The 144179-nt window shown below is 44.6% G+C and overlaps 1 protein-coding gene across 1 annotated transcript; it reads left to right on the forward strand.

Moving 5' to 3' along the window:
* The first annotated feature begins 31673 nt into the window (after positions 1-31673).
* ESM1 (endothelial cell specific molecule 1) lies at positions 31674-60507 on the forward strand. The gene is made up of 3 exons (XM_077280745.1): positions 31674-32118; positions 52686-52841; positions 60102-60507. The coding sequence occupies exons 1-3, from the start codon at positions 31818-31820 to the stop codon at positions 60188-60190; spliced, it is 546 nt and encodes a 181-aa protein (XP_077136860.1). The 5' UTR covers positions 31674-31817; the 3' UTR covers positions 60191-60507.
* Positions 60508-144179: the final 83672 nt, after the last annotated feature.

Raw genomic sequence — 144179 nt, forward strand, 5'->3', positions numbered from 1 at the left:
TTTCCTAAGGGGGAAAGATGACAATGACCTATGGATGGCGCACTAATGGCAATGATTAGAGATTTAAGTACCTATATTCACTCAAATTGGTTTGTTACGTAATGTGGTTAGTCATGTGCAAGATCTGTGCCTAGTAATTACTTTTATGCAATGCTATTTGTAATGTTGTAATGTTTGAAATGCTGTTTGTAATGCTGCTGTAATACCATAATTTCCCTCGGGATCAATAAAGTGTATCGTATCGTATATAATCCTAGTTTCATGGTGGACAAAGTGTAAGAGGTAAGATCTTCCAGCAGGACAACGACAACATACTGCCAGAGCTACAATGGATGGTTTATATAAAAGCATAATATTATTCATGTGTGTGAGTGGCCCAGTCACAGTCTATAGCTAAATCTATACCTAAATGCCAGTGAGAATGTGTGGCAAAACTTGAAAATTGCTGTTCACAGATGCCTCAATCCAGCCTCATTGAGATAGAGCGAGTGTGCGGGTGTGAATGGGGTATGAATACTTTTTCAAGGCACTGTTTTTATGCCCTTTATATTGTTATTTAGTAACCTACGTGTATTTATTTTCTGTAGTGTGACACTTTTATTCAGTGTGAACCCCTTGCCATCTAGTGGCTTTGTTTGGTATTGCCTTACACTTATTGTACTGTATTGGGTATTGCATCAGCCTCCCCTCTTTTGTTATGTGATTGTATTATTATTTTTTCTGTGTTATTTTCTAAATTAATGGAGTAAATCTTATATGATTATACTATTTGGGCCCGATTGCTGCATTCTCAATTTGATTTTACTTTTGATATATACGGTTGCATATCTATTTGACTTCCTGTTGCCATTGGATCTGTCCTTATGTAGTTTTACTGTTCCTGGCTGATCATGTCCAGTGCAATCTGTCTCGGCTGACTTTTTTTCTAGAAAAGCTCTGTTCTGCATACAGAATTGACATAGACTATATTCTACCTTTAGAATACACAGTATGCTTATGTGAACTGTATGCTTCTGTATATTAGTCTACTTGGCAGATTTTATCTTCTGCATCATTATAGGTGCCTGTATGTTTTTACATCATTGCTCTGTTTGTTGGTTTCCAACAGAGCTCAACTTTAATTTGCTCCATTTGTTTTGCCTGCACAACAGAGCTTGTATTAACTACCAGTGCAGAGATGAGTCAAGAGCAGTGTTTGGCCCCACAACTAACTGACCAGTGACATGAAACTATAAATGCTTTTCATTTATGCATATGGCAGAAGATAATACTCTACCATATGCATTATCAGTGTGACATTTGCAGTTTCACTTCACTGGTCTGCATGCTGCAAGCATCCAATGCAGCTCTGCCCTGCTTTTCTCAGTATTCCATTGTGTTGACAGAGCAGAAAGAAGAACTTTTGAGACTTGCACGAAACCAGCTAGTAGAGCAATTATGTAAAAACACACACTCAGCTATAGTGATGTAGATGGCAGAAGATAAAATCACTAAAAGTAGAGAAATGGGTGCTCAACTGTTATGATGTAGGATGCTACATTTAGCGTTTCCCACTCCCACACTACCTCCTCACCCCGCCCCCTCTCTGTTGGAGTCCCTCAAGGCTCTGTCCTAGAGCCTCTACTTTTTTCCATCTCTACCCTTGGCCTAGGACAACTCATAAAGTCCCATGGCTTCCAGTACCACCTATATGCGGACGACACTCAGATCTACCACTCTGGCTCAGATGTCGCCTCTCTTCTGTCCAGAATCCCGGCGAGTCTGTCAGCTATATCCTAATTCTTCAACTCTCGCTTCCTAAAACTCAATGTAGACAAAACAGAACTCATCATCTTTCCCCCATCTCGCGCATCCACCCTACCTGATCTATCTATTATGGTAAACGGCATTACGCTCTCTCCCGCACCTGAAATCCGCTGCCTCGGGGTAACTCTCGATTCTGCCCTGTCCTTCAAACCGTACGTTCAAACTCTTGCCACCTCCTGTCGCCTCCAACTGAAAAATATTGCCAGAATCCGTCCCTTCCTCAGCCCACAATCTACTAAAACTCTTGTGCATGCCCTCATCATATCCAGCCTCGATTACTGCAACACCCTCCTCTGTTGCCTCCCCGCTAACTCCCTTGCACCACTCCAGTCTGTCCTCAACATTGCTGCTTGGCTAATCCACCTCTCTCCTCGTTACTCCCCCGCTACACCCCTCTGCAAATCCCTCCACTGGCTCCCAATTCCCCAATGAATCCAGTTCAAACTACGAACACTGATCTACAAAGCCATCCACAACCTGTCCCCTCCCTATATCTCTGAACTAATTTCCCACTATCTTCCCTCACGTAATCTTCGATCCTCCCAAGACCTCCTACTTTCCTCCACACTTATTCATTCCTCACACAACCGCCTCCAAGACTTCTCCCGAATATCCCCCATCCTCTGGAATTCCACGCCTCAACACGTCCGATTATCCACCACCCTCGGATCCTTCAGACGGAACCTGAAAACCCATCTCTTCAGGAAAGCCTACAGCCTACAATAACCATTCTACTGCCTCACCAACCACTCGAGCTGCCGCCTCACCAAACACCCGAGCTGCCGCCTCACCAACCACCTGAGCTGCCACCCCACCAACCACCTGAGCCGATGCCGCCCCACCAACCACCCAAGCTGCCGTGTCGCCATCGCCAGAGCTGCGGCTTCACCAACCACCCGAGTTTAGGTCAGGGCTCTTTCTGGGCCAGTGAAAACCACAAAAAGAGGAAAAAATCCTCCAATAATCAAGAAAGAAAACAAAAACAGGCAGAGATGCTTACCTGTCTAAATGGGCCTCAATACAATTGCACTACCAGGGTGCAGCGGACCCAAGTAAAATGGCAACTGCACAGGTGCAATACCAAATGAAACAGCCAGCCTTCAATCAGGGATTGGCCGTGTGGTACACCAATGCAAAAAAAATATACTCTGTATGTGGCAATGTTCACACAAGGAATGCAGAGCATCTGGTTCTCAGCCTATTAATGACGCGCTATGGCGGGCTGACCAGTGCTAACTATGATGCATCCTATGTGAACAGAGGCCACAGTTTGCAGAACCATTTGGGCCCAACTGCACCCCGAAAAAAATTTAACGTGCAAAAAAGCATATCAATATATGTAAGGTATTGGTTGATATTCTGGCCATAAAATGTAAGCTGGCAACCCACGTCAAGGGTCCTTACGTTTGCCAGTCCTACTCTAACATGAAAACCACAAAAAGAGGAAAAAATCCTCCAATGTTCAAGAAATGAACAATCCCTGATTGAAGGCTGGCTGTTTCATTTGGTATTGCACCTGTGCAGTTGCCATTTTACTTGGGTCCGCTGCACCCTGGTAGTGCAATTGTATTGAGGCCCATTTAGACAGGTAAGCATCTCGGCCTGTTTTTGTTTTTTCTTTTTCTGGGCCAGTCAAGAATGGTCACAGAGTAGCTCTGAAGCCACTGCTTTGTTATTTTAGCTGTGTGCTTAGGGTCATTGTTTTGTTGGAAGGTGAATCTTCAGCCAAGTCTGAGGTACAGAGCACTCTGGAAGAGGTTTTCATCCATGATATCTCTGTACTTGGCCGCATTCATCTTTCCTTCAATGGCAACCAGTTGTCCTGTCCCTGCAGCTAAAAAAAACCCATAGCATGATGCTGCTACCACCATGTTTCACTGTTGGGATTGTATTGGGCAGGTGATGAGCAGTGCCTGGTTTTCTCCACACATACCAATTAGAATTATCACCAAAAGGGTCTATCTTCATCTCATCAGGCCAGAGAATCTTCTTTCTCATAGTCTGGGAGTCCTTCGTGTGCTTTTTAGCAAACTCTATGCAGGCTTTCATATGTCTTGCACTGAGGAGAGGCTTCCGTCGGGCCACTCTGCCATAAAGGCCCGACTGGTGGAGGGCTGCAGTAATAGTTGACTTTGTGGAACTTTCTCCCATCTCCCTACTGCATCTCTGGAGCTCAGCCACAGTGATCTTGGGGTTCTTCTTTACCTCTCTCACCAAGGCTGTTCTCCCACGAGTGCTCAGTTTGGCAGGACGGCCAGGTCTAGGAAGACTTCTGGTGGTCCCAAACTTCTTCCGTTAAAGGATTATGGAGGCCACTGTGCTCTTAGGAACCTTGAGTACTGCAGAAATTCTGTTGTAACCTTGGCCAGATCTGTGCCTTGCCACAATTCTGAGCTTCTTGGCCAGTTCCTTTGACCTCATGATTTTCATTTGGTCTGACAAGCACTGTGAGCTGTGAGGTCTTATATAGACAGGTGTGTGCCTTTCCAAATGAAGTCCTATCAGTTTAATTAAACACAGCTGGACTCCAATGAAGGAGTAGAACCATCTCAAGGAGGATCTCAAGGAAATGGACAGCATGTGACTCAAATATGAGTGTCTGAGCAAAGGGTCTGAATACTTATGACCATGTGATATTTCAGTTTTTCTTTATTAAATTTGTAAAAATGTCTACATTTCCGTTTTTTTTCAGTCAAGATGGAGTGCAGAGTGAATATTAATGTGAAAAAATGAATTTTTTTGAATGTACCAAATGGCTGCAATGAAACATGAGTAATTTAAAGGGGTCTGAATACTTTCCGTACCCACTGTATCTGTGCGAACAGGAAATACCGTAATAAAGAAAAAATAATAACAAATAGCAAATAAAAAAATAGGGTCATTTATCAAATCAGTTGAATTAAATACAAAAGTCATGTATCATATAGATTTACAAAAGGGAAAAACACATTATGTAAATTCACAAGATCAATGAATCAAAAGGTAATCAAGAGGACAGCAATCCAAAAGGCATGAATATATGTAGATTAATTGAATGGTAATCCATTGGAGTGTTCCAAGAGAGAGGCATAATATAGGAAGTGGCTCACATACTCATATAGATAAATAACGCATTGTTTAAAGAATAAGAAAATAGGTCCAAAGCAGAATGAGGCTCCCAAAAAGTCACAAAAAGAAAAAGGAGATATTATGCCAGAGTCAATTACCAAGGTAAGAAGTGAATGCAAAAAGTGGTAAAAGAAATAGTGAAAATGAAAGCAACAGGAGAAAGAGGTAAAGGAAGAAACTCAACGTGAGGAGGAGAATAAATAAATGGGTAACTCCCATAAAGAACATACAGTCATATGAAAAAGTTTGGGCACCCCTATTAATCTTAAGCTTAATGTTTTATAAAAATTGTTTTTTTTTGCAACAGCTATTTCAGTTTCATATATCTAATAACTGTTGTACACAGTAATGTTTCTGCCTTGAAATGAGGTTTATTGTACTAACAGAAAATGTGTAATCTGCATTCAAACAAAATTTGACAGGTGCATAAGTATGGGCACCCTTATCATTTTCTTGTTTTAAATACTCCTACCTACTTTTCACTGACTTACTAAAGCACATTTTTTAGTTTTGTAACCTCATTGAGCTTTGAACTTCATAGCCAGGTGTATGCAATTATGAGAAAAGCTACTTAAAGTGGCCACTTGCAAGTTGCTCTCCTGTTTGAATCTCCTCTGAAGAGTGGCATCATTAGCTCCTCAAAACAACTGTCAAATGATCTGAAAACAAAGATTATTCAACATAGTTGTTCAGGAGAAGGATACAAAAAGCTGTCTCAGAGGTTTAACCTGTCAATTTCCACTGTGAGGAACATAGTAAGGAAATGGAAGAACACAGGTACAGTTCTTGTTAAGGCCAGAAGTGGCAGGCCAAGAAAAACATCATAGAGGCAGAGAAGAAGAATGGTGAGATCAGTCAAGGACAATCCTCAGACCATCTCCAGAGAGCTGCAGCATCAACTTGCTGCAGATGGTGTCACTGTGCATCGGTCAACTATACAACGCACTGTGTTTTTTGCCGCCATGCATAACGCCTTTTTGTATTACCAAACAACTCAATCTTGGTTTCATGAGTCCACAGGACCTTCTTCCAAAAGAAATTGGCTTCTCCAAATGTGCTTTTGCATACCTCAGCTGACTCTGTTTGTGGCGTGCTTGCAGAAACGGCTTCTTTCGCATCACTCTCCCATACAGCTTCTCATTGTGCAAAGTGTGCTGTATAGTTGACCGATGCACAGTGACACCATCTGCAGCAAGTTGATGCTGCAGCTCTCTGGAGGTGGTCTGAGGATTGTCCTTGACTGATCTCACCATTCTTCTTCTCTGCCTTTCTGATGTTTTTCTTAGCCTGCCACTTCTGGCCTTAACAAGAACTGTACCTGTGTTCTTCCATTTCCTTACTATGTTCCTCACAGTGGAAATTGACAGGTTAAACCTCTGAGACAGCTTTTTGTATCCTTACCCTGAACAACTATGTTGAATAATCTTTGTTTTCAGATCATTTGACAGTTGTTTTGAGGAGCCCATGATGCCACTCTTCAGAGGAGATTCAAACAGGAGAACAACTTGCAAGTGGCCACTTTAAGTAGCTTTTCTCATGATTGCATACACCTAGCTATGAAGTTCAAAGCTCAATGAGGTTACAAAACCAAAAAAAGTGCTTTAGTAAGTCAGTAAAAAGTAGGTAGCAGTATTTAAAACAAGAAAATGATAAGGGTGCCCATACTTATGCACCTGTCAAATTTTGTTTGAATGCAGATTACACATTTTCTGTTAGTACAATAAACCTCATTTCAAGGCAGAAACATTACTGTGTCCAACAGTTATTAGATATATGAAACTGAAATAGCTGTTGCAAAAAAAAAACAATTTTTATAAAACATTAAGCTTAAGATTAATAGGGGTGCCCAAACTTTTTCATATGACTGTATATATGTCCAAGAGGCAAAGAGAAAAGTTTAATACTACCTGCATTGGTGTGCGTTCCCAGCATGTGATTATGTGGTGCTAGGGTGCCGTGGTGGTGTTCGGTTGGCGAGTTGCGCTTTATTTGGTGTGGGTTAGCGACCACAAATGACTTCCTGTGATGTGGGTGACAACCCTTGGGAGTGGTAGAGCGCAGGCACAAGCCAATTGGTATTTAAAAGAGCCAAAGATGGTGATGTTATGGGCAGCATGAGTGCTCTAGAGGAAGGAAAAAGTGTGGATATCATATTTGTGCTGGCGGAAAGAACATTATAAAAACAGATAAATGAGTGTTGTGAATGGGAAGGAGGGTAACCAAGTAAGGAAAATAAGTTTGGAGGCAAGCTAAAAAGAAAGGAAAGGGAAATAGGTAAGAGGGGAATAAGACGGAAAAAGGCAGAAAAGAGGGAGGAGGAACAGCAGAAAAAGAGAAGAGAGGCTCAAAATAAAAGGGGGATATATGTAATATGCAGGTGCTGGGATGCAGTAACACAAATACTGCAGAGCAGGGATTAACTATATTTAATTAATCAACAGTAGGGAACTCTGCGCAGGGAGACAGCAGGGTAAAAGGGTACAAAACTAAATGGAATAAACGGTTGGTTAGCCAACAGTCTCTGGTTAACAGTTCACTTCTCGTGGCTCCACAGCATGTCACTCGCTTAAGGTCCTGTGGTAGCAGAATGCTGGTGGCATTCGGTGTGGTGTCTGCTGGCGTCCTCACCCAGCACACGGTCCTACTTCTGGTGGCAGAGGACGGTCTTGGCTTTTGCCCGCTAAGTTCCTAGTCCATATATCTGTGGAGCAAAAGAATAGAGCTCTCCGCAGGATTCCTCTCGGCGCGTGTCTCTTTGAGCAGCCACCATCACCTGAAGGGCTTCTCTGCAATGCTCTGCCTGATGTGCGCCTCTCTGGATGTCAGAGCCGTGATGCTCCATCGGTCGCACGCTCCACTGTGCACCTGCTGATTTCTGTGAGTCCCTCACTATGCCATCCTTTCTCTTCACGCCACGGCCTGTTGCTCCCCTCTCAGCATTTGCGGTCTGTACCTCATCAGCGTTCTGGCAGGAAGACCACTTCCGTTGCCACACAACCCATTTTACATCACATTGACTGGCCACGTCCCCTTCACCCTGGTTATTGACTCGCTCCGGCTGCAATCTCATTCCCACCAGGAACAGGAGGTTCGGCCACTGCAGTTCCGGACCCAGCGCTTCAGCGGCTCTAGCAACATGTTCTTCCCTTCTACATACACAGAAAAGAGAAACAAAACTGAATAAAGATAAACATATGAGTCTTCACACTGTAGAAAAGAAGACCACATAGTGTATATAGATCTACAGTATATCTGTAGGAATTTATTAGGAAATCTGGGGAAAAGAAGGAAAAAATATTGTTAATGGGCAATCATGACAATCTAACAAGTAAAAATAGGTCCCATAAATAAGAGCTGAACCTAATATTATATCTATTAAAACAGAATCCATAGACCAGTAAAGGACCTCATAGTCCCTGTAAAGGCCATGTGGGTGTTTTTTTATTTTTTTCATATTTTTTTAAACTTTTTTTTTTACTTTTGCCATGCTTCAATAGCTACGAGCGCTGACCACAGGGTGGCGCTCACAGCAATCCAGCATCAGCAACCATAGAAGTCTCAAGGACCTCTATGGTTACTATGTAGACGCATCGCTGACCCCCCGATCATGTGACGGAGGTCGGCGATGCGAGCATTTCCAGCTGCGCAGCCGGAAGCGCCGGTTAAACTAGTTAATAGCGGCAGGTGAATCGCGATTTCACCCGCTGCTATTGCGGGCACATGTCAGCTGTTCAAAACAGCTGACATGTCCCGGCTTTGAGGTGGGCTCAGCACCGGAGCCCACATCAAAGCAGTAATAGTACGGCAGAGGTCGTGAAGGGGTTAACCTGAGGGGTTGGTCTAGAAATCTGACCTCCAGACCAAAGCTATACATTAAACTGGTATACCTAGAATCGTGTTCACATGTGAGGGCAGTCTGAGAAGCTTATGTGTTCCACCAACTCCATATTCACCCCACCCCCCTCTCAGGGAGCAGAAAGCAGACTACAAAGTTAGATGATTTCTGTAAATTTTCTCCTGTTTATGCCATACGGTTTTGCATAAGTTGCATGTCTTTTTATTATCATATTTTTATACCTTTTTCTTACTGTAAGCACTGGACCTTTTTGTATTAAAGTATAAACTTTAACAAGTTGAACCTTGAATGTTCTAACGAATCCATAGCTTAAGGTGTGTGAGCCTTATGAGTGGTAGACAATATTATTATTAATATTTCTGGGAGTCATCGCCCGTGTGTTCGATGAGTGGTGGCAGCGTGTGTGAGCGGGTGTGTGGCCTGGGTCGGTGTGTGATTTATGCTCCCATTATAGCATAGGACAGTGGTTCAATGCTGGACTGAGAGTGGGGAGATAGATTAACCCTTGCAGGCACAACCCCAAGTCACATGCTGAGAGCAGATACGTGATGAATTAGTGGCAGCACGGAGAGGGATCAGTGACAATCACTACTGTATTTTTGGTACTGCTACACTAATAACATGTATTGCCATTAATGTTCTTATGTATAATATGTTTTGCACATTTGCTACATGATAGGGAAAGTGAGTACCCCTGGGCCATTCATTAGGTATAGTGATAGGGGAGTAGTACCCCAAGGTGGCCACTAGATGGGGGCACTATAAGTAGGATAGCAGATAGTTAACAATAGGAGGGGCTACTGCTTGGTAAGTCAGGGAATAGTTCCTGGAAGAGTGGAGTAGGGCGGGAGCACCCAAAGGGTCCACATGGGCTATAGGCCAAGGACAAAGCAGCAGCTATGCACCGTTAAGAGTGAGCCCATTAATTAGCATCCAGGGGGCCAGAGCACAGAAGAGAGTACAGCAGCAGCAGTGCTAGCGGTGCAGAATTAGTGGGACTGTGTGCGCCTCATACCGCATAATGGGGAGGCTGTGTGGAGCTCATGCCTCATATGAGGAAGGCTGTGTGGGGCTCATGCCGCATATAGGGGAGGCTGTGTGGGGCTCATGCCTCATGTAAGGGGCTGTGGGGGTGCTCAAACGATAGGGGCTGTACTCAGGTTCAAACGATATATAGGGGGATGTCCGTATACTTAATTCTGCTCAATATTAAGTGATACAATTAATATAAATTACCAATAATATAATTGTAATATATTGATATTAATATTGAGCAGAATTAATTTCAGTCTATTGGTTCGGCCCTCCACAACAGTCATGGTCTCTCATGTGGTCCCTCAGGAAAATTATTTGCCCACCCCTGATATAGAGTCATTGCAAACAGAATGATCTATTTCAAGTGTTTATTTCTGTTAATGTTGATGATTATGGCTTGCAGCCAACGAAAATCCAAAAGTCATTATCTCAGTAAATTAGAATACTTTATAAAACCAGCTTGAAAAATAATTTTAAAATCTGAAATGTTGGCCTACTGAAATGTATGTTCAGTAAATGCACTCAATACTTTGTCGGGGCTCCTTTTGAATCAATTACTGCATCAATGCGGTATGGCGTGGAAGCTATCAGCGTGTTGCACTGCTGAGCTGTTATGGAAGCCCAGGTTGCTTTGATTGCAGCCTTCAGCTCATCTGCATTGTTGAGTCTGGTGTCTCTCATCTTCCTCTTGACAATATCCCATAGATTCTCTATGGGATTAAGGTCGGGGAGTTTGCTGGCCAATCAAGCACAGTGATACTCTTGTTTTTAAACCAGGTACTGGTACTTTTGGCAATGTGGACAGGTGCCAAGTTCTGCTGGAGAAAGAAATTTCCATCTCCAAAAAGCTTGCGTGCAGAGTTGAGCTCAGTGATCACCACAGTTCACCGTGAGAAATTCCAGCTTGGCTGGTTGTCAAGAATGGGGCATACCGTACCTCGTTTGAAATAATTATAAAAAACGGCTTAGGACTCCTCTATTCTGGACAACCAGCCTTGCAAAAGCTGACAGCTGAGGGTTTGCAGCCCCCCACTGTCAGTTTTGCCTGACTGGTTATCAAAAATACAGGGGAACCCATGCCATTTTTTATTTATTTATTTATTTATTTATAAAGCAGGCACTGGCTGATAAATACTCCCATCAGCTGCTGCCTACTCTGGCTGTTATTATCAACAGCAGGCGTAGGCTGATGGGAGTAGTAGTCCCATCAGCGAATGCCTGTGATTGGAAGTAAACTTTTTACCTCCGGTCACAGCTGCGGGCTCACTCTGTCATCTGACAGCATGGGAACCACAGCACTTTGACCAGTGGTAATGATCGCACTGCCGATCAGAGCCGCTGAGTTTCTCACACTGTCATACAGATGACAGCACAAGAAACACCCTGTGTTGGGGTGCCGAACCCAAACAGTAACATGGACTTCATGGTGAAATCCGTGTTCGGTACAGACTCCGAACTTTACTGTTCAAGTTCGCCCATTTCTATTCACAGCTACTGCTCTGTCTAGCAACTCCACCCACGTAGCTATCTTCTGTCTGTCAGCTAAGTGGTGAGATTAATTTTATAGTGTGTGCTGCATATGCAGCGCCCCAGAGTCCTGGTCGTTGAAGAACTGATGCTCCGCCGCTAAGGGGGCTATGGTACGTCTGATGGCATTGAAGGAGTTCACCTGACCAGGTATCACAGACACCAATACATTTCACAGTCTGGCCTCCAGGGGGAGCTAAGGGCACTATGTATTAGGCCACTCCTCACAGTCTGGTAAAACTGCGGGTTGGATAGGAAGTGAGTGAGAAAGCTGACTGGGAATCGAACAGGCAACACCTGGTGGCAGAGGGTGTTGCAGGGAGAGACTCAGGGGGGTCCCTGTCAGGGGTGGGATCCTGACAGAGGCCTAGCAAACAGAGAGAACGTTACGGGACCGCGCCTGCACTTCATCGCGGCGGTACCCCAAGAAGGGACAAGAAGCGAGATTTATTGTGCTGAGTGAGAAACGAGATCAACGCAACAAGGAGAATATCAGTAGGAGTCGTGCTGTAAGACGAGGCAACATCCTACTGAGGCGCACAGCTTGTGGCCGGAATGCCGAGGAAGTATTAGGCTCCAAGCAATACTTCAAACCTACAGCAGGACAGTCAGTTATAGGCGGGCTGTCTCACCCAATTGACCTAGGAAGACACAAGGGGGGTAACAACAGGAGTGGGGCGACGCTAGAGTCCCGGAAGAGCTCCGAGCCTCCCCGTCATACGGGTGTGTCCTTACCATAGCATCTGGGGGACGAAGAAGAACATCAGAATCGAGTTGTGAGGGAACATGAGAAACAGACACAACAGTTGTGGGGTACTATCCCGTAAGCACAGCAGGGGAGGACCACAACACACAAGCGCTAGAAGGTAGGCACAGATTTCCACCTGCAAAGGGAACTCTGGACGTGCCATTGGACCGGCCGGGCTTGCGCAGCCCGGTTAACCGTATTCCGGATTGAGGACCCTGAAGCCTTCAGTAAAGAGGTAAAGAGACTGCAACCTGGTGTCCTCATTATTTACCGCGACCGGCACTTCACCGCACCATAATATCATCCCAGACCATCACCACCCACATCTTTTATTGGGCACCCCTCAGCAGGGTCACGGACCGGGTCTAGCCTCCGTGACAACCCCAGAGCAGAGACTCAGAGGCCCGGTACCGGGTACCCCTCGGCCCTGCGGCAGTGGGGGCGCTGCAAACTTGGCGTCACGAACAGGATCTACTTAAGCCTGAGGAATCGGGTCATGTGTGCCTTGGAGCTGTGATTTACTGTGCTTGGATTGAGATTTATTACAAGGACTGTGTATTGTTATTTACCGCCAAGACCCGCCATCACAGTGCCCTGAGGAGAGCGCAGGAGAAGAAGAAGGGCGTGGAAGTGGGCGTTAATGAGCTGAAGAGCGCGAAGGACAATGGCCGCCCAGTCTAAATATTTCTGCACCGTGAGGACGTGCCCGTCAGCAGCCGAGATCCGCCTCCTGATCCTCAATGGTGGGCGGAGAAAGAAGAAACGGAACCGCCCACGAAGGAGAGAGCGGGAAAAGGATCAGGAAGTGACCAACGTGGAGGACGCCATGGCCAGCAGCTCGGGACCCGAATGTGGGGTTGAAGCAGAAGTCTCCCCCAACTACCCGGATGAGCACCGTAGCCAATTCTCCACGGACAGCACTGATCTCTTGCAGGCTGAGATGGAGGGCTTGATCCACCAGCTCCTCCAGTTGAACGTGAAGGCCCAGGCTCCGCACCAGGTGGCGCCAGAAGAAAGTCCTCTGGCATCGGATCCCGCCGCGGAGGAGGAACCTGCACCGGCTGGTAAGTCCACCGACCCCATCCCGCTGGCAGAGGACTTGCTAGTAGGCCCCGTTGCGGCACCCCCTCTCCCTGGGACCCATAGACTCCAGCGCCTGTTACCATGGGAGGAGACAACGGGTCTGGAACACCGCCTGAAACCCCCAATTCCACCAACTACCCTGCTGTGTGTTCATGCGGTGCGCACAGTGTGCCGCTGGGTGAACCCAGGATCCAACCTCATGGGGTTCCCCGGGGTGAAGACACAGGAAGGAGAGATGGTGCAGGCCCTAAGCTGGGAGGAATACCAGACCCAGCTGGAACAGCAGTGGGAGGAGAAGGAAAAGGCGTATCAGGCCGGCCTAGAGACCAACCATCAAAAAGACTTGGCGGTCAAGGACCGGGCCCGCAAGGACCCCACCGCTCACCAGGCCCCGCGCAGGCAGGGCACCGTTGTCACCTTCAAGCTCCGCAGACGCTGGGGCTTTATAAAAGAGCCGGGCCTGTACGCCGAAGTCTTTGTTAACCCGGCTAGCTCAGTCGGTAGAGCATGAGACTCTTAATCTCAGGGTCGTGGGTTCGTGCCCCACGTTGGGCGCCATTCTGTTATGGAAATATTAGGGTTGGATAAATATATCCCTGTGTGTGCTGTGGCCGCTCCCAATTAGACTGAGTATTTTGAGCGCTCATCAAGAATGGACTGTACACAACTGTGACAGAACAACATTCCATCAATACTGATACTTTATTGTACATACATAGTTTTATATTTTTACATAGAAAGGAGTGGTTAGGGGTTGTCAGGGGTGGTTAGTTAATTATCATATTGTCTAGCTCCTCTGTCATTGGTTATCTAAACATATATGGAATATTGTGATTAATGCTCATATGACTGCTGATCAAGCAACTAAACTCGAGTTCTCTGTCTAGGACAAAGTGGAGACACCTGACCAGCAGTCACCAAACATCTGACTCTCTTCTGCTTTTAGGGGTGGAAAACCCCATATGATCTGTCTGGGTTATATCAGGCTTATATCAGTTCAGTTCGTGTCAGCCATTTTAAACCATTGATTATAATATATATATTAGCTGTGAGCATATAAGTATATATTTGATTATAGAGGAGTATACATGCAAGTGAGATCTACATGATATATATATTTCTATCACACCCGCAAGGACCCCACCGCTCACCAGGCCCCGCGCAGGCAGGGCACCGTTGTCACCTTCAAGCTCCGCAGACGCTGGGGCTTTATAAAAGAGCCGGGCCTGTACGCCGAAGTCTTTGTTAACCGGTGGGATGTGGAGTCTCATCTCAGAGAGGGCCACCCAGATCGGGATCTCTACCCGGGGGACGGAGTCACTTACACCCGGCATTTTGGGGAAAAGGGGTGGTTCACCCTAAATATTCGTAAGAAGCGCAACCCCGTGACACCCCCGACTAAAGTGTCGGAGAAGCTGTCCCCCATAGCCAAGGTGCCCCCTTGTGGTCAGCCCACGGTCATCACCAGGACCACCATGGTCACTCCAACGCGCACTATTGTCAAGACCACGACCTGCAGCATCGTCACCTCAACCACCATCGTGGCCAAGGAGGCATCTTCTCAGGTGGTCGGTGCTCTAGCTGCCCCAGAACGGAAGACAGTGGGTACGCAGATCCCCAGATGGGACAACACTCCCCCTTACGCAGTACCAGGCGGCAGGCAATATCCAAAGGAGTTGCCTCCGCCGGTGCTGCCTCCTGAGTGGTTCAAGTAAATGTCCTAATCTTCTGAACATGTAAATAGTTAACTGTTTGTTTTCCTGCTGTTCTGCTGCTAAAACCCGTTTAGGGTTATTCTTAAAGGGATCCCTTTGTTGACCCGGGATCCCTATTGCTTTTTGTTTGTTTTCTACTTTTGCACAGTTATCAAGAGACTGCCGAATCATGGACGGTGAATGATTTGCAAACTGATGCTGTAAATAGTTTGCACCTTCTTAAAGGTGTCCTCTACTGGTTTTACATAAAGAAAGGACTCTTTGCGAAGAAATGTTCTTGGAAACAGCACCGGAGTCCTTACTGCAAACAGACTTGCAGCTTGAGAAGTTGCACTACCTCATAGAGACTTGGTCCCCTCTTAACGGGGATGTTCACATGTTGCACTTATGAACAGTGTTGCCTTAAGATGGTTAAATGGCAATAATGTCTTGAAAGAAGAAGTAATAATGCTAATATGTAGAAGTTATATGTAGAAAACTAGTTAATTGTAAGGAATGTTTAATAATGTGTAAGAGAATGAGGACAGAAAGTGAACCCAGATGGGGTTAGTCAGTGAGTCCTCCTAGGAGCCATACAGAGATGGCTCGGTGATCTTGAACTGAGAGATGGATGATATGTTCTATACTGTGTATAGTCGCAGAAAGGCAGTAGGCCCGGGCAGAAAGGGGCGGTCCTGTAACAGAAAGGAGAGGCAGTAGGTCTGGAGCGGATAAGACAGGCGGTCCTGCAGATGTAAAGAAGGAGAATGCAGAAAAGTTGATTTGCCTTATAATGTTTTATAAGAAGGTCTTTAGTGGATTTAGCGTGTACGTCCTTAAAGGCAATGTTAAATTATAGTTCAGAAATTTGCACTTAGTAGAATACCCGGTTGGGTAAGAAAAGTTATTTATAGTATGTTACTTATAATATTTAATTATGTTTGTAACGCTCAAGTGTCCTCACCTCCCATAAAGGGAAGCCCTGTTCAAAAATTGCTTATTGTTACTGCATTTCTAAAAATTGTATGTCTTTTTGCTGACATGTATTGTTGTTTTCTTCCCAGTCCAGGAGTACTGGATTTAATCGGGGGGAGTGCAGCGCCCCACAGTCCTGGTCGTTGCAGTACTGATGCTCCGCCGCTAAGGGGGGCTATGGTACGTCTGATGGCATTGAAGGAGTTCACCTGACCAGGTATCACAGACACCAATACATTTCACAGTCTGGCCTCCAGGGGGAGCTAAGGGCACTATGTATTAGGCCACTCCTCACCGTCTGGTAAAACTGGGGGTTGGATAGGAAGTGAGTGAGAAAGCTGACTGGGAATCGAACAGGCAACACCTGGTGGCAGAGGGTGTTGCAGGGAGAGACTCAGGGGGGTCCCTGTCAGGGGTGGGATCCTGACAGAGGCCTAGCAAACAGAGAGAACGTTACGGGACCGCGCCTGCACTTCATCGCGGCGGTACCCCAAGAAAGGACAAGAAGCGAGATTTATTGTGCTGAGTGAGAAACGAGATCAACGCAACAAGGAGAATACCAGTAGGAGTCGTGCTGTAAGATGAGGCAACATCCTACTGAGGCGCACAGCCGGTGGCCGGAACGCCGAGGAAGTATTAGGCTCCAAGCAATACTTCAAACCTACGGCAGGACAGTCAGTTATAGGCGGGCTGTCTCACCCAATTGACCTAGGAAGACACAAGGTGGGTAACAACAGGAGTGGGGCGACGCTAGAGTCCCGGAAGAGCTCCGAGCCTCCCCGTCATACGGGTGCATCCTTACCATAGCATCTGGGGGACGTAGAAGAACATCAGAATCGAGTTGTGAGGGAACACGAGAAACAGACACAACAGTTGTGGGGTACTATCCCGTAAGCACAGCAGGGGAGGACCACAACACACAAGCGCTAGAAGGTAGGCACAGATTTCCACCCGCAAAGGGAACTCTGGACGTGCCATTGGACCGGCCGGGCTTGCGCAGCCCAGTTAACCGTATTCCGGATTGAGGACCCTGAAGCCTTCAGTAAAGAGGTAAAGAGACTGCAACCTGGTGTCCTCATTATTTACCGCGACCGGCACTTCACCGCACCATAATATCATCCCAGACCATCACCACCCACATCTTTTATTGGGCGCCCCTCAGCAGGGTCACGGACCGGGTCTAGCCTCCGTGACAACCCCAGAGCAGAGACTCAGAGGCCCGGTACCGGGTACCCCTCGGCCCTGCGGCAGTGGGGGCGCTGCACATACTACACATCAATAGAGTGCATCAATTCAAGTATTTAAAGGCATATTTCAAGTACAATTTACATTGTAAAAAACATTATTGTAATCTCCAACTTTGGGACAGTCATGCTGACTAGTGCATCATCTGCACTCGCCATCCGCGTGGAATAATCGAAGGGACGCAAAACCTGGCAGACGTCATTCATAGTGGCCCACTCTGTGGTTGTGAAGTCTGAACGGCGCTGAGTGCGACTTCTTTGCGCCTGAAGCAGCTGGTACTCCATTACAGCTTGCTGCTGCTCACACAACCGCTCCAACATATGTAACATGGAATTCCACCTGGTAGGTAGGTCACATATAATGCGATGTTCCGGCAGGCGGTGTCGGCGCTGCAGAGCCGCAATGCGCGCTTTTGCCGTGCTGGAACGCCGCAAGTGAGCACACTCTAGGCGGACCTTGTGCAGCAGTGCATCAAGATCCGGATAGTCCCTCAAAAAACTCTGCACAACCAAATTGAGCACATGTGCCAGACATGGGATGTGAGTGAGGTTGCCGAGGCCCAGAGCTGCCACCAGATTTCGGCCATTATCACACACTACCATGCCTGGCTGGAGATTCGCTGGCACAAACCACACATCGCTCTCCTGCTTGATGGCATTCCAGAGCTCCTGCGCTGTGTGGCTTCGATTCCCCAAAGAAATTAATTTCAAGACGGCCTGTTGACGTTTGGCCACGGCTGTGCTCATGTCGGTCGTAACAGGTAAACGTTCATCACGGGTCCATGTGGAGGTGGACTGTGACGGCTCCTGCAGCGATGATTCTGAGGAACTGGTGTAAGAGGAGTCAATGCGTACAGAATGGATTCCTGCAATCCTTGGAGTGGGCAGGACACGTCCTGCGCCCCTCGCACGATCTGTACCCGGCTCAACGACATTAACCCAATGGGCAGTGAGGGAAAGGTATCGCCCCTGTCCATGTTGACTGGTCCACGCATCGGTGGTGAGGTGGACCTTGCTACTGACGGCATTCAGTAGCGCGTGTTTTATGTGTCCCTCCACATGCTTGTGCACTGTTCCCCAGCTGTGTGTGTGGCAATCCCTCCTATCTCCTCCACCTCTTCCTCCTCCTGTCCCTGGGCTCCAACACCGCTAGTTGCCGTCCAGAAGTGCTGTCCGCACAGTCCCAACAGTCCCTCCTCTGTTATTGGGGTTCAGTAACGTCAGCTGTTCCCCAGCTGTGTGTGTGGCAATCCCTCCTATCTCCTCCACCTCCTCCTCCTCCTGTCCCTGGGCTCCGACACCGCTAGTTGCCGTCCAGAAGTGCTGCCCGCACAGTCCCAACAGTCCCTCCTCTGTTATTGGGGTTCAGTAACGTCAGCTGTTCCCCAGCTGTATGTGTGGCAATCCCTCCTATCTCCTCCACCTCCTCCTCCTCCTGTCCCTGGGCTCCGACACCGCTAGTTGCCATCCAGAAGTGCTGTCCGCACAGTCCCAACAGTCCCTCCTCTGTTATTGGGGTTCAGTAACGTCAGCTGTTCCCCAGCTGTGTGTGTGGCAATCCCTCCTATCTCCTCCACCTCCTCCTCCTGTCCCTGGGCTCCGACATCGCTAGTTGCCGTCCAGAAGTGCTGCCCGCACAGTCCCAACAGTCCCTCCTCTGTTATTGGGGTTCAGTAACGTCAGCTGTTCCCCAGCTGTGTGTGTGGCAATCCCTCCTATCTCCTCCACCTCCTCCTCCTCCTGTCCCTGGGCTCCGACACCGCTAGTTGCCGTCCAGAAGTGCTGCCCGCACAGTCTCAACAGTCCCTCCTCTGTTATTGGGGTTCAGTAACGTCAGCTGTTCCCCAGCTGTGTGTGTGGCAATCCCTCCTATCTCCTCCACCTCCTCCTCCTCCTGTCCCTGGGCTCTGACACCGCTAGTTGCCGTCCAGAAGTGCTGTCCGCACAGTCCCAACAGTCCCTCCTCTGTTATTGGGGTTCAGTAAAGTCAGCTGTTCCCCAGCTGTGTGTGTGGCAATCCCTCCTATCTCCTCCACCTCCTCCTCCTCCTGTCCCTGGGCTCCGACACCGCTAGTTGCCGTCCAGAAGTGCTGCCCGCACAGTCCCAACAGTCCCTCCTCTGTTATTGGGGTTCAGTAACGTCAGCTGTTCCCCAGCTGTGTGTGTGGCAATCCCTCCTATCTCCTCCACCTCCTCCTCCTCCTGTCCCTGGGCTCCAACACCGCTAGTTGCCGTCCAGAAGTGCTGTCCTCACAGTCCCAACAGTCCCTCCTCTGTTATTGGGGTTCAGTAACGTCAGCTGTTCCCCATCTGTGTGTGTGGCAATCCCTACTATCTCCTCCACCTCCTCCTCCTCCTGTCCCTGGGCTCCGACACCGCTAGTTGCCATCCAGAAGTGCTGTCCGCACAGTCCCAACAGTCCCTCCTCTGTTATTGGGGTTCAGTAACGTCAGCTGTTCCCCAGCTGTGTGTGTGGCAATCCCTCCTATCTCCTCCACCTCTTCCTCCTCCTGTCCCTGGGCTCCGACACCGCTAGTTGCCGTCCAGAAGTGCTGTCCGCACAGTCCCAACAGTCCCTCCTCTGTTATTGGGGTTCAGTAACGTCAGCTGTTCCCCAGCTGTGTGTTTGGCAATCCCTCCTATCTCCTCCACCTCCTCCTCCTCCTGTCCCTGGGCTCCGACACCGCTAGTTGCCGTCCAGATGTGCTGTCCGCACAGAGCCAAACACCTCGCCAATGTGTTAGTGGGGTTCAGTAATGCCTGCTGCTCCCCTGCTGTGTATACGGCAACGTGTCCTGCGACCGCCACGCAGGCAAAACAAGTTAAATTTAAGGGAACCTGTCCCCCCCCCAGGCGTTTGTTACTGAGGAGACACCTTGTGCAGCAGTAATGATGCAAAGGGAAAAAGTGCCTCTTTTCGTGGTGCTCCTTGCACATGCTGAACCTAACACTTATGAAATGTGTCCCCTCACACGGTTAAACCGTCCGGTCGGTGGAACTTTCCTTTGTCATGTGACGCAGCACAGCCGTCATTCTTACCCCCTTGGCGCCGTGCGCCTCCTCCTCAGCGTTGTTTGAATCTGTCCCGGAGTCTGCGCTGTTATGTTATCCCTTGGCCAGGCACACTTAGCGCTGCCCGTCTTCTGACATCATTTGCTTTTCCAGCATTAGTGCTGTACAAGATGGCTCTTTCAGCTACAAACGCCTGGGGGGGGGGTTAAAGGTTCCCTTTCAACTTGCTCCAGTGCAGGCTGCGGCCTACACTCTGCTCCACCTGCAGAGCCCGGGCTCCAACACCACTAGTTGCTGTCCGGAAGTGCTGGCTGCACAGAGAAAAACACCTCGCCAACGTGTCAGTGGGGTTCAGCACCGCCAGCTGTTCCCCTGCTGTGTAGCCGGCAACGTGTCCTGCAACAGCCATGCAGACACAACAGACCCAAAGCTGCCACCAGTGCAGGCTTCGGCCTACACTCTGCTCCCCCTGCTCCTCCTGCTGACCCTGGGCTCTAACAACGCCAGTTGGTGCCCGGTACTGCTAGCTGCACAGAGAAAAACACCAGCCAATGTGTCAGTGGGGTTCAGCACCGCCAGCTGTTCCCCTGCTGTGTAGCCGGCATCGTGTCCTGCAAAAGCCACGCAGACACCAGAACTGAAATTGAAGGGATCCTGTCGCCCCACCCCCAGGTGTTTGTATGTTTTACAGCCACCTTGTACAGCAGTAATGCTGCATGTGTGCAAGGTGGCTCATAAACTTATTCTCCTTGCACCCGTGGAACAGAACACGTCTACAATGTGTCCCCTGAGACCATTAAAACATCCCTGAGGTGTGACTTTCCTTTGTAATGACACGCAACGACCCCCTTGGTAGCACAGCCCTTCTTCTGACATCATTGTTTGGCTGGCTGCGCCTCTGTGGCCGCCCTGCCCGACACAATGCCCCTCGGTGTCTTATTTATTTTGACTGCGAGGGTGTGATTGACGGGCATGAGCAGTGCATATCTTCGCCAGGCTGTCACTCAGCTCCTTCCGCCTTCTTCAGACGGTGCGGCTTCATGGCCGCTGCATGCGATAAGGGATCAGCTGACGCCGCACAGTCTGTAGCAGGTGTAAGGACACGAGCGAGAGGCGAACCTATGTACTGCGCCAGGCCATGAATCCCAGCCCCGCAGTGTGAAACACTGTAAAGACACTGCGGGGCTGGGATTCATGGGCATCGCGAACCGCACCAGCCGACATGAAATGATGTCAGAAGATGGGCAGCGCATGGCCAAGGGATAACGCAACAACGCAGACTCCTGTACATCAAAATGCGATGCTCAGGAGGCCGCGCCAAGCACCAAGGTGGTATTTTTGCCAGCTGTGCTGCGTCTTATTACGAAGGGAACTCCCGCCTCCAAGACAGATTGACGCTATAAGGGCCAAAATGTTGTACGTGTTTCATTCAGCTTGTGCAAGGAACAAAATTAAAAGAGCAACCTTTGACTTGTGCAGCACTACTGCTGCATAAGGCGTGGCTCTTCTAGTTTGTAACACCTGAGGGGGGGTTAAAGGTTACCTTTAAAATTGGTTCAATTAGGCTTCGGCCTACACTCTGCTCCCCCTGCAGATCCTGGGCTCTAACACCGCCAGTTGGTGCCCCGAAGTGCTGGCTGCACAGAGAAAAATACCCGCCAATGTGTCAGTGGGGTTCAGCACCGCCAGCTGTTCCCCTGCTGTGTAGCCCGCAACGTGTCCTGCAACAGCCACGCAGACACAAAGCTGCCGCCAGTGCAGGCTTCGGCCTGCACTCTGCTCCCTCTCCTCCTGCTGACCCTGGGCTCTTACACCGCCAGTTGGTGCCCGGTAATGCTAGCTGCACAGAGAAAAACACCAGCCAATGTGTCAGTGGGGTTCAGCAACGCCAGCTGTTCCCCTGCTGTGTAGCCGGCATCGTGTCCTGCAAAAGCCACGCAGACACAAAGCTGCCGCCAGTGCAGGCTTCGGCCTACACTCTGCTCCCTCTCCTCCTGCTGACCCTGGGCTCTAACACCGCCAGTTGGTGCCCCGAAGTGCTGGCTGCACAGAGAAAAACACCCGCCAATGTGTCAGTGGGGTTCAGCACCGCCAGCTGTTCCCCTGCTGTGTAGCCGGCAACGTGTCCTGCAAAAGCCACGCAGACACAAAGCTGCCGCCAGTGCAGGCTTCGGCCTACACTCTGCTCCCTCTCCTCCTGCTGACCCTGGGCTCTAACACCGCCAGTTGGTGCCCGGTAATGCTAGCTGCACAGAGAAAAACACCAGCCAATGTGTCAGTGGGGTTCAGCAACGCCAGCTGTTCCCCTGCTGTGTAGCCGGCATCGTGTCCTGCAAAAGCCACGCAGACACAAGAACTGAAATTGAAGGGAACCTGTCCCCCCCCCCCAGGCGTTTGTATGTATAACAGCCACCTTGTACAGCAGTAATGCTGCATTTGTACAAGGTAGCTCACTAAGTTATTCTCCTTGCACACGCTGAACGTAACACGTCTACAATGTGTCCCCTGAGACCATTAAACCGTCCCTGAGGTGTGACTTTCCTTTGTAATGACACGCTGCAACCCCCTTGGTAGCGCTGCCCGTCTTCTGACATCATTGTTTGGCTGGCTGCGCCTCTGCGGCCGCCCTGCCCGACGCAACGCCCCTCGGTGTCTTATTTATTTTGACTGCGAGGGTGTGATTGACGGGCATGAGCAGTGCATATCTTCGCCTGTTGTCACTCATCTCCTTCCGCCTTCTTCAGACTGTGCGGCTTCATGGCCGTGGCATGCGATAAGGGATCAGCTGACGCCGCACAGTCTGTAGCAGGTGTAAGGACCCGAGCGAGAGACGAACATATGTACTGCGCCAGGCCATGAATCCCAGCCCCGCAGTGTGAAACACTGTAAAGGCACTGCGGGGCTGGGATTCATGGTCATCGCGAACCGCACCGGCCGACATTAAGTGATGTCAGGAGACGGGCAGCGCTAACAGCGCAAGGCCAAGGGATAACACGACAGCGCAGACTCCTGTACAGCAAATAACGACGCTCAGGAGGCCGCGCCCAGCACCAAGGTGGGATTCTTGACATCTGTGCTGCGTCCCATTAAGAAGGAAACTCCCGCCTCCAAGACAGTTTTGATTGTTTAAGGGGCTAAATGTCATACGTGTTTCATTCAGCGTGTGCAAGGAACAGAATTTAAAAGAGCAACCTTTGACTTGTGCAGCATTACTGCTGCCCAAGGTGTGGCTCTTCTAGTTTGTAACCCCTGAGGGGGGGTTAAAGGTTACCTTTAAAATTGGTTCAATTAGGCTTCGGCCTACTCTCTGCTCCTCCCGCAGATCCTGGGCTCTAACGCCGCCAGTTGGTGCCCCGAAGTGCTGGCTGCACAGAGAAAAACACCTCGCCAATGTGTCAGTGGGGTTCAGCAACGCCAGCTGTTCCCCTGCTGTGTAGCCAGCAACGTGTCCTGCAACAGCCACGCAGACACAAAGCTGCCGCCAGTGCAGGCTTCGGCCTACACTCTGCTCCCTCTCCTCCTCCTGCTGACCCTGGGCTCTAACACCGCCAGTTGGTGCCCGGTACTGCTAGCTGCACAGAGAAAAACACCAGCCAATGTGTCAGTGGGGTTCAGCACCGCCAGCTGTTCCCCTGCTGTGTAGCCGGCAACGTGTCCTGCAACAGCCACGCAGACACAAGAACTGAAATTGAAGGGAACCTGTCCCCCCTCCCCCAGGCGTTTGTATGTTTTACAGCCACCTTGTACAGCGGTAATGCTGCATGTGTGCAAGGTGGCTCATAAACTTATTCTCCTTGCACATGTGGAACTGAACACGACAAAAATGTGTCCTCTGTGACCATTTAACCGTCCCGGAGGTGTGACTTTCCTTTGTAATGACACGCTGCAACCCCCTTGGTAGCGCTGCCCGTCTTCTGGCATCATTATTTGGCTGGCTGCGCCTCTGCGGCCGCCCTGACCCACACAACGCCCCTCGGTGTCTTATTTATTTTGACTGCGAGGGTGTGATTGATGGGCATGAGAAGTGCATATGTTCGCCTGTCCCTCATCTCCTTCCGCCTTCTTCAGACTGTGCGGCTTCATGGCCGTGGCATGCGATAAGGGATCAGCTGACGCCGCACAGTCTGTAGCAGGTGTAAGGACACGAGCGAGAGGCGAACCTATGTACTGCGCCAGGCCATGAATCCCAGCCCCGCAGTGTTTTAACTATGTAAAGACACTGCGGGGCTGGGATTCATGGTCATCGCGAACCGCACCGGCCGACATTAAATGATGTCAGGAGACGGGCAGCGCTAACAGCGCAAGGCCAAGGGATAACACGACAGCGCAGACTCCTGTACAGCAAATAACGACGCTCAGGAGGCCGCGCCCAGCACCAAGGTGGGATTCTTGACATCTGTGCTGCGTCTCATTAAGAAGGAAACTCCCGCCTCCAAGACAGTTTTGATTGTTTAAGGGGCTAAATGTCATACGTGTTTCATTCAGCGTGTGCAAGGAACAGAATTTAAAAGAGCAACCTTTGACTTGTGCAGCATTACTGCTGCCCAAGGTGTGGCTCTTCTAGTTTGTAACCCCTGAGGGGGGGTTAAAGGTTACCTTTAAAATTGGTTCAATTAGGCTTCGGCCTACACTCTGCTCCTCCCGCAGATCCTGGGCTCTAACGCCACCAGTTGGTGCCCCGAAGTGCTGGCTGCACAGAGAAAAACTCCTCGCCAATGTGTCAGTGGGGTTCAGCAACGCCAGCTGTTCCCCTGCTGTGTAGCCGGCAACGTGTCCTGCAACAGCCACGCAGACACAAAGCTGCCGCCAGTGCAGGCTTCGGCCTACACTCTGCTCCCTCTCCTCCTCCTGCTGACCCTGGGCTCTAACACCGCCAGTTGGTGCCCGGTACTGCTAGCTGCACAGAGAAAAACACCAGCCAATGTGTCAGTGGGGTTCAGCACCGCCAGCTGTTCCCCTGCTGTGTAGCCGGCAACGTGTCCTGCAACAGCCACGCAGACACAAGAACTGAAATTGAAGGGAACCTGTCCCCCCTCCCCCAGGCGTTTGTATGTTTTACAGCCACCTTGTACAGCGGTAATGCTGCATGTGTGCAAGGTGGCTCATAAACTTATTCTCCTTGCACATGTGGAACTGAACACGACAAAAATGTGTCCTCTGTGACCATTTAACCGTCCCGGAGGTGTGACTTTCCTTTGTAATGACACGCTGCAACCCCCTTGGTAGCGCTGCCCGTCTTCTGGCATCATTGTTTGGCTGGCTGCGCCTCTGCGGCCACCCTGACCCACACAACGCCCCTCGGTGTCTTATTTATTTTGACTGCGAGGGTGTGATTGATGGGCATGAGCAGTGCATATGTTCGCCTGTCCCTCATCTCCTTCCGCCTTCTTCAGACTGTGCGGCTTCATGGCCGTGGCATGCGATAAGGGATCAGCTGACGCCGCACAGTCTGTAGCAGGTGTAAGGACACGAGCGAGAGGCGAACCTATGTACTGCGCCAGGCCATGAATCCCAGCCCCGCAGTGTTTTAACTATGTAAAGACACTGCGGGGCTGGGATTCATGGTTATTGCGAACCGCAACGGCCGACATTAAATAATGTCAGAAGATGGGCAGCGCTAACAGCGCAAGGCCAAGGGATAACACGACAGCGCAGACTCCTGTACAGTAAATAACAACGCTCAGGAGGCTGCGCCCAGCACCAAGGTGGGATTTTTGACATCTGTGCTGCGTCTCATTACGAAGGGAACTCTCGCCTCCAACACAGTTTGACTGTATAAAGGGCTAAATGTTATACGTGTTTCATTCAGCGTGTGCAAGGAGAAAAATTTAAAGAGCAACCTTTGACTTGTGCAGCACTACTGCTGCATAAGGCGTGGCTCTTCTAGTTTGTAACCCCTGAGGGGGGGTTAAAGGTTACCTTTAAAATTGGTTCAATTAGGCTTCGGCCTACACTCTGCTCCCCCTGCAGATCCTGGGCTCTAACACCGCCAGTTGGTGCCCCGAAGTGCTGGCTGCACAGAGAAAAACTCCTCGCCAATGTGTCAGTGGGGTTCAGCACTGCCAGCTGTTCCCCTGCTGTGTAGCCGTCAACGTGTCCTGCAACAGCCACGCAGACACAAAGCTGCCGCCAGTGCAGGCTTCGGCCTACACTCTGCTCCCTCTCCTCCTCCTGCTGACCCTGGGCTCTAACACTGCCAGTTGGTGCCCGGTACTGCTAGCTGCACAGAGAAAAACACCAGCCAATGTGTCAGTGGGGTTCAGCACAGCCAGCTGTTCCCCTGCTGTGTAGCCGGCATCGTGTCCTGCAAAAGCCACGCAGACACAAGAACTGAAATTGAAGGGATCCTGTCGCCCCACCCCCAGGTGTTTGTATGTTTTACAGCCACCTTGTACAGCAGTAATGCTGCATGTGTGCAAGGTGGCTCATAAACTTATTCTCCTTGCACCCGTGGAACAGAACACGTCTACAATGTCCCCTGAGACCATTAAAACGTCCCTGAGGTGTGATTTTCCTTTGTAATGACACGCAACGATCCCCTTGGTAGCACAGCCCTTCTTCTGACATCATTGTTTGGCTGGCTGCGCCTCTGCGGCCGCCCTGCCCGACACAACGCCCCTCGGTGTCTTATTTATTTTGACTGCGAGGGTGTGATTGACGGGCATGAGCAGTGCATATCTTCGCCAGGCTGTCATTCAGCTCCTTCCGCCTTCTTCAGACGGTGCGGCTTCATGGCCGCGGCATGCGATAAGGGATCAGCTGACGCCGCACAGTCTGTAGCAGGTGTAAGGACACGAGCGAGAGGCGAATCTATGTACTGCGCCAGGCCATGAATCCCAGCCCCGCAGTGTGAAATACTGTAAAGACACTGCGGGGCTGGGATTCATGGGCATCGCGAACCGCACCAGCCGACATGAAATGATGTCAGAAGATGGGCAGCGCATGGCCAAGGGATAACGCAACAACGCAGACTCCTGTACATCAAAATGCGATGCTCAGGAGGCCGCGCCAAGCACCAAGGTGGTATTTTTGCCAGCTGTGCTGCGTCTCATTACGAAGGGAACTCCCGCCTCCAAGACAGATTGACTCTATAAGGGCCAAAATGTTGTACGTGTTTCATTCAGCTTGTGCAAGGAACAAAATTAAAAGAGCAACCTTTGACTTGTGCAGCACTACTGCTGCATAAGGCGTGGCTCTTCTAGTTTGTAACCCCTGAGGGGGGGTTAAAGGTTACCTTTAAAATTGGTTCAATTAGGCTTCGGCCTACACTCTGCTCCCTTTCCTCCTGCTGACCCTGGGCTCTAACACCGCCAGTTGGGGCCCGGTACTGCTAGCTGCACAGAGAAAAACACCAGCCAATGTGTCAGTGGGGTTTAGCACCGCCAGCTGTTCCCCTGCTGTGTAGCCGGCAACGTGTTCTGCAAATGCCATGCAGACACAACAGACCTACAAATGCCTCCAGTGCAGGCTTCGGCCTACACTCTGCTCCCCCTGCTGACCCTTTGCTCCAACACCGCTAGTTGGGGCTCTAGGAAGACAAGCTTGAATAGGTCCCCATCCTGGTTCCAGCACCGTCAGCTGTTTCCGGGCAGAGCCTTTGGCTTAGGTGCCTCCCTCTGGGTATCTGAGTTCCACCAATGTCAGGTGGTCCTTGGTAGTGCTTTCAGGCACGGGTACCTCCTGCTTAGTAACCGGGTTCCAGTAACGTCAGCTGGTCCTCGGTAGTTCCATTGGCTCTTGGACCTTCGGCTACCCATCCGGGTTCCAGTACCGTCAGCTGGTTCTCGGCAGTGTCTTTTGCTCTTGTACCTTCTGCTCCCCATCCTGGTTCCAGTACCGTCAGCTGGTTCCGGGCAGAGCCTTTGGCTTAGGTGCCTCCCTCTGGGTATCTGAGTTCCACCAACGTCAGGTGGTCCTTGGTAGTGCTTTAAGCACGGGTACCTCCTGCTTAGTAACCGGGTTCCAGTAACGTCAGCTGGTCCTCGGTAGTTCCATTGGCTCTTGGACCTTCGGGTAGCCATCCGAGTTCCAGTTCCATCAGCTGTTTCTCGGCATTTTCTCAGCCTACTTGTACCTTCTGCTACATTTCCAAGTTCAAGACCCTAAAGACGATGACCCGGAAGACCACCCCTAAGATGACGACGACACCAGAGACAACAACCACTGAGATGTCGACGACCCTGGAGACGATGACCCTGAAGACCACCCCGATGATGACGACCCTGGAGACGACGACCCTGGAGACGACGACGACCTGGAAGACCGAGAAGCAGAAGAACAAGAGGCTGCAGAACAAAGAGCAGAAGAACATTAAGCATAACACTAAATATCAGAGCAAAAGATATTATCTAAATTATAAGCAGAAGAAGACTAAGCAGTGTATGGGGGTGAGTCCGTTCCTCCTCCTGGTGCCCCTGGATAAAGCCTGATGCTGCAGGCCAAACTGAACGCGGACAAATGTAACTGTTTTGTGACAGGCAGAACGGAAGGTGTAATCTTCAAACTTTTATAGATAACTACGGGAATGCCTGTCACAAATAAGAATATGACGAAGAAGTTGAATATGAAGAAGATAATAGTAAAATAAAAAGAAGATGAACAATGTAACAAAATAAATAATAGGTAGAAGATGAAGAAGAAGATGAATAAGGTGAAGAAGTTGATGTCAAAGAAGCTGATGATGAGGATAATGAAGAAGAAAGTGTGGGAGAAGTAAAAAAGAAGGTGAAGGGCGTGGAAGTAGTGAAACATCAATATCTGACAAAATAATAATAAAAAAAAAATAACATAGTCAAAATCTTTCTAACGCTGAACGTCATAAAAAAAAATAAAAATCATGCTATTCTATTTGATTGGGCTAAACCTCTGTGCCTTTAATGTCTCTGCCACCTCCCCCAGTACATCCTACATTATTCTTAGTTGTTGTCCTTCATGTAGAATTAACCTACAAGGAAAGAAAGGGTTTATTTTAATTCCGATATTTTGGTCCCATTGACTTGCATTGGGATCGGGTATCGGTATCGGATTAGATCCGATACTTTGACGGTATCGGCCGATACTTTCCGATACCGATACTTTCCGATATCGGAAGGTATCGCTCAACACTAGACACTACACTTTTATCTAGGTTGGTCAGCACTTCAGGTGAAATCATATACAACTGATGACAGCAGACACAGATATGCAGTAGCTTCAAGATAGTGTGTGGTGCTCACACAGGTCAGCAGATTGATATCGGTGTGAATTCCAAAAGTCCCCTATAGCAGTAGTCACGTGTGTTCTCAAACATGTCCTAGAAATATTTACTTTCTCTTGACTGCATAAAATCTAGTGTTATATTATGATCTGGCTTGGGGCTGCAAAGTTCATATGCAGGAACACAAAGCGAAAAGTAGGATCCTCCTCTGTGGTACTGTAAGTAATTCTTGAGAATCTGCTAGATCTGTAAAAGTGTTCCTGCTCCAGAATTATGTCCTGTCCTCTCAAAGTGAGCTTCTGGGCTTTTAGTACAGCTTTTGCGTCTCTTGCCTGTGTCCCTGATGTAGGACTCTACTGCTATGGACATGCAGTCGCTTCACCTCCTGATCAAGTGATTCTTCTTTTAGTTGTTGCCTATAGAGTAGAGTTAAGTGAATATGTTTGGAATCGGTTGCTGAATCTGAAATGCCATATTTGTGCCATATTTGTACCCTATTCATGCCGAATTTATGTTTGATGATATTCGGTCATTTCTACTCCAATTGACTCCAATGACGTTCGGCATTGTTCGGCGAATATTGCAAAAACAATATTTGCTGCCGATTGTAATCGGAGCTGAATTTTGAAAAATTTGCTCAACTCTAAACTCTACTTGTTAACACAGATCTCCTTGTTTATGAAGCCATTAAGGCTCTTTTTCAATACAGCCAAATGAGCCAGAAACACAGTTTGGGGCTTCTCCCAATATGATCAATTTGTCTATTTTTTTCTACAAAGCTACTATTTAGGTTGTTTTTAACCCTCTCTAAATGGAACAGCAGGCTCTACGGGTTTATTAGGAAACAAGTCCAGAGTGCAAGTGTACCCTCCATAGGTTTAACTATCATGGAAGATAGCAAGTACCTCAACAGCCAGAAGGTCCTGATGAAGGAGCCCAAGAGAATAGTGGTGAAGGATAAAATAGAAGTGAGGTAATATTTTGCAGAAAACCAACTCAAGGACAAAGCTGTAGGCGGTCAGAGGTAGCAGATAGCCCTTGCTTCTTAGGTCTACATAAGAAAGCAGTAGTATCCTAAACTTCACATGGAAGGTGGTGGGGCCTTCATAACAATTCCGCTTTGGGGCCTAGAAGCTTCAAGTTGTGTCACTATTCAAACCAGTTACAGTTCAAGACAGAAAGCAAAAGACCAAATGGACAAAGAAAACTGCAAGAGATTGTCTTGAGCACATGTGGTGTAAGAAGATAGACCAGACCGGGGGTACCTCTCTTGTGCCGGTTCCGGAACTGTCGGTGCTGTCACCATTGTTGCCTGGGGGAAAGCTTTCCAACCCAGACCGACCTTTACACTTGACAGCAGGGGGCGTGACTATGATAAAAGGCCCTGTGCGCGGGACAGAGAGGGCAGACTTGGCGGCAAGGCAGAGCATGCAGCAGGGGAAGGTTGATGCTCCGTCCTCTGAGCATCGTGATAGCGCAGGCTGTAGATCCCCTGTGTCCAGGTACACTGACTGTGGACAGACATCTGCCGTGTGCCCGTTGTCTCCCGTGACCAAAAGTTACAAGTGCTCTGGGCCGGTGGTTACTGTGCGTGTGCCGCCTAAGACAGACCAGATGACTCATCTAGAACTGTGTCATTCCTCACCCGCATACCACTGCTGAGCTGAGTCAAGCTCTGGTGGTGTTACAGACTGTGCTGCATCCTGTACGATGAACCTTGGAATCAGGACCCCACTTGGTATGACGAGGACTCACCACCATCGCCAGGAACCGAACCTTCAGCTTCTTTAGGACGACACTGGAGTCACCACGCGCCAGCTGCGTGGGCGCCACCATTAGAACTTAAGGCTCTGCAGCCAGGAAGCCGGCGGACTGATAAGTTAACCCTTTCATGAACAGTTGCTTTATCTGTTATTCATGCCATGCTAATATCACCTTTCATACCCCCTGATTAACCCATGACCTCCCTGCATGTAGTATACCTCTGTTAATAAATCTGTTAACTCTTGCTCTGCCTCCTGTCCGTTACTGCATCCTGCAACCTGCTCACAGTGGTATCATGTTTCCTTAGAGGGGAGCTTATAAAAGTTTCATAATGTACAGTACTAACATAAAATTAAGCAAGAGATTACATAAACTAGAAGGAGAAAGGAAAAAAGTTATTTTTTTTATATTCAGCTCCTCTCATCTTTTTCTCATTTTCATTAACATTTTGTTGAGGGCTTAGAAAAAAAATTAAAAAAAAATCAAGAAAACAAACAAAAAAAACACTAAGCAAAACAAATGACATCAACTCAGGCTTTTCAATTCCTGGATGGCAGCAGCTTGTTGATCCAGCCTCCATCCTGGATCTCATGGAGTAAAACAAGGGAGGCTGGCAGTAGGATAGCACTGCCGGATTGAGGAAGCTGACGACTGACAAGCCTGTGGGAAGACAATGTATAAAGCTGCTAAATTTGTAGGTTGATGCTCAGCTACTACTTTGGATTCATTCCTGTCCTCAGCTGAAGCCTAGTCCGCCCTGTCTGCAGATATGAAGGGCTGCATCTTTGTTGCCTCTCTCCTGATTAACGTGCACCTTGGCGTAGCCCGGAGCGCCCAGTATGCGGTGGACTGCCCCGAGCGCTGCGACAGCAATGAGTGCAAGAGCACCATAAGGTGTAAGAGGACGGTGCTGGACGACTGCGGCTGCTGCAGGGTCTGTGCGGCGGCTGCGGGGGAAACTTGTTACCGGACTGTGTCTGGCATGGATGGTGTTAAATGTGGGCCCGGACTGAAATGCCATTTTTTTACAGAGGAGGATGATTTTGGAGATGAATTTGGAATATGCAGAGGTAATAATCACATTTTATGCTTTTACTGATTAATCAATTGTGGCATTTTTCCCATTTTAACATTATGCAGAATCCTTATTTATTATATATTTTTGCAAATATTTCACACTTTTGGAATCAGTTGGGCAAGACTGTCCTGCAGTCCTAGGCAACAGGAATTATGAGAAAGCTCTTGTGACTTGCTCTATCTATCTATTATCTATCTATTATCTATCTATCTGTCTATCTATCTAATCTATCTATTATCTATCTATCATCTATGTATCTATCTATTATCTATCTATCTATCTATCTATCTATCTATCTATCTATCTATCTATCTATCTATCTATCATCTATTATTTATCTATTATCTATCTATCTATCATCTATTATCTATCTATTATCTATCTATCATCTATTATCTATCTATCTATCTGTCTATCTATCTAATCTATTATCTATCTATCATCTATGTATCTATCTATTATCTATCTATCTATCTATCTATCTATCTATCTATCTATCTATCTATCATCTATTATCTATCTATTATCTATCTATCTATTATCTGTCTATCTATCTATTATATCTATCTATCTATCTATCTATTATCTGTCTATCTATCTATTATCTATCTATATATCCATGTATTATCTATCTATTATCTATATATCTATTATCTATTTTTTTATTATCTGTCTATATTACATCTTTCCACATAATATCTATATTCAATAAAATTCTTTTATCTTTTATCTATCACATATCTCTTCCTCTCTCATATCTACCTATGATTATCTATCTCTGTCCATGTCTGATTCTATCTCCTTTTCTCTCTATATCTTAATCCAAAAACTTGGGGGCAGCTCTCTAAAGTCAGATGGCAAAAACTGATTTTAATCAGCTCATTTGACATGTCGGCTCAAAATAGCAAAGGCTGTACTATTTTGAGCCAAAACAGTGCATGCGCTGATTAAAATCAGTTTTTCCACTATCAGACTATGGAGAGCTGCCCCCAAGTTTTTGGATTAGTAGACATTTTAATGATAGCCTTAGGGATTGTGCACCCATGTTTGCATGAAAAGTCATGTATTTTCTTTCTTTCTTTCTTTCTTTCTTTCTTTCTTTCTTTCTTTCTTTCTTTCTTTCTTTCTTTCTTTCTTTCTTTCTCTTTCTTTCTTTCTTTCTTTCTCTCATACTCCAATATATCACATCTAAATGTATTATTTAACTCTATTTACATAATACTACTTTTTTCATTTAAAGTTATATCAATTTACCCGAAACCAGAAGACTTTGACATCAACTCTTATGACTGACAAAACACTGACAGGTGGTGTGAATAACACAGATTATCTAGTGTTCATGACATCTAACGAGGAGTTAGATATATCAGCAAGTGAACAGTCAGTTCTTGAAATTAACGTGTTGTAAAAAATAGGCAAAAGTGATGATTTGAGCAACAAAGTCCATATTGTGACAGGTGACTGTATCATGGGTGTTCCCAGTATGCCGTGGTTAGTATCTATCAAAGTGGTCCATGGATGGTCAACAGGTGAACCAGCAACAAGTTCTGGGTATCCAAGGCTCATTTATGGACATGAAGAGGCAATACCAGCAGGTGTGATCTCATAAAGGAGATATTGTAAAACAAATTGATAGAGAAGGTTAATACTGACCATGGTAGAAGGGTTTCCGAACACAAAGAGCATCACAGCTTAATGTGCATGAGGCTGCACAATCACATTGCACATTATATTAGATAGATAGATAATAGATAGATAGATAGATAGATAGATAGATAGATAGATAGATAGATAGATAGATAGAAATAAAAAACTAAAAGCAGCACAAAAATTGCTATAGGGTGCAAACACCTTCCAGGCATATACCAAACCTTTACAATAGTTCCAAAAAAATGAAGGCAGCACACCAATAGATGAATTACATATGCAGGTTATTGGCCCATGTGCAATGTTTCGGTCCCAAGTGTGGACCTTTCTCAAATAGATAGATAGATAGATAGATAGATAGATAGATAGATAGATAGATAGATGGATATTAGATAATAGATAGATAATAAATAGATAGATAATAGATAGATAGATGATAGATAGATAGATAGATAGATAGATAGATAGATAGATAGATAGATAGATAGATAGATAATAGATATACAAATAAATTATAGATGATAGATAAATAATAGATAGATATATAATAGATAGGTAAAAGATAGATAATAGATGATAGATAGATAATAGATAGATGATAGATAGATAGATATATAATAGATAGATGATAGTGAGATAAATAGATAGATGGATAGATAGATATAGGACAGATAGATAGATAGATAGATAGATAGATAGATAGATAGATAGATAGATAGATAATAGATAGACAATAGATAGATGATAGAGAGATAGATCGATAATAGATAGACATATAATATATAGATAAATAGGTGATAGATGATAGATAGATAATAGATAGTTAGAGAGAGAGATGATAGATAGACAGATAGATAGATAGATAGATAGATAGATAGATAATAGATAGATGATAGAGAGATAGTTGCAAAAAAAGTAAGAGCAGCACAAAGAAAAACAACAAAATTAGGGTGCAAAGCCCCTCAGGCATGTACCAAACCTGGTCATAGAAATCCAAAAATCAGAGGCAGCACACTATTGTAGATTAGATTTTGAAGGTGTTCAAATTTATTAGCCCATCATTGCAACATTTTTTTTTCCCGTGGAGAGCCTTTCTCAAGTATAGATCGAGAGATAGATAGATAATAGATAGATAGATAATAGATAGATAATAGATAGATAGATAATAGATAGATAGATAGATAGATAGATAGATAGATAGATAGATAATATATAGATAAGTATGCTTGAGGAAGACTTATCAGTTTATCTAAAACACCTCATTTATGAGGGGTCAATAAAGTGCCCACATTTTGTGTATACTTTATAAGGGGTGCGCTTCCCTTCGGTTCCCAGGGATTTGCACCTAATATTCCAGGGTGCGTCTGTTACTATTTTTTTCTAGATAGCTAGATAGGAAACACTTACTTGTGCTTTATAGTTACCAGTTACACTAGAATCATATCAAAGAAAATCTACTTCTTGTCATGTAAAACCACAAAACCACAACTAATGAAATGAGAGTGCAGAGGTTGTGTATCAGGATGTAATGATTGTACATAGTTACAGAAAACTGCAGTGAATGGCTCCAATTCTTTAACCCTAGCATGCCAAAAGTCTCAATTTTTATTGCACAAATTTGCATTGCGTTAACAATTTTGCTACTTTTGATCCTGTTTTACTTCAAACATAAACAGGGGTTTTCCCATGAACAAAGTACATTTTAATTAATAGATTTTGGAATAATTGTATGTGTTAAAAAAATGTTTGTTTTCAGAAATATTCTTATAAATGTGCCCTTGCTGTGTACTGTGTAATAGCTGTGTCCGACCATGTAGAGCTCCTCCAGTTTATGGTCAGCACATAGCACAGTTCCAGGCCACGGGAAAAGCATAAAACACTTCTTATAAGTGAGTATACCAATGAAACAACATTGGCTCGCAGCTGCTGCTTTCTGAGGTCACACATTTCCCTGCCTGAGGTAGCACAGGAGTCAGTGTTTCTGCTGCTTCTCCAGCCCTCTGAAACCATCCTTAATCAAGTCAGTGACATATCAACTCAGCATTAGAGCTCCGACAGGGAAGCTATCACCGATATTCTAGATACAATACAGAATCAGAAGCTATGTGGTTGATAACAAAAATACAGTGCAGATCCACCAAAACTTAGGACATAAAAGTGATTTCTTGATTATACTTAGAACAATAACAATAAAAACCACATTGATTATAATTAAAACATAGCAAACATAACTGACCATCTCCTGGCAAATGCCAATCTCTAAGCCTGACTCACCCACAGAATGGCTTCTTCTAGAGCATGAACAGCGATTTAAAGATAGATAATAGATAGATAGATAGATAGATAGATAGATAGATAATAGATAGATAGATAGATAGATAATAGATAGATAAATAATAGATAGATAGATAATAGATATACAGATATAAGATAGATAATAGATAGATAAATAATAGATAGCTAGATAATAGGTAGATGATAGACATATAGATAGATAATAGATATATAGATATGAGATAGATAGATAATAGATAGATAGATAGATAGATAGATAGATAGATAGATAGATTGATAGGTAGATAGATAATGGATGATAGATAATAGATAGATAATAGATGGATAGATAGATAGATAATAGATAGATGATAGATAATAGATAGATAATAGATAGATGAAAGATATATGATACATAATAGATAATAGATAGATATACAGATAGATGATCGATAATAGATAGATAGATATGCGATAGATAATAGATAGATCGATATATAATAGATATATATAGATAGATAGATAGATAGATAGATAATATATAGATAGATAATAGATAGATAATAGATAGATGATAGATAATATAGAGATAATAGATAGATAGATAGATAGATAGATAGATGATAGATCGATAGCTAGGTAATGAATGATAAATAGATAGATAGATAGATAGATAGATAGATAGATGATAGATAGATAATAGAGAGATAGATAGATATGAGATAGATAGATAATATATAGTTGATAGATAATAGAGAGATAATAGATAATAGATAAATAGATAGATGGAAAGATATTGAGATAGACAGATATTACATATATATTAAGCAAATTGATTTTATAAAATGCAACCAAAATAAGAAAGTGAGAGCAGACAACTACATTATTACACTACTGAGCATTATATTATCCGGAGGAAATGCTTCTAAAGTAATATTCAAATGAGTCATTGTTTCTAAGACATAATCCCTGCTTTGTGAGGTCCCATTGTGTGTGGTACATGCTGTTCCCAGTGCACGCACATACACTGGATATATTAGTCCAGCAGAATTCCTTATTTCTACAAACCACTATATCTAGAAAAGTAAATGAAGTATTTTATGGGTTTAGCTGTCCCGACACAAGTCCTGACGACAACATCTGGGGACATAGGAGGAATGAAGAATTGGGCCAGCTGACTAACATGGTGTTCAGTTCCAAGAAAATGGACCTGTGTAATTGTTTCCATATTTTTCCTCTTCACCACTCATTCATCCAGGATCTCCTCTTAACGCAGCACATCGCTGATTCAGTTCAGGTCACAGATAAATCTTTTCTAGGTTAAGAGGCGGCTCCGCTGACAGCTACAATATATGGCTGCATGTTTTCTTTATTGTGGATGATAGAATATCTTTTTAAAGAGAAATGTGGCAGAAGTTGGGGATACTTTTAAAATAAAGAAAGAAGTTTTACTTGCCTGTCCGAATCCCGCTGCTCAGCACCGCCGCCCTGGTGTTCTCAAAAATGATTTTAGACAAAGTGTGACCAGGGTCAAAAAATAAAACATGGAGCCCCAAATGCTAACATATTGTACCATCACACAGACACAATTAGGGTGCATTTATAAGAGCTGATTTCAGACCTTTAAACGAGCACGATCGACTATAGTCAAGTTGCTCGGATCTTATTTACCCGCTGACAAAAAATGATGGGGACAGAACGATCGCTAGATTATTCTGTCCCTATATACAGTATCACATTCTTGGCCGAAACTCTCTTGTTCACACTGGGCTTTGTGCTGTCATAAAGATGATTTTTGTCCTGGCGTAAATGATCCAAACCCCGCTGAATGAGTATTTTGCTCTTCTGATGGGTAATAGCTCCCATGTTTACTTGTACGAATGTTCATATACTGTATGTAGCCCCCCTTTTTTCAGTAACAGTCATAAGCTTTCCATCCATGGAATCTGCCAGTTTCTTAATCTGTTGAGAAGTAACATTTTGGGCAGCAAAAGAATCCCGAACCTGCGCCCTGCTTGAATCCCGCGCCTGCGCCCTGCACTTCCTCGACAATCTGTACCTTCTTCCTTTCCATGGTCCAGTTCTTGCGCGCAGGTGCCGGCACACAAGAACGCTGAATACACTGACTGTAGAGAAAAGGAAAAGGCACAGATTGTCAAGCGAGTGCAGGGCCCAGGTGGGGGATTCAAGCACCACAACTGCACATCACAGGTCAGTGTGACGTGCATGGGAGAGATGATAGTATAATGAAGAGTGGAGGCAGGGATTTCTTCCAGGCACCTCATGCCCCAGAGCCTGGAAGAAATCATTAACATAATGAAATAAAAGTCTATTTCTCCACACCTAGACAGCAACTATGAGGCATACAGGTAAGACTAGAATAACATTTCTATTAGCTGTATGCCCATAGAAATAGCTGAAAAGTGTCCTGGGGTGACAGATTCCCTTTAATAGTGCATCAGTTTCTGTCTCCAACAATAGTGTTATATTGCCAGTAAATCGTTGTTAAAACAAGTCATGAAGTTCCAAAGTCTCACTGGTGGAAATGGAGCTAGCTCTGATCACAACTCTTCAACATCTTAGATTTAAACTGGTTGTCTGGACTGAAATGAAAAGTCTGCAGTTCCTATTTATGACTTCATACTACCAACGCGTGACAGTGCGAGATGAACACACTGTTACAACTTCACATTATTTCATGTGTGGGTAGGTGATCAGGTGACTACATGTATGCGATTTACCTAATTTCAGTCATATGTGGTCTCTTTTGACATTCATTCAGCTTCTCTCAATAAAAGAGAATTGATTGAAGCATAGGAGTCTAGTCGGCACATGACTGCAAGTATGAAAATTGCATTGCACACTGTCACAAATTCAGTAGTCTGCAGTCACAGAGGGTAACTGCAGACTTTTTATTTCTACACCTCTCGTTGCGAGAGCTACATGCCAAACGCGCGTCGGGGCTGGGCTGGCGGGCTTGTGCTAATCCTCCCTTATCATGGGTAAGCAATACTATACATGACCTATTGGTTTTTGTAGAAATAGAAAAATATCCAGCGTGTTGAATAAAATTCAGAAGTCTTTATTGAAGAATTAAAAAGTCGCACCAGTGTACATGGGCAGAAAAAATGTGCAAATCTAGCATACGCATTTTGGAATTTAATCCTTATTCATTGCATACTATTTTAACACTGAATATCTTTTTATGTCATATCCTGTGCAGTCATGTGGTATAGAACCACCAATCATGTAGATGTATTTCTGTTCATACGTATCATTTCTCCTACAGGTATATTTTGATCACCTTTTGGAGAGACAAGAAGTTGCTAAAAATGTAGTTTGTAGACATATTTTTTTTCTATAAGGAGAAACCGTAATAATTGTGCCTTATTTGTTATTTAAAGAAATGTCATTGTTATTCAAATAACTGACCAATTCTGCTGCTAAGATGGAATCCCCCTCACATATCAGGAGGAGATCACCAATGAAACAACCCAACCCATCCACCTGATATGGGAGTGTCACGATCCCTTAGCCGCTGCCACCAATTGTCACGATCCCTTAGCCGCGGCCAGCAGTTTGTCACAAAATCCCCAGGGATTCCTGACCACTGCCACCAATATGTCACGGATTGGGATGACTTTAGACCAACAGACGGCTATCACATGTGCAGGGGGGGCATACCTTAGTTATCCCTCCACTGCCACAATGAGATAAAAAAAAACACACACAAGGCTATTGACCTCTTAGTTTACAGCAGGGGCTTATTTTAGGTATCCCACTGCTCTTCAATATACCATGAACTGCAGGGATTTAGATGTATCCAGCTTACAGTTCCACTTAAACCTTGCAGCTCTCTGGCGCCCCCCTTACTGTCAGGTCAGATTAGGTACTGCACCTAGGGTAATTAGTCGCCAGAAAGGCTGCCTGCTATGTACTGGCTATTGGGCACGCTGCAGCGACGCGATAAACTACTCCCACTCAGGCAGGAACAATAATTATCAATGCCGCAGTCGCTACAACAGCACCCAAAAGCCTGCACACGGTAGTGCCGCCACCAGCTTCGATTAAACGGGTCCGAAGCTAATCCAAAACAGTAGCGTAAATTCCCTTCAAGAGACAGGGTACGTTTTTAGAGCATGGAGAATGAACTGGTATTAATATTATACCCCGTAAAAATTAGGCAGTGCTTTATCAAAAATATTTTATAAAGATGTTACAAATGAGACAATTGCAAATATGTACAAGGTAATTATAACATAAAGAGGATTAAAGGAGAAAAGATAACACTCACATGTTCTCAGTTCATATCAGTTCAGGCAAACACCATGCTGGTGGGCGGAGCTCCCAAAAATCCCAATGCATGAGGTACAGCTCTTCAGATCAGACTCACATGTTCTTCCAGCAGCAGACTGACCGCTGGAGTCTGGCCAAAACAGTTATAGCTCAGCTTGGTGACATCACCAAAAAGGGCTGGCTATCCCAGACCCTCCTACCTTTTCCATCTGACTAAGTGTAAGCTAAATTTTCTAAGACTTGTAATTCCACTACCGAACATGTCATAGTCCTAACAAAACCAGCATTCATCTCGGATTAACGTGGGCTTTCTAATGAGATCAAATATGTCCTATTATTTACAGAGCAATCCCTACTTCTTCACCAGATGGATTTAGAAGCCTGTGCTTAGAGTGATGGATAGATCCTCCGATGGACTTTGCGAATATATATTTTCGTGTACCTTGGCTCTCATAAAACCCCCACACTCTCTGAGAAGGAAAGCTAAATCCTGAAGTTATGGGAAGGGGGGGTTTTGAGCCCAGTGTCTGCCATGTGTTCTTGGGGACCATGGTCAAAAGTGCAAAAATCCCTCAGCTGGTGCTAACAGGCAGAGAAACTACTACTTATATTATACATTTTCCTCACAGGGAGTAATAGGGATTGGCATCTGAAAACACATACAATTCTTCCGAATATGACATGTAGATATTAGCCAAAGAGGGCGAGAAGCCTGCTCCCATAGGGGTGCCTTGTTTCTGAAGGAAGAAGATGTTGTTAAATGAAAAATAGTTATTTTGAAGCAAATATCCCACTGCCATCACTATAACTTCTTGTGTGGCAGCTGAGTATTTGCTATATAACTTCAAATGTCTCTGTAGAACCAAACATGCTTTATCATGCGGGATATAAATTAATAACATCACAGCTAAGCCATATACATCCTCTAGGCCACTCTACTATCCAAAGAAGTAATGACATGTTTAGTATCTCTTAAATAAGTAGGGAGACTTCTCACCAAGGGTTGAAGATGCAAATCACCTAGGAACTTAAGGGTTCATTCAGACTACCTATCCCAGCTACAATTGGTCTTAGTGGGGGAGGGAAGATTTCTTTATGAACTTTTGGTAGTAAGCGAATAATAGGTACTATTGGACATTCTATCTTAAGTTTTTCTACAATTTTTTCATTAAATACCGTATATACTCGTGTATAAGCTGAGTTTTCCAGCACATTTTTTTCTGCTGAAAATGCCCCCCTCGACTTATACACGAGTCATTTGTCCCAGAAAGATGGCGGGGGGGAAGGTGGTGGAGCAGCGGGTCACAGAGGCAGGAGCCGGCGGCTGCGGCTGTAACTATGTCCGCTGCTAAAGAGAAATGAATATTCACTGTGCTGGCAGTGAATATTAATTTCTTTTATGGTGCGCACAGTAGTTATGTCCACAGCTGCCGGTGTTATGATTTTCCCAGTGGCAGGGAAATCAAAAATAACAAACGGACTAGCTCTCGGGTGATGGAAACTAAAGTGACCGTGACCTGAACCTGACACAACACTGGAAGTAGCCGGGGAGTGTTTCCTACGATGCCCTAGACACCACGCGCCAGCCGGAGATCTAACTACCCCTATCAGAGGAATATACAGGCCTGCCTTACCTCCAGAGATGAACCCCAAAAGGAGATAGCAGGCCCCCACAAATATTGACGGTGAGTCAAGAGGAAAAGACATACGTAGGATGAACAGCAGATTTAGCACAGTGAGGTCCGCTTACTAGATAGCAGAAGTACAGGAAAGAGTTACTTCACGGTCAACTTCAAAACACTACTCAAAAACACCATCCTGAAATTACTTTAAAACTCCAGTGACAACTCATGCCACTGGAGTGGCAATTTCAGTCCATGAGAGCTTCCAGCTGCAGAGAGTCACATTGCAGATAGCTGGACAAAAAATAACATTAACTAGGAACAAAATTCAACTTAGCTGAACTGGAACTTGAGGCAGGAGAATGCAACAGAATGCTACTGATACATTGTTGGCCGGCATCGGACCAGCAGCCAAGCAGCCTTAAATAGGAAACTCCCCTAATGGGTGTCAACAGGTGATCAAGGATAGAAGAAGGCAAATAAGTGGCAATACCATAAAACACCACCGGGGGAGCCCACAAACAGAATTCACAACAGTACCCCCCCCTTAAGGAGGGGGCACCGAACCCTCACCAGAACCACCAGGGCGATCTGGATGAGCACTATGGAATGCACGAACCAAATCAGGAGCATGAACATCAGATGCTGTCACCCAAGAATTATCCTCCTGACCATAGCCTTTCCACTTAACCAGATACTGAAGTTTCCGTCTGGAAACACGGGAGTCCAAGATCTTTTCTACCACATACTCCAACTCACCCTCAACCAGCACAGGAGCAGGAGGATCAGCAGACGGAACAACCGGCACCTCATACCTCCGCAATAATGACCGATGAAAAACATATGAATAGTAAAAGATGCTGGGAGGTCCAAACGAAAGGACACAGGATTGAGAACCTCCAGAATCCTATAAGGGCCGATAAACCGAGGCTTAAACTTAGGAGACGAGACCTTCATAGGAACAAATCGAGAAGACAACCAAACCAGGTCCCCAACACAAAGACGAGGACCGACACGCCGATGACGATTAGTGAACTGTTGAGTCTTCTCCTGGGACAACTTCAGATTGTCCACAACCTGTCCCCAAATCTGATGCATTCTATCAACCACAGCATCTACTCCAGGACAATCCGAAGATTCCAATTGACCGGACGAAAAGCGAGGGTGAAACCCTGAATTACAAAAAAATGGAGAAACCAAAGTGGCAGAACTGGCCCGATTGTTAAGGGCAAACTCTGCCAATGGCAAAAAATCAAGCCAATCGTCCTGATCAGCGGACACAAAACACCTCAAGTAAGTCTCCAAGGTCTGATTAGTACGCTCAGTCTGGCCATTAGTCTGAGGATGGAATGCAGACGAAAACGACAAGTCGATGCCCATCCTGGCACAGAACGCCCGCCAAAATCTAGACACAAACTGAGTACCCCTGTCAGAAACTATATTCTCAGGAATACCATGCAAACGCACAACATTCTGAAAAAATAGAGGGACCAGCTCAGAGGAGGAGGGCAATTTGGGCAAAGGTACCAAGTGAACCATCTTGGAAAAACGGTCACACACCACCCAGATGACGGACATCCTACGAGAAACAGGAAGGTCAGAAATAAAGTCCATAGAGATGTGCGTCCAAGGCCTCTTAGGAATAGGCAAGGGCAACAACAACCCGCTGGCCCGGGAACAGCAGGGCTTAGCCCGAGCACAAACATCACAAGACTGCACAAAAATACGTACATCTCGAGACAAGGAAGGCCACCAGAAGGACCTAGACACCAGATCCCTGGTGCCAAAAATTCCAGGATGACCTGCCAACGCGGAAGAGTGAACCTCCGAAATAACTCTACTGGTCCAGTCATCAGGGACAAACAGTCTACCAGGCGGACAGCGATCAGGCCTATCCACCTGAAACTCCTGCAAAGAGCGCCGCAGGTCTGGGGAGACAGCTGACAATATCACCCCATCCTTCAGGATGCCAGTAGGTTCGGAATCACCAGGCGAGTCAGGCTCAAAACTCCTAGAGAGGGCATCCGCCCTCACATTCTTAGACCCAGGCAGATATGAGACCACAAAGTTAAATCGAGAGAAAAACAACGACCAGCGCGCCTGTCTAGGATTCAGACGCCTGGCTGACTCAAGATAAATTAGATTTTTGTGGTCAGTCAAGACCACCACCTGGTGTCTAGCACCCTCAAGCCAATGACGCCACTCCTCAAATGCCCACTTCATGGCCAAGAGCTCCCGATTTCCAACATCATAATTTCGCTCAGCGGGCGAAAACTTTCGAGAGAAAAACGCACATGGTCTCATCACTGAGCAGTCAGGACCTTTCTGCGACAAAACTGCACCTGCTCCGATCTCGGAAGCATCTACTTCAACCTGGAACGGGAGCGAAACATCAGGCTGGCGCAACACAGGAGCAGAAGAAAAGCGGTGCTTAAGCTCCCGAAAGGCCTCCACAGCCGCAGAGGACCAATTAGCAACATCAGCACCCTTCTTGGTCAAATCAGTCAAAGGTTTAGCAATGGCAGAAAAACCCGCTATGAATCGGCGATAGAAATTAGCAAATCCCAAGAATTTCTGAAGACTCTTTAGAGAAGTAGGTTGTATCCAATCACAAATAGCCTGAACCTTAACAGGGTCCATCTCCATAGATGAAGGGGAAAAAATATATCCCAGAAAGGAAATTCTCTGAACCCCAAAAATACACTTTGAGCCCTTCACAAATAGAGAATTAGCTCGTAAAACCTGAAAAACTCTCCTGACCTGTTGAACATGAGATTCCCAGTCCTCCGAAAAAATCAAAATATCATCCAAATACACAATCATAAATTTATCCAGATATTCACGGAAAATATCGTGCATAAAGGACTGAAAAACGGAAGGGGCATTCGCGAGACCGAAAGGCATTACCAAATACTCAAAATGGCCTTCAGGCGTATTAAATGCGGTCTTCCACTCATCCCCCTGCTTAATCCGCACCAAATTATACGCACCACGTAGATCGATCTTAGTGAACCACTTCGCCCCCTTTATGCGAGCAAAAAGATCAGTCAGTAAAGGTAACGGGTACTGGTATTTAACAGTAATCTTATTCAGAAGTCGATAGTCGATACAAGGTCTCAATGAACCATCCTTTTTACCCACAAAGAAAAACCCTGCCCCCAATGGAGACAAAGAGGGGCGAATATGACCCTTTTCTAAAGATTCTCTGATATACTCCCGCATAGCAGTATGTTCAGGTACAGACAAATTAAACAAGCGACCCTTAGGAAATTTACTACCGGGAATCAACTCAATAGCGCAGTCACACTCTCTGTGAGGGGGGAGAGAATCAGTTTTAGGCTCCTGAAAGACATCATAAAAATCTGACAGAAATGCTGGGATCTCAGAGGGAGTAGATGAAGAAATGGGAACCAAAGGTGCATCCCCATGAATCCCCCGACATCCCCAGCTCAGCACAGACATTGATCTCCAGTCCAAGACTGGATTATGAATTTGTAACCATGGTAATCCAAGTACTAATACGTCATGTAGATTATATAACACAAGGAAACGAATAATCTCCTGATGGTCTGGGGAAAGATGCATAGTCACTTGTGTCCAATATTGTGGTTTATTGCTAGCCAAAGGTGTAGAATCAATACCCTTTAAGGGAATAGAAACCTCCAGAGGCTCTAAATCAAACCCACAACGCTTGGCAAAGGACCAATCCATGAGACTCAGAGCGGCGCCAGAATCCACATAAGCATCCACAGTAACAGATGATAAAGTACAAATCAATGTCACGGACAAAAGAAATTTAGACTGCAAGGTACCCATAGAAAAAGATTTATCAACCTTTTTATCAACCTTCTTTATGCGTTTAGAGCATGCTGATATAACATGAGCTGGATCTCCACAATAGAAGCACAACCCATTTTTGCGCCTGTAATTCTGTCGTTCGCCTCTAGACAATACACTATCGCATTGCATATGCTCTGGTGCCTTTTCAGAGGTCACCGCCAAATGATGCACAGGTTTTTGCTCAGAAGATACCGCCATATGGTGCACAGGTTTTTGCTCAGAAGATACCGCCATATGGTGCACAGGTTTTTGCTCAAAAGATACCGCCATATGGTGCACAGATTTTTGCTCAGAAGATACCGCCATATGGTGCACAGATTTGCGCTCCCGTAAACGCCGATCAATCTGGATAGCCAATTTCATGGCATCATTCAGACCTGTAGGCACAGGGAACCCCACCATGACATCCTTCACGGCATCAGAGAGACCTTCTCTGAAATTAGCTGCTAGAGCGCACTCATTCCATTTAGTAAGTACCGACCATTTACGAAATTTCTGGCAGTATATCTCAGCTTCATCTTGCCCTTGGGAAAGAGCTATCAAGGCTTTCTCAGCCAAAATCTCTAAATTAGGTTCTTCATAAAGCAACCCCAAAGCCAGAAAAAACGCATCTACATTTAATAACGCAGGATCCCCTGGCGACAATGCAAATGCCCAACTTTGTGGGTCACCCCGCAACAGAGAAATAACAATTTTAACCTGTTGCGCAGGATCACCAGCAGAGTGAGATTTCAGAGACAAAAACAATTTACAATTCTCTCTGAAATTCAAAAAACGGGATCTGTCTCCGGAAAAAAATTCAGGCATAGGGATCTCAGGTTCAGACATTGGAGCACGTATAACAAAATCTTGTAAGTTCTGGACCTTTGAAGCCAGGTTATTCAGACCTGCAACCAAACTCTGTGGATCCATGATTCAAACAGGTGTAACCAAAGCCATTCAAAGATTAAGAGGAGAGGAAAAAAAAAAAAGGCTGAAGACTGCAGTTTAAGCAAGGAGTACAAATAAGCACTAAGGTGCACTTTCCAAACACAGAAGGAAAAAAAAAAACCTTTTCATATCCTTTCCTGCTTTAGTGCATAGTTTTAACACACATGGCCGGCCAAACTGTTATGATTTTCCCAGTGGCAGGGAAATCAAAAATAACAAACGGACTAGCTCTCGGGTGATGGAAACTAAAGTGACCGTGACCTGAACCTGACACAACACTGGAAGTAGCCGGGGAGTGTTTCCTACGATGCCCTAGACACCACGCGCCAGCCGGAGATCTAACTACCCCTATCAGAGGAATATACAGGCCTGCCTTACCTCCAGAGATGAACCCCAAAAGGAGATAGCAGGCCCCCACAAATATTGACGGTGAGTCAAGAGGAAAAGACATACGTAGGATGAACAGCAGATTTAGCACAGTGAGGTCCGCTTACTAGATAGCAGAAGTACAGGAAAGAGTTACTTCACGGTCAACTTCAAAACACTACTCAAAAACACCATCCTGAAATTACTTTAAAACTCCAGTGACAACTCATGCCACTGGAGTGGCAATTTCAGTCCACGAGAGCTTCCAGCTGCAGAGAGTCACATTGCAGATAGCTGGACAAAAAATAACATTAACTAGGAACAAAATTCAACTTAGCTGAACTGGAACTTGAGGCAGGAGAATGCAACAGAATGCTACTGATACATTGTTGGCCGGCATCGGACCAGCAGCCAAGCAGCCTTAAATAGGAAACTCCCCTAATGGGTGTCAACAGGTGATCAAGGATAGAAGAAGGCAAATAAGTGGCAATACCATAAAACACCACCGGGGGAGCCCACAAACAGAATTCACAACATGCCGGCTTCCAGCACACATCCTACTTATCTTCCCTGCGTGCACTCGCTTCATCTCCTTTCGGTGCCAGTCTTCCGGCAGAGCGATCACTTGTCCTCCGCTCATTAAGATAATGAATATTCACCCCTCGCCACTCCCATAGGCATGGAGTGAATATTCATTACTTTAATGAGCAGGGACACGTGATCACTCAGCTGGAAGTGCTGGTGGCGCCAGAACGAGATGCAGCGAGGGCACGCAAGAAAGGTAAGTAGGATGGTTTTTTATTGGAGCCATGCATACAAAGAGAGGGGATAAGGAGCCATGCAGACAAGGATAGGAATAAGGAGCCATGCAGACAAGGATGGGAATAAGGAGCCATGCAGACAAGGATGGGAATAAGGAGCCATGCATACAAGGACGGGGATAAGGAGCCATGCAGACAAGGATAGGAATAAGAAGCCATGCAGACAAGGATGGGAATAAGGAGCCATGCAGACAAGGATGGGAATAAGGGGACATGCAGACAAGGATGGGAATAAGGAGCCATGAATGCAAGGATGGGGATGAGGAGCCATCCTTACAAGGACAGGGATTGGGAGATATGCATACAAGGTTGGGGATGAGGAGCATACCCGGATTTTACTCTAGTCAATAAGTTTTCCCAGTTTTTTGTGGCAAAATTAGGTGCCTCGGCTTATACTCGGGTCGACTTATACTCGAGTATATACGGTACTACCGTAGATTGGCCTTCTTTGAGTAATAAATCTAATATGATTTTACTTTTTCCTGTAGGATTACAGCTTAATTCCTGGTGAAATTTTGGATCTTGCAACATTTTTAAGTTTAATATTTTATACAACTCCGTATTCATTAAAACTATAGCACCCCTCTTATCCGCCCGCCGAATTAAAAGATCTTTGTTCTTCCGTAAATCTTCTATAACTAATTTTTTCATCTCTGGTTAAATTTGAAGAATTATGTTATAACGGTAATGAGGCTTTAAGTTTATGCAATTCCAGTTCTACTAGTTCTTGAAAAGTGTCTAGAATTGGTGGTTGTGAATGTATAGTGTAGAAATATTCATTCATTGTAGAAAAAAGTGGATTCAGATTAACAGTATCCTGTAGTCCTTCACTAGACAATAATCGCAGGTTATGAGGTGCACATTGTTCTTCAAATGAATTAATGTCTAAAATTGGTAGAAAACAATCCATAGAGACTGCTGAGTTTCCTTCCATGTCTGATTCTGTATTATCTTCAAAATGACAACAAAGAGTTAATGACCTTACAAATTTATTCACATCAGGAATTGTTTTAAATACATCACACTCATTGGGAAAAAGTTAAAACCATTCGATAGAAGGGAAATTTGCGAGTCACTTATGTTGTAGCTTGATAAATTAACAACTATTTCTTGTGCAGTTTTATCTTCTCTTGCGTATTTGTTTCTCTCGTGTTTTGCTACCTCCCCTCCTTTTCTTGTTAAGTTTTCTTAATGATTCATGTTTCCAAAATTTATTTTGGTAGAGTTTTTATTATGCACTGTATTTTTTCTGGTCATACTTTCACTTTTGACTTTGATTATCAGCTGATGAATCTGATCGTTCCCCTGATGTAGCACCATCTGAAAAATCGCATGAGCAGTCAGTATCCATAAAGCTGACTCTTTTAGCATAAGTGTTTTTTTGTGTGCGTTTTTTATCCCCAAACCCCTTTAAAATAGGTCTATTATCTCTGCAAGATATTTCTCGGTTTCTTTTGCAGATACAGTCACCATCTGCAGCAAGTTGATGCTGCAGATCTCTGGAGGTGGTCTGAGAATTGTCCTTGACTGATCTCACTATTCTTCTTCTCTGCCTTTCTGATGTTTTTCTTGGCCTGCCACTTCTGGCCTTAACAAGAACTGTACCTGTGTTCTTCCATTTCCTTAGTATGTTCCTCACAGTGGAAATTGACAGGTTAAACCTCTGAGACAGCTTTTTGTATCCTTCCCCTGAACAACTATGTTGAATAATCTTTGTTTTCAGATCATTTGACAGTTGTTTTGAGGAGCCCATGATGCCACTCTCCAGAGGAGATTCAAACAGGAGAACAACTTGCAAGTGGCCACTTTAAGTAGCTTTTCTCATGATTGCATACACCTAGCTATGAAGTTCAAAGCTCAATGAGGTTACAAAACCAAAAAAAGTGCTTTAGTAAGTCAGTAAAAAGTAGGTAGGAGTATTTAAAACAAGAAAATGATAAGGGTGCCCATACTTATGCACCTGTCAAATTTTGTTTGAATGCAGATTGCACATTTTCTGTTAGTACAATAAACCTCATTTCAAGGCAGAAACATTACTGTGTCCAACAGTTATTAGATATATGAAACTGAAATAGCTGTTGCAAAAAAAACAATTTTTATAAAACATTAAGCTTAAGATTAATAGGGGTGCCCAAACTTTTTCATATGACTGTATAAACTTCATTATTCGTATAATCCCTGAGGTCTCTTTAACTGCAGATCTCCAATTAAAAGGAAATATTGCAAAACTGGAGGATCAAATCATGAATAATGAAAAATTGAAATAAAAAATTGAAATTTGAAAGAGACCTTGCGGATTATACGAATAATATATGTTAGTACTGTGCAAAAGTTTTAGGTAGGTGTGGAAAGAATCCTACAAACTAAGAATGTCTTTCGAAAGTAGAAATGTTCATAGCTTATTTTTATCAATTAACAAAATGCAAAGTGAATTTAAAAAAGAGATATCTATATCTATGTGTTCAAGCTCTGTTGAAGAAGCACCAAGAAATGAGCAATGTTGATGATGTAATGGTCAAACAAAGAAATTTAGGGCAGTAGAGGAAATGACACAACATGCTTACCTTCTTAAGAAATCGGAAGGTATGCAGGTACCACCATCTATTGTTTGGAGAAGTCTGGCACGAAGTGATCTTCACGGAAGAATTGTGACCAAAAACATACTTTAGACATGAAAACAAGGCCAATTGACACAACTCTGCATGAAAACAAAGGAACTATGGTGAAGAAATGTGGAAATAGGTTCTCTTGACTGGTGATGAGTTAAAATGTGAAATATTTGGTTGTAACAGAAGGCAGCTTGTTCGACAAAGGTCTGCAGAGCGCTACAAAAATGAGTGTCTGCAGGCAATAGTGAAAAATGATGGAGGGTCTTTGCCAGTTTTAGGCTGCATATCAGCAGATGGAGATGAGGATTTGGTCAGGACTAACACTGTCCTCATTGCTGGGCTGCAGAGTGAGATACTTATGCGTCATGTAATACCATCAGGGAGACGTCTGATAGGCTCCAATTTTTTTCCACAACAGGGCAATGACATCAAACACACAGCCAATGTCATTAAGAACCATCTTCAGCACGTAGGTGTAGCTAGGATTTTGATGAGGGGGAATTCTGATTGGGCCCCTAACCAGGTAATCCTGATTACAACAATGGTGGCGGACCCTAACAGTGCAGGATATTACCTCCATATAGCGGTACATACTGTACCAGTGCTGTAGAACATGTAATAGATTACCATACAGTTACAAATAGTGACATACAGTCAGTGTCGGACTGGGGTGACAAGAGCCCACCAGTAACATTGACTTTGGAGGGGGGCCCACTTTTCACCTGCATGCAAATATTATACTACCTTCATTCACAAATTTACCTAAATCTCTATATAATCATAAACTAGGTAGCGTGGTTAATGAATGATGAGATGCTGCTTTTTTCTGTACAGAAAGAATCAAGTGTATTTTGCCAAGTACTGCCCATTCAGTGGGGTTGGGGGCCCAGATCTACACAGGGGCCCACTTGGGGATTCCCCTGTTACCCTGTAGGCCAGTCCAAGCCTGCATAAAATTAACGTTCTTTCTGCTGCAGTCATTCATTTTTCCTGTCTTTTCCATCTGGCCCAGACAGGCATGACAACTTCTTCCAGCCAGGACTCGGCTGCAGAGATTATAATGCACTTTCCATATTCCCCCTTATAGTGTAATACATTCCCCATTGTCCTCCATATAGTATAACGCTCTCCCCATAGTCCTCCATATAATAATGCACCTCATAATCCTCTATATAGTATAATGCACTCCCCATAGTCCATATAGTATAATGCACTCCCCATTGTCTTCCATACTGTATAATGTACTTCTCATAGTCCTCCATATAGTATAATGCACTCCCCATAGTCCTCCATACCATATAATGCACTCCCCATAGTCCTCCATACATTGTTATGGATACCACAATGTTCTCACTGATTAATTTAAAAAAAAAATCAATACTAACATCAGACACTGAGGAATAATGATGAAGAAGGAAGCATCGGCTGATTCTCCTTCCACAATCATTGCTTTCAACAGTATCGGCATCCAGGATGACGATGCAGTTGAACTTGTGATGACGGGCGGAGGACCCAGTACCAGTGCTGGCACTGGGACCCCTGAATCACTGGCCAATAGCACCTGCGTTGCATCCATTGGTCTCCCTGCTCTGCTGCAGAGTTTAACTGTATTGGCGCACTGGGCATGCCGATACAGTTAAAAGTAGCATAGCTAGGGTGGACCTGGGGTGACCACAGCCTCTTTTGCCCTGGTAGCTACTCTACTGCTTCAGGAGTCCTGGAAGTGATAATACGGCCCCACTGAGCTCTGATCTAAATGTCATTGAGTCTGTATGGGATTACATGAAGAAACAAAATAATTTTCAGAAGCCACATAAAAATTTGATTAGTCCTCCCAGATGTTTGGAACAACTTCCCTTTTGAGTTCCTTCAAAACTGTACCTTGACGAATTGATGCTGTTTTGAAGAACTGTCACACTAAATACTGATTTGATTTAGATTTAAACCAGCTGCCAAGTTCTGCTGATCATCTCCTATTCGGTGGTCCAATAAATAAATGAATTTGATTCTCTGCAGACATTGCAGTGTGTTTGACCAAGATTCCGCATTATACCTAACACTACATTGGTATTTGGTATCATAATTTCACACTGAACAAATGAATTACCTTTATGACAAATACAATGTTGAAACTTTCTTCTTGTTTTATTCCAGAATGTCCATATGGCTCCTATGGGATGGACTGCAGAGGAACATGCAACTGCCCTTCTGGAATATGTGACCGTGTGACAGGGAAATGCATGAAATTTCCTTTTTTCCAGTTGACTGAAGCCAAACCTCCAAACAAACGACGACCCTCTTCATCTTCTGGTATGTTCCCCCTTGCAATACACCGATACTATGAGGACTGAAATCTGAAGAGTTATTATGGGAGACAGCCTCACTTTTTGCTTTTAAGCATAGAGCACCATTTTGTATGTATAGGAAGTAGTGATGAGCGAATATACTCGGGTGTCTTCTGAGTATTTTTTAGTCCTCGGAGATTTAGTTTTTCTTGCCGCTCGGGTGTCTTCTGAGTATTTTTTAGTCCTCGGAGATTTAGTTTTTCTTGCCGCAGCTGAATGATTTACATCTGTTAGCCAGCTTGATTACATGTGGGGATTCCCTAGCAACCAGGCAACCCCCACATGTACTTATGCTGGCTAACAGATGTAAATCATGCAGCTGCGGCAAGAAAAACTAAATCTCCGAGCACTAAAAAATACTCGAAGGACACCCGAGCGTGCTCGAGAAATCTCGAGTAACGAGTATATTCGCTCATCACTAATAGGAAGATGTTGGCGGTCATTCTCCTACAAAGTGTTCTCCATACCAGTCAGGCTGCCGTCACACTAGCAGTATTTGGTCAGTATTTTACATCAGTATTTGTAAGCCAAAACCAGGAGTGGAACAAATAGAGGAAAAGTATAATAGAAACATATGCACCACTTCTGCATTTATCACCCACTCCTGGTTTTGACTTACACATACTGATGTAAAATACTGACCAAATACTGCTAGTGTGACGGCAGCCTCATAGTGTCTCCTTGTGATCTACCCCATCTTTGTCTGTGAAGGTGTGTATGTTAAAGGACAACACTATTTCAAAGAGAAACTGCTGCAAGTTCTCCTGAAATGACACTTAGGTTATGTTCAAGCACAACCTGCTCTTTAGGCAGTAAAAAAGCTGCTAAGAAAACAGGTTTTTATGCTTTTTTGCTCCTTTTTTCTGCACTTTTTTTCTGCATTTTTGCTGCATTTTTCAGGATCCCAATGTTCAGCTTTGATTCCACCACAGAAGCATGAACACAATGTCAGCAATGCACGACATATTTAAAGCCATGAAACCATTTTTTGAAAAAGGGCAACTTGATCAAATTATTTAGTGGAAAAATATTTTTATGTCTGAAAAAATAGTGACTATTCTGAACAAAAAAGCTCACATAAGTTCATGAAAATTTACACAATTACAAATGTAATATTGGGGGTGGTTAATTGGTCCTGAATAGTTTACCTAGGACATGGACAGAGCATTGAGTTTGTTGGACACTGTTTACTTTTAAACTTTGGTCGGCCAGAGGCATTGTTCAATTTTACACCTTGATCATGCAATGTTTACTTTGTATACATCACTAATTTCACTGCTTCCCGCCATGTGCCTTATATGGCACTGCATCGCAACGCTCTATATGAGAGATGACACCCTGCAGCAATGCCCAACATTGTTCCTCACGCAGACTGCGGGCATTTAACCCCTGTAATGCCATTGTCAATAGTGACAGCTACATCGCGGGGCATTGCAGAGGGAAGGAGTTCCCTCTGTGCTCCCATTGACACAGCTGAAAGATGACCGCGGTGTCACCCAGGGACGGTGGCCTGTCAGCTCATGCTCAGAACACAAGCTGACTCGCCTCCTCCCTGCACGTCAGATGCTGACTAGTGATGAGCGAGTGTACTCGTTGCTCGGGTTTTCCTGAGCACGCTCGGGTGGTCTCCGAGAATTTGTTAGTGTTCCGAGATTTAGTTTTCATCACAGCAGCTGAATGATTTACAGCAACTAGCCAGGCTGAGTACATGTGGGGGTTGCCTGGTTGCTAGGGAATCCCCACATGTAATCAAGCTGTCTAGTAGCTGTAAATCATTCAGCTGCTGCGATGAAAACTAAATCTCCGAGGAGTCATAGATACTCGGAGGTCACCCGAGCATGCTCGGGAAAACCCAAGCAACGAGTACACTCGCTCATCACTAATGCTGATCTAATGCTTTGCAATGCCGTGTGATGTTGATGTCCCATCCTAGGAAAAGTCAACATAAAAAGAATAAAATAAAAAATATGAATCCAGTACATAAATTTATTTATGTTAAAACAAAAAACAAAAAAAGTACACGTATTTCACATCACCACATCTCGAATGACCTGACCTATAAAACTGTCTGACTAGTTAACCCCTTCACTGAACACCATTAAAAAATAAATAAAAAATAAGGCAAAAAACTATGCTTTATCATCATACCACCAAAAAACGTGGAATAAAATGCGATCAAAAAGACGAATGTAACTTAAAATGGTATCTTGTCCCACAAAAAACAAGCCACCATACAGTCCCATCAGCAGAAAAATAAAAAAGTTATAGCTCCCAGAATAAAGTGATGCAAAAATAATTCTTTTTTCTATAAAAGTTTTTAATGTTTAAAAGTGCCAAAACATAAAAAAACTACCGTATTTTTGGGACTATAAGATGTTACAGACCATAAGACGCACCCCAAATTTTGGGGTGAAAAATAGCAGATAAAAGATTTTTATAAGATGGGGGTCCGTCTTATTGTCCGAATTTAAGGTATCTTACCTGAGAGCCGGCGGTGATACAGCAGGGTCCCAGAAGGCAAGGTCCCTTCCTCAGGAAGCCGGCGGCAGCAGAAGTGGGGCAATGCTGCAGTCTCATAGTGCGTTACTGCGGGTCCGGTGTCAACAGTGAGGCAGAGCTGAAGCAGGGTCCCATCCTCAGGATGCTGGTGGCGGCAGAAGTGGGGAAATTCTGCATTCCCGGGGTGCGCTGCTGTGGAGCATGGAGCAGGGTCCCTTCTTCAGGATACCGGAAGCAGAAATGTGGCGACACCGCGGCCTGGTGTCCATGGTGAGCAGAGTCAAGTGCATCACCTGTTTCCCTGCGGCCATCTTCCTTGAGCCGTGGGCCACCGGAGGTTTCAGGTAAATGGCAGACAGAGGCCGCATGTGCGCAGATTGAAATCTCGGTGGCAATTTTCTTGAAGCCACCGAGATTTCCATCTGCACACACGCGGCCTCCGGCAGCTATTTTCTTGAGGCCTCCAGCGGCCCACATCTTTAGGTAGATGGCCGCAGGGAAATCAGTGATGCACCACCCACCGCCGCAGCATCGTCACACCTCTGTCGAATCCCCCCGGTAAGCCTGCATTCATATTATAAGACACCCCCCTGTTTTCCTCCCAAATTTTTTGGGGAAAGGTGCGTCTTATAGTCTGAAAAATACGGAATATAAATGTGTTATCGCTGTAATCTTACTGACCTGAAGAATTAATCTGTCTTATCAATTTCACCACACGTGGAATGGCATAAAAAAATCCCAAAATACCATTCCCGAATAGCTGTTTTTTCATTCTACCTCCAAAAAATCAGAATAGAAAGGGATCAAAAAATGTCCTGTGCTTGAAAATACTACCAATAAAAACATCAAATCGTCCCGCAAAAAACAAGCCCTCACTTGACTATGTCAGCCAAAATATCAATAAATTATAGCTATTAAAATATGGCAACGCAAAAATTAGCTTTTGCAATAAAAGCATCTTTAATGTGTGACAGCAGCCCAACATAAAAAACAGATCTAAATCTGGTATCGCTGTAATCGCACTGACCCCAAGGAATAAAGTCTTATAATCACTTATACCACATGTGGAATGGTGTAAAAAATAAAACAAATTCTTCACCTGCTGTTGCTTTGTTTATTCTGCCTCCCAAAGTTTGCATAAAAAGTTCAGCTCACATTTATCCTGCACTCTACACTGAGCGCTTACACCGGGATTTCTGTGTAAATCTCTGAAATACATGATTCAGATGGAACCCCCAGTGGAAGATTCCCTATAATGAGGCATATGGAGGCACTATGGACACCATCAGACCTCCAATGATCCGGTGGTGTTCGTCTTTTTATGACTGCATAAAGCGTGGTCTGCCACAATTTTGTGCACCTCTGAAAAGAAAGATAATGCTGAACAGAGACCAGATGAAGTAACTCTGCTGCCGCATTATAGTGAATGGATCCCTCAGTGGTTTTATCTGAATCACGTCACTCATAGATTTAGATGTAAACCCCTGATGAAAGTGCTCAGCGTAGAGCTAAATGTGATTCTAAATGTTATGTAAAATGTTTCCTACAAAAGCTTCAAATCAATCCACAAAAAAAGCAAGCCCCCGCTTAGCTTCATCATCTGTTAGCGGAAAATAGGGGGCTTCCGTGTTACTGATAGCACAATGGCTCTGGAATACCACTATAAGTTCATGACCCCCAAAAGAAATTCATCAAATTCTGCACTCCCAAATTCAAATGCCCCCTCTATTCTGAATGCCAGTGTGCCTAAACCATATTTATAGTCCACAGTCGTTTGGCATTTTTGTAGCGATGAGAGCCCACCTAATTTACAAGTGCATATCTCCAGAAGCAAGTTTGCAGTTTGCAATTTTTATTCACCTACATCCACTGCTGCTTGTTTCTGGAAAATGGAGTCAAAATAGTCACTACACCATTAGATTCCCATGGGGGTGTAATTTCCAAAATTGAGGGTAGGTATTCTGCTCTTCTAGCAATTAGGGGCTCTGTATATGGAGACCGCAAACTATTCCAGCAAAATGTGTGCTCCAGAAGGAAAATAGCGTTTCCTCCCTCCAGAATCTCTTTGTTTGGCTAAGCAATACTGTACAGCCACATATGGGATATTTCCACACTCAGCAGAAATTCTGGGACAAATTTTGGTTCCATTTTATCCCATTAACCTGTGTGAAAATGTAAAATCTGAGGCTAAAACAAAATTTGGGTGGTAAAAATATAATTATTTTTTCTTCATCACCCAATGGTATTGTGGTGTCAGTATGATCACTGCGCCCATAAATAAAAAAGCGCAGCAAAAATGCAACATGTGAACAGAGCCTAACACATTTAGGAAGTAGTGCTTATTAATCAGATCCCGACTGCAGGCAGAACACTTCTGTTGCAGCAGGGATTTCAACTGGGATCTGTGGCCTTCTGCCACACGAAAAACATGGGCCTGGAATGAAACGGACTGCACGAATACCATTCTGCAGCCTATTTCAAAATACAACAACCTCAAAGCAGGTTTTCCCAACTCTGCCTTGGACACTAACAGGCCCAAAACTAACACTTATTTTAGTCTTCATTGCAATGACAGCTATGCCTGTTCCTGCAATGCACTCTCATTGTCTTCATACGCCTCCGTGAACATCCTGGGGGGAACACACAGTGAGCCCTACCTGTGACATTGGTCCCTGTCTAACAATTGCAATCACAGCTACGCCTGTGACTGCAATGCACCTCCATGGCCTCAATACACCTCCGTGCGCATCCTGGGGAGAACATACAGTGAAACTTACCTGTGATACCGGTCACTGCCTCACAGTACATTCAAATCAATCTTTCAATTAAAATATTCTGATAGGTTTCCATAGTCTCCATTTATCATTGATGGCATACATTTGTTCATGACATTGATAGGGTTTCTGATCCTTCTACCATCACCTTTGCCTTTACTATTTCTGTTTGCATGCTACCAAAGTAGGAATCTCTTTATGTGTGCATCTATGGGAGACATCATACTAACTAGTCTCAATCCTCTAGCTCAGAGTCAACTGAAAATTAGAGGTAAACCCTGCAAAGGGGAAAACTGAAGAATATGCAGAATATAAGTCACACAATGGCCAGAAATAGAATCATACTTCATATAACTGTTTATTCTTAAAAGTTACTTGTAAGTATAGTTCCCCTTTAATTTTTGTGCTTTTATTTCCCATAATGTTACATTATGACCTTCTATTCACATTGGAGAAGCTTATTTTGCAGTTATCTATGTTTTTTGAGCCCATCATGAATTTTTGCTGTCCATTTTTTATCCATGTATATGACATCAGCATGTAAATCATAAGAAGGAGGTCCAACATTGTTACAACTGTGCAAACAGAACATTGACTTGTCCTTTGCCGGAGTGATGAACACATTACAATTTTATGAAAATAGTTTCTCTCCATTTTTAGGATTTGCTGATCTAGCCCTCTGTTAGATGAGGATTTGAATCTCCACTTTTAACCACGCTGATGTGATACCTACTGTTGATTGTAGATTAAAGTGGCTGTATGGCTTTAGGCTACAAATCTGCAGTCACTCCATGTGACTGCAGACTTGTGAATCCTCACTTTGCTCGCACTGCAAGGATTCTCCGGTATTGGCGCTGGGAGCGATAAGTGGATGTCCTCAAGTATATGATTTGCATTCATTTGGTTGCATACTGACTAGATGAGTGCAGCCTCCCTCAGTGAAAGTGAATTGAGCGAGGGCCGGGACAGTCTAGTTGGGATGTGACTGGAAGTATGCAAATTGCATAATTGTGGTCACATGACTGCTTGCTCCCGGCGCCAGCACTAAAGAGTCCTTATAGAGGCAGTGTGCACATTGTGAGGGTTCGCAAGTCTGCAGTGACATAGAGTGACTGCGAATTTGTAACATAATGTGGAAAACCCTCTAAAAGAGTTGTCCACATTATATAAATTTTAACACGTTAAGGAATGACATGGTGGTATTTACTAATTTATCACTATGAAAAGTTCTCCTCCTGCACTTCTTCCTTACAGACTGAATGCTCTCCTGTTTTCAGTGATGGAGGAACTTGTGACCAGATCTGTCCATCAACCTCCTCCTTTTGGAAAACAGCTTTTTCATGTGCATTGTTTTCCAATTGGAGGTGGCTGATGGACAGGTCTGGTAACGTGCCCCTCCATCAACTGCTAATTTGGAAACAGAAAAGGAAGGCACTAATAAGTGCATGAGAATGCAGGAGAGGCACCTGTGATACTTATATATTAGTAAGTACCACAAAGGCATGTCATCAATGAATTGATTAAAATAAAGTAGACAACACCGTAATATTTTTAATATATTCTCATTGTGATTAGATCTCTGATTTTCTTATAAAAAATTAATGATCCCCCTTCGTAAGCTAAAAGAGCTGTCTGGCTACCGACGTTTAAAAACAAAAGAACCCCGTGATTTCTATAAAATAATAAAATAGGTAATGGTATCTGTACCTCCCCACCTGCCCCATTCATCCACCCATCTCCCCCCTTTCTCCACTTGCCCCGTAGCTCCTGTCGAAAAGGTTCCCGAGAGCCCAGTGATTCCGCTATACTTTCCAGCTATTGCCTGCATGGCACAATATTTTTCTCTTTTGGTGGCGATGGGTGGACGGGGGATTCTGTGGTATAATAACGTCAGACCTGTCTCTGTCAAAATATTTGCATTATATTTAATTCTATTTTTTTTTTGCTCTTAGAACTTGAAATGGCCTCAGGAGATGGGAACAGTGTTAAAGATAAGGAAAAAGGATCTCGATCAGGAATAAAATGGTTAAACCCACGCTGATCACTACTCTATAACTGTGTATAAGAAGGACCGTGTGGACATTGGACTAAGGGAGAACATAACAATACAAGCAAAGTGGACATGTCATCTATTGGGAGGTCGGCTCTCCATGTGACACTGATAATTTATAGCAGCGGAGAGATCCTTATAGACTGTGGATTTATTACAGATGTACATCTTTGTTCTGTGAATCAAATACCATTCAACCTTTTTGTAAATGTGTAGTTATACAAACTTTTTATTTTGGTTCATTTTCAGTTGTCTAGCATATCTAATACAGTTTACATGTGTATTTAAATAAATGCTTTGTAGATTAAGCTGGTGTGACTTCTGTTGTCTTTCCTCATTTCATTATAGCCACTGTTCCCAAACCTGTAACTCATGAGTGGCTCTCAGGATCCTGAAAAGCAGCTAATGCCTGTCTCACTAAGACATGGCAGACAAGTGAAAGTTGTTGTAATACACTGCAAAGGAAGAGAAGTAACCATGAAAAGGCTCTAGCAGTGCTGCAGGTCCTTGATCTTTGCTGATGATGTCTACTCTGCAGCTCCCTGCTCTTGCTTGCTGGTGATGTCTACTCTGCAGCTCCCTCCTCTTGTTTGCTGGGGATGTCTACTCTGCAGCTCCCTCCTCTTGTTTGCTGGGGATGTCTACTCTGCAGCTCCCTCCTCTTGTTTGCTGGGGATGTCTACTCTGCAGCTCCCTCCTCTTGTTTGCTGGGGATGTCTACTCTGCAGCTCCCTCTTGCTTGATGGTGATTAGGGATGAGCAAATCCGAACTTTAAAGTTTGCGGTTCGTACTGGACACCTAATGTCCAGTACCAAACCCCGAACACGGACTTGTTACTGTACGTCCATGTTACTGTTTGAGTTCAGCAGAGTAATAAAGCTTTTTGAAAGGCAATTGTGCAGCCAATCAACAAGCTTTAAGGCTGTGGGCACTTCCAGCCAAATATTGGTATGGCTGTTATTGGCCGGTTCAGCACGTGACCCGGCCTGACCTTGTGAAATAAATAAATAATTTTAAAAAATGATGTGTGATCTCCCCTAGTTTTATAACCAGTCAAGGGAAAGCAGCCAGCTGTGAGCTGGTCTTATTATGCTGGGAATTGGCCAATATCCATGTACCTTCCCAGCCTATTAATATCAGCCCACAGCTGTTTGCTTTGCCTTACTAAAAACTAAGGGACCACTCAAAAAAATGATTTGGGGTCCCCCTATTTTTAATAATCAGCATAGGTTAAGCAGAGAGCTGCAGGCTGAAATTAATAGGCTGGGAAGGGCCATGGATATTGGTCCCTTTTCAGCCTAATAAGACCAGCCATCAATCGTCTCAGAAATGGCACATCCATTAGTTGCTCCAATTTTGGTGATTAGCCTAAGCTCTTACCAATTGCCCTGGCATGGTGGCAATCGAGATAGTGGTTTTGGGGTTAATGTCAACTGTGTAATATCCACTGATATCAAGTCTAGGGGTTAGAAATGGAGAGGTGCCTGTCAGACACCCTTATCACTAACCCCATAGACAAAAGAAAGAAACACATACAGAAAAGTCCATTATTTGTTAAAATCATTATTTTACAAGTTCCCTCTTTTACCCATTTATTGTCCCCCATAAAATTATCCACAGGGGTCTGCTGCAATCCAATAGAGGTCTCACAATGATCCCCATCTCCTTTGTCCAGTCTATGAAGCCCTGTTCAGGGAAAGCAGCTTCATAGACTGGTGCAGCAATCACTACTGGGTCTGACACTATACTCCGCGAGACCGGGCTGCTGTGAATGGAGGTGACATCAGTAAGGTCGATGGCACCGCTCACCATCAGTCTGGCACTTAGGTTGCCCTCCTAAGAACCTGCCACTGTGAACTGAGGTAATCTTACTGACATCACCTCAAGTCACAGCAGCTGGTTCTCACAAGGGTAGCTCGAGCGCTGGACTGATGAGCGGTGATGTCACAGCTTTTCAGTCCAGCACTCACCCTGCCCTTATGAGAACTAGCCACTTTGAATTGAGGTGAACTGAATTGAGGCTCTTTAGGTTACCAGAGTTCACAGCCACCGTGTCTCCCGGCAGCTGTGAGGCTAGGAAACCTTAAGAAAGACTTTAAGGACACTTGAATTCACAGCTGCTCGAACAATGGGAGACTGTGAACTAATGTTACTAGAGTTGACAGCCTCCAGATGTTCCAGCAGCTAAGAACTCTAGGAACCTTAATATCTACCTTAAAAGCTCTCTTAAAGTTTTCCAGGTATCACAGCTAGTGTTGAGCATTCCGATACCGCAAGTATCGGGTATCGGCCGATACTTGCGGGTATCGGAATTCCGATACCGAGATCCGATACTTTTGTGGTATCGGGTATCGGTATCGAAACAACATTAATGTGTAAAAGAAAGGATTAAAATAAAAAATATTGCTATACTCACCTCTCCGACGCAGCCTGGACCTCACCGAGGGAACCGGCAGCGTTCTTTGCTTAAAATGCGCGCGTTTACTTCCTTCCGTGACGTCACGGCTTGTGATTGGTCGCGTGCCGCCCATGTGGCCGCGACGCAACCAATCACAGCAAGCCGTGACGTAATTTTCAGGTCCTGAATGCCTAATTCTAGGCATTCAGGATTTTAAAATTACGTTCCGGCTTGTGATTGGTCGCGTCGCGGTCACATGGGCGACGCGACCAATCACAAGCCGTGACGTCACTGGAGGCAGAAAACGCGCGCATTTTAAAATTACGTCACGGCTTGTGATTGGTTGCGTGCCACCCATGTGACCGCGACGCGACCAATCACAGCAAGCCGTGACGTAATTTTCAGGTCCTGAATGCAGAATTAGGCATTCAGGACCTGAAATTATGTCACGGCTTGCTGTGATTGGTCGCGTCGCGGTCACATGGGCGGCACTCAACCAATCACAAGACGTGACGTAATTTTAAAATGCGCGCGTTTTCTGCCTCCAGTGACGTCACGGCTTGTGATTGGTCGCGTCGCCCATGTGACCGCGACGCGACCAATCACAAGCCGGAACGTAATTTTAAAATCCTGAATGCCTAGAATTAGGCATTCAGGACCTGAAAATTACGTCACGGCTTGCTGTGATTGGTCGCGTCGCGGCCACATGGGCGGCACGCGACCAATCACAAGCCGTGACGTCACGGAAGGAAGTAAACGCGCGCATTTTAAGCAAAGAACGCTGCCGGTTCCCTCGGTGAGGTCCAGGCTGCGTCGGAGAGGTGAGTATAGCAATATTTTTTATTTTAATTCTTTCTTTTACACATTAATATGGATCCCAGGGCCTGAAGGAGAGTTTCCTCTCCTTCAGACCCTGGGAACCATCAGGGATACCGTCCGATACTTGAGTCCCATTGACTTGTATTGGTATCGGGTATCGGTATCGGATTAGATCCGATACTTTGCCGGTATCGGCCGATACTTTCCGATACCGATACTTTCAAGTATCGGACGGTATCGCTCAACACTAATCACAGCTGCAACAAGATCCGGTAGCTGTGAACTCAGGTAACCTTGAAGGTTACCTGAGTTCATAGCCACCGGGGCAGCTGTGAGGCCTGGAAACCTTAAGGGAGTGTTGTAAAATTGCTGTAAAATGGTGGTAGTAAAGGATAGGGCAGGGCCTCCATCAGGGCATTACTGCCCTTACTGCTGTATGGGGCTCAGTGAGCAGCAGTACAGAGGGGGGCCTGCAGGTTCAAGACCCACTCTTGTGCTTTATCATCAGGGCAGTAAATATTAAAAACTTTTTTGTTTTCTTTGTAAAATGAATTAAATAAGTGAGGGGAGGAGGGGGATCTTCACATGATGAAGGGGGTAGTGAGACTGCACATGATGAAGTGGGGGGTGAGGGTGACTGCACATGATGAAGTGGGGGGAGGGTGACTGCACATGATAAAGTGGGGGAAAAGGACTGACCATGATGAAGTGGGGAGAGTGAGACTGCACATGATGAAATGGTGGGGAGAGGGGAACTGCACATGATGAAGTGGGAGAGGGGGACTGCAAATGATGAAGTGAGGGATGAGGGGGACTGCACATGAAGTGGGATGAGGGGATCTGCACATGATGAAGTGATGGGGATGGGGACTGCACATGTTGAAGTGGTGGGTGGAGGTGGACTGCACATGATGAAGTGGGGGGAGGGGGACTGCATATGATGAAGTGTGTGTGAGGGGAAGGGACTGAACATGATGATGTGGCAGGGTGATGGGGACTACACATGATGAAGTGGGGGGAGGGGGACTGCACATGATGAAGTGTGGAGGGGAAGGGAGACTGGAAATGATGGAGTCAGAAAAGTCCTTTATTTGTAAAAATCACTCCCCTACAAGTTCCCTCTTTTACCCATTTGTTATTAAAAAAAATAATCTAAAATGGTCTGTCACAATTAAAATGGAGGTCCTATGATGATCCCTGTCATTCTTCGTCCAGTCTATGGAGCCCCGTTCATCAAAGAACGCAGCTCCATAGACTGGGGCAGCAGCCACTGTTGGGTCTGAGGCTGTACTGCATGAGACCTGGCTGTTGTAAACTGAGGTGATTTCAGTAAGATTACCTCAGTTCACAGAGGCTGGTTCTCACGAGGGCAGCGCGAGTGCCGGACTGATGAGCGGTGATGTCAGTGCTCGTCATCAGTCCGGCACTTGCACTGCCTTCATGAAAACCGGCCCCTGTGAACTGAGGTACCTTATTGACATCACCTCAATTTTTACCTTTAGGTTACCTGTGTTCACAGCCACCAGGTGTCATGGCAGCTATGAGGACTGGAAACCTTAAGCGACTTTTTAAGAGAGACTTTAAGGTTACTGTAGTTCCCAGCTGCTGTGACACCTGGAGGCTGTGAAGTCTGGTAACCTTAGTTCACAGCCACCAGGTGTCCGAGGTGCTATGAACTCCTGTAACTTAGTCTACCTTAAGGTTTCCAGGCCTCACAGCTGCCCTGGTGGCTTTGAACTCAGGTAGCCTTTAACCCCTTCACCCCCAAGGGTGGTTTGCACGTTAATGACCGGGCCAATTTTTACAATTCTGACCACTGTCCCTTTATGAGGTTATAACTCTGGAACGCTTCAACGGATCTTGGCGATTCTGACATTGTTTTCTCGTGACCTATTGTACTTCATGATAGTGGTAAAATTTCTTTGATATTACCTGCGTTTATTTGCAAAAAAAATGGAAATTTGGCGAAAATTTTTGAAAATTTTGCAATTTTCCAACTTTTAATTTTTATGCCCTTAAATCACAGAGATATGTCACACAAAATACTTAATAAGTAACATTTCCCACATGTCTACTTTACATCAGCACAATTTTGGAACCAAAATTTTTTTTTGTTAGGGAGTTATAAGGGTTAAAAGTTGACCAGCAATTTCTCATTTTTACAACACCATTTTTTTTTAGGGACCACATCTCATTTGAAGTCATTTTGAGGGGTCTATATGATAGAAAATACCCAAGTGTGACACCATTCTAAAAACTGCACCCCTCAAGGTGCTCAAAACCATACTCAAGAAGTTTATTAACCCTTCTGGTGCTTCACAGGAATTTTTGGAATGTTTAAATAAAAATGAACATTTAACTTTTTTTCACAAAAAATTTACTTCAGCTCCAATTTGTTTTATTTTACCAAGGGTAACAGGAGAAAATGGACCCCAAAAGTTGTTGTACAATTTGTCCTGAGTACGCCGATACCCTATATGTGGGGGTAAACCACTGTTTGGGCGCATGACAGAGCTCGGAAGCGAAGGAGCGCCATTTGACTTTTGAAAGCAAAATTGACTGGAATTGAGATGGGACGCCATGTTGCGTTTGGGGAGCCCCTGATGTGCCTAAACATTGAAACCCCCCACAAGTGACACCATTTTGGAAAGTAGACCCCCTAAGGAACTTATCTAGAGGTGTGGTGAGCACTTTGACCCACCAAGTGCTTCACAGAAGTTTATAATGCAGAACCGTAAAAATAAAAAATCATATTTTTTCACAAAAATTATTTTTCACCCCCAATTTTTTATTTTCCCAAGGGTAAGAGAAGAAATTGGACCCCAAAAGTTGTTGTACAATTTGTCCTGAGTACGCTGATACCCCATATGTGGGGATAAACCACTGTTTGGGCGCATGGGAGACCTCGGAAGGGAAGGAGCGCCGTTTGACTTTTCAATGCAAAATTGACAGGAATTGAGATGGGACGTCATGTTGCGTTTGGAGAGCCCCTGATGTGCGTAAACATTGAAACCCCCCACAAGTGACACCATTTTGGAAAGTAGACCCCCTAAGGAACTTATCTAGAGGTGTGGTAAGCACTTTGACCCACCAAGTGCTTCACAGAAGTTTATAATGCAGAACCGTAAAATAAAAAAATCATATTTTTTCACAAAAATTATCTTTTCACCCCAAATTTTATATTTTCCCAAGGGTAAGAGAAGAAATTGGACCCCAAAAGTTGTTGTACAATTTGTCCTGAGTACGATGATACCCCATATGTGGGGGTAAACCACTGTTTGGGCGCATGGGAGAGCTCGGAAGGGAAGTAGCACCGTTTGACTTTTCAATGCAAAATTGACAGGAATTGAGATGGGACGCCATGTTGCGTTTGAAGAGCCACTGATGTGCCTAAACATTGAAACCCCCCACAAGTGACACCATTTTGGAAAGTAGACCCCCTAAGGAACTTATCTAGATGTGTTTTGAGCGCTTTGACCCACCAAGGGCTTCACAGAAGTTAATAATGCAGAGCCGTAAAAATAAAACAAAAATTTTTTCCCACAAAAATTATTATTTTAGCCCCCAGTTTTGTATTTTCCCGAGGGTAGCAGGAAAAATCGGACCCCAAAATTTGTTGTCCAATTTGTCCTGAGTGCGCTGACACCCCAAATGTGGGGGGGAACCACCGTTTGGACGCATGGAAGGGCTCGGAAGTGAAGGAGCGCCATTTGGAATGCAGACTTAGATGGAATGGTCTGCAGGCGTCACATTGCGTTTGCAGAGCCCCTAATGTACCTAAACAGTAGAAACCCCCCACAAGTGACACCATGTTGGAAAGTAGACCCCCTAAGGAACTTATTTAGATGTGTGGTGAGTGCTTTGACCCACCAAGGGCTTCACAGAAGTTTATAATGCAGAGCCGTAAAAATAAAACAAAAATTTTTTCCCACAAAAATTATTTTTCAGCCCCCAGTTTTGTATTTTCCCGAGGGTAACAGGAGAAATTGGACCCCAAAAGTTGTTGTCCAATTTGTCCTGAGTGCGCTGATACCCCATATGTGGGGGGAACCACCGTTTGGATGCATGGAAGGGCTCGGAATTGAAGGAGCGCCATTTGGAATGCAGACTTAGATGGAATGGTCTGCAGGCGTCACATTGCGTTTGCAGAGCCCCTAATGTACCTAAACAATAGAAACCCCCACAAGTGACACCATGTTGGAAAGTAGACCCCCTAAGGAACTTATCTAGATGTGTGGTGAGTGCTTTTACCCACCAAGGGCTTCACAGAAGTTTATAATGCAGAGTGTTGTGAATTCTGTTTTTGGGCTCCCTCTGGTGGTTACTGGTGGTACTGGCTGACTTTTGTCTTGCACCTGTTCCCATCAGGAATCTGGGAGTTTCCTATTTAGTCTGGCTTCTCAGTCATTCTAGTGCCGGCAATCAATGTTACCAGAGCACCTCTGTTGCTTGCTACCTGCTCCAAGTCTGCAATTCAGCTAAGTTGGATCTTTGGCATTTTTTGTGTTTGTTTGTCCAGCATGCATTTATATTTCTCTTGCTGCTGGAAGCTCTAGTGATCTGAAATTACTACTCCGGTGTCATGAGTTGATAACGGAGTTAAAGTAATTTCAGGATGGCTGTTTAGGGTTTTGAGGTGACCGCGAAGTCCTCTTTTGTATTTTCTGCTATCTAGTCAGAGGGCCTCTCTTTGCTGAATCTATATTCATACTGCGTACGTGTTTTCCTCTTACCTAACCGTTATTATATGTGGGGGCTACTATCACTTTTGGGGTTTCCCTGGAGGCAAGCCAGGTCTGTGTATTCCTCTACTAGGAGTAACTAGATCTCCGGCTGGTGCGAGGTGTCTAGGGATAATCGTAGGCACACCCCCTGGCTACTATTAGTTGCGTGTTAGGTTTAGCGTCGCGGTCATCTGAGATTCCATCATTCCTAGAGCTAGTCCGTTTTTGCCTGAGTCCCTGCCATTGGGAACCATGACAGTATTGCCGGCCGCAAATGTATTAAAGGTATTGGCTGAAGAATGAGAGAAAAGAAGAAGTTTCTGACACTTTTTTTTTTTTTTTTTTACTCAGAAGTTCTGTCTAGCCATAATTGCAATCTGCTGCTTTTTTCTCTCCTCTTAACCCCTGAATGGCTCAGATCTCAGCTGTTGAGAAATGGATATCCAGAGTTTAGCTACAGGCCTGAGTGCTCTTGCTTCTAAGGTTCAAAATATCCAAGACTATTTTATACATGCTCCTATGTCAGAACCCAAGATTCCTATACCTGAGTTCTTTTCTGGAGATAGATCTCGTTTTTTGAATTTTAAGCACAATTGTAAATTGTATCTTTCTCTGAGATCTCGCTCCGCTGGAGACTCCGCTCAGCAGGTTAAAATTGTGATTTCCTTGTTGCGGGGTGACCCCCAGAATTGGGCATTTGCATTGGCACCAGGGGATCCTGCGCTGCTCAATGTGGATGCGTTTTTCTGGCACTGGGGTTGCTCTATGAGGAACCTAATTTGCAGATTCAGGCTGAAAAGGCCTTGATAGCCCTCTCTCAAGGGCATGATGAAGCTGAAATATATTGTCAAAAATTTCGAAAATGGTCTGTGCTTACTCAGTGGAATGAGTGCGCCCTGGCGGCGAATTTCAGAGAAGGTCTCTCTGACGCCGTTAAAGATGTCATGGTGGGGTTTCCTACGCCCACAGGTCTGAATGAATCCATGACTATGGCTATTCAGATTGATCAGCGTTTACGGGAGCGCAAACCTGTGCACCATTTGGTGGTGTCTTCTGAGCAGACACCGGAGATTATGCAATGTGATAGAATTCTGTCCAGAAGTGAACGGCAGAATTATAGGCGTAAAAATGGGTTGTGCTTTTACTGTGGTGATTCTGCTCATGTTATATCAGCATGCTCTAAACGCACAAAAAAGGTTGATAAGTCTTTTGCAATTGGCACTTTACAGTCTAAGTTTATTTTGTCTGTAACTTTGATCTGTTCATTATCATCTATTACTGTGGATGCCTATGTGGATTCTGGCGCTTCCTTGAGTCTTATGGATTTGTCCTTTGCCAGACGCTGTGGGTTTAGCCTAGAGCCTTTGGAAGTTCCTATCCCTCTGAAGGGTATCGACTCCACACCATTGGCTAGGAATAAACCACAATACTGGACATAAGTGACTATGTGTATGACTCCTGACCATCGGGAGGTGATTCGCTTCCTTGTGTTGCATAACTTGCATGATGTCTTAGTGCTTGGATTGCCATGGTTGCAAACTCATAATCCAGTCCTTGACTGGAAAACAATGTCTGTGTTAAGCTGGGGATGTCAGGGGGCTCATGGGGAAGTACCTTTGGTTTCCATTGCTTCATCTACTCCCTCTGAAATTCCGGCATTTTTGTCTGACTATTGTGATGTTTTTGAGGAGCCCAAACTTAGTTCTCTCCCCCCTCACAGGGATTGTGATTGTGCTATAGACTTGATTCCGGGCAGCAAGTTTCCCAAGGGTCGTTTGTTTAATCTGTCTGTGCCTGAACATGCTGCTATGCGAGAGTATATTAAGGAGTCCTTGGAAAAGGGACATATCCGTCCATCCTCATCCCCTTTAGGAGCAGGTTTTTTTTTCGTGGGTAAAAAAGATGGCTCCCTGAGGCCCTGTATTGATTATCGCCTGTTAAATAAGATTACAGTCAAATACCAGTATCCTTTGCCACTATTGACTGATTTATTTGCTCGTATTAAAGGGGCAAAGTGGTTCTCTAAGATTGGTCTTCGGGGTGCGTATAATTTGGTGCGGATTAAGCAGGGAGATGAGTGGAAAACTGCATTTAATACGCCCGAGGGCCATTTTGAGTATTTGGTAATGCCTTTTGGTCTTTCTAATGCTCCTTCAGTCTTTCAGTCCTTTATGCACGATATTTTCCGTAAATACCTGGATAAATTTATGATTGTGTATTTGGATGATATTTTGATTTTTTCGGATGACTGGGAGTCGCATGTTCAACAGGTTAGGAAGGTTTTTCAGGTTTTGCGGGCCAATTCTTTGTTTGTAAAGGGTTCAAAGTGTATTTTTGGGGTTCAGAAGATCTCCTTTTTGGGGTATATTTTTTCCCCTTCTTCTGTTGAGATGGATCCTGTCAAGGTTCGGGCTATTTGTGATTGGACGCAGCCTACTTCCCTGAAGAGTCTTCAGAAGTTCTTGGGCTTTGCTAATTTCTATCGTCGATTTATAACTGGGTTTTCAAGTGTTGCTAAACCTCTGACTGATTTGACTAAGAAGGGTGCTGATGTTGCCAATTGGTCCTCTGCGGCTGTGGAGGCCTTTCGGGAGCTTAAGCGCCGCTTTTCTTCCGCCCCTGTGTTGCGCCAGCCTCATGTTTCGCTCCCTTTTCAGGTCGAGGTTGATGCTTCCGAGATTGGAGCGGGGGCGGTTTTGTCGCAGAGAAGTCCCGATTGCTCAGTGATGAGACCATGTGCATTCTTCTCTCGAAAGTTTTCGCCCGCCGAGCGAAATTATGATGTCGGTAATCGGGAGCTCTTGGCTATGAAGTGGGCATTTGAGGAGTGGCGTCATTGGCTTGAGGGTGCTAGACATCAGGTGGTGGTCTTGACTGATCACAAGAATTTGATTTACCTTGAGTCTGCCAGGCGTCTGAATCCTAGACAGGCGCGCTGGTCGTTGTTTTTCTCCCGGTTTAATTTTGTGGTTTCATACTTGCCGGGTTCAAAAAATGTGAAGGCAGATGCCCTTTCTAGGAGTTTTGAGCCTGACTCCTCTGGTGATTCTGAGCCTACGGGTATCCTTAAGGATGGGGTGATTTTGTCTGCTGTCTCCCCAGACTTGCGACGTGCTTTGCAGGAGTTTCAGACTGATAGGCCTGATCGTTGTCCGCCTGGGAGACTGTTTGTTCCAGATGAGTGGACCAGTAGAGTCATCTCGGAGGTTCATTCTTCTGTGTTGGCAGGTCACCCTGGAATTTTTGGTACCAGAGATTTGGTGGCCAGGTCCTTCTGGTGGCCTTCCCTGTCTCGGGATGTGCGTGCCTTTGTACAGTCTTGTGATGTTTGTGCTCGGGCCAAGCCTTGCTGTTCTCGGGCTAGTGGATTGTTGTTGTCCTTGCCTATTCCGAAGAGGCCGTGGACGCACATCTCTATGGACTTTATCTCGGACCTCCCGGTTTCTCAGAAAATGTCCGTCATTTGGGTGGTGTGTGACCGTTTTTCTAAGATGGTTCATTTGGTACCCTTGCCCAAATTGCCTTCTTCATCTGAGTTGGTTCCTTTATTTTTTCAGAATGTGGTTCGTTTACATGGTATCCCGGAAAACATCGTTTCTGACAGGGGGTCTCAATTTGTGTCTAGGTTCTGGCGAGCGTTCTGTGCCAGGATGGGCATTGATTTGTCTTTTTCGTCTGCATTCCATCCTCAGACTAATGGCCAGACGGAGCGAACTAATCAGACCTTGGAGACTTATTTGAGGTGTTTTGTGTCTGCTGATCAGGATGATTGGGTCGCCTTTTTGCCGTTGGCAGAGTTTGCCCTCAATAATCGGGCCAGTTCTGCCACTCTGGTTTCTCCTTTCTTTTGCAATTCAGGGTTTCACCCTCGTTTTTCATCTGGCCAGGTGGAATCTTCGGATTGCCCTGGAGTGGACACGGTGGTGGATAGACTGCACCGGATTTGGAGTCATGTGGTGGACAATTTGAAGTTGTCTCAGGAGAAGACTCAGCAGTTTGCTAATCGTCATCGTCGTGTGGGTCATCATCTCCGCGTTGGGGACTTGGTGTGGTTATCTTCTCGTTTTGTCCCTATGAAGGTCTCTTCTCCTAAGTTTAAACCTCGGTTCATAGGTCCTTATAAGATTTTGGAGATTCTTAATCCTGTATCTTTTCGTTTGGACCTACCAGCATCTTTCACCATTCATAATGTCTTCCATCGGTCGTTGTTGCGGAGGTACGAGGTACCGGTTGTTCCTTCTGTTGAGCCTCCTGCTCCTGTGCTGGTGGAGGGTGAATTGGAGTATGTTGTGGAGAAGATTTTGGACTCTCGCGTTTCCAGACGGAGACTTCAATATTTGGTTAAATGGAAGGGATACGGTCAGGAGGATAATTCTTGGGTGACTGCCTCCGATGTTCATGCCTCTGATTTGGTTCGCGCCTTTCATAGGGCGCATCCAGATCGCCCTGGTGGTTCTCATGAGGGTTCGGTGCCCCCTCCTTAAGGGGGGGTACTGTTGTGAATTCTGTTTTTGGGCTCCCTCTGGTGGTTACTGGTGGTACTGGCTGACTTTTGTCTTGCACCTGTTCCCATCAGGAATCTGGGAGTTTCCTATTTAGTCTGGCTTCTCAGTCATTCTAGTGCCGGCAATCAATGTTACCAGAGCACCTCTGTTGCTTGCTACCTGCTCCAAGTCTGCAATTCAGCTAAGTTGGATCTTTGGCATTTTTTGTGTTTGTTTGTCCAGCATGCATTTATATTTCTCTTGCTGCTGGAAGCTCTAGTGATCTGAAATTACTACTCCGGTGTCATGAGTTGATAACGGAGTTAAAGTAATTTCAGGATGGCTGTTTAGGGTTTTGAGGTGACCGCGAAGTCCTCTTTTGTATTTTCTGCTATCTAGTCAGAGGGCCTCTCTTTGCTGAATCTATATTCATACTGCGTACGTGTTTTCCTCTTACCTAACTGTTATTATATGTGGGGGCTACTATCACTTTTGGGGTTTCCCTGGAGGCAAGCCAGGTCTGTGTATTCCTCTACTAGGAGTAACTAGATCTCCGGCTGGTGCGAGGTGTCTAGGGATAATCGTAGGCACACCCCCTGGCTACTATTAGTTGCGTGTTAGGTTTAGCGTCGCGGTCATCTGAGATTCCATCATTCCTAGAGCTAGTCCGTTTTTGCCTGAGTCCCTGCCATTGGGAACCATGACAGCAGAGCCGTAAAAATAAAACAAAAATTTTTTCCCACAAAAATTATTTTTCAGCCCCCAGTTTTGTATTTTCCCGAGGGTAACAGGAGAAATTGGACCCCAAAAGTTGTTGTCCAATTTGTCCTGAGTGCGCTGATACCCCATATGTGAGGGGAACCACCGTTTGGACGCATGGAAGGGCTCGGAATTGAAGGAGCGCCATTTGGAATGCAGACTTAGATGGAATGGTCTGCAGGCATCACATTGCGTTTGCAGAGCCCCTAATGTACCTAAACAGTAGAAGCCCCGCACAAGTGACCCCATTTTGGAAACTAGACCCCCCAAGGAACTTATCTAGATGTGTTGTAAGAACTTTGAACCCCCAAGTGTTTCACTACAGTTTATAACGCAGAGCCGTGAAAATAAAAAAAAAATTTTCCCACAAAAATTATTTTTTAGCCCCCAGTTTTGTATTTTCCCAGGGGTAACAGGAGAAATTGGACCCCAAAGGTTGTTGTCCTATTTGTCCTGAGTACGCTGATACCCCATATGTTGGGGTAAACCCCTGTTTGGGCACGCGGGAGAGCTCGGAAGGGAAGGAGCACTGTTTTACTTTTTCAACGCAGAATTGGCTGGAATTGAGATCGGACGCCATGTCGCGTTTGGAGAGCCCCTGATGTGCCAAAACAGTGGAAACCCCCCAATTATAACTGAAACCCTAATCCAAACACACCCCTAACCCTAATCCCAACAGTAACCCTAACCACACCTCTAACCCTGACACACCCCTAACCCTAATCCCAACCCTATTCCCAACCGTAAATGTAATCTAAACCCTAACCGTAACTTTAGCCCCAACCCTAACCCTAACTTTAGCCCCAACCCTAACTGTAGCCTTAACCCTAGCCCTAACCCTAGCCCTAACCCTAACCCTAATGGGAAAATGGAAATAAATACATTTTTTTATTTCTCCCTAACTAAGGGGGTGATGAAGGGGGGTTTGATTTACTTTTATAGCGGGTTTTTTAGCGGATTTTTATGATTGGCAGCCATCACACACTGAAAGACGCTTTTTATTGCAAAAAAATATTTTTTGCGTTACCACATTTTGAGAGCTATAAATTTTCCATATTTTGGTCCACAGAGTCATGTGAGGTCTTGTTTTTTGCGGGACGAGTTGACGTTTTTATTGGTAACTTTTTGGGCACGTCACATTTTTTGATCGCTTTTTATTCCGATTTTTGTGAGGCAGAATGACCAAAAACCAGCTATTCATGAATTTCTTTTGGGAGAGGCGTTTATACTGTTCCGCGTTTGGTAAAATTGATAAAGCAGTTTTATTCTTCGGGTCAGTACGATTACAGCGATACCTCATTTATATTTTTTTTTATGTTTTGGAGCTTTTATACGATAAAAACTATTTTATGGAAAAAATAATTATTTTTGCATCGCTTTATTCTCAGGACTATAACTTTTTTATTTTTTTGCTGATCATGCTGTATGGCAGCTCGTTATTTGTGGGACAAGATGACGCTTTCAGCGGTACCATGGTTATTTATATCTGTCTTTTTGATCGCGTGTTATTCCACTTTTTGTTCGGCGGTATGATAATAAAGCGTTGTTTTTTGCCTCGTTTTTTTTTTTTTTTCTTACGGTGTTTACTGAAGGGGTTAACTAGTGGGCCAGTTTTATAGGTCGGGTCGTTACGGACGCGTCGATACTAAATATGTGTACTTTTATTGTTTGTTTTTTTTATTTAGATAAAGAAATGTATTTATGGGAATAATATTTTTTTTTTTTTTCATTATTTTGGAATATTTTTTTTTATTTTTTTTTACACATTTGGAAATTTTTTTTTTTACTTTTTTACTTTGCCCCAGGGGGGGACAATACAGATCGGTGATCTGCCAGTTTGCATAGCACTCTGACAGATCAAGAGAAGTGCAGGCTGCTTCACAGTGCCTGCTCTGAGCAGGCTTCTGTGAAGCCACCTCCCTCCCTGCAGGACCCGGATCCGCGGCCATCTTGGATCCGGGTCTGGGGCAGGCAGGGAGGGAGGTAAGACCCTCGCAGCAACGCGATCACATCGCGTTGCTGCGGGGGGCTCAGGGAAGCACGCAGGGAGCCCCCTCCCTGCGCGATGCTTCCCTGCACCGCCGGCACATCGCGATCATGTTTGATTAATGTTGGGTTAATGTGCCGGGGGCGGTCCGTGACCGCTCCTGGCACATAGTGCCGGATGTCAGCTGCGATAGGCAGCTGACACCCGGCCGCGATCGGCCGCGCTCCCCCCGTGAGCGCCGCCGATCGCGCTGGACGTACTATTCCGTCCTTGGGAATTAGGGCCCACCCCACATGGACGGAATAGTACGTCCAATGGCAGAAAGGGGTTAAGGGGACGAGTACAAGAAGAAGAGGAGGGTACCTATAACTGAGCCCTGATGATCTCCGACAGTAAGGAGAAGAGGAGCCGGCAAAAGATACAGTGAAGGAATGGTTAGATAGGCAGGGAGAGAAGCAAGAGAGAACAGTGCCCTAGAGCTCCATAGAACAGAGCATAGTGAGGAGGAGCTGGTGATACACAGTGTAGAATGCTGCAGAGAGATGGAGGAGAATCAGTAGGAAGCAGTGTCTATTAGGTTTACTTGTTAGTAGATCATTGTAGATCATTAGAAACTTTATAGAGGGCAGTTTCAGTAGAGTGTAAGGAGTGGAAATCAGATTGAAAATGGTCAAGAAGAGAGTGATCTGAGAGATAGCGGATTAGATGGGAGTGGACCAAGCATTCCAGTTTAGAGACGAGGGGAAGATTAGAGGCAGGTCTGTAATTATCAGCGCAGATCTGATTGAGGGATTTTTTTTAAGTAATGGGTGCATGCAGATGTGTTTGAAGGAGGAGGGAAAGATACCAGATGAGATAGAGACTAAATATTTTAGTCAGGTGACTGGTGACAGCCAGGTAGAGGAATTGAAAGAGATGACAATGAATAGGGTCACTGGTGCAGGTAATAGGGCGGGAAGATGTGAGGAGCCAGGAAACCTCTTCTTCCATGGCAGGCAGAAAGTGAGCTAGATGGCGTGCAGGAGGGAAGAGAATGTATGATATTAGGAGGTTGGGAGAAAATTTCCTGTCAGATATGATCAATTTTTTCTTTGAAATAATTGGCCCAATCGTCTGCACTGAGGTTGGTGGGTGGGGCCTGCACTCTTGAACTGGGGAGGGAATAAAAAGTGAAAAAGAGTAGTTAAGGATTGTTGAATAGTATGGCAATAAAGGTGTTGAAGAATGTTTGTTTGGAGAGGTGAAGGGCAGAGTTGTATGTTTTAAGTAAAAACTACGGAGTAAGCACAAAAATGCTCGAGTGCTCGTTGTTCGAACCGAGCAATTCCTAATATTCACATGATCGTTTTGAGTAACGAGTATAATGGGAGTCAATGGGAAATTCAAGCTTTTCTCTGGCATATCCTACAAAGAGGTCTAGGAGGCAGTGAAAATGTTCAAATGCATGGGAAAAGTGCTGAACGGAAGGAGAACAGCATGGGGAAGTCCCCTGGAAGCATCTCTGACTCCAAGATCTCTGTTAAGAACAATGGTGTCACACTTTTACTTCACTTTAAGGAGTGACAATAAAACATTCCAAACTAACAAGAAATTACATTTTACAGGAAAAAAAAAGGTTAAGAAACATTTTTCCCTGCATAGCGACTTGTATATAAGGCAAAATTTAAAAAAGATTTTAAAAAATTATAGTTTTAGCAAACCAAAATTGATTATTTTATTAAAAATTAGGAAATTTCAGTTAAATTTATGAAGGAAGCAAGAACTACCAAAAATGAGGGACTCAGATACACCTGGTATTAAACATAAAGGAGGGACTCATACACATTATGTTCAAATTGTCATGTATTGGTAGTCCTAGACACCTAAAGGATATGAACTTTTGAGGGTTATATACTAAGGAAATATAATCTAGGCCACGGAATAGTCTATGCGTGAGCAATATAATACTGATTAGGAGTGAGCGAACGTGCTCAGTGATACTCAGTTATCACTCGAGTATCACAGTGTTCGGATGTACTCATTACTCGGAGAGTGATGGGCGGTGCTCAATATACAACTCAAATCCCCGCTACGCATCTTTGCCATCTGTTATGCAGCCAATAAGCATGTAGGTATTGCCAGGGGTGTAACTACCGCAGTCGCAGCAGTCGCCGCTCCGACCGGGCCTGGCGGATTAGGGGCCCGGCAGGTCAGAGCAGTGGCGAATCCAGGGGGGGGGCAGCCGGGGCATGTGCCCCAGGCGCAGCTGACAGAGGGGCGCCAGCGGGCCGCCTGATGATGCGGCGATCCAAGGAGGGGGTTGGCAGGGCCAGGGAGCGGGGGCTGTCTAATTATACTGACCTACTCCTGGCATGGTCCCTGCAGGTCCCTAGCTGCCCGGCGCCCCGGCTTCTTCCTGTATTGAGTGGTCACATGGTACCGCTCATTACAGTAATGAATATGCGGCTCCACCTCCCAAAGGGGTGGAGCCACATATTCATTACCGTAATGAGCGGTAACGGTGACCGCTCACTACAGGAAGAAGCAGCATCGCCAGGGAAGCAGGGACTGCACCACGACAGGAGCAGGTGAGTATAACGGGGAGGGGAGTGCTGCTCTGCGCGATATTCACCTGCTCCTTGTTTCGGGCACCGCTCTGTCTTCAGCGTCTTCTGCAGTGACGCTGAGGTCAGAGGGCGCGATGACGTAGTTAGTGCGCGCCTTCTGCCTGACTGTCAGTGCAGAGGAGGCAGAAAATGGAGCGGCGAATGGAACGAGGAGCGGTGAATATTGAAAGTGCCGGGGGCCTGAGCGACGGAGAGGTGAGTATGTGATTTTTTTTATCGCAGCAACAGCATATGGGGCAAGTGTCTGTATGGGGCCATAACGTTTGTGCAGCATTATATGGGGGCCATAATGTTTGTGCAGCACTATATGGGGGCCATAATGTTTGTGCAGCACTATATGGGGGCCATAACGTTTGTGCAGCACTATATGGGGGCCATAACGTTTGTGCAGCACTATATGGGGGCCATAACGTTTGTGCAGCACTATATGGGGGCCATAACGTTTGTGCAGCACTATATGGGGGCCATAATGTTTGTGCAGCACTATATGGGGGCCATAATGTTTGTGCAGCACTATATGGGGGCCATAACGTTTGTGCAGCACTATATGGGGGCCATAACATTTGTGCAGCACTATAATGGGGCAAGTGTCTGTATGGAGTATCTATGGGGCCATAACATTTGTGCAGCACTATATGGGGCAAGTGTCCGTATGGAGCATCTTATGGGGCCATAATCAATGTTTCTGCAGCATTATATTGGGCAAATGTGTCTATGGAGCATCTTATGGGGCCATTATTAACCTTTTAGTTAATGCTATATGGAGCACTATGAGGAGTGTATTTTAATATATGGAGGACTATGAGGAGTGCATTATACTATATGGAGGACTGAGGAGTGTACAGTACTATATGGAGGACTATGGGGAGTGTATTATACTATAAGGAGGACTATGGGGAGTGTATTATACTATAAGGAGGACTATGGGGAGTGTATTATACTATAAGGAGGACTATGGGGGTGCATTATACTTCTTATATGGATCCCCATGACTTCTATGTTAGCCCCTGATGAGTATAATGATTTATTTTCTTTTATACATTACATAACAATGGTAGTACAGGGGACAAATATATCCCAGGATGGGGCACCGGATAGTTATTCAACTGAGGTCACACTATGCAACTTTGCAATAAAGCTATAGTGTGCAAAGTGAATAGGGAAAATATGAATTTGGGAGGAAAATATTTTGGTGTGGGGGGGCCCCATTTGAAAGTTTGCACCGGGGCCCATAACTTTGTAGTTACGCCACTGGGTATTGCCGGTGAGTAACTGTAATGTCATAGTCATCTTGGTTGGGCATTACTGTGGTTGGCTGGTCGTGTGACATCATCAAAGGTTATAACAGGACTGGGGCCACCCGGTTCAGCACACTGACACCATTGCACAGCTCTGTGACACTTCGTATTGGAGGGACAGTGTGTGCACAGTATAACGAAACAGAGACCTGTAGTGTAGATACTGGGGCTGAAGTTCAGCCATCATACTAACAGCCCTTCTAAGGGCTAATCGTTTGCTTTGCTGTTTGCATCACATACATTCTGCATTTCGCCTAGGGAGGGAGAGAGAGACGCAAGAGCGGGGAGAGTGACAAATCCAGTCAGTAGCCAGGGATTAGACCTGTGCAGTCTGTTGACATATAGATGGCTGGATTTTTTTTGTGGGTGCTGGAAAACTTGAATATATTTGGATCAAGTATTACGTGCTATGAGGTACTTTTTTGTGTTATATAAAACATCCAAAAATCGTTGAAACATTTTCCTGGGCTACATTTCTCAGCTATATACACTATGACGTAGTGTGGAGTATATTTCTGTGATCTCTGTGAACAAAAGCTTTTAAAAATTTTATAGGTCTCCATTTTCTCAGATATTCAGTGTGATGTGGTCTGTGAATATTTCTGTGATCTGGGTGAACAAAAGCTTTTAAAAACTTCACATTTCTATGATCTCTAAAACTGAGAAAAAGCATTGAAACGTTTTTCCTGATTGAGTTTGATAGTCACTAGTGATGAGCGAATATACTTGTTACTCGAGATTTCTCGAGCATGCTCGGGGTCCTCCGAGTATTTTTTAGTGCTCGGAGACTTAGTTTTTCTTGCCGCAGCTGAATGATTTGCATCTGTTAGCCAGCATAAGTACATGTGGGGGTTGCCTGGTTGCTAGGGAATCCCCACATGTATTCAAGCTAGCTAATAGCTGTAAATCATTCAGTTGCGGCAAGAAAAACTAAATCTCCGAGGACTAAAAAATACTCGGAGGACCCCCGAGCATGCTCGAGAAATCTCGAGTAAAGAGTATATTCGCTCATCACTAATAGTCACCCATACACTTTTGCGTTCTTTCTGGTATATTACGGTGAAGTAAAATCAGGAAAATCGCTTGGATTGCTCCAGGTGACCAATTTTTTTCTTTTATTAAAAATGAACTTGGTTTCAAGAGACCTAGCAATTACAAAATGCTTAATGCGTGCATTAAGGAATGGAGGAGTTGAAATGCTGATTATGGTGCACGCAGATGTCGAGGATGTGGGGCAGGTGCGACTTCGCCTGTTGCTGGAGCAAAAGAAACATACCCATACACGACACTGTCCCACTTTGCAGGGAGGCACGGTACACCTCTTCTGAAGCCAGAGCAGTGCAAACAAGTGCTCAGTTGGATAGCAGATAATGCTTCCAGCATGCTTGGCAGAACCACGCAGTCTTCCACATGGTCTAGTCTCCCCACCCTAAAGCCTAGATCACTTAATCCTCACCCTGATTCTGCTTCCTCCCACATTTTGAGTCCCAGGAGACTAGTGATCCCACACTAGGACACTTCAAGGAGCTCATTACCACAACATTTCTTCATTTTGGCCTCTCAACCTGCATGCTCCAAGAGTGACAGGACGACATGCTGTTTAGTGACACATAAAACTTAGAGCAGCCACCACCACAAGAATATGATGGTAGGGAACAGCAAATTGGGAAAAGGAGAAAGATGATGATGAGACACAGTTGCCGCTAAGTCTTGTTGTTGTTAAGTCACGAAGTAGGGAGGACCAAGGTGCGGTGGGGGAAGACGAGGTAATGAATGACGAAGTCACTGACCAAACCAGTGAAGCTGGCTTGCAGAGCGAGGCGAGCAGCACTGGGTGGGGGTAGCGGCAGCACCGAAACAGACAAGAAATGGGGTGACCAGAGGGAGAAGGCGAGCAACTGTACCAAAAGCACTGATGCTCCTAAATTTCTCCGTCAAAGAGTTAGGTGTTCCTCAGTCTGAGACTTTTTTAAAGAGAGTTCTGATACAAACAAATTGGCTTCTTGCAAACTGCGCCATGCCAAGATCAGCAGGGGCCTGACCACTAAGAACATAACCACCACCAGCATGATCAGGCATACAGTACAGACCAAAAGTTTGGACACACCTTCTCATTTAAAGATTTGTCTGTATTTTCATGAAAATTGTACATTCACACTGAAGGCATCAAAACTATGAATTAACACATGTGGAATTATATACTTAACAAAAAAGTGTGAAACAACTGAAATTATGTTTTATTTTCTAGGTTCTTCAAAGTAGCCACCTTTTGCTTTGATGACTGCTTTGCACACTCTTGGCATTATCTTGAACTGGGATCAGGGAACTGATCTAGATGTGTGGTGAGCACATTGAACCCTCAGGTGCTTCACAGAAGTTTATAACGTTGAACCATACAATTTGTAGTGCAATTTCTCCTTAGTGCACCATTACCCCATAGTGGGGGGATACTACTTTTGAGGTACAGTGCAAAACTCAGAAGGGAAGAGGCGCTATATTGGAGTTCAGATTTTGCTGGAATGGTTTGAGGGTGCCATGTCACATTGGCAGAGCCCCTGAGGTGCCAGAACAACAGATGCCCCCCATATGTAAACTCATTTTACAAACTACACTACTCAATGAGGCGTTTAGGACCTGCGATGTCGCGTCTTGTGATTGGTCGCGTGAGCGGTCACATGAGCGGCACGCGACCAATCACAAGCCGCGACGTCATCGAGGGTCCTAAACTCCTCATTCTTAGGAACGGAGGCTGCCGGTTACAATCGGTAAGGTCCAGGGGCCGCCGGACGGGTGAGTATATCCATATTTTTTATTTTAATTCTTTATTTTTTACATGAATATGGATCCCAGGGCCTGAAGGAGAGTCTCCTCTCCTCCAGACCCTGGGAACCATACACTGGGAACTTCCGATTCCGATTTCCGATACCACAAAAATATCGGAACTCGGTATCGGAATTCCGATACCGCAAGTATCGGCCGATACCGGATACTTGCGGTATCGGAATGCTCAACACTATTACCGAGTGAAAATTTCAAACTGCGGTTGTAGTGACCAGTGCGCTGTAATGACCAGTATGCTGTAGTGACCAGTACGTTGAAGGCACCAGTACATTTTGCCCAGCCCATGCTTCTAGAGACATGCACAATTTGTACATGTAAGATAGGCAGGCTCTCATCGCTTCAGAAATGCCAAACATGTGGACGCTATCTGTGGTTTAGGTACACTCTGGGGCTCAGTAGGGAGGGGGCATTTGGATTTGGGAGTGGAGAATTTGCTGAATTTCTTTTGGCAGGTAAGGAGCCATTTCGCTTTACCAGAGCCTTTGTTCTATCAGTAACATGGAAGACCCCTATATTTCCATTAACAGATGACGGACCTGAGTGGGGATTTTCTTTTTTTGTGGATTGAGTTGAAGCTTTTATTGGGAACCTTTTACATAACGTTTGGGATCACATTTATCCGGCGCTCTACGCTGAGCATTTACTTTGGTGTTTCTATCTAAATCTTCGAGTGACGTGATTCAGATGAACCCCCCGAGGGATCCAATCACTATAATGAGGCAGCAGAGTATTGTTATGTGCACATGTTGCGGATTTTGCGGTGGCTCCGCAGCGGATCTGCAGCTGCGAGTCCGCAGCAGCTTTCCATGCATTTACAGTACAATGTAAGCCTATGGAAAACGCAATCCGCAGTGCCCATGCTGCGGAAAAAAACGCGCGGAAACGCTGCGGTTTACATTCCGCAGCATGTCAATTCTTTGTGCGGATTCCGCAGCGGTTTACACCCGCTCCATAATAGGAATCCGCAGGTGTAAAACTGCAGGTGGAATCTGCACAAAATCCGCATAAAATCCACGGTAAATCCACAGGTAAAATGCAGTGCCTTTTACCTGCGGATTTATGAAATCCGCTGCGGAAAAATCCGCAGAGCTAAAAAACACGTGTGCACATAGCCTTACTCTGGACTCTGTCTGGCTTCTGTTCAGTGGTGTCCTTCTTTTCACAAGCAAACAGACAAAACTACTGTCCACCCAGTCAGCGTAGGGCATTAACATTAATTACGATTTGCCAATGAATGCATAAGTGCACAAAACTGTGGCTGATGGCAGTTTTACGCAATCCAAAAAAGACAGAACCACCGGATTATCCTATGGCATCTACAGTGCCTCCATCTGCCTCATTATAGGGAATCTTCTTTCGAGAGTTCCATCTCAATCACGTATTTCAGAGATTTACATGGAAACCCTGGTGTAAGCGCTCAACGCAGGATAAATGTGAACTGGGGAACAGAATGAAAAAAACAGCAGGTGAAGAATTGGTTTTATTAATTTTTTGCACCGTTCCTCAGGTGGTATAAGTGATTAGGTGACTTTATTCTTTGGTCAGTGCAATTACAGCGATACCAGATTTATATAGTTTTTTTCATGTTTTGCTGTAGTTTTTGCATATTCACCATATTTTGAGAGCTATAATTTTTCTATATTTCTGCCGACAGAGTCATGTGAGGGCTTGTTTTTTGCGTGACGAGTTTACGTTTTATTTTTACAATTTTCTGACACATGACAATTTTTGATCATTTTCTATTACGATTTTTAGGAGGAAGAATGAACAAAAAACAGGAATAATTTTTTTTGGGGGGTTCGTTGTTCCACATGTGGTAAATTTGATAAGGCAGATTTATTCTTCAGGTCAGTATTATTACAGCGACAATACAGCTATATTTTTTTTATGTTTTGGCGATGTTAGTTACACACTAAAAACTTTTGTAGAAAAAATAATTATTTTTGGATTGCTTATTTTGAGAACTATAACTTTTTTATTTATCTGCTGATGGAGTTGAATGAAGGCTTGTTTTTTTGCGGGACAAAATCAGATTTTTAATGGTAAGAAGTTTATATTCATCTTTTTAATTGCGTTTTATTCTACTTTTTGTTTGACGTATGATGATAAAACATTGTTTTTTGCCTTGTTTTTTTTATTTTTTATGGTGTTCACTAAAGGGGTTAACTAGTAGGACAGTTTCATAGATCAGCTTATAGCTTGGGCAGATTATTGTTTATATATTTTTTTTTCATACGCATATTTATTTATGGGTATAATATATTTTTATTCTTTATCCTTTTTTTCATTTTTTTTTAATTTTTACAATTTTTTAAAATTTTTTACAACTTTTTTGTACTTTGTCCCACTATGGGGATCACTTATATAGCATAGAGATGCGGCAGCATCCCTATTCTATGCAAACTGTCAGCGCTGACAGACAAAGTTGCTGATCATGCTCTGAGCATGATCAAACAACTTTGCTAGATCTGGTGACCTGGATATCGCCATGATGACATCAGGTCACCATTGCAACAATTGGGACCTGGCGGTTTCCGATTCAAGGGCAGAGGGACTGTCTTCCCTCTGCCTGCTCCCGAAATGCTGCGATCGAGTTCGATCGCAGCATTTAGGGGGTTAAAATGACTGCAGCGGTGTGGGACCGCTCCTGGGACTGAGTGCTGTGTGTCAGCTGTCAGAATCAGCTGATACCCAGTGGCGATCGCGGCTGCACAGCAGGTGTGAGTGCAAAATCGCTGGGATGTATCCATATGTCCTAGGTCAGTAAGGCCCAGGTCACAGGGACGTACGGATATGTCCAAGGTGGGAAAGAGGTTAAGGGCTGTGCAAAAAGTGCCTCCAGTAAACTCTGATTGGTAAAAGCCAAATGGCACTCTCTGTGTAAGTTCAATATGCTCACCACACCCATAGATGAATTCCTTGAGGATTGCAGTTTCCAAAATGGGGTTATTTGTGGGGGTTGTTGCTTTTCTGGCAAGACAAGATCTCTGCAAATGCTACATGATGCCCGGAAACTGCATGAACAAAGTCTGCATCCCAAAATGCACTCCTTTCTTTTGGAGCTTTATTGTGTGCCCAAACAATAGTTTACCACAACATAAGAGTCATCAACAAACTAAGGAGAAATTTCACAACAAATTGCTAGGTCCATTTTCTCTTCAAAAATTTGGGGCTAAAGCAACATTTGAAATGAAAAATTTAATTTAATTGAATTTTTAGTTTTCACAGTCCAATGTTTTAAAATATAGTGAAGAACCTGTGGGTTCAAGATGCTCACCACACCCATTGATAAATTTCCGGGTCACTTCTGGGGGGTTTCTGCTGTTTTTGTAATATGGCATATGTAGTCTATTCCAGCCAAATCTGTGCTCAAAGTCAAATAGAGCACCTTCTCTACCAAGCTCTTCCATGCGCTCAAACAGTAGTTTTCCCCCAGATATCGGCATCATCATATTCAGGAGAAATTGCACAAGAAATTTTTGAGTCCATTCTCTCCTGTTGCCCTTGTTAAAATGAAATATTTGGGGCTATTATTACCACAAAAAGTGACACTAGTCAGAATTGAAAAATTTGGTCTGGTAAGGTATCTGAAAACAGCTTGTGATGTGAAGGGGTAAAATACTGAATTAAGGGTTAAACACTATGTTCAGTTTTGTATCCAAATGTGTTTTTATTACTATGATTTTTTTATGGAAATGCTTAATGTGCACGGAACCTTTGAAATGTTAGGAAAAGTTAGGAAATTTACATCAACATTCAACAACTATTTAAACTATTTTGTTTTAATTTTATATGTATCGAGAGAATACAAATGTTTCTGAAAGTGGGTAATTTTTAATAAAGTTATCTGTCTATATTTAATTTAAAATAATCTACTTACTATCTATCTATCTATCTATCTATCTATCTATCTATCTATCTATCTATCATCATATCCATCACCCATGTATTAGCAGCACAGTGGCTCAGTTGTTAGCACAATTGTCTTGCATCACTAGGGCCCTGGGTTTAAATCCCACCAAAAACAACATCTGCAAGGAATTTGTATGTTCTCACCATGGTCGTGTCCCACACTTCAAAGACATGCTGAAAGGGAGTCTAGATTGTGAGCCCCAATGGGGACTGTGTTGATAATGTCTGTAAAGTGCTAAGGAATATGATGGCACTATATAAGAAAAGTATAATAATTAGATAAAGTGTATTTATCTCTCTCGTATTTACATGCACACTAAAGAGAAGGAAGTTATTAAAGACTGTTTGGATAGCGCAAGTGCCCCTTGGCATCTTAATCGTGACCCCACAAATACATTTTGTCAACATCGCCGCCAATAAACTGGGAAAATCTACGGTAATCTCTTTTTATACAACCTACACAAATGACACACTGAAGCCAAAGAACACACAATAAGGAAATATTAATAACACCTGCACAGTCTCCACATATCGTATCGAGCTGCTGAGGTCACCAGATTGTTCTGCAGATATTTCCTGACACCTGCAGAGCCAGTAAATATTTCCTGTTTTCTGTTGTGTCTGCGGCAAACAGGATATTTTACCAATTGGGAAGCTGTTGCTTAACTGAACATCTCTCACACCACTTGACAGCGGGTTTCCTTCTTATGGGCAATTTTCTTTTTCTTTTAAAGCCCCCCCGAGACAAGAATAAGATATTTTTACCTCTTACTGAAGATATTTTGAAGGAAAGTTTCTTAAAAATAGGATAGCACTGAATAAGTTTTAAGATTCATTTCACATTGTATCAAAATCAATCAAAATGTGGAGAAATGGATGAAAATGAGATAAAATTGCAAAACAGAAACAGATTTCTAAAGCCATATACAACCGGCAATTATGAGTTATCAGAGGCTTAATTACAGTGGAGAAAATAAGTATTTGATCACTTGCTGATTTTGTAAGTTTGCCCACTGACAAAGACATGAATAGTCTATCATTTTAAGGGCAGGTTAATTTTAACACTGAGAGAAAGAATATGAAAAATAAAATCCAGAAAATCACATTGTATAAATTATATATATTTATTTGCATTTTGCAGTGACAAATAAGTATTTGATCCCTCTGGCAAACAAGTTCAAGACTTAATACTTGGTGGCAAAATCCTTGTTGGCAAGCAAAGCAGTCAGACATTTTTTGTAGTTGATGATGAGGTCTGCCCACATGTCAGGAGGAATTTTGGTACAATCCTCTTTGTAGATCATCTCTAAATCATTAAGATTTTGAGGCTGTCGCTTGGCAACTCGGAGCTTCAACTCCCTCCATAAGTTTTCTATGGGATTAAGGTCTGTAGACTGGCTAGGCCACTCCATTTTCTTAATGTGCTTCTTTTTTAGCCACTCCTTTATTGCTTTGGCTGTATGTTTTGGGTTATTGTCTTCCTGGAAGACCCAGCCACGACCCATTTTTAATGTTCTGCTGGGGGAAGGAGGTTGTCACGCGGGACTTTACGGTACATGGCTCTATCCATTCTCCCGTTAATGAGGTGAAGTAGTCCTGTGCCCTAAGCAGAGAAACATCCCCAAAACATAATGTTTTCACCTCCATGCTTGACAGTGGGGACGGTGTTCTTAGGTCATAGGCAGCATCTGTCAGACACCCCCATTACTAACCCAGTAGTAAAAAGAAATAAGCACGCACAAAAAATCTTTACTTGAAAAACAACTGTCAGAAAATTTCTTTCACCAATTTATTAAAAAGAAAAACCACGCTTGTCTGCCGTAGCCGTATGGAGGTCCCACACTCTCACTTCACTGGTTTTCTTGCTGTCAGCAGAACAATAGAAATTTCAGTGTAATTTATGAAGGAAGCAAGAACTGCCACAAATTTGGTGGAATGAGGACTCCGATACACCCTGCATTAAACATAAAGGAGGGCCTTACACACATTCCGTTCAAATTGTCATATAGTTACACTCCTAGAGTCTTGAAGGCTATGCATTATATGCAAAGCCGGCCAAAAATTACAAACAGGGACATACATACACCCTTGAAGGCACCAACTGTAGTACCCCATTGAAATATTGTGAACAAAGTGTAGTTGTGATACTCCTACACTTATAAAGGCTCTCCTTCTCCCTCTCTTCCTCCTCATTCTCCTCTTCAGGCCATCTTTGTAGGAGAGATGAGATGAGATGAAGGATGTGTGTACTAGCCTCTGTTGCACTAGCAACCAGCTGCTGTTCCTCCTCTTTCTTCTCCTCAGCCTCCACCTCCTCAATGTTACCCAATCTGCGATGAGCAGATGAGATGAGGCTGGATAGTACCTCCATCTCATGTCTTCCTCCATCTCCACCTGGTCAGCATGCAAAGCTTCATGTTTAATTGTCATCAGCGACTGTTTAAGTAGGCACAGAAGCGGGATCATTGCACTGACTTTGGTGTCATCACCGCTCACGATCTTTGTGGATTCGCAAAAAAGTTTTGGAGAACCGCACAGATGTTAGACATCCATGCCCACTCTTCAGTTGTTATGTGCGGAATTTGACAAGAATACCAACTGGCTTGTTGGAGCTTGGATTCTACAAATGGCCTCTGCTGTTCACAAAGGCTTTTCAGCATGTGCAGTGTGGAGTTCCAGCTAGTGGTCATGTTGAACATCAGTGGTTAAGCTGGCATTTGCATGCGCTGCTGGAACACTGCTATAGCAGCAGCAGCAGCTGTAGCCGACTTGCGGGCATGGGTGCTGACTCAGTGTACCTTGACCAGAAGCTCTGATAAATCTGGGTAGGCTTTCATAAAACACTGAACTACCAAGATAAGCACATGTGCCAAGCATGGTACTTGTGTGAGCTTGCCAAGATTCACAGCCTCCACCAGGTTCCGCCATTATCACACACGACCATGCCTGTTTGGAGGTTCAGCGGCATAAGCCACAGATCTGTCTGGTCTGTTATTCCTTTTAGTTAAATGTGTTGTGGCTGTGAACAGACAGCTTCTTTAGCAATGACCTTTTGCGGTGTACCCTCCTTGTAAAGTATGTCAATGACTGCCTTCTGGACATCTGTCAAGTCAGCAGTCTTCCCCATGATTGTGGAGCTACTGAAACAGACTAAGGGACTTTTTTTAAACTCTTAGGAAGCCTTTGAAGGTGTTTTTTGTTAATTATTCTAATTTACCGAAATAATGACTTTCGGATTTTCATTGACTGTAAGCCATAATCATCAACATTTACAGAAATAAACACTTGAAATAGATCACTCTGTTTGTAGTGACTTTATATAATATATAAGTTTCACTTTTTGTATTGAAGAACTGAAATAAATTAACTTTTTGATGATATTCAAATTTTGTGAGAAGCACCTGTTTATACAGAAACATGCATACACAGAGCACATATGTACAGGCATGTACGTACATACAGATACATGTATACAGAGCGCCTACATACAGATGCATGCATACACAAAGCACTTACATACCGACACATGCATGGAAGGAGCACATACCAACACATACATGGACAGAGCACATACATAACGACACATGCATGGACAGAGCACATACATTCAGAGATTTAGTATAATGGACCCCTCAAAGTCCTTTAAACATCATAATTGTCTCCACACAGCCCTACAAACACCATAATGGCCCCAACACAGACCCCCTCATAGTATGATGGGCTCCACACAAACCTTCACACTGTGTAAGTACGTGTCTACACTATAATGACCCCCACATAGCCCTCTATAAAGTATAAAGGCCCCACATAGTCATTCATATTGTATAATGTCCCCCACATAGCCCCTCAAATATAATAATGGCCTTCCAAATATAATGGTCCACACAAAGCCCTCCATATAGTATAATGGGCTCAACATAGCCCTACAAATATTATAATGGTTCCCACATTTCCTTCCATATGGTTTAATACACCCCTCCATACAGTATAATAGGACCCATAGTCTTCCATATAGTATAATGCGCTCCCCATAGTCCTCCATATAGAATAATGCACTCCTCATAGTCCTCCATATATAATGCACTCCATAGTCCTCCATATAGTATAATGCACCCCTATAGTCCTCCTTTATATATACAGTATAATGCATAACCCACAACCCAATGTCCTCCATATAGTATAATGCACCCCCATAGTTCTCCATGTAGAGTAATGGGCCCCATAGTCCTCCATATAGTAAAATGCCCTCCCCATAGACCTTCATATTATATAATGCACCCTATAGTCCTCCATTATTTATTTATTTATTTATTTATTTATATAGTATAATGCACACCCTATAGTCCTCCATACAGTATTATGCACCCCATAGTCCTCCATATAGTATAATGCAAGCTATAGTCCTCCATACAGTATAATGCAGCCCCCATAGTACTGAATATAGTACATATAGTATAATACACACCCCATAGTCTTACAGTATTATGGCCACCACAATGTACTCACTGATTTAAAAAAAAAAACAAACATACTCACCTTTTCCCATTCCCCTGCTGCTCCGGCCTCAGCAGCCCATCTCCTCAGCTATTTTGGGTGTATTCCAGGCAGAAATCTCCTGAAAAAGACATCATGTGTACATATGTAGGAGGTATGGTAAAATATGTTATTGCCCTTGCCTATCTCTCTCATCCCGCTGCCGTATGTTTTCAGTGTATGTGTATAGGTAAACACATGATGGTATTGCTACACGGTTTAGTGTATTACCACCCCTTATATAATGGTACTGCTACACGAACAGGTGTATTACCATGTCTTGTTCTGCTAAATGTATACAGTATATTGCTATTTGGTGTGCCTGTTATATAGGGACAACATACCATAGTACTGAAGTTTGGCCACTAGATGGGGCATTTTGGTACACCTAGGTTAGCATGGATGTGGGTCAGTGTACATATTACTAATTAATATAGGAGGGGTCAGCTGCAGCTAGAGAAGGAACATTTCCTTATGCAGTTCAGAAGGCCTGGGCGGCCAGACAGTCCACACAGGCTTAAGTGTCCAGGACATAAGCAGCTACCACACAACATTGTTTGACTAAGAGGAGAGAGCCCAGCCATCCACAGCATCAGGCCAGAAAAGCAGAGGCCAGCACATCAGTAGGAATGGAGGAAAGAAGACAGTACACGGGCACAGGTAGCCCTAAATTGTGGCAGCTTATAGCTTGGGCAGATGTTTCCAGTACCGGAGTGAAAGGGTGGCTGGGGCATACCCCAGAAGCAGTGAGCTTTGAGCAGGACAGTGCTGGGACATCACAGAGCACAATACTGAAGGGCAGGTCACTCGCCAGGTGATAACTTGCTTTGGAAATGGAAACTCTCGTCTGGGGCGGAACAGACTAAGGAAGGCCTAACCATGGCTGAGCTCAATTGGGAGGACACTGAGGACCCGTGTGGCACGGTCTGACCCTGGTATGCATTACATGAAAGGAAGGAAGGTTCAGGGAGAGAAGAGGAAATGTGTAATGGTGATCATCTTGTAATTGCTGTGAAGAGTCTGGATGTGCTGTATAACGCTAACAGTAAAGTTGTTGATTTGAAAGTTGAAAAGGACTGTGTCTCAATCTTTATTATACCGATTGAGGGGGACCTGCAGTGAAACAGAGGTGACCCTGACGGCCCAGAGAATGGAGCCACAGGTACACAAAGTGATGGGCAATGTTTTCATGTAATAGGGGACCAGGGCACAGATACACCGGAGTGTTCGTCCATGACTACTGCCCTGGTCCAGCCCCTTACACATATCCATAGAGCGAGTTCACTTATGGATTCTCAGTTAAATCATTGTGTAGTCAACAATACACAGTACAGAACATAAGCTTCAAAAGGCAGAGAGTGCAACATTTTAAATGAAACTCAAATACAAAAAAAATTGTTTTACCCAACAATACATACATTTAAGCAAGAAAAAAAACATTATCCCGATGGGTAGACAACCCATTTAGCTGTACATCTGCACACAAGTGAACTAACACTGTGCTATTAGAGAGGGACAGGTGAGGGTTTTTTGTATGACAGTCCATGGATTACTTCCACTTGACTGTGGTAAGTGTTAAATGAGTGATATATGGCTCAGCTTATGTAGCTGTAGTATCCGAAGATATTTGTTTTTGGCAGCCAGGTGATTTGTAATGCTGTGCAGAGCAGGGTTTATAAGTTTCCTGCCAGTACGGCCTTGCACAGACTGTTCTGAACATCTGAATATCACAGTATGTGAAATCCAAAAAGCAGGACGTCTGCTGCGGACACAAAGCCAATTCCGATACCAATATCAAAATTTGACATGGTTTTCATAAAAGAAAACACTAGATAGCTGAGCTTCTCCATTGCGCCTAGCCATGACCCCAGCTATGTCTGGCACAAGCAATGATTTATTTTTTATTAATGTATTTTCTTTTAATTAGACTATTTTTTGCAACCAGTGGAGATAAAAATAGGCTAAAAACTGGCACAATATTCACTTTTCTTCCCTCGCTGCCAGGCTCTATAGCAGCCACAGAAATATATTTGCTCCAGTTGCCCTGTCCACTTGCATCCTAACTAGATAAATATTCTATTTAAAAGGAACCTGTCAATGGGTTTTTGTAATATAAAATATAGCCACCATCTTTATCGCCTCATTTGCTGCAGTTCAGCAACCTAAATATAAACCCTCAACTCTCTTTGTATATCCACCCATATTGCTCGGTCCGGTCCCATGGGTGTTACTGGTTTTGTTCAGTGTCTCCTTTGTCTCCGCAATCACCCTCCTGCCTTGGTTGATGTAGATGGTGTTCTCTACGTCATCCACACAGCACCACCACCATTCTATCTCCTGTGTTGACATGCAATGCGCAGTATCTGGCTTTACTTCTGGATCATCAGCTCTTTTTGTCATTTCCCAGAACATGAGCAATACAGAACTTGGCAGGACTTTGCGGAGCAAGCCTGCATCAGAGCAACGTTGACAGTGCTGCGCGGATAACGTAGGACTAGGAATGAGCGGACCCATGGAAGTTTGGGTTCATTGGGTTCAGCCGAATTTGAATCCAGTTTGAGTAATAGAACTCTACTGAACTTGACCCCAAACTTGAACCCCATATAAGTCAATGAGGACCGTAACTTTTGTGCTGCAAAATAACTGTAAAATGGTCGCAGAAAGGGCTAGGGGTCTGAAAAAGGAAGAAAAATGGGGATAAGAGCAGGACAATTGCTCTGCAAACAAATGTGGATAGGAAAATTATTTAAAATAACATGGAATAAAAAAAAAAAAAAAAAAAAAATTGAACCAGGAGGCAGAGGTTCAAGTGAAGGAGTGGAGCAGAGCATTGCCTGTGTAGTTTACTGTTTATTGTTAATAAAAATAAATAAATAAATGAAAAAAAACGACGTGGGGTCCCACTGACAATGGACCTGACAGTGTAAAATACATAAACAATTTAAAAACAACAACATGCAGTCCCCCTTATTTTTGTTAGCCTGCCAAGGAAAAGCAAACAGCTATGAGCTGGTCTTAATACGCTGGGAAGGTCCATGGATATTGGCCCCTTCCCGACATAATAAGACCAGACAGCATCTGTCAGCTTTCCCTTGGCTGATTATTAAAAATAGGGGGACCGCATGTCTTTTTTAAAATTATTTATTTATTTTACACTGTCAGGTCACGTGGCACGGCTGTGATGAGGCCGGAAGTGCACACAGCCTTTCAACAAGCTTTATTAGGCTGCCGAACCCGAACAGTAGCATGGAAGTACAGTAAGAAGTCCGTGTTTGGGGTTGGAATTTTGCTATTTGGGTTTGCTCATCCCTATGTAGGACACATAATCAATATCAAGCAGGGCAGGAAGATAGTGATTGTGGGGATAGAGGAGGTGCCAGAAAATAACAGCAATACCCATTGCACCGGACCACACCTCTTGAGTGAATTGTAAAAGGAATTTTGGGGGATATTCAGAGGCAATTGGGGCTTATATACAGGTTGCTGGACTGCGGTAAAATGTGTTTCATTTAACAATTGGAGCTAGCTACAGTAAGTGAAAACCTATTGAAAATGTAAAGATTGTCAGTCATTAAACCCGAGGAAGATATCTGTATTTACTTACTACTTTTTAGGTTAAGTGTGAATGCTCTTTGTGCACTGCTACAGTATTTCCTCTTACTAATATATACCAAAAAACTACACCATGTGTGAAGAAACATTAGTAATAAGAAGACGTACTTGTAACAGCAGAAGGCTCCCTCCCCTGTCAAGAACAAGGAGTGGGTGGTCACCAAAGGGAAATGACAGAAACATGAGGCATGCAAACTAACGAGCTAAATCACACAAGCAATAGAGGGAAGGAGAAAGAAGCGCAATAAAGATGCACACATAGACATGATTATAAATGTGAAAAAATACTTTATTGAGAAGTTGTAAAGTGTATTTAAACATAAAAACAATTAAAAAGCATGTAAACATACCCATACATGAACATTCAATATTCCCTAAATATGGGGATATGAAAAATAGCAGGCTCCCAAGGGAATAATAATCCCTATAGATCACCCAGTGAGTAACATACAATCTTAGTATAACAACATGAGAAAATGCACGTGCTTTATCTGGCTACCGATGTAGGATCCACCCTTAAATACATGGACAGTACAGTATACGAAACAATAGACTGCTATGAATAATATATCCAACAAAAATCAAGGAGCAGCACTAATGCTTAAATATATTTAAATGACAAAATATGTCCAATGTATGACGTATATGTGGGTCACTGGCAAGGGTGCTCCCACCGGCATATCTGCTACATGCATTGTCCATACCACATGATTGAATAGAAATGATGTTACACTCACTGGGAGAAGTGGGGTCCGCTAGCTCCCTACGCGTATCGCTACTCCCGGTAGCTTCCCCTGACGAAGCTACCAGGAGTAGCGATACGCGTAGGGAGCTAGCGGACCCCACTTCTCCCAGTGAGTTTCTCTCTGCACCTGTTTGAATCACCGTGTGATAATATAGACTTTACCACTTATAAAACTGTGTCCTGTAGTTGTCTTGTTCCACGCAAAGAGTCTCCTGAGTTATCCCCTATAATTATTACAGGATACTCTAGCCAAAAAAAAAAAAAAGGAGACTGCTGGAACAATGACTGCAGAAAGCAAATTAGAGCAGGTGTTTTCCATAATTAGATCACTGCAGAAAGATGTGGAAGGTCTGCAAAAGAAGTTTGGAAGCTTTGAACACAATCAACAAGTGTTTGGACAAACTTTGCAGGACTTGAGCAACCGCATGGCAGCCCAGGAAAACAAACTTGCTGGCATAGAGTCCCAGTATGGACGGGCTTTTCAGGACATAAGCAAGCAAATAGCTGCACAAGTGACTTTACCCTCTGGGCAACCGCCACCAGCTAGCCCACCTAAGTTGCCCCCATTCAGATTTAATGGTGATCGCGACAAATTTTGTGTTTTTGTGAATCAATGTATGCTATATTTTGATGTGCATGCTGACCGTTTTCCTACTGATAGATCCAAAGTATTGTGTGTAATAATGCTACTGACCTCACGAGCGCTCGCCTGGGCGAATCCGATGATTGACTCTCGTGACCCACGGTTAAATGACTTGGATGATTTCTTGGCCGCTATGGCATTATTGTTTGATGACCCTAATCGCAACCACTGAATCTGCTTTGTTGTCTTTACGCCAAGCTAAACATTCTGTTATTGAGTATGCCACTGAATTCAGGAGATTGGCGGTAGACACCAATTGGGACAGTTATGCACAATTGCCTATTTTTAAAAGGGGTCTGTCTAGTATTGTAAAAGATGAACTAGCCCGCTCTGAGTCACCACAAGAGCTAGAGACATTTATACAGCATTGTGTGCGCATAGACATTCGCCTTACTGAGCGTAGGCAGGAGAAATTTGCTGCATATAACTGTGTTTCTAACTTTTCCCTTCCTTCCAAAGAGCCTGCAGGTAAAACCTCTCGGGAGGTGGAGGAGGTGCCCATGCAAATTGATTCCGCTCAGAGGCATGAGATCAATGAGCGCCGGGAGCATCGCCTGCGTGAAAGTCTATGCTTCTACTGCGGCCAGTCTGACCACTTCTTGATCAATTGTCCTAAGTGTCCTAGACGGCCTAACAAGGTGCTAGCAGCAATAGGGGAGTATGACAACTGTGATGATGAATCTGACTTCTCTGAATGTTGCCTGCCTTTAAACGCTGTATTCCATTCACTTTCTATGACTTCACCCCCAAGGAGCTGAAGGAAAAGAACTCTCACTGTTCTCTCCCTATTAAGATCCTGTGTTCAGGACAGTGGATTTCCAGTTCAGCTATGATTGACTCTGGTGCAGGTGGCAATTTCATGGATATCGCATTTGCCAAGGAACATGGTATTACAATTCAGCAAAGAGCCTCTACAATTACCATGGAAACAGTGGATGGGTCACCTTTAATCTCTGGGCCTGTGGATCAGGAGACTGGACCCCTTGAAATTTTGTTGGAGCCTAATCATCAGGAGCAACTTTCTTTCTTGCTAATTTCTTCTCCTCATTTTCCTGTGATTTTAGGCATTCCTTGGTTGCGTTCTCAGAAACCAATTATCAACTGGGAGACCAAGGAGATTATCTTCCCAACAAGGAGCAACTCAGCGTTAACAGAAGCTATCCCTGAGTCCACGGCTATGGAACCACATGTACAGGTATTTTCTTTACCTCCAGCTTATAAAGAGTTCTCTGACATCTGTGACAAGAAGAATGCAGATCAGCTTCCTCCGCACAGGCATTATGACTGTCGCATTGAGCTGCTTCCCGGGGCAACCATTCCTTTTGGTAACGTATACCCTTTGGCGGCACCTGAGCTTCAAGCCTTAAAAGAGTATATTGATGAAAATCTGGCCAAAGGCTTCATACGTCCTTCTTCCTCACCAGCAGGGGCACCTATCTTTTTTGTAAAGAAGAAGGATGGGACCCTGAGACCCTGTGTTGACTATCGAGAACTCAATAAGGTAACCGTACGAAACCGTTACCCTTTGCCTCTGATTCCCGAATTACTGGAAAGAGTCCGTCATGCTAAGGTGTTCTCTAAACTGGATCTTCGTGGGGCTTATAATTTGGTGCGTATTCGTCCAGGGGATGAGTGGAAGACAGCATTCAGATGCCGGTATGGACACTTTGAATCTCTTGTGATGCCCTTCGGGCTTTGTAACGCCCCTGCAACATTTCAACACCTTGCTAATGACATTTTCAGAGATTTTTTGGACCAGTTTGTAGTGATCTATTTGGACGATATACTAATCTTTTCTGACTCTCTACAGGAACATGAAGAACATGTCAAAACTGTCTTAAGACGTCTGAAAGAGAACCATCTGTATATTAAGCTGGAGAAATGTGAATTCCATCGTTCTGAGATACAGTTCTTGGGTTATATCATCTCTCCCCAGGGGCTGAACATGGAATCTGGTAAGATTAAGGCTATCCTTGACTGGCCGGTACCCAAGAACGTTAAGGAGGTCCAAAGTTTTATTGGTTTTGCAAATTTCTACAGACGCTTCATTCGAAATTTTTCTGATATTGTCCATCCCATTACTTCCTTGACAAAGAAGGAAAAGCCCTTTAAGTGGTCATCACAGGCTCAAGAAGCTTTTGATCGGCTTAAGATCTGTTTCACATCATCACCACTGTTGATACACTCAGATCCAACACTTCCTTTCATTGTGGAGGTGGATAATGCTTTGGGGGCTATTCTCTCCCAAAGAACTGGAGAGAAGGGTCTGCTACATCCTTGTGCTTTCTTTTCCCGTAGACTAACCTCAGCAGAGAAGAATTACAATGTGGGAGACAAGGAATTGCTGGCTATTATTGCGGCTTTCAAAGAATGGAGGCATCATCTGCAAGGAGCTGCACAACAGATCATAGTGCTAACTGACCATCACAATGTAGAGTTCCTTAGATCTGCTAGATGTCTTTCTCCTCGTCAGGCTCGTTGGAACTTATTTTTAAATCAATTTAACTTTGTTATCTCATACCGTCCAGGTTCTCGTAATGGGAAGGCTGATGCTTTATCCCGAATCCATGCTGCGGATTCCGTACCTGGTGCCCCGTCCAAGACCATTCTATCTGATGCCAATTTCATCGGAGTTATCCACGATCAGGACTTGTGGAAGGAGTGCAGGGAGGCCTATGACGGTGATGTATTTCTGGCCAACCCACCTGTGGATATTAATCTTGTCTTTAAGGGTGGCATGTGGTTCAGAGATCGACGTATCTACATCCCGGAGGTCGTCCGTCTGCAGATCCTCAAGTTGGTACATGACTCCAAGTTGGCTGGTCACAGGGGGGTAAAGAAGACACAAGAGTTCCTGAGCCGATTCTTCTGGTGACCAACTTGCCTGAAGGATACCAAGGACTATGTTCTCTCTTGAAAGGTATGTGCCCGTCACAAGACTCCTCATGTCGCACCTACGGGCCTTCTACAACCATTACCTGTTCCGTCCCGCCCTTGGGGGTCTATATCAATGGACTTTATTGTGGAGCTGCCTACATCGGGGGGCATGAATACAATCATGGTGGTAGTTGATCGCCTGACTAAAGCTGCTCATTTTGTTCCGTGCACCGGCCTCCCCTCAGCTAAAGATACAGTGAACTTGGTTATACAGAATGTCTTTCGGTTGCACAGGGTTCCGGATGAGATTATCTCTGACCGTGGAGTACAGTTCACTTCAAGATTCTGGAAGGGGTTTTGCTCTGCACTCAATATTAATGTCTGTCTCTCTTCTGCTTACCATCCCCAGACAAATGGTCAGACTGAGCGTACCAACCAGACGCTGGAACAATATATAAGATGTTATGTCAGCCATCTCCAGGATGATTGGTTGGAGTTGTTGCCGTTAGCTGAATTTTCATATAATAATTCTCAGAGCGCCTCCACTAAATTTACACCTTTCTTTGCCAATCTGGGTTATCATCCGTGTATTTTACCTAGGTCTCCAATTAATTCTCCGGTTCCGGCAGTGGAGGAAAGGCTGACTGCGATGAGACAGAATCTGGAGGTTCTGAAGGAATCCCTGACCACAGCTCAAGAACGTTATAAGAGATCGGCTGATAGATTCCGTAAGCCTGCACCCATGTTCAAGGTAGGAGATATCCCCCTGAGGAAGACTCTTGGGAACCTGTGGAAAACATCAATGCCCAACAGAAGATTTCTTGTTTTCATCAGAGATTCCCTGAGAAACCAGGTCCAGGATCGTCCTGAGGCCGCTTCTAAGGAGGGAGTAATGTCAGGACTCTGAACATTTTTTACCTTTTGTGCATTACTGCCCTTTTCCAAGATGGCATCTTTGGTCTCATGTGCACTGTGTCTTCCTGCTATAAAACTGCACCCCAGCCTTCAGTCTGTGCTAGAGTATTCTGCCTTGCATCCAGCTCCTGACCTCTGATTACTCCCTGGCTATACACCAGCTCCTATGAACCTGTGTGATGATCCTGCTACTCAGCTCTGAGTCCCTGCTGCGTACACAAGTTTCCAGTAATCCTCCTTCATCTGCTGTTCGTGTTTACTTCCATCTGCATTTGCTGGACATGTAAGCTGTTTCTGCTTTGCAACAACCTGAGACTATTAACCAGGCCTCCCTGGTTGAGCTAGGATATGATTTGAACTGCCTAATAAGCATATCTATCTGTGCCTGGACTAAGACAAGGATTTATTCGTGTCAAGTATACTCAAGAACAACTGTGCTTCATAGACTTTCTGCTTGATTGCATTTTCCTCTGAAGTTTCCTATAGACTGCTAAGCTGCGTTTATTATTTGCACCAAGTGTTGTGGACTTGAGTTTCTCTCTGCACCTGTTTGAATCACCGTGTGATAATTTAGACTTTACCACTTATAAAACTGTGTCCTGTAGTTGTCTTGTTCCATGCAAAGAGTCTCCTGAGTTATCCCCTATAATTATTATACCAGCTGTGTATCCGGCAATGTGTCCTGCGACCGCCACGCTGACACAACAACAGATATTAAACTGCCTCGAGTGCAGGCTTTGGCCTACACTCTGCTAATCCTGCATTCCCTGGGCTCCAACACCGCCAGTTGCTTCCCGGATGTGCTGTTTGCACAGTCAACACTTGCTGCCGTGTTATTGGGTTTCAGTAACATCAGCTGATCCCCAGCTGTGTATCCGGCAATGTGTCCTGCGACCGCCATGCTGACACAACAACAGATATTAAACTGCCTCGAGTGCAGGCTTCAGCCTACACTCTGCTCCTCCTGCTGTCCCTGGGCTCCAACACCACTAGTTGCTGCTCAGAAGTGCTGTCTGCACAGAGAAAAACACTCGCTCCTGTGTTAGTGGGGTTCAGTAACGCCAGCTGCGCCCCTGCTGTGTTGTGGCAAAAACTCTAGCCTGCTTCTCCTGCTGTCCCTGGGCTCCAACACCGCTAATTGCTGCTCAGAAGTGTATTTGGCACGGGTACTCCCTCCTGCCCAGCCCAGTTACAGCACGCCAGCTGTTTACGGGTAGTGTCAAGGTCACTTGGCCTCCAATATGTTGTCCTGTCAGGTTGAGGTTGGGTGAGCCGACTCTATGGTGCCTGCAGTTTAGGTGCTTCCTATGTGGGCTGCGGGAACTGGCAATCAAGGCTGGTTCCGTAGTGCCAATAGGACAAGCTCCCCCTGTAGGACTGTGGATTTTCGGTAACCACGGCCGGCTCGCGGCCTAGCAACTTTTGTTTTTCCTGTGGACCTTCTGCTGCCTATCTGAGTTCCAGCACCATTAGCTGGTTCTTAGGAAGACAATCTTGAATAGGTCCCCCTGGTTCCAGTACCGTCAGCTGGTTCTGGGCAGAGCCTTTGGCTTAGGTGCCTCCTTCTGGGAATCCGAGTTCCACCAACGTCAGGTGGTCCTTGGTAGTGCTTTCTGGCATGGGTACCTCCTGCTTAGTAACCGGGTTCCAGTAACGTCAGCTGGTCCTCAGTAGTTCCATTGGCTCTTGTACCTTTGGCTAGCCATCCAGGTTCCAGTACCATCAGCTGGTTCTCGGCAGTGTCTTTGGCTCTTATACCTTCTGCTCCCCATCCTGGTTCCAGTACCGTCAGCTGGTTCCGGGCAGAGCCTTTGGCTTAGGTGCCTCCTACTGGGTATCCGAGTTCCACCAATGTCAGGTGGTCCTTGGTAGTGCTTTCTGGCACGGGTACCTCCTGCTTTGTAACAGGGTTCCAGTACCATCAGCTGGTCCTCGGTAGTTCCATTGGCTCTTGGACCTTCGGGTGGCCATCTGGGTTCCAGTACCATCAGCTGGTTCTCGGTATTTCCTCAGCCTTCTTATACCTTCTGCTACATTTCCAAGTTCAAGACCCTAAAGACGACGACCCTGAATACCACCCCTAAGATGACGACGACCCCAGAGACGACGACACTGGAGACGACAACCCTGAAGACCACCCCGAAGACGACGACGACCCCGGAGACGACGACCCTGAAGACTGAGAAGCAGAAGAACAAGAAGCTGCAGAACAAAGAGCAGAAGAACATTAAGCATAAGACTAAACATCAGAGCAAAAGATATTATCTAAATTATAAGCAGAAGATGGGGGTGTATGGGGGTGAGTCCGTTCCTCCTCGTGGTGCCCCTGGAAAAAGCCTGCTGCTGCAGGCCAAACTGAACGTGGACAAATCCTGTTGTAACTCTTTTGTGACAGGCAGAACGGAAGGTGTAATCTTCAAACTTTTATAGATAACAACTACAGGAATGCCTGTCACAAATAAGAATATGATGAAGAAGTAGAATATGAAGAAGAATAAGGCCATGTTCACACTTTGCGGTTTTTACCGCGGAACTGCCGCGATTTTGATGCTGCGGGTCAGCAGCAGTTTCCATTGCGTTTATATTTACATGTAAACCCTATGGAAACTGCAAACCGCTGTGCACATGCTGCGGGAAAAACCGCGCAGAAACGCAGCGGTTTACAACCCGCAGCATGTCACTTCTTTGTGCAGAATCGCTGCGATTCTGCACCCATAGGAATGCATTGAACCGCTTATTTCCCGCATGCGGCTGTGCCCACGTTGCGGGAAGTAAGCGGATAATGTGCGGGTGGTACCCGGGGTGGAGGAGAGGAGACTCTCCTCCAGGCCCTGGGAACCATATTTGGGGTAAAAAAAAGAATTAAAATAAAAAATCATGTTATACTCACCTCTCAGCGCTGCACGCAGCTGTCCGGTCAGAGTTGCTGTGCGAACAGGACCTGCGGTGACGTCGCGGTCACATGACCATGACGTCGCGGTCACATGACCGTGACGTCACGAAGGGTCCTTTTCGCACATCATCTTTGGAACCGGACCGCCGGGTGCAGCGCCGAGGAGATCGAGACGTCAGAGGGTGAGTATATAAACTTTTTTTTTTATTTTAACATTACTATTGATGCTGCATATTGCTGCATATGCAGCATCAATAGTATAGGTGGAAACCCGCAGCGGAAACCGCGGAACAAACTGCGATAAATCTGCAGGGATAACCGCAGTGGTTTTGCCCTGCAGATTTATCAAATCCGCTGCGGGAGAACCCGCAGAGGTCACCCGCAAAGTGTGAACATGGCCTAATAGTTCAATAAAAAGAATATGAAGAATGTAACAAAAAAGAATAATAGGAAGAAGGTGAAGTAGAAGATGAATAAGGTGAAGAAGAAGTTGATGTAAAAGATGCTGCTGCTGAGGATGATGAAGAAGAAAGTGTCGGAGAATTAAAAAAGAAGGTGAAGAGCATGGAATTATTGAAACATCAATATCTGACAAAATATAAAAAATCTTAACATGGTCAATATCTTTGTAACTCCGAACGTCTTAAAAAAAAAAATTAATTCCTGCTATTCCATTTGATTGGGCTAAACCTCTATGCCTTTAATGTCTTCTTCACCTCCCCCAATACATCCTACATTATTCTTAGTTGTTTTCCTTCATGTAGAATGAACCTAAAAGGAAAGAAAGGTTTTTTTTTAATTCTGATATTTTGGTCCCATTGACTTGCATTGGTATCGGGTATCGGTATCGGCGATATCCGATATTTTTTGAATATCGGCCGATACAATCCGATACCGATACTTTTGGATATCGGAAGGTATCGCTCAACACTAGTAATGATGGCATGTTTAAATGAGGAGGGAAAGATACCTAAAGAAAGAGAGAAGTTAAATATTTTAGTCAGGTGAGTGGTGACCACTGGTGAGAGACACTGCAGGAGAGGTGAAGGAATGGGGTCACTGTTGCAGGTTGTAGGCCGAGGAGAAGTGAGGAGCTTGGAAACATCTTCTTCTGAAACAGGCTCAAAGATGTCTAGTGAGCTTGAGGTGCGGCAGGGAAGGGGATCCAGGCACTGAGGAGATTGGGCTGAGATATCCTGATGGATGTGGTTGATTTTTTCTAGGAAATAAGTTGCCAGATCCTCACCACTGAGATTGGTGATGGGAGCCTGTACTTTAGGTTTCAGGAGGGAGTTTAAGGTTTCAAAAAGTCGTTTTGGGTTGTTGAATAGTGAGGTGATGAGGGTGGTGAAGTAGGATTGTTTGGCCAGATAAAGGGCAGAGTTATAGGTTTTGAGCATGAACTTATAGTGGATGAAGTCTTCTGCTAAGAGAAATTTTCTCCACTGCCGCTCTGCACACCTATACTGTGTATGTGGGGGCTGCACTATACTGTGTGTCGGGGCTGCACTATACTGTGTGGGAGGGGGGCTGCATTATACTGTGTGGGAGCTGCATTATACTGTGTGTGGGGGCTGCACTATACTGTGTGTGTTTTTGTGGGGGGCTGCATCATACTGTGGGGGGAGCTGCATTATACCATGTGTGTGTGTGTGTGTGGAGGCTGCATTATACTGTGTTGGGGAGCTGCATTATACTGTGTGGGGGGCTGCATTATATTGTTTGTGTGGGTTCTGCATTGTACTGTGTGTGGAGTGCTGCGTATACTGTGAGTATGCTTGTGGGGGGGCTCTAAATTATACTGTGTGGTGGGCTACTGGGCTGTATTATGCTGTGTGTGGGGGCTACATTATACAGTGTGTGTGTGTGTGTGGCTGCATTATACTCTGAGGGGGCTGCATTATACTCTGGGGGGTTGCTTAAAACTCTGGGGCTGCATTATATTGTGTGTGGGACTGCATTATACCCTGAGAGGGCTGCATTATACTCTGAGGGGGCTGCATTATACTCAGAGGGGCTGCATTATGCTCTATGAGGGGACTACATTATACTCTGGGGGCTGCATTATACTTTGAGGGGGCTGCATTATTCTCTATGAGGGGGGATGCAGTATACTCTGAGGGGGCTGCATTATACTATGAATGGGGCTGCATTATACTCTATCAAGGACCATGGGGAGTTCATTTTACTATATGGGACCTGCATTGTACTGTATCGAGGATTATCTGTACCAATCATTTTTTCTCAGTAAGAGTAGGTGCACACGGTCAGTAAACAATTTGGGTTGGAAGCTGTGTACTTGTGCAGTGTCCAGATGTTACAGCATTGTGAATTTGTGAATGGAATTTTAAGAAATCCCATGCCCACTATGCATGCACAGACGCCCGCAGCTCACCCACAGAGATGGACAGGTGGCGCATGTCTATGTCTATTTATCTTGCGGAGATGCGAGTCTCCGCAAGATAAATTTCACCTGTGCAATGTACTGGACGCCGTAAATCCGCACGGTTCACATGCGACTTCACCTGCGTTCAATAAATAGCAGGGCTTAGCATGCAGCGGACATGTGCTGTGTCCCAAGCGCTGCCAATTACTGAACATGTACACCTACCCTAAAGAGGCTGTGAAACAAGCGTCAAACGACTTCAATATTGTCAATCACTTTCATTTGCCAGCCTAAACTTAGAGCTCGTAAATACAACAGAAAAGTTTCTGTGTCATGGTGCAATACATGACCATTTGGGGCCCCACTTTACACTTTTGCCCAGGACCCCACTTTATCTAAAACCGGCCCTGACTGCCCTTTAGGTGAAAATAGGGACTCCAAACCCCTTTGTTGTCCATAATGGTTGTGATCCAAGAGGACAAAGTCCATCTGACCTACTTTTCTAACTGGGAGTTTATAAAAGTGAAAAAGGGGTTGTCGTGGGACACTACCCAGCCTTAACTTATGGCACGTTAACACTGGCTGTGACCTCTTTAGGGCATACATAGTTCTCACGGCTCCTTGTGGACTTGACATCCTCAATCATTTCATCTTATTACACCAGTATTGTTAGGACAGTAATATGATGGCTACCAATAGAATGGATGAGAACACAATGTGGTGGGACTTGCCACAGACTTTGTTGCTGTTGATTATTTTTAGATTTCCATTCCAACATCTTATTTTTGGTTTTCCTTGGTTTCCTCTGTGGCTTCCCTTCTCTCTATTTACTTCTACAACATATTTACGGCTGCTTACATAGGAAGTGCAAGGAATGTGTCAGGAACTATTGTTTTTTTTGGCACTGCCAGAATTACTGGGTTGATAAGAACTTTTAGGAAATATAGGATCATAAATTAAAGTTTCCTTTATATTGCCGTGACCATGAAAGCGACTTCAGTTACAAGTAACCATTAATCATGGCAATATTCCGAGTAGAGATTGTCAAAAACAAAAACCTGAAGTTACAGTAAAAGCTGCTGATGCGTGTCGTCAATAGTGGGAATAATAGTAATGATAATAAACTTTAAAGGGGTATTCCATCTTGTAAAGTTATGATGTATCACTTGGATATGCCCTTATGAACAGTGGGTGGGGTCCAGATTTGAAAAACATAGCTGTTTTTATGCCACCTGACTATGGGTTCCTTATGGAAATGCAACCCTACTTTATTCACTTGAAGTTGGAATTTGTATGGATAGGTATAATGTAGTTTTTGAAATGAAGTCTTCACTGTTTTCACTGTTGCAGATCTAGCAAAGCTCTGAATGCTGAGCCATGTATAACCCCGCCCACACCACTGATTGGCAGCTTTCTGTGCACTATTTCTATTTACAGCAAACTGCTATTGAGTGGTAGGGGCCTGGTTGGACTAAGAGGCATGAGGAAGCTTGTCCTGCAGTGATAAAACATTGATTTTATTTAAAGAGCAAAACACAGCGTAGTAACTGATACATTGTTGGAATCGGGCTCTCAGCCCCTTTCTCATGCTGATATCAGATTACATAGGGAAAAAAAACCTGTTGATGGATTTCATGACTGGGCATTCATGTGTACCCAATGGGGAGATGGGAGAAAGCTATTACCAGAGACCTCTGGAAGCAGCTAACCCCCTGAGGAAAAGAAATTGGGTGTTTTAATTCAAACTACACGATTCTCATATTCTCTGACATAATCTATCAGCGGAGAGGGGGGAGTCAGGAGGCCCTTATACAGATCAAATAAAAAATACCCAAACTTAGAGCTACAGAATAAAGAGGTGCACAGTCACTTAAATAACCCCTTGTAGTCAAAGACCAGATGACTAGCGGTGTGACAGCATATATGTAGGGGTTTGTGATGAGGGAGAAGAATTTTATGTAAAAAGTGTAAATGCAATTAAATAAATGGAGAGGAAATCTGTTTAACAGCACAATAGCACTTTCCAGACACTCAATGTATACGCTAGTTACCTGTGTCTGTGGTTGTATGAGGGGTGCAGTCCACGCACTTTTTCCGCAGTACCTAGGGGACAGCAGAAATTTACGTCCTGTACAGAAATCCTCGGAGTGTATGGCTTCAGCATAAGCCGTCGTTGAGCCTCCAGTGTAGATGAAAGGGTGCGATCCACTGACCGCTTCTCACGGAGGTGAGTGAAAGCTGTGCTCTCGCAGTCGTCGGTCCGGGATCTCTATGAGGATGCCATGGTGAGTAACATAATGGATTGTCTCTCATTGTAGTAGCCGGCAAAGCTGCAGAGTGTAGAAGTTCAGGTGAAACCACCGTGCACTGATTACAGGAGGTTCGCGTGGCCCCAGTCGGTGGCCAGCACAAGGGAATCACTGCAGGCATCAGCTCCCCTTTTTTTACCTAAGAATTTGCCCAGGAGTGACATCACTATTCTGACCCATTAGCAGTATAGTGTCGCTCAGGTCAACCGGCAGTGATTCCCTTGTGCTGGCCAACTGCCGGGGCCACGCGATCCTCCTGAAATCACTGCATGGTGGTTTCATCTGAACTTCTACACCATGCAGCTTTGTGGGCTACTGCAATGGGGGACAATCCATTATGCTAGTCACCACTGCATTCTCATAGAGATCCCAGACCGACGACTGTGAAAGCGCAGTTTTCACTCACCTCCGTGCAAAGCTTCAACAACGGTCACTGGGTCTCATCCTTTCCTCTACGCCGGAGGCTCAACTGCAGCTTATGCTGAAGCCATATACTCTGAGGATTTCTGTACAGATCTCGTCTCCCGAGATCTTGGTGCCGAGATCTCCATCTGCGCATGTGCCTCCCCCAGCAGCCATTTTCCCGGAGTCCACCACATAGTAAACCATGTAAATGCGGGGGCTCTGGGCTTTCACAAAATGTCAGCAGAGCTCCCACCCCACTGAACACCCGCAGTGGTGCACATCCGAACATCCCCTCATCCCAGCCTGTGGCCTGCAGCAACGCTCCACTCTTGCCTCCAGCAGCGAACCTGGGACCCAGCTCCACCGCGGCCGGTAAGGTATACCTGCATGAAAAGATGCACCCCCATTTTCCCCAAAAAAATTTTGGGGGGAAAATGCATCTTATAATCCGAAAAATACAGTAAATGTGGTATTTAAGAAAAAAATAGCTGCACTCTGAAATGCTAAAAACAATGCATTTAGAAAATTGGAAAGGCATTTTTGCCATAGAAAATATGTGAAAGCTATACTATGTAAATATGAAATATTTAAAAAAATGGAATATTACTAAAGAAAAGCTGCAAAAAAATGAAGGTACTTAGCACATAAATTGGCCAATTCATTGGTCCCAACAGCCATCGACAATGGTTACCCTTTTTGTTGGAACCCTATCCGGATATGACACCTCTCCTGGGCTGAAAAACCTACAATTTATGGGGCAGGAAGGATCCAGCTAATTAAAACCCACCTAATAACAGAAAAAACTGACTGGCACATCCAAACTTGTGTGTACAGATGCAGCCTAAGACCACCTAGTCTATGAATCTAAGCAAAAATAGCTGCACTCTGAATTTCTAAAAACAATGAATTTAGAAAATTGGAACTTCATTACTGAAATAGAAAATAAGTGAATGCTATATTATGTAAATATGAAATATTGAAAAAATGGAACAGCAATATTACTACAGAAAAACATACAGAAAAATGAAGGCACATAAATTGTCAAATTCATGGGAGACCAACAGCCATCTACAAGGCGTACCTTATTGTTGGTGTACCTTGTCGATGGCTGTTGAGCTGCCTTGAATGTTTGGGTAGCACGGTGGCTCAGTGGTTAGCACTGCAGCCATGCGGCTCTGGAGTCCTGGGATTCCTGCGTGGGTTTCCTCTAGGTTCTCCAGTTTCCTCCCACATTCCAAAGACATACTGAAAGGGAATTTAGATTGTGAGCCCCATCGGGGACAGCGATGATAATGTGTGCAAACTGTAAAGCGCTGCGGAATATCTTAGCGCTATATAAAAATAATTATTATTAATAATGTTTGTAAAAAGGATAAAACTGTCTGTGAGCAGCACTTTAATGTTGATGAGCGGTCGCTAGGATAGGCCATCAATACCAGATCAATGGTGGTGGTGCACCCAACACCCCATGCCAAACAGCGGTTCCTGGTGCCAGTGACAGCCAGATGTGCTCAGTTGTGGAGCTTCACATTACAGCCCTGTCAACCGCACAGTGGCCACCATCAGGTGCAGCACATCCACCCTTTTTAAATGAATAGGAATGGATCTTCAGTACTCATTGTAGCCACTATGCAGTTCACAGAGTTGTGCTGTTCCGCTCCATAACTAAACACATCCAGCCGCCACCTGGAACAGTTGATCTGAGAGGGTGCCAGGTGTCGCATCTGATATTGAATACATATCCCAAGCATAGGCCATCAATATTAAAGTACCAGACAACCTCTTTAAGAAATTTTGCAACATACCTAAGGATATAAACAATTTCAACATCTTTTCCAAAAGAAAAAGACACTCAGAGAGAACCGTTTTGGAATTACTCCCACTTGTCCCTTCAGATCAGAGTTGGAGAGAGGCCTTTGATGTACAGTGGGTACGGAAAGTATTCAGACTCCTTTAAATTTTTCACTCTTTGTGTCATTTCAGCCATTTGGTAAATTCAATAAAGTTCATTTTTATCTCATTAATGTACACTCTGCACTCCATCTTGACTGAAAAAAAACACAGAAATGTAGAAGTTTTTGCAAATTTATTAAAAAAGAAAAACTGAAATATCACATGGTCATAAGTATTCAGACCCTTTGCTCAGTATTGAGTAGAAGCGCCCTTTTGAGCTACTAGAGCCATGAGTCTTCAGAGGTCACAGTAAAGCACGAGGTCAGAAATGAGCCAAAAGTCAGAGCCAGACAGGAGCGTGGTATCCAAAACATGAGACGGAAAGAGGAGTCAAGGTACAAGCCAGAGGGTCAAAAGCCAGTTGGGGAATGCAATACCAGAGACAGAAAAACCGGAGATGGAGTACTGAGTTCAAGACGAGTCACGAGTCATACACTGTAGGGAAATCACCAAGCGTACACTGAGTCAGGGATAAGGAACAGGTCAGACACACATGGGAAGTCAGAGGCAGAAGGATCACTAGGGTATACGGAACAGCTGCTCTAGCCTGGAAGCATGAATTATCACTGACAAAATGTCATGTCGGACGCTGTTCATACTAGGGCGTTCGACAGACAGCGGTAATTCCGCTTTTGTCCACTATGCGCTCAGTGGTGTCGGCTAGATTTTATCTAGCTGGTCTGGGGTTAATTTAGCTGGTGCTCGGATTGGAAGCTGGTTCACGCCCACTGCCTTTAAATTGTTCTTCTGAACATTGGGCGTCGCCGATTATAGCTTCTGTCTTGTGCTTGGTTATCTCGGTCTGGAGTGGTGGTCTAGGAGAAGGAGTATCGTATCTGGTGGTGTATATTTCCCTTTGTCATATTTTCCTCCTTCCTATGTTTGTATTTGTTTTGCCCTGTGCACTTATTGTGTATTCCTGTGTGACTGCGGCGTGGTGTATATATTCCGTTATCCTTGTCTGTGCTAACTGTGGGTATTGGTTAGTGGTCTTTTCACTGGGTGGTGGGTGGTGGTTTCAGCCAGTGGTTGTAACAGGAGACAGGGTGAGGATGGAGGCCCAGACATGCACACCATCAGTGTAAACTCTGGGAGAGGGTCAGTCAGGGTTTCCCAGAGTTGAGGGAAATCGCAGGGGCCCGGGTTATTAGCTCTTGCCTACCTAGGTTTTCCCGTGACACCTAGGTTTCCCATGACACAAAGGCTACCTTTAATAGCACCAATAAATTGCCACCCAAGAACCAAAGAGAGGCAGAAAAAGTTAACCCCTCCATGACCAGATCGGGGAAAGAGAAGCAAGAAGCAATCCCCGACCTGTATCATGACAAGAGATAGTTGACTTTGTGGAACTTTCTCCCATCTCCCTACTGCATCTCTGGAGCTCAGCCACAGTGATCCTGGGGTTCTTCTTTACCTCTCTCACCAAGGCTCTTCTCCTACGATTGCTCAGTTTGGCTGGACAGCCAGGTCTAGGAAGACTTCTGGTGGTCCCAAAGTTCTTACATCTAAGGATTATGGAGGCCACTGTGCTCTTAGGAACCTTGAGTACTGCAGAAATTCTGTTGTTGTGCCTTGCCACAATTCTATCTCTGAGCTCTCACTTGGTCTGACATGCACTGTGAGCTGTGAGGTCTTATATAGACAGGTGTGCGCCTTTCCAAATCAAGTCCTATCAGTTTAGTTAAATGCAGCTGGACTCAAATGAAGGGGTAGAACCATCTCAAGGAGGATCACAATGATACGGACAGCATGTGACTTAAATATGAGTGTCTGAGCAAAGGGTCTGAATAAGTATGACCATGTGATATTTCAGTTTTTCTTTTCTAATGAATATGCAAAAATGTCTTCATTTCTGGGGGTTTTTTTTCAGTCAAGGTGGGTTGCAGAGTGTACATTAATGTGAAAAAATGAACTTTTTTGAATTTACCAAATGGTTGCAATGAAACAAAGAGTGAAAAATTTAAAGGGGTCTGAATACTTTCTGTACCCACTGTAGGTCCAGGTACAGGAAAAAAAAGTAAACTGATTCCAATTAAAATATGTGTAGCTGGATCTAACAAAGTTGTAAAATGAAATTGTGGGGTAACTTTTTTTAATATGGATGATCTTTTGTAGAAACATATCTGGCCAATAAATAAAAAATATAATGAATACGTATATATATTATTTGGACTGAAATGGCCACTATAACATGGAAATAGGCCAAAAGAGTAACTCTATTGACCTGATTCATTATTGCATTTAAGTCTGTTTTTTGTCTAATTTTTGATGTTTTGCTCCTTTTTTTGCTTTGCAGAAAATTCAGCTTTCAATTTGCGCATTTTTTAAAATCTAATTTATATATGTTTACCTGTTTTTTTATTTTTAGCTTTGTCCATTATTGGCGTGGCTTAGTGTTTTCCAGATGTTTTCACCCAATTCATCAAGTTGCTAAATTATTCACAAATGTACTTCAGTCACCAACTCAAGTAACGTTGTGTATGCCAGGAATTTTTTAGCATTTTTTAAGACTTTTTCCAAAGCGTACAACTTTTTTTTGCACTAAAAGTCGCAGAAAATGGTTTAACACCGAGAAAATACCTTTTTTTGGTGGAAGCATTTATGAACTGCGTACACAATTTTGATAAACTTGGTGCAAAAAAACGCCAGTGAAAACTACAAGACAAAAAAAAAAAAAAGAAACTTTAAAAAAATACTCAAATGTTGAATTTAGCTCTCTATGGATTAAATTACTAATTGGGTATTAATACTAAATGAACTTAATTTTGAAGAAGTCATGTCACCAACTTAAAGCAAGTTTGACCGCAAACTGTACATTCATCTTGTTCAGCTAAATATAGATATTTGGAATTGCATTAAGAATATTGAAGATCAGCTAAAGGAATATAAAACCCTCCAAAAATGTATTGCAAATAACCAATTCCAGACGATGCAGATGACGAACTGACACGGAGCATTTAACATATTTATGTTGTGGTCAAAATAAAAGTAAAACTTAAGACTTCTGGCTAATCAGTCAAAGACAAATCTGGAGAGGATCCAGCCACAGATGATGTACAGTGTGATAGCTGCACCAAAGGGGATTGTGAGCCGAGTTACGAAAGCCAAGTTTTAGATATTAATCTTATCTTAGATGTTCAGCACAGCCTGAGCTCACTAAAGTGAATAAAACAACTTAAATGTGTAGAAAAACTATCCTTGGTTCTAGAGTAGGATTGTGTAATCATGAGTAATAAAAAGACAGGAGGGGGCAGGAATAGGCACAGCTTAATGGAGGCCCCCCATGACTGTGCTTGGCCATAGGCATTATTTAAAAATGTGCCTGAATAGTATGATTGGCTGAAAAGGGAGCGTTGGGAGGGGTTTTACAGTGGGGGTGTGTGGGTATATAAGAGAAAAGTGTGGGAAGGTGTCACTTGACCCTGGGAAAGCAAGAGGAAAGAGAGCCACCCTCCCCCTCCTCATCACACAGCCTTTTGGATTACCTGGTCAGCGATGGAGTCGGTGGAAGATTTGGTGGGGCGCCTGAGGGACTTCGCAAGGTCTAGATGGGGAGGATGGTTGGAGGAGCAGCTTGCTTCGCTGCTCGGCAATGCAGGCCAGGACACCAGCGGCAGGCGCGGCAGGAGGACGAGGCCACCGCAGAGATTATCACCGGAGGTGAGCACGCGTGGCAGGCGCAGGCCTAGGAGCCCCTCAGGCGACCCTGTGGAGGCCGGGTGCAGCGGTGCGGCATTCCCCCGCTGTGCCCCCTCCGGCAGGAATCCTCCACGCCGGCCGGCTGGCACAGGTCCCGGGAGAGCAGCACTGGAGAGAGCGACGGCGGAAACAAGGGCCGCACCGGAAGTGAGGCCTGTGGCTCCTCGGCAGGCCACATCGAGGACACGGGGAGCTGCGGGGAGGAGAACGGATGGCAGTAGCAGCACCGCTGCACCACTGGCGAGAGGAGGCACGCGGGGAGTGGCGGCCACCGGGTGCATGGGCACCAGAGCGGTGTGTACCAGCAGCGCGGCCACAGCACCGGGTCCAGTCAGCAGGAGCACGGGCAGGAGGATTTCGGCAGGCACAGCGGTGCAAGGGGCATCCCGGATCCAGGATGTGGACGACGAGCACCGGTCGGGAGGCGTGGCGGGCAGTGGGGTTCCGCTGCCTGGCAGAGGCAGGGCACAAGAGTCGGCCAGGGATCCACAGTCTACAGAACAAGCACGGTAGAAACATACAAAAGAGCCACGTATGTCAGAACAATAGGAGAATACTTTATTAGACAACATAAAAAGTCAGATTAAAATCTTATAGCCAATATTGCTTAGTGAGCCAAAAAGTAACCACAGAAGGCGTCACCATTAGGCGGGCAAAATAGTTACAAAAAATAGTCACAAAAACATACTACAATGGAATTAATGCGGACAATAGATCATAGACAGTGGGGATGCATATAAACAGCAAGTACAAAATAGTGCCTCTTTGGATCCAAAGCTAGTCCCCCAATCCCCAATACTATGGTCAATGAATCCTCAATATGCAAGTAGTAACAGGCATGGACTCTGGACCATATATTAAGAGTTAGGAAGCATAGCATAAAGTTTAGAGGCAAAAATACCTGGAACTAAACCCCAGCTCCCAAGGTCCACAAGTCCCCAATATACGAACTAAAACAATCCATGTAGTCAGTACAAATGAATGTAAATAAATCTTACCAACACCTATATGGAGACGCCGCAACCCCTATGCGCATTTCGGCAAGGTGCCTTCCTCAGGGGGAGTGGCATCACAGCTAGAACATGCCCGTTTTATATGAGTACTGGCCAATGAGAATAAAGTGTCTTTAGACACATGACCGGAAGTGGGACCGCACAGAATGCCGGTATTTGTAGTAAGAACTGAGTTTGATAGTTTAACAGCGACGCATGTGACCCGGCATACCACCGCACAGCGAAGTCAGCGAGTTTGTCATTAAGCTTTCTAACTTATTGTTTATTTATTTTTTCGTAATTTATATACTGGCTTGTGATATCTTTGTGCGCGTGTGCACTGGCACCCCTGCCAGCGTTGCCGGCGACGGTGTCTTCCCATGGCTGCGGGCGGGGGTCGGGGAGCTGCTCCATGTTCACGCTATGGTTGCGTGTCCATGGTGACATCTCATTGGCGTCCTGCCCCTATCCATGACGCACTCGCTGACTTCGCTGGGCGGGGGTATGCCGGGTCACATGCGCCGCTGCTAACTATCAAATCCAGTTCTTACTACAAATACCGGCATTCTGTGCGGCTTTACTTCTGGTCATGTGCTTAATGACGCACTTGCTGACTTCGCTGTGCGGTGGTATGCCGGGTCACATGCGTCGCTGTTAAACTATCAAACTCAATTCTTACTACAAATACCGGCATTCTGTGCGGTCCCACTTCCGGTCATGTGTCTAAAGACACTTTATTCTCATTGGCCAGTACTCATATAAAACGGGCATGTTCTAGCTGTGATGCCACTCCCCCTGAGGAGGGCACCTTGCCGAAATGCGCATAGGGGTTGCGGCATCTCCATATAGGTGTTGGTAAGATTTATTTACATTCATTTGTACTGACTACATGGATTGTTTTAGTTCGTATATTGGGGACTTGTGGACCTTGGGAGCTGGGGTTTAGTTCCAGGTATTTTTGCCTCTAAACTTTATACTATGCTTCCTAACTCTTAATATATGGTCCAGAGTCCATGCCTGTTACTACTTGCATATTGAGGATTCATTGGCCATAGCATTGGGGGACTCGCTTTGGATCCAAAGAGGCACTATTTTGTACTTGCTGTTTATATGCATCCCCACTGTCTATGATCTATTGTCCGCATTAATTCCATTGTAGTATGTTTTTGTGACTATTTTTTGTAACTATTTTGCCCGCCTAATGGTGACGCCTTCTGTTGTTACTTTTTGGCTCACTAAGCACTATAAGATTTTAATCTGACTTTTTATGTTGTCTAATAAAGTATTCTCCTATTGTTCTGACATACGTGGCTCTTTTGTATGTTTCTATCTACTTTTACGTTGAACCAGTTTTCTACTAGTATTGATTTGGATACCATTATATCACCTTTTGGTTAGTGTTATAACTATTGTGCTATATTTGAAGGTATTCTTAAGCTGGAATAATCAATATGATGTGAGAACAAGCACGGTCCAGACCCAGGATGAGGTAGGTCTTACGTATCACAACAGACGCTCCGGTCCCCCCTGGTGATGTGGAGGCCAGGGGCGCGGGCCAGGAGCAGCGCAGTTGCGCTGAAGACTCCTTTTCTGACAACGATCCAGAGGTCGACGGGGAACGGCGGGATTTGGGACTTACAGCTGGCAGGGACACAGCACCTGCGCAGATCGGTGAGTATCAATCTATTTCTCTCGCGTATCACCCCTACTCTGGAACCCTCTACCACAACACATCAGACTCTCGCCCACCATCGAAACCTTCAAAAAGAATCTGAAGACCCACCTCTTCCGACAAGCCTACAACCTGCAGTAACCACCGATCAACCAACTGCTGCACGATCAGCTCTATCCTCACCTACTGTATTCTCACCCATCCCTTGTAGATTGTGAGCCTTCGTGGGCAGGGTCCTCTCTCCTACTGTACCAGTTATGACTTGTATTGTTCAAGATTATTGTACTTGTTTTTATTATGTATACCCCTCCTCACTTGTAAAGCGCCATGGAATAAATGGCGCTATAACAATTAATAATAATAATAATAATGTCTACTTTGTTTCCCACGGGGGTTTTAGCAGCGGATGTGGGGGGTCATCAGGAGTCGAGAGGGAGGGCGACGGATTTAGGAGATACCGGTGGGTCAGTTACGAGACATCTTTGTTAGTGTGTCGCAACTGTTGAGCAGATTGCAGAGTGGGGCCGGGAGGGAGACGGTGGCATCGCCGATCGGGGCATGGCTCCCGGGGATGGGGGTTGCGGCGCAGCCGATTCCGGAACAAGATAGATCGGTAGTGATTGAGCAGTCGCCGTCGGTGTCCGGTGTGTCTGTATCCGTGCAAACGGAAAAAGGTAAAGGGGACACTGTAAAGTTAGATGATAGGGCTAAGGGTGAGGTGTATGTATGTTTTGAGGGGCCGTTGGGGGCTCATTTGAAGAAGGAGGTTAAAGAAAAAATTTGGCGCGACGATTATGTAGAGATTTTTTCCCTACTCCCGTTAGAGAAGTTTAATTTGGATAAAGGAAAAAAGGATGACAGCAAGAAGGAGGATGAGGAAAAGAGGAGGTGGAGGCTTATCCCACAGACGTTTATTAATTGGTTGCAAGTGTTTGCAATTTTGGCGAGTGTAATAGGTGAGAAGTCTCCGGAAAATTGTTCCGGCTTATTCTGTTATCTTGACGCGATTGGGGAGGCGCACCGTACTTATGGCGGGCAGGCTTGGTTATGTTATGATGAACAGTTTAGACAAAGGCTGTTAGGCCTGAGATACGGTGGGACCAAAAAGATATAGGACTTTGGTTAAAAGTGATGGCGCTGGTTAGGTACGGGCAGTCCTTTCACGGGAGCGGGGGGAGTAGCACCCAACAAGCAGGCCACGGCAGTAGTGGTCAGGGGTCACAGGGAGCGAAGGAAAAATCAGGAACGTGCTGGCAATTTAACGAGGGCCAGTGCAAATACGGAAATACATGTAAGTTCAAACATGTGTGCTCCCACTGTAATGGAAGTTCCCATGGGGCCTCAAAATGCTTTAAAAAAGCGAGAGGTAAGCCGTCAATGGGTGCTGGTCAAGGGGGAGACGCCGGTGAGACTTCAAAAGATGGCCCCCTTTCTAAGTAGGTACCCTGATCGTGTGAAGGCGGGAGTCATTAGTGAGGGTTTTGCGGAAGGTTTTCACACACCCCCTCCTGATCATGTTCCGTTTTCGGTTAAGAATTTGAGGTCAGCTGCGTTACATGCAGCAGTGGTTGGTGAAAAGTTTAAAAAGGAGGTGGAGTTAGGGCGAATGGCTGGTCCGTTTTTAAGTTTACCTGTTGAAGGGATGATCGTTTCACCACTGGGGGTCGTCCCAAAAAAGGAGCCGAATAAGTTTCATCTAATTCACCATTTTTTGTACCCGAATGGGTTGTCTGTTAATGATGGCATTTCGCAGGAGTTATGTTCGGTGGTCTATACATCTTTTGATATGGCGGTGCAATGGGTGTGCAGTTATGGCACGGGAGCTCTGCTGGCTAAGACGGATGTGGAGTCGGCTTTTAGATTGCTTCCGATTCACCCGGACAGTATTTCGTTGTTGGGTTGTTTCTGGAATGACAGTTATTATCTAGAAAAGTGTTTACCGATGGGTTGTGCCATTTCGTGTTCTTTGTTTGAGACGTTTAGCACCTTTCTGGAATGGGTGGTCAGGGAGGTAGCTGGTGTTCCGTCCGTCATCCATTACTTGGATGATTTTTTGTTCATAGGTCCTCCCGATTCTAATGTGTGTAGCAATACTTTGGCCGCCATGGAATGGGTGGCGGAGCTGTTTGGTGTCCCCTTGGCTAAAGGAAAAACTGAGGGCCCCTGCACTGTTTTAAGTTTCATGGGGATTCTGATAGACTCGGAAAAAATGGAATGTCGGTTGCCAGAGGAGAAATTGTTGTTTTTAAAGCAGGAGGTCGGTCGCATTGTCAGGCTAAAAAATGTGACTTTGAAAGAGTAGCAGTCTTTGCTTGGTCGCTTGAATTTTGCGTGTAGGATTATGCCCATGGGACAAATTTTTTGCTGTAGGTTGTCCAGGGCGACGGCAGGGGTATGAGCTCCGCATCATTTAATTCGACTGCGTCAAGAACATAGGGATGATTTGTTGGTGTGGCAGAGTTTTTTGGTGCGCTATACAGGTCCTTCTCAAAAAATTAACATATAGTGTAAAATTTCATTATTTACCATAATGTAATGATTACAATTAAACTTTCATATATTATAGATTCATTATCCACCAACTGAAATTTGTCAGGTCTTTTATTGTTTTAATACTGATGATTTTGTTGTAGTGTTTGATGCAGTGTTGTAGGGTCATTGATGTGCCCGGAACAGTGTTTACGGGCTTATTGGAGCTTGTGGTCTAGTCGGGAGGGCCCATTGTTGTGCCATCAAGATGGGGTTTTTCTGTCCCGTTATCAGTTTATTGCAATTCTTCACAAAAGTTTAAGGGCTTTGGGTTTTCCACGGGACGAATTCGGATCGCATTCATTCAGGATCGGGACAGCATCTGAGGCTGATAGCCTTGGCTTGGGGCCGGAAATGATTAAGCGTATCGGACGCTGGAGCTCCGGCCGTTATTTGTCTTATGTACGGCACTAATTACGATGGCTCGGTAGGGTTATGGTCCTTGTTTAACGGTTACTGTTGTTATTATTATATTTCAGGTCGGGGCCCATACCTTGCCTGGATTTTTGGACATTCCTTTGTCTATTGGGGGGCGCTTCGGGCGGACGTCAGGCCGGACGGTAGGCAGTTGGGTTTCCATAGAGAGCAAGTTGTTGTTCGGTGGCTCGGTTTTCGGGGTATGGTTTGGAGCAGGGTGATTTCTTATTTTGTACGCGCTGCCCGCTTGGATAGAGCCCCCGATATTTGGGTGGTTCATTTGGGAGGGAACGATTTAGGCTCCAAACCAGTCAGAGACTTGATAAGAGACATCCGATTTGACTTCCTCCGGTTGTGGAGGGAATTCCCGGGTGTGTTAACAGTCTGGTCGGATATTGTTCCTCGTAGGAAGTGGAGGTTAGCGCGTTCTTTCAAGGGGATCAATAGGGCTAGGGTGAAGTTGAACAGAGCGGTGGCAAAGTTTGTCTCCAGGAACAGGGGTATTAGTGTGCGGCATTTTGATTTAGAGGCAGATGTTGGTAATTATTGGAGGGAAGACGGGGTTCACCTGAATGAGATTGGCGTGGATTTGTGGGCCCTGTCAATACAGGAAGGAATTGAAAGAGCTGTGGTGGCATTGGGGCACTCACGAGCCTGAGGTTTCAGGGCTGTGAGTTTGTGGCGGGGGGTGGGGTTCTTGGAGTTGATGTGGATTAAGCAGGGAAGGAATTTGAAGGAAATTCTGGACAGTTAAATTGGTTGGTTGTTCTGGCATTTTGGTTACAGGCTCTGGATGGGGTTTTTACCCTGGGAGCTGGTGGTGGTTAATTTGTTCCCGGAACGGGAATTATGGTGCCCTCGAGCTGGTGGTACCGCTGAGGGTAATTTGAGGTGTTTAAGTTCTGTTTTTTGGTTTTGCCAAAATATTTTAAGCCAGAATTTTTTCCCGGTGGGCTCCAAGAACCCTCCTCTCAAATTTTTTGCATAAATGTATATTAATGCTTAATAAAAATGTTTGTTGTTGTTTGTTAATAAACTGGCCGCTGTGGCCAAAATTATGCAAAAGAAACTATTTTTAGTGTTTAGTTTTTATTTTGAAGGCTGGTTCTTGGGAGTACTCGGGTGGTGGTTGATGTTTTTGGGGGAAGAAGGAGACAAATTTGCCATACACGGTCATGTATGGATAAGTATGAAATCTATCACATGGAGTGAGAAAAACCTTTAAAAACAGATCTAAATTCGTGATTACAAGCAAAACTATTTGCAGCACTAATATTTATGTAGGTATTATACTGTTATTTCTATGTGAAGCATGCTAAATACATATTGCCACAGAAACCCCCTTTCTGGGAGAGCTTTTGGAGGAGCCATAAGGGGGTCTCTCCGTCAGCCGGTGCTGGTCAAATTAGGGTATTATTGGAGACAATGCATACACATGGTCAGCATGCAAAGCTTGTCTGCCTTGGTAACAGAGACAGGGGTTTTTATTAAAGGGAATCTGTCACCTACTTTTTTGTATTTAAGCTGCGGCCACCAGAGCAAAGTAGGGCAGTGAGCAGGTGCCGGGAAAGGTCCAAGAAGCCCAGCGCCTGCGCACTGCAGTAATTTGTGCTGCCCTCAACTGGGCAGATAAAGAACACCTGCGCAGGAGCCGCGACAGGAAGCAAGGAAGATGACTTCATCGTATGAAGATGGGAGGCACCGGACTCGGACTGTGACGCCCATCAGACCGGAACGCACCTGACCGCCCCCCAAGTGAGTATAATCTAACTTGTTTTTCTTATCTTTCAGGTTACATCGGGGGGCTTATCTACAGCATTACAGAATGCTGTAGAAAAGCCCCTGATGGCGGTGGCCGAAGCTTATATACGAAAAAGCAGGTGACAGATTCCCTTTAACCCCTTCCCAACCTGTGACACAGCGTATGCGTCATGAAAGTCGGTGCCAATCCGACATGTGACGCATATGCTGTGTCACAGAATGATCACGTTCCTGCAGGTCGGGTGAAAGGGATAACTGAAATTTCACCTGACCACCAGGTACAGGGGGACTTGTACTTGAGCCCAGAGGTGGTGGCTTTGCCCACCCGTGGCTACAATCGCTCTGATTGGTTGTTGAAAGTGACTGTTTCACTTTCAATCAGAGCAATCATAATATTTCACCAGTGAAACTTGGTGAAATATTACAATCCAGCCATGGCCGATGCTGCAATATCATCGGCCACGGCTGGAGACCGCGACCTGCCCCCGCCACCAACTGATGATGGCGATCTGCCACCACCGTCAGTATTTCCTCCCCTCTGTCCAGTCCTCCACTGCCCTCCTCCCCCCTCCGTCCTGTCCTCCGTTCCCCCGCACTCCGATCCCACCCCCCTACCTCCAGAGTTCCGGTGTCCCTCTCGATGTCCGTCCATCTTCCGCCATGGGCGATGCCATCTTCCAAAATGGTGGGCGCATGCGCATTGCACCCACGGAATCTGCCGGCCGGCAGATTCATTAATTCTTTCCAGGTACATTTTGATCACTGTGATAGGTTCTGTCATATCAAAGTCTGCATTTCAAAACGTCAATACTTCCCTTCCGAGCCCCAACGTGTGCCCAAACAGTGGTCCCCCCCAAATATGAGGTACCAGCGTACTCAGGGCAAACTGGACAACAACTTTTGGGGTCCAATTTCTCCTGATACCCTTGTGAAAATAAAAAATTGTGGGCTAAAAAAATAATTTTTGAGGAAAAAAATGCTTTTTTATTTTCGCGGCTCTGCGTTATAAACTTCTGTGAAGCACTTGGGGGTTCAAAGTGCTCACCACACATCTAGATTAGTTCCTTGGGGGGTCTAGTTTCCAAAATGGGGTCACTTGTGGGGGAGCTCCAATGTTTAGGCACACAGGGGCTCTCCAAACGCGACATGGTGTCCGCTAACGATTGGAGCTAATTTTCCATTCAAAAAGTAAAATGGTGCTCCTTCCCTTCCGAGCCCTGCCGTGCGCACAAACAGTGGTTTACCCCCACATATGAGGTATCGGTGTACTCAGGAGAAATTGCCCAACAAATTTTAGTATCAATTTTATCCTGTTGCCTATGTGAAAATGAAATAATTGGAAGCTAAAAGAAAGTTTTTGTGAAAAAAAGTACTTTTTCATTTTTATGGTTCAATTTGTGAAGCACCTGGGGGTTCAAAGTGCTCACTATACATCTAGATAAGTTCCTTGGGGGATCTAGTTTCCAAAATGGGGTCACTTGTGGGGGAGCTCCAATTTTTAGGCACACAGGGGCTCTCCAAACGCAACATGGTGTCCGTTAAAATTGGAGCCAATTTTTCATTCAAAAAGTCAAATGGCTCCTTCCCTTCTGAGCCATGCCGTGTGCCCAAAGAGTGGTTCCCCCCCACATATGGGGTTTCAGAGTACTCAAGACTAATTGGACAACGACTTTCGGGGTCCAGTTTTCCTTTTACCCTTGGGAAAATAAAAAAAATTGTTGCTTTGTGACTAAAAAGTTAAATGTTCATTTTTTCCTTCCATGTTGCTTTTGCTGCTGTGAAATGGGTTAATAAACTTCTTGAATGTGGTATTGAGCACCTTGAGGGGTGCAGTTTTTAGAATGGTGTCACTTTTGGGTATTTTCAGCCATATAGACCCCTCAAACTGACTTCAAATGTGAGGTGGTCCCCAAAAAAAATGGTTTTGTAAATTTTGCAGTAAAAATGAGAAATCGCTGGTCAAATTTTAACCCTTATAACTTCCTAGCAAAAGAAAAATTTGGTTTCCAAAATTGGGCTGATGTAAAGTAGACATGTGTGAAATGTTATTTATTAACTATTTTGTGTCACATAACTCTGGTTTATCAAAATAAAAATTAAAAATTTGAAAATTTTCACCAAATTTCCAATTTTTTCACAAATAAACGCAAAAATTATCGACCTAAATTTACCACTTACATGAAGCCCAATATGTCACAAAAAAACATTCTCAGAATCGCTAGGATCCGTTGAAGCGTTCCTGAGGTATTACCTCATAAAAGGACACTGGTCAGAATTGCAAAAAAAGGATAGGTCATTAAGGTCAAAATAGATTGGGTCATGAAGGGGTTAAGTATTATAACATTACCAAAAAGAAGGAGAAAATATCATATTTTGCGGATTATAAGACGCACCGGTTTATAAGATGCACCACAAATTTTAAGGAAGAAAATAGGAAAAAAATGTTTTTTTAATAAAATGGTGCAAGTTATAATCCACTTTTGAGGTAGCTTTCCTGGGGGAGAGCGGTGGTGGAAGGGGGTCTGTTGTGAATTTGGATTCTGGGCTCCCCCGGTGGCCGCTTGTGGAATTGGACTTGTCATCCTCTTTCCTGTTTCACCTGGTTCCATCAGTAGTGGGTGTCGCTATTTAAGCTCATTTCTCTGGTGGTTTCTTGCCGGTCAACAATGTTATCTGATGCCTCTCAGTGCTTGTTCCTGCTTCTGACAACTACTAGATAAGTTGGACTTTTGTCCATGTTTCGTTTGCCTATTTGTTCCAGTTCACAGCTGAAGTTTTGTTACTGTGTCTGGAAAGCTCTCGTTGATCAGGGATTGCTACTCTGGTGTTATGAGTTAATGCCAGAGTTTAAGGTAATCTCTGGATGGTGTTTTGTTAGTGTTTTTCTGCTGACCATGAAAGTATACTATCTGTCTTCTGCTATCTAGTAAGCGGACCTCAAATTTGCTAAGACTATTTTCCTGCTGCGTTTGTTGTTTCATCTGAACTCACCGTCATTATATGTGGGGGGCTACTGTCTTCTTTGGAATATTTCTCTAGAGGTGAGCCAGGTCTTATATTTCCCTCTGCTAGCTATTTAGGTCTTAGGCCAGAGCTGGGCATCTAGCAATAAATAGGAAATGCTACCTGGCTATTTCTAGTTGCGCGGCAGGCTTAGTTCATGGTCAGTATAGTTCCATCTTCCGAGAGCTTGTCCCTCTATAGGCTTGCTATGATCTCTGCTTGCAGAGATCATGACAGTTTGACCGGCCAATAAAGTGTTAAAGACCCAGGTTGAGAAAGGAGAGTTATAAGAAGTCTGCTGGAATTTTTTTTTTTTTTTTTTTTTTTTTTTTTTTTTTCCCTCCAGTTTGCCTTGCTGCAGTCTTTTTTCTCTCTCTCCTCCTCATCTCTGTATGGCTCTGTGTGCACCTGACAATAATGGATCTTCAGAGTGTAACTGCGGGTTTGAATAATCTCATCACGAAAGTACAAAATTTACAAGATTTTGTGGTACATGCTCCAGTATCTGAGCCGAGAATTCCTTTGCCGGAGTTCTTCACAGGGAATAGAGCTAGCTTCCAGAATTTCCGAAATAATTGTAAGCTTTATTTGTCCCTGAAGTCTCGTTCAGCTGGAGACCCTGCTCAGCAGGTTAGGATTGTGATTTCCTTGCTCAGGGGTGACCCTCAAGATTGGGCCTTCTCATTGCCAGCAGGGGATCCTGCGTTGCGCGATGTGGATGCGTTTTTTCTGGCCTTGGGCTTGCTTTATGAGGAACCTCATTTGGAACTTCAGGCAGAAAAAACTTTGATGGCACTATCTCAGGGGCAAGACGAAGCTGAGGTTTACTGCCAAAAATTCCGTAAATGGTCTGTGCTTACTCAGTGGAATGAGTGCGCCTTGGCGGCAACTTTCAGAGAAGGTCTCTCTGATGCCGTTAAGGATGTTATGGTGGGGTTCCCTGTGCCTGCAGGTCTGAATGAGTCCATGACAATGGCTATTCAGATTGATAGGCGTTTGCGGGAGCGCAAACCGGTGCACCATCTGGCGGTGTCTATGGAAAAGACGCCAGAAAGTATGCAGTGTGATAGAATTCTGTCCAGGAGCGAGCGACAGAATTTTAGACGGAAGAATGGATTGTGCTTCTATTGTGGGGATTCTACTCATGTTATATCAGCATGCTCTAGGCGTACAAAGAAGCTTGATAAGTCTGTTTCCATTGGCACCATTCAGTCTAAGTTTATTTTGTCTGTAACCCTGATTTGCTCTTTGTCATCCATTGCCACGGACGCCTATGTTGACTCTGGCGCCGCTCTGAGTCTTATGGATTGGTCCTTTGCCAATCGTTGTGGTTTTGATTTAGAGCCTTTGGAGACTCTTATTCCTCTGAAGGGGATTGACTCCACCCCATTGGCTAATAATAAACCACAATACTGGACACAAGTAACCATGCGTATCAATCCGGATCACCAGGAGATTATTCGTTTCCTGGTGCTGTATAATTTACATGACGATTTGGTACTGGGATTGCCATGGTTGCAGTCTCACAATCCAGTCTTGGACTGGAGAGCAATGTCTGTGTTGAGCTGGGGATGTAAGGGTATTCATGGGGACTTACCTTTGGTTTCTATTTCGTCGTCCATTCCCTCTGAAGTCCCTGAGTTCCTCTCAGATTATCAAGACGTCTTTGACGAACCCAAGCTTGGGTCGTTACCTCCGCACCGTGAGTGCGATTGTGCCATAGATTTGATACCGGGTTGCAAATATCCAAAGGGTCGTTTGTTTAATCTGTCCGTGCCGGAACATGCTGCTATGCGGGAATATATAAAGGAGTCTTTGGAAAAGGGACATATTCGTCCATCTTCTTCTCCCTTGGGAGCTGGGTTTTTCTTTGTCTCAAAAAAGGACGGCTCTTTGAGACCATGTATTGATTATCGGCTTCTGAATAAGATCACTGTTAAGTACCAATACCCATTGCCATTGCTTACTGATTTGTTTGCTCGTATAGAGGGTGCTAAGTGGTTCTCTAAAATTGATCTTCGTGGGGCGTATAATTTGGTGCGGATCAGGCAGGGGGATGAGTGGAAGACCGCATTTAATACGCCCGAGGGCCACTTTGAGTATTTGGTCATGCCTTTTGGTCTTTCTAATGCCCCTTCAGTTTTCCAGTCTTTTATGCATGATATTTTCCGCGATTTTCTGGATAAATTTATGATAATATATCTGGATGATATTCTGATTTTTTCTGATGACTGGGACTCTCATGTCCAGCAGGTCAGGAGAGTTTTTCAGGTTCTGCGGTCTAATTCTTTATGTGTGAAGGGGTCTAAGTGCGTTTTTGGGGTCCAGAAAATTTCCTTTTTGGGGTATATTTTTTCTCCCTCTTCCATTGAGATGGATCCCGTCAAGGTGCAAGCTATTTGTGACTGGACTCAGCCCTCCTCTCTTAAGGGTCTTCAGAGATTTTTGGGCTTTGCCAACTTTTACCGCCGATTTATTGCTGGTTTTTCGGATGTCGTTAAACCACTGACTGATTTGACCAGACATGGCGCTGATGTTGCTAATTGGTCCCCTCATGCTGTAGAGGCCTTTCAGGAGCTTAAGCACCGTTTTGCCTCTGCCCCTGTGTTACGTCAGCCTGATGTGAATCTGCCTTTTCAGGTTGAGGTTGACGCTTCGGAGATCGGAGCTGGGGCAGTGTTGTCGCAGAAAGGTTCCGACTGCTCCGTCATTAGACCTTGTGCCTTCTTTTCTCGCAAATTTTCGCCCGCAGAGCGGAATTATGATGTTGGGAATAGGGAGCTTTTGGCCATGAAGTGGGCGTTTGAGGAGTGGCGCCATTGGCTAGAGGGGGCTAAGCATCAGGTGGTGGTATTGACTGACCACAAAAATTTGATTTATCTTGAGACTGCCAGGCGCCTGAATCCTAGACAGGCGCGCTGGTCTTTATTTTTTTCTCGCTTTAATTTTGTGGTGTCATACCTACCGGGTTCTAAGAATGTTAAGGCAGATGCCCTTTCTAGGAGTTTTGACCCGGACTCTCCTGGTAATACTGAACCCACAGGTATCCTTAGGGAGGGAGTAATTTTGTCGGCCGTTTCTCCTGATCTGCGGCGGTCCTTGCAAGAGTTTCAGGCGGATAGACCGGATCGTTGTCCGCCTGATAGACTGTTTGTTCCGGATGATTGGACCAGTAGAGTCATCTCTGAGGTACATTCTTCTGCATTGGCAGGTCATCCCGGAATTTTTGGTACCAGGGATTTGGTGGCAAGATCCTTCTGGTGGCCTTCCCTGTCACGAGATGTGCGAGTCTTTGTGCAGTCATGTGACATTTGTGCTCGGGCCAAGTCTTGTAGTTCTCGGGCTAGCGGACTGCTGTTGCCCTTGCCTATTCCTAGGAGGCCTTGGACACACATCTCGATGGATTTTATTTCAGATCTGCCTGTTTCCCAGAAGATGTCTGTCATCTGGGTGGTCTGTGACCGTTTCTCTAAAATGGTCCATTTGGTTCCTCTGCCCAAGTTGCCTTCTTCTTCTGAGTTGGTTCCTCTGTTTTTTCAGAATGTTGTCCGATTGCACGGTATTCCTGAGAATATTGTTTCTGACAGAGGTACCCAATTTGTGTCTAGATTTTGGCGGGCATTCTGTGCTAGGATGGGCATAGATTTGTCTTTTTCATCTGCTTTTCACCCTCAGACTAATGGCCAGACCGAGCGGACTAATCAGACCCTGGAGACATATCTGAGGTGTTTTGTCTCTGCTGACCAGGATGATTGGGTTGCTTTTTTGCCATTGGCAGAGTTCGCCCTCAATAATCGGGCCAGCTCTTCCACCTTGGTGTCCCCGTTTTTCTGTAATTCGGGGTTTCACCCTCGATTTTCCTCCGGTCAGGTGGAATCCTCGGATTGTCCTGGAGTGGATGCGGTGGTGGAGAGATTGCATCACATCTGGGGGCAGGTTATGGACAATTTGAAGTTGTCCCAGGAGAAGACTCAGCGTTTTGCCAACCGTCATCGTCGTGTTGGTTCTCGGCTTTGTGTTGGAGATTTGGTCTGGTTGTCTTCTCGTTTTGTCCCTATGAGGGTCTCTTCTCCTAAGTTTAAACCTCGGTTCATCGGCCCTTATAGAATATTGGAGATTCTTAATCCTGTTTCTTTCCGTTTGGACCTCCCTGCGTCCTTTTCCATTCATAACGTTTTTCATCGGTCGTTATTGCGCAGGTATGAGGTGCCTGTTGTACCTTCAGTTGAGCCTCCTGCTCCGGTGTTGGTTGAGGGTGAGTTGGAGTACGTTGTGGAGAAAATTTTGGACTCTCGTGTTTCCAGACGGAGACTCCAGTATCTGGTCAACTGGAAGGGTTACGGCCAGGAGGATAATTCTTGGGTCAATGCATCTGATGTTCATGCTTCTGATCTTGTTCGTGCCTTCCATAGGGCTCATCCTGGTCGCCCTGGTGGATCTGGTGAGGGTTCGGTGCCCCCTCCTTGAGGGGGGGGTACTGTTGTGAATTTGGATTCTGGGCTCCCCCGGTGGCCGCTTGTGGAATTGGACTTGTCATCCTCTTTCCTGTTTCACCTGGTTCCATCAGTAGTGGGTGTCGCTATTTAAGCTCATTTCTCTGGTGGTTTCTTGCCGGTCAACAATGTTATCTGATGCCTCTCAGTGCTTGTTCCTGCTTCTGACAACTACTAGATAAGTTGGACTTTTGTCCATGTTTCGTTTGCCTATTTGTTCCAGTTCACAGCTGAAGTTTTGTTACTGTGTCTGGAAAGCTCTCGTTGATCAGGGATTGCTACTCTGGTGTTATGAGTTAATGCCAGAGTTTAAGGTAATCTCTGGATGGTGTTTTGTTAGTGTTTTTCTGCTGACCATGAAAGTATACTATCTGTCTTCTGCTATCTAGTAAGCGGACCTCAAATTTGCTAAGACTATTTTCCTGCTGCGTTTGTTGTTTCATCTGAACTCACCGTCATTATATGTGGGGGGCTACTGTCTTCTTTGGAATATTTCTCTAGAGGTGAGCCAGGTCTTATATTTCCCTCTGCTAGCTATTTAGGTCTTAGGCCAGAGCTGGGCATCTAGCAATAAATAGGAAATGCTACCTGGCTATTTCTAGTTGCGCGGCAGGCTTAGTTCATGGTCAGTATAGTTCCATCTTCCGAGAGCTTGTCCCTCTATAGGCTTGCTATGATCTCTGCTTGCAGAGATCATGACAGGGGTCCCAGGTGGCAGGGTCACTGCTGCGGGCTCCAGGCTGGTAGAACGGGGTGTTCGGCGGTGGCAGAAATTGGGCTATGGCTGAGGGCCCCAGGCTGGTACAACGACGTGTTCAGTGGTGCCGGGGCTCCACCAAAATTTTGTGACAGCCTGGAGATCTGCAACTTCCATTCTTTCTAATCTGGTGGGAGGCAGGAAAAGCTGCGGGCTCCAGGCTGGTAGGACAGGGTGTTCGGCGGTGGCAGGAATTGGACAATGGCTGTGGGCCCCAGGCTGGTACAATGAGGTGTTCAGTGGTGCCGGGGCTCCACCGAAGTTTTGTGACAGCCTGGAGCTCTGCAACTTCCATTCTTTCTAATGTGGTGGACTTCAGGAAAATGGCCACCCGGGGCGGCGCATGCGCAATTGAGATCTCGGGAGCCGAGATCTCAATTTGCGCATACGCCGCCTCTGGCAACCATTTTGCGGGAGTCCATTGCATAGAAGAGTATGTTAAATACGTGGCTCCGGGCTTTTACAAAATGTCGGTGAAGCCCCCGCACCGCTGAACACCTCGCTGTACCAGCCCGGGGCCTCCGCCACACCACAAGCGTCAAACAGCAGCGACCATGGGAAAAAAGGGTATCTCAAATTTAACTAAATGAGAATATATTCAAAGAGGAACTTCTGCACCAAAATAATGAGATCAAAAGTTCCTTTAGAATAGGGTGATATTTCCATTCCTCTGCAACCAATGTGTACAGATAATATCCAACGTTTCGGCCATGCTTGCCTTTACCAAGATATGCCTTGATGAAGGTCAGTGCGGCTGAAAAATCAGACTTTATCTTTACACATTGGTAGGGGAAGAATGAAAATATCACCTTATACTAAAGCAACTTTTCATCTCATTATTTTGGTGCCAACGTTCCTCTTTGAATATTGACAGACGTCATTCTTCTAGGCACAAAGTACAGACTGTAGAGCAGACCATTTCTCCTCTACAAAATGAGAATATATGATAGCCTTGCCATAGCAATTTTTCCATTTTATTCATTTACAGATATCTCACCCACCAGCTACATCTCTAAGCCCTAATAGCAAAGAGGGGAGTTCTCCCATTCACTAGTGGATATCCTGTCTGTAGATGGACTGATATTCCTCAGGATTTTGCTAATATTGTTTGATTTGATGAGATTTCTTACATAGGATTGCTATAGCTCACAGAGAAACTTTAATAACTGGATATAAAAGAAATAAAAGCATAAAAACTTGAAGTATCCCCTGAAGTACAATCTTCAATCCACTGGCGGACAAAGACAGAAAAGGGCCTTTCTGCAAGTTCAATACATGGGCCCCTTCGAAGAACAATAAGTCATCATAACACACAGTTTCACCTGCTTTGAAGGTGGAAAAGGGCCCCCTTACCTCATGGGCTCCAGTGTCTTTGCCTTTGAGCTTAACCGACGTGGCTCTGGTCAGTTGCACCTGAGCCAGGTCACTGTATCTTGGCGCTAATGATTCCCTTACGAGTCTGCAGCGCCCCAGAGTCCTGGTCGTTGCAGTAATGTCGCTCTTCCACCAGGGGGAGTGATGTTACGTCTGATGGTACTAAAGGAGTTCACCTGACCAGGTATCACAGTCACACACTACACTTCACACTCCAGTCCACCAGGGGGAGCAAAGGTTCTATCTATTAGGCCACTCCTCACACACGGGTAAAACTGGTGGGTTGGATAGGAAGTCAGTCAGAAGCTGCCTGGGTTAGACCCAGAGAGGACCTGTCAGGCAGAAAGGGGGAGAAGGAAGAACATCTGAGCTGCAGACAGAGGGTCCCTGTCAGGGGTGGGATCCTGACAGAGGCCAAGCACGAGATAGAACGTTACGGAGCTGCGCCTGTACTTCATTGCGGCAGCATCCTAAGAAAGGACACGAAGCGAAGTATATTGTGGAGAGTGAGAAACGAAGTCACAGCACAAGGAGATAATACCGGGAGGAGTTCTGCCCCAAGATCGGCAGCCTCCTTCTGAGGCGCGTAGCCGGTGGCCGGAACACCGAGGGAGTAATAGGCTCTACGCATTACTTCAGAGACCGGCAGGACAGTTGATTCCAAGTTGGCTGCCCGACCTTAATACCTATGAAGACACGGAGGCAAATTGTGGGAGAGGGGCGTCTCTAGGGTCCCTATAAAATAGCTCCAGGCCTACCCCGTCATACGGGTTGTCCTATCCATATCATCTGGGGGACAGAGAGAGAGAGAACATCAGAAACATCCACGAAAGTTGTGAGGACTATCCCGTGGTGCTCAGCAGAGAGGTACTAGAACACACAGGTGCTAGTAGGAAGGCTACTGATTTCCACCTGGATAAGGGAACTCTGGATGTGCCTTCGGACCCGCCGGACTCAGTGTGCCCTGTGAACGGTACTCTGGACTGTGGACTCTGAAGTCTTCAGTAAAAGGTAAAGAGACTGCAACCTTTGTCTCCTCGTTATTCATTGCGCCTTACGACATCCATCATCACTACCTATACAACTGGGAAGTCCTTGGGACATACTTCACCTGTGGGAAGGTATACCATCTAGCTGCCATTCCATCACCCCAGCGGACCCCTAGCAGCGTCGGTCACCCTGACCGAATACCACAGGTGGCGTCATGAACACCGTACAAACAACTACACCTTTAAGTGGACGTCCCCCCCAGAAGGGCCATGGACCGGGTCGGGCCACCGTGACATCCCCAGAACCGAGAGAGATAGACCCGGTACTGAGTACCCCATTGCCCTTACACGTGGGGGCGCTCCAAGTCTTTTTAGCACAACCCAGTCTCCAGGTTTCAGCCTGTAGGTGCAGCTCAGGCATTTTCGGGTCCGGGATTGAAGATAGAATACGTTTACGAGTTGTGCAGTTCCTGGAGCTATGAGAGACTCGGAGCTGCCAGAGAAAGTGTAACCTCTTCTTAGGCATGCTCCCAAAAGTTAGCTTATAGGGGAATAACCTTTACCTCCTTCTAAGTGAGACACTTATGGAGAACATTGCTATTGGCAATCTATCCATGACATGCAGTTATTTTCCATACACTTCTCTATTTTCAACTTTCAGGTGCCATTCAGGTGTTCCATCTTGCCACAACTCTGTGAGCAGTATGGCATATGGGAGACCTGTTCTATCCCTGGTTCTGCCATACTTTGCTCCATTCCAGTGGCAGAGTTAAGGTGGTTCCTATTGATTTTCTTACTTCCCTGCAAGGGATGGCATCACGTTTATCCATATAAATGCTGCAGCCATTCACTTTCTTGAGAGGTTTCTTGCCACACCGATTATCATTGTGGAAGCTATTGATTGGCTGCAGCCACCATTGTTGGGGACATCATCAGTGCTGGGACATAAAAAAACTACAGGTAGTCCTCGACTTATGATGTTGATCCGTTCTTACGCGGCGTCGTAATCCGAATTTCAACGTAAGTCGGACCATACTGTCATACAGTACTGTACCATAATAACAGTACAGTACTGCAAACACTTAGCCTATCCAAACAACCATAAGGCTTACAGGGATATGGCGTTCATTTCGGTCTTCCAACCAAAGCACCAATAATCTTTCCATCTCAATAATAAGCCCACTACGCTGCTTTGTCATCACTGTCACTTTCATAGGAGCAGATCCTTTCACATGTTCAAGGATACGATCTTTATCCTTGATAATCGTAGGTGATGGCCTTCCTTTTCTTTGATGCACTGGTATCAGATGAGTCTAGCTTACGTTTGGGAGCCATAATGAAGGCTGTTATGGCATGCAGGAGACTCTTTTTCCTCGTGTAACCAGGTACAGTGTACAGTACTGGACTCTATTCTTCCACTGCTGCACGTAGTTGCACGTAGTTCGACTTACGACGAAAAACCATGTAAGTCGGAATGAGGCATCGTATAAAGCGTCGTAACTAGGGTTGAGCGACTTTAACTTTTTTAGGATCGAAACCCGACTTTGTCAAAAGTCGAGTTGAGTCAAATCGTCCGATTATCGCGCAAAGTCGCAGATCGACCGAAATACGAAACCCAATGTAAGTCAATGGGGGAGCAAAGTCTCTCTCTCTCTCTCTCCCCAGAGGTTGTGTTGGACTGTAGAAATCGCTACATCCCAAACGGTAAGATGGCGGTTTTACCCCCTGTGACGCGGCAGAAAGCAAGCCGGAACCTATGTCACCACGCTGCCCACACTCCTTCATTGGCTGAAAAATGGTGGGGAAAGCATCATATGAAACGCGACTTTGGCGCGAAGATCGCCGACCGCATGGCCGATCCAACAGTGGGATCGGGTCGGGTTTCATGAAACACAACTTTGCTGAAAGTCGGCGATTTTTGAAAATGTCCGATCCGTTTCGCTCAACCCTAGTCGTAACCATGAAACTACATAACTCAAGACCGTCGTAACCCGAGGACTAACTGTACTTGCAAGGATCACTGCAGCATTTTATTGGAAGTTATTCAAATATTTATGCAGTCAGCTCCCATAATTTTCTAGCTGGAGACAGCAATTAGTTTACTTTTTAAATCATACCTATTCTTGTACACAAAGCCTGTAAAAAAGCATGCTCTTGGTGCCCTTAAATCAAATCTGCTTTTGCCATGCATGTGGGTGATTCCTCCTCATCAGCATTCTACAAGCACAATTGGTGTTAGAACTTCCTTTCCTTCACTATCCAGCATGCACTGCTCCTTCCTCCTGCCATTGTCCAGTTGCTTGCCTTCCATAAACTAAAAGGTCTTCTTTCTTTTACCCTTGCTTGATTTTTGATAGTCAGGAGAGCAGGTGCAAGGAGACAAAGATATAGACAATGAGTTCCTAGGTGTTCCACAGGCATACTGTACTTACAAATGCATGTTAAATGTGAGCAGTCTATTTCTTGTGCATTTCAAAAGGTGTCGGGGGGAACACCTATAATCTTTGTATAATTGTATTGAATGGACCAGATTTGAGCCCGGAGAAGAGGTGTTTCTCATTGGGAAGTTGTGGTACTATAAAGTAGCCAGTTCACCCTTCATGCAATGGTTGTTATCCACTCGAGATCCAGGACCTTGAAATTGCCAAGTGACGATAAACCAAGATTCAAAATAAAGGAGATTTGTGTTTGACCTTTTGTAACTTGCAAAGAGACAAAGCTCAATCCCCACTTCTTGTAATCCGTCTCTGTGTCTGTAGACTGATTACTAGGGTTGAGCGAAACGGATCGTTCATTTTCATAAGTCGCCGACTTTTGGTAAAGTCGGCGTCTCATGAAACCCGACCCGATCCCTGTGTGGGGTCGGCCATGCGGTACGCGATCTTGGCGCCAAAGTCGCGTTTCGTATGACGCGTTTAGCGCCATTTTTTCAGCCAATGAAGGAGCGTGGGCAGAGTGATGACATAGGGGTTAGGGCGTGCACGCCCATCATTTTATCACTTGTGCGCAGTAGCGATTTGGAATGTGTAAAACGAAATTTCCTGGGCTGGGACAGAGGAGAGAGAGAGAGAGAGAGAGAGAGAGAGAGAGAGAGAGAGATAGATAGAGAGAGAAAAAAAAAATAACAAATAATAATCCTCATTGACGTGCATAGGGTTTCGTGTTCCGGCCGATCCTCGACTTTGCGCTGTAATCGGCCGATTTCGCCCGACTCGACTTTTCCAACAGTCGGCTTTCGCGAAACATCACTCGACCCTAAAAAAGTCAAGGTCGCTCAACCCTACTGATTACACTTGACAATAGGCAGTAGGAAGACATCTGACAGTCTGCACTTTGAAGTGATTTTTTTTCAGGGTAAAACAACATCATTGTTAACCAGTTGAGGACTTAGCCATTTTTCCTCCTTTCTGACTGTCTAAACGGGTACATTTTTAGATTTTATATTACACACGCAGCTCTTTTTATGACTATAAAAAAAATGTTCTAGTTCAAAGAATTATTGCATTTTTTGCCACACAGGGGCTTATTTTTATGCCATTCCTACGCTCCTTATTTTGCTAATATCAAAGGAAAATTTAAATAAAAAGTCTATTTTTTTTGCTTATTTATTTTTTTCATTTATTTCAAACTTTGCACCCCCTATGTGGAAGGGGATGGCATTTCAACATATTAATACACTCCTTTATTTCTGATGTCCTCTCTAACTGGAGCTGGTTTACTAACCCCAGTTACCTGTCAAATTCAGCCTTCTGCCTTTATAGCAAAGCTGACTGGGTCTCCTTGAACCCAGCAGCTCCCGCTCCCTTCAAATACCCAGCAATCACATGAGGTCTGGAGGGGGAAGCACTGCCAAAGCTTTCTAATCTATATAAACCATTGCTGGTTCAGCTTATGTATTCAGACATTGAGGATGAAAACATGGTAATAAGCCATGTTTGCCTTCGCTGGGGAGGAGTCTGGCTGTGTTTGACAGATGGCTCCCTGACCCCACAGCAGCATGATCTCCTTCAAACAGCTAACTCTGTAGTGACATTTTAGAGAGTCAGTGCAGAGTAAAGTATGGACTGCCAAGACTGTTAATAGTCTATGGGGGGTCAAGAAGTAATTAAGTTAAGTAATCTACAGAGTTCCCATTTTTAAAATGTTTTATTAAATTAGATAAGTGAGCATTTACATTTAAGGCTACGTGTGGGGAAGCCAAGATTATAGAAAAGCAGAGCTCCAACTTTCTATAAAGATATTTTGGGAGAATTTCACACCTAATAATTAAATGAGGTTTATTGTTGTAATGAACTTTATAATTTATATGCAACCTAACAAATGGACATAGGCTCAAATTATTATTTTCCAAAACATTATTCTGTATATACTCTCACATGTTACTTTGGGCACTGGCTACCACTACCAGTATTTTCTTACATAATGTTTGGACTATCATTTTACTGAAATTCGGTGAATACAAATATTATAAAATTTGCCCATCAAGTCATAAAAAAAGAAAGAAATTTGGTTTGCAGATACCTCATTAATTTAAGTATGACAGTGACATGACGGCGTGGTCAGGAAGTCACAGCCTGGGTTTCCTGTTTGAGTTACTGCTACTCTGGGTAAGAACAGAAGTGAGCAGAACTATTAATACGTCTATGGAGGTCAATGATTTAATTCTTGGCAAAAAGATGGAAGCATAAATGGAATTAATCATTGCGCATTACATACGTCAGATACATCTAGATATTTTACTGATGTAAATCTCAGATGAGATTAGAGCATCACTGAGTAAATAAATTCAAGTGCAATGAAAGTCAAGAAGTTCATGGAGAACTATGAGCTGTAGAACAAGCACCTCAGAGATCCTGTGATTTACAATCAATCCCATTTTGTAGCTCCTTAGTGTCAAAGGACTCATTCAGACATCAGTTCCTCACATAGATAGAACTGGTACCTAATTTAGTCTAATGGAGCTGTTCATATGTCCATGAATTTTGCTGACCAAGTGGTCTGCATAAAAACAAGGAGACATGTCTGAGTTCAAACTTGGATGCCAGCCGTGTGCAGTCCGATTTTCACTGACTGTTTGCTAGGAGAAGCTTGAGGAATGAAAAAAACTGATGAAACACTTATGGTAAAAACTGACACATAGACTAAACTATGATGAAAATCTGATCAAAAACTCTGACACTTAGACCACTTTTGCATAAAAGAGAAAGATAAAAATAATGGGTGAGCCCTTACTGTTGTTTTACCCTGTCTTAGGAAATACTTTAATTAAGTTGATACCTGTTCAGGTTATGTGTTCAACCCATGTAGTGATTGTAAAACTTCAGGAGGCCATAGATGACCATAGATATGAAAAACTGCTTCTCAAAAGATCTTTGTTTCAAGGGTTAAAATATCAATTCCTATGTTGACTTGGACTTGGATAGTGAGGAACAACAGCTTATCTTGGGACAGGCACAATCCACCCTATCTTTGGCCTCATTTAGACGTCAGTGATTTTTGTTCATGTTTCTCATGGGTAAGGAGGTGGTGGGGACACTCATTTGCTCCCTCTCTCCTTTATGTCGGGCACGTGTCCTCCATGTGGTGCTCCGATCGTTTGGCTATGTGTCAACGTATTACTGCTATGAACTGCTGTACGTACAGTATACTGTGTGATGTTTACCTGATTTCATGTCCTTGTATTATATTGCACTGTATTGAACATGACTAGTTCAGGGACAGTAAGGGTTAACAAAAAGGGGCTGGGTTAGCAGCCTGGAAGAAGCAGCAATTTCCTGCTTCTGCAGCAGAGCCTGGGCAGGATTGCCCGAGGCAAGACGTGTGCCCATCTGGGACAGAAGGGACCCCCGTCTAGGGAATACATGTGTCCCCGTTTGGGACAGAAAGGACCCCCAGCTGGGGAGAGGATTGCCAGAGGACTGCTGGGCAGTAGGAACAGGCACTAGGACTGAGGAGGTGCCCTCCAAGAGACTGTTAGCTTCCAGGAGCCGATTGGGAGCTGATGCTTCTGCTGCTGCTGTTCCCTGTGAATAGGGACAGTTCAGAAGTTGTTACTGATTTACTTAATTCACCTCCTCTACCCCATCCCTATTAAAAAGTTTATTAATGTTGGAACAGAAGCGTAGCATGTGGTGTATCCGGAGGACGCTGTTCCAGTGTTGGGAGCGACCATGTGCTAGAGGTAGCTGACTGATGTGTTTTGAGAGCTTTGAACCCCCAAGTGTTTCACTACAGTTTATAACGCAGAGCCGTGAAAATAAAAATTCCTCTTTTTTTTCACAGAAATGATTTTTTAGCCCCCAGCTTTGTATTTTTACAAGGGTAACATAATAAATTGGACCACAAAAGTTGTTGTCCAATTTGTCCTGAGTACGCTGATACCCCATATGTGGGGGGGAAGCACTGTTTGGGCGCATGAGAGAGCTCGGAAGGGAAGGAGCGCCATTTGGAATGCAGACTTAAATGGATTGGTCTGCAGGCGTCACGTTGCATTTGCAGAGCCCCTGATGTACCCAAACAGTAGAAACCCCCCACAAGTGACCCCAAATTGGAAACTAGACCTCCCAAGGAACTTATCTAGATGTGTTGTGAGAACTTTGAACCCCCAAGTGTTTCACTACAGTTCATAACGCAGAGCCGTGAAAATAAAAATTATTTTTTTTTTCACAAAAATGATTTTTTAACCCCCAGTTTTGTATTTTCACAAGGGTAACAGGATAAATTGGACCCCAAAAGTTGTTGTCCAATTTGTCCTGTGTATGCTGATACCCCATATGTGGGGGTAAACCACTGTTTGGGCAAATGGCACAGCTCGGAAGGGAAGGAGCGCCGTTTGGAATGCAGACTTAGATGGATTGGTCTGCAGGCGTCACGTTGCATTTGCAAAGCCCCTGATGTACCTAAATAGTAGAAACCCCCCACAAGTGACCCCATATTGGAAATTAGACCCCCCAAGGAACTTATCTAGATGTGTTGTGAAAACTTTGAACCCCCAAGTGTTTCACTACAGTTTACAACGCAGAGCCGTGAAAATAAAAAATCTTTTTTTTCCCACAAAACTTATATTTTAGCCCCCAGTTTTGTATTTTCCCAAGGGTAACAGGAGAAATTGGACCCCAAAAGATGTTGTCCAATTTGTCCTGAGTACGCCGATACCCCATATGTTGGGGTAACCCCCTGTTTGGGTACACGGAAGAGCTCTGAAGGGAAGGAGTTTACTTTTTCAACGCAGAATTGTCTGGAATTGAGATCGGATGCCATGTCCCGTTTGGTGAGCCCCTGATGTGCCTAAACAGTGGAAACCCCCCAATTATAACTGAAACCCTAATCCAAACACACCCCTTACCCTAATCCCAACGGTAACCCTAACCACACCCCTAACCCTGACACACCCCTAACCCTAATCCCAACCCTATTCCTTAACCCAGCAGGAAGTACGGCGGCGTCTAAAAATCACAAAAATTGACAAATCTCTGGGCCCGGATGGGATACACCCCCGAGTACTGCAGGAATTAAGTACAGTCATTGATAGACCATTATTTTTAATCTTTAAAGAGTCCATAATAACAGGGTCTGTACCACAGGACTGGCGTATAGCAAATGTGGTGCCAATATTCAAAAAGGGGACAAAAACTGAACTCGGAAATTATAGGCCAGTAAGTTTAACCTCTACTGTGGGTAAAATCCTGGAGGGCATTCTAAGGGATGCTATACTGGAGTATCTGAAGAGGAATAACCTCATGACCCAGTATCAGCATGGGTTTACTAGGGACCGATCATGTCAGACTAATTTGATCAGCTTCTATGAAGAGGTAAGTTCCGGTCTGGACCAAGGGAACCCAGTAGATGTAGTGTATATGGACTTTTCAAAAGCTTTTGATACGGTGCCACACAAAAGGTTGATACATAAAATGAGAATAATGGGGATAGGGGAAAATATGTGCAAGTGGGTTGAGAGTTGGCTCAGGGATAGGAAACAAAGGGTGGTTATTACTGGAGCACACTCGGACTGGGTCACGGTTAGTAGTGGGGTACCACAGGGGTCAGTATTGGGCCCTCTTCTTTTTAACATATTTATTAATGACCTTGTAGGGGGCATTCAGAGTAGAATTTCAATATTTGCAGATGACACTAAACTCTGCAGGGTAATCAATACAGGGGAGGACAATTTTATATTACAGGCTGATTTATGTAAACTAGAAGCTTGGGTTGATAAATGGCAAATGAGCTTTAATGGGGATAAATGTAAGGTCATGCACTTGGGTAGAAGTAATAAGATGTATAACTATGTGCTTAATTCTAAAACTCTGGACAAAACCGTCAATGACAAAGACCTGGGTGTATGGGTGGATGACAAACTCATATTCAGTGGCCAGGGTCAGGCAGCTGCTGCAAAGGCAAATAAAATAATGGGATGCATTAAAAGAGGCATAGATGCTCATGAGGAGAACATAATTTTACCTCTATACAAGTCACTAGTGCGACCACACTTAGAATACTGTGCACAGTTCTGGTCTCCGGTGTATAAGAAAGACATAGCTGAACTGGAGCGGGTGCAGAGAAGAGCAACCAAGGTTATTAGAGGACTGGGGGGTCTGCCACACCAAGATAGGTTATTACACTTGGGGCTATTTAGTTTGGAAAAACGAAGACTAAGGGGTGATCTTATGTTAATGTATAAATATATGAGGGGACAGTACAAAGACCTTTCTGCTGATCTTTTTAATCATAGACCGGTGACAGGGACAAGGGGGCATCCTCTACGTCTGGAGGAAAAAAGGTTTAAGCATAATAACAGACGCGGATTCTTTTCTGTAAGAGCAGTGAGACTATGGAACTCTCTGCCGTATGATGTTGTAATGAGTGACTCATTGCTTCAGTTTAAGAGGGGACTGGATACCTTTCTGGAAAAGTATAATATTACAGGGTATATATATTAGATTCCTTGATAAGGGGTTGATCCAGGGAACTAGTCTGATTGCCGTATGTGGGGTCGGGAAGGAATTTTTTTCCCCATGATGGAGCTTACTCTTACCACATGGGTTTTTTTTGCCTTCCCCTGGATCAACATGTTAGGGCATGCTAGGCTATGGGTTGAACTAGATGGACTTTAAGTCTTCCTTCAACCTTAATAACTATGTAACTATTTAACTATGTAACCGTAAATGTAATCCAAACCCTAAACCTAACTTTAGCCCCAACCCTAACTGTAGCCTTAACCCTAGCCCTAACCCTAGCCCTAACCCTAGCCCTAACCCTAGCAATAACCCTAACCCTAGCCCTAACCCTAGCAATAACCCTAGCTCTAACCCTAGCCCTAACCCTAGCAATAACCCTAGCCCTAACCCTAGCCCTAGCAATAACCCTAGCAATAACCCTAGCCCTAACCCTAGCCCTAACCTTAGCAATAACCCTAGCCCTAACCCTAACCCTAGCAATAACCCTAGCCCTAACCCTAGCCCTAACCCTAACCCTAGCCGTAACCCTAACCCTAACCCTAACCCTAGCCCTAACCCTAACCCTAATGGGAAAATGGAAATAAATACATTTTTTTTATTTTTTTATTTTTCCCTAACTAAGGGGGTGATGAAGGGGGGTTTGATTTACTTTTATAGCGGGTTATTTAGCGGATTTTTATGATTGGCAGCCGTCACACACTGAAAGACGCTTTTTATTGCAAAAAATATTTTTTGCGTTACCACATTTTGAAAGCTATAATTTTTCCATATTTGAGTCCACAGAGTCATGTGATGTCTTGTTTTTTGCGGGACAAGTTGACGTTTTTATTGGTAACATTTTCGGGCACATGACATTTTTTGATCGCTTTTTATTCTGATTTTTGTGAGGCAGAATGATCAAAAACCAGCTATTCATGAATTTCTTTTGGGGGGGGCGTTTATACCGTTCCGCGTTTGGTAAAATTGATAAAGCAGTTTTATTCTTCGGGTCAGTACGATTACAGCGATACCTCATTTATATCATTTTTTTATGTTTTGGCGCTTTTATACAATAAAAGCTATTTTATAGAAAAAATAATTATTTTGGTATCGCTTTATTCTCAGGACTATAACTTTTTTATTTTTTTGCTGATGATGCTGTATGGTGGCTCGTTTTTTGCGGGACAAGATGACGTTTTCAGCGGTACCATGGTTATTTATATCTGTCTTTTTGATCGCGTGTTATTCCACTTTTTGTTCGGCAGTATGGTAATAAAGCGTTGTTTTTTGCCTCGTTTTTTTTTTTTTTTTCTCACGGTGTTTACTGAAGGGGTTAACTAGTGGGACAGTTTTATAGGTTGGGTCGTTACGGACGCGGCAATACTAAATATGTGTACTTTTATTGGTTTTTTTTTTATTTAGATAAAGAAATGTATTTATGGGAATAATATATATTTTTTTTCTTTATTTAGGAATTTATTTTTTATTTATTTTTTTACACATGTGGAAAAAATGTTTTTAAACTTTTTTACTTTGTCCCGGGGGGGACATTACAGATCGGTGATCTGACAGTGTGCACAGCACTCTGTCAGATTGGCGATCTGCTGTGCAGGGCTGCAGGTTTACCAAGCCCCTGCTCTGAGCAGGCACTCGGTAAGCCACCTCCCTCCCTGCAGGACCCGGATGCCGCGGCCATCTTGGATCCGGGACCTGCGGCGAGGAGGGAGGTAGGAGACCCTCGGAGCAATGCGATCACATCGCATTGCTGCGGGGGGTCTCAGGGAAGCCCGCAGGAAGCCCCCTCCCTGCGCGATGCTTCCCTATACCGCCGGTACACCGCGATCATGTTTGTTCGCGGTGTGCCGGGGGTTAATGTGCCGGGGGCGGTCCGTGACCTGGCACATAGTGCCGGATGTCAGCTGCGATATGCAGCTGACACCCGGCCGCGATCGGCCGCGCTCCCCCCGTGAGCGCGGCCGATCGCGTATGACGTACTATCCCGTCGGTGGTCATACGGGCCCACCCCACCTCGACGGGATAGTACGTCAGATGTCAGAAAGGGGTTAAACATTGGAAGCATAAGTGTGTCATAGAGAGGGTACCTTACAACAGGAACAGAATAGCCGGTCTCAGGAGCGCAAAAGGAGAACACAGACACCAGTTAGGGTAAAACCACAACGTACATACGCCGTCTTCTTCAGGTGGATATTTATTAATGATATGCAAGGAAGCAGTATTTAATCTTACAAGGACAAATCACAGAACAGTGGTAATTACATATGCAAATGTAACATACAAAAAGTGGGCATGTATTATTTATTACAACATTTTAGCAACAAAGCAGCAAATATAACATACAGATAGTGGGCATGTATAATTTGTTACAAGATTTTAGCAGCAACAAATTGCCTAATAAAAAGAAAAGATAAGAATACAAAATGAAAATAATTGACAACGTAATAATAAAAAATCAGCATAAAAAATTATCATAAAAAATAGGGATAAAAATACAAATAGACGTCAAGTTAGTAACTTTCTCAATCATAAGGTTCAGACCCTCAGGGGCCAGTGTACCAAGCTTAAAAATCCAGAAGCTTTCTTTTTTTTATTAAACTACTCAAGCAGTCTGTTACATACTCAGGTATATGGTCAATAATTGTTAGCTGCATCGCTTTCCAATTTTTTTGGTGCATCAATAAAAAATGCTTCGATAGGCTGTGTAACATGAAGCCATTTTTTATGTTCTGTCTATGTTTATTTAGTCTCGCATGCATCGTTTGTATGGTGCGGCCTACATATTGTAGACCGCAACCACATTCAATCAGATAGACTACAGTACATGAGTAGTTTGACAGTTAACAGATGAGTTGATTAAAAACTGTCAAAATACTCATGTAGTCTATCTGATTGAATGTGGTTGCAGTGGATGAGGAGGCACCTTTAGAGTATGTTTCCACAGTCATTAAACACTGTGGATTGGACGCTGCATACAGCCGCAGCGTCCAACCCGCAACGGCCAGATGTTACAGCATAGTGGAGGGAATTTCATGAAATCCCATGTCAACTATTCGTGCACGGACACCTCCAGCTTCCCTGTGTAGACGCACATGCGGTGCATCTTCCCAGACGGCAGCATGTCAATTTATCTTGCAGAGACGCTCCGTGATAAATATCACAGTCCAATGTATAGGATGCGGTGATTCTGCATGGTTCAATGAACACATGCGGAATCACCGAGCGTACAAAAGCCGGCAGCGTTTTGGACGGAGCGGACATGTGCTGCTTCCAAAGTGCTGCCAATACTGACCATGTAAACATACTCTTAGTGTTTTGGTTTTTTAATGTATTGTACTGCCTTTTAAAAATGAATAACACTGAAAGGTGCTTCTCACTCCATAAAATAATAGTGGTGATATGGATGCACTGTATTGCATATATAATACTATGTATGTTGTGTAATCCTGTTCTCACACAGCAATAACCACTGTGCAAATGAATTTATGTCAATTTCTCAATGAAATAGAAATAGAAAAATCAATCAGCACAGGCTGTGAACTTATATTTCAGTTCTAAAAGATTAACCCCGGGATTGCTTGATTCTTACGTCTCTCTCTACTCTACCCATCGCTGAAATTAGCTGTCCTGAGCAGAGAGATTGATAGTATGAAGTAGATGAAGACTACACAATCTCTCTATATTTGGTCATATAATAACGCAGAGATCGCTGTTGTTAATTACAGCTTAAATTAAATTTTGCTATGACAGAACTTTTAAAGAATTTTGCAAGTAATAACTCATATAACATTGTTACACAAATCTGGCATTTCCCATTAACCACCTCATAATATATGTATGTGAAGATAGGCAAACAACAGGATTAACACGCTTAACATGTCTCTTAACGCTGACCTGTTCGTCATGGGTTCTCTCAGGGACAATTTGAAATGAAACAATTGAAAATCGAAAACAAAAACTTCATCCAAAGATATCACATATGGTATTTCTCTTGGTCCATGAGACATGAGTGGATGCACTGAATGCAGTCATATCCAGAGAAACAACACTGTAATAAAGAGAAAAAATGTTCTTAGAAGTCTGAATTGTGCCATTTGTTTCCTTTTCTTCTTCTTGAAAATGTATAAATTGACAACTGGATGTTACAATTACCATGGTGAGTAACTACCAGCGTCGTACTGGAGCACCTTGGGCCCACCAGTGAAAATCATTCTTGGGGCCCACTATGTAGCTACACAGAAAT

This window comes from Ranitomeya variabilis, chromosome 1 (assembly GCF_051348905.1).
Source record: "Ranitomeya variabilis isolate aRanVar5 chromosome 1, aRanVar5.hap1, whole genome shotgun sequence".
Taxonomy (NCBI): domain Eukaryota; kingdom Metazoa; phylum Chordata; class Amphibia; order Anura; family Dendrobatidae; genus Ranitomeya; species Ranitomeya variabilis.

Excerpts from the sequence above, each read along its gene's own strand:
- ESM1 (XM_077280745.1), top strand. The coding sequence starts at position 31,818 with ATGAAGGGCTGCATCTTTGTTGCCTCTCTCCTGATTAACGTGCACCTT. Across the intron at positions 32,119-52,685 it reads TGAATTTGGAATATGCAGAG|AATGTCCATATGGCTCCTAT; the intron begins GTAATAATCACA and ends GTTTTATTCCAG. Across the intron at positions 52,842-60,101 it reads ACGACCCTCTTCATCTTCTG|AACTTGAAATGGCCTCAGGA; the intron begins GTATGTTCCCCC and ends TTTTGCTCTTAG.